This window comes from Oncorhynchus mykiss, chromosome 18 (assembly GCF_057628025.1).
Source record: "Oncorhynchus mykiss isolate SJ-2025 chromosome 18, ASM5762802v1, whole genome shotgun sequence".
Taxonomy (NCBI): Eukaryota; Metazoa; Chordata; class Actinopteri; order Salmoniformes; family Salmonidae; genus Oncorhynchus; species Oncorhynchus mykiss.
In genome coordinates, this window is record NC_143039.1 from 20,304,243 (window position 1) to 20,424,060 (window position 119,818).

A 119,818-nucleotide genomic window follows, 5' to 3' on the forward strand; every position below is an offset into this window, starting at 1 on the left:
TAAAATGTTTACTGTTGGGGGTACTTGATGACTGGAGTTGGGAAACACTGGTCTAGTGCACTAGATCCTGAACACTGTTCCTGAACACTAGATCCTGAACACTGCTGACTGTCAACAGAGGATGTGAGAATAGTGCACCGCCCTGCAGACAATGCTTACAGAACACACTAAACACACACAAGAACACAACTGGGAAATAAGCACCTAGCAACCACCACACCCATAACTCCTCATAATGTATTACTGTACCCATTGTGTCTAGGAGTATAATTCTATTTTATCCATATTTGATCTATTATGCAAACTGTAAGAGTTTCATTTCTCTGCAAACTATGGACGGTTTTAGATTCCTATGACTTATCATCCTTTATCTCCCTCCTTCCCTCTTCCTGCTGCATCTCGCCTCACCTGCTCTGCGTCATGGCAGGATGATAAATAGAGGCAAAGGCTGCACCGTGCCTCTCCATATTACTGCCATGCAGTAGGTGAACTCTGTGACACTCCATCCAATGAGAAAGTGACTCGCATCAAGGTTACTAGACACCGCCTTCAGTCACAAGGGAGATCACTCACTTGACGTGTCACTACACCTGAGAAATGAACCACTTTCAACAGCTACAGAACTACTAATCAGAAACAACATGAGTTTCCATATCTGCCACTTTCACTGCAGCACAAGTTGTCTGAAATCTTAGCTTTCTCTCTTACAGGGAAAACAATCCACAGTATAGGAAGATGAGTGTGCATTGATCCTTACTGCTGACTAGACTTATACTCAGGACTCTGCGGCCCTATAGAATGTGCCACTATATGCAGAAAGTACACATCACAGGCTGAAACAGTAGACCTCAGCTGCAGAATGCTCAGGCTCTGGAGCTCAGTAACAAAAGGTAGAACACTTTTGGGTTCCATGTAAAAACACTTTTCACAGAGGGTTCTATATGGAACCCAAAATGGTTATTCTATGGGGACAACCGAAGAACCCTTTTGGAAGACTAAGAGTGTACTAGTTTTTGTTATTGCTGATAACTCTCATAGACATCCTATTAAATTACTAAACCTTTTATTAATTGTGAATAATTCACCACAGGTTAATGAGAAGGGTGCGCTTGAAAGGATGCACATAACTCTGCAGTGTTGGGTTGTATTGGAGATAGTCTTAAATTATTTTCCACACACAATCTGTGCCTGTATGTAGTTTTTATGCCAGTGTGGGACGAGAATCCACTCTCACATAGGTGCGTGGTTGCAAAGTGCGAATTACCAAGGCAGGATACTCTGAGCACAGCCCAATCCAGAAATCTGGCGGTGGCTTCTGATTCAATTCCATTTTCACAGAACAGCTTGTTTCAATTTCGATGAGGCTCTCTTGTTCAGATATCGTTAAGTGGACTGGAGGCAGGGCATGAAAGGAATAACCAATCCAGTTGTTTGTGTCATCCGTTTCGCTATATCACATTTGACATTGTCCGGAAGCTTGAGTTCATTTGCACACAAACAAATCATACAATGATGGAAAGACCTGTGTGTTGTCCTTGTTAATGCAGACAGAGAAGAGCTCCAACTTCTTAATCATAGCCTCAATTTTGTCTCGCACATTGAATATAGTTGCAGAGAGTCCCTGTAATCCTAGATTCAGATCATTCAGGTGAGAAGAAACATCACCCAGATAGGCCAGTTGTGTGAGAAACGCATCATCATGCAAGTGAAAATTATGGTCAGTAAAGAAAACTTTAAGCTCGTCAAAATTAAAAAAAACAATACTTTGCCCTTTGATAACAAGCACACTTCTGTATGTTGTAAAAGAGTTACATGGTCGCTGCCCATATCATTGCATAGTGCAGAAAATACACCAGGGTTCAGGCGCTTTGCTTTAACAAAGTTAATCATTTTCACTGTAGAGTCCAAAATGTTTTTCAAACTGTCAGTCATTCCCTTGGCAGCAAGAGCCTCTAGGTGGATGCTGCAGTGTACCCAAGTGGCGTCGGAAGATACTGCTTGCACGCGCGTTAGCACTCCACTATGTCTCCCTGTCATGGCTTTTGCGCCATCAGTACAGATACCAACATGAGCAGCAGCTACGTTTGGCTACATACGGACCGTTAGTGGAATTCCCGTGAGAGAGTAACAGTTAATGTGATTGGATGTTAATTATTTGACTAGGCTACCTGTATTTGACATTGTGTTGCTATTTTGCTGAACACTAGATGGTTTAATTAGATTTTTAGCAGTGAAGCAAGGCTACTCAGGCGAGAAAAGAACCTCACCTAAAGGTATAGCCCGGTTGGAATTTGTTTATCACATTTTTATTTGGTGTACCCCCGATGGCATTGTGCGTACCCCTGGTGGTGCCCCAGTTAGGGAATACCTATTGTAGACCAACATTTAGTTTTCAACCGTGGAGATTTGTATACATCTTCCTGTCTGTCTCTTTGACATTTGCAACATTGTTTCAATATTCAAATTAGATCTTCAGCTGTCCCATAGTAATGATCGTGTCGGGAGTCGGGACGAAGCAGACAGGCAGCGTTTCTCTGCCAGTCGAAATCATGAATCAGCTGGCATCATTTTTATGGATATATACAAAGAACTGTCAATTGAAAAAAGGTAAAACGTGCAGCTAGTTAGCAGTCTTTACAGCTTGAAGTGATTGTGTTAGCTGTGATGTTGGCTAGCTCCTCTGAACAACAGTTGGCCGTAGTTGACTAGCTAGCAAGCAAGGGGTAAGAACGTTTCCAGCCAGTATGGCAATGGAACATTTAGAATGAACGACAGTGTCATGACGTTGGCCTGGGGGTAGGTTTATGACAGTCATAAATACCTCTTCCCCCCTTTTTTCTCTCTCTACCCTACTGATGTTACATTTGCAAAACCCTTGGTTAACATAGAGATTCTAGGAACATCAGAAGGTGGGGGGAAATTAACTATATTCTGGAAATCCAACCAATTGATCATATGCAGTGGTACTTAATTAATATGATGTCAGTTCAGTTGTCATCTGAGACATTCTCATCAATGATAAGATGACATAAACTCTACAGTGGAAAGTCTACACATCAGAGTTATCGGATTCACATAGAATTGTTGTTAAATTTAAATGTTTGAATATGAAATTATTTGTGATGGGATGAAATGTGATTTTAGCTTCTAAAATGTGAGATTTGGGTTTTCATAAGGTATGGCTCTGCTCAATCAGTGGCCCGCCCCTGTGAAGGGACATGGGCTATAAAACTTTTCAAACACGCCCTCCTCTCCCTTCCTATATAAAGCCTTGACGACAATATAACCTCCTGTTTCGAGGATGTGGGGACGACGGTACGATGTCAGAATAATTCAGATAATAACTACAGAACGAAGCCAACATCAGCGTGAGCTTTGGTTGCGAATGGTATGAACTTTTAACTCTTATTCACTACAGAACTGATACCTCCTAACCGTTGAGATAGCAACAGCCGCTGCAAACTAGGGTTAGGAAGGAACCGAGAGAGTATCCCGTCTACCACACAATGACGTTACTACAACGTACTCAATTTACCAGCAGAGACATTCTTCAAAGGACAAAGGACTCGGTTGGGCAACACGGCCTTCCATCTACCACCAACCTACCGAAACGCAGCTCAGAGTAAATATTTATTGCATTTTCCTTTTCCAAATGGGCGGTAATTTAGAATGCATAAGATACTTTATTTACGATAGCACAGCTTCGCCCTTTGTTCCTCAGTCTTCCCGCTCTTTCACTCAAACCCAGCCCTTTGCTTTTGTGTAACAAGCTGTCATATCTGTTCTGCCCGCAAGGGACGTTTTCCTTTATGACGTAATTTGTAATCAAGTTATGATTTAAATATGTGTATGTGTAATTCTGTGTGATTCGTTAGGTATTTAGTAAATAAATAATGACACCCAATTTTGTATTGCTGATTCAACTTGATAGCCAGGGTTCGTGCAGATAACCAAGAATTTACAACTTTCAGATGAGACTGAATTAAGATGACGATTAATATTGACTGCTATTGATGTAAAATATTACTAGGTCTTTAGGAGTTTATTCGGAAGATAAATATTATTTCGTGGTGCCCGACTCTCTAGTTAATTACATTTACATGATTAGCTCAATCAGGTAATATTAATTACGGATAAATTATTTTATAGAATAGCATGTCATATCACTTAATCCGGCATAGCCAAAGACACGACAACAGGATTGTGTCCATAGATACAGAAGAAAAAGACTGAACGACTGGGTCGCGTCTCAAGCAACCGAACCAATAGAACGAGCAACCAGCCGGCTTGGATAGCAACCCTAGATTTGTGTCAGGACTACATCTTGTGGAAGGATGAAACAGTATGAATAAATTCATTAAAATAAAGTTTGTAATGCAAATATGTCAATCACTATTTGAATATGTTGGTAACCAGTTGTATGAAAGTGATAATACCCTTGAAGACGGTGTTTGGAGAATAAATTGACTTCGTCTCGGGCCTATCTACACCCATGCCAATGTATCCTCCAAACACCGGCTTCTCGGGCATTATCACTGAATTAATTTGAAAAATGTATGGAATCGTTCTTCTCAAATTGGCTGGCTAGCTAGCTAAAAAACATACAGTGCAGATAAATTCTTCACATTGATTGTTTTACTAAATGTCTTATCACAGCACTGGCAAACCGTGGTCGACCAACATGGCTGACCTTTGGACCATCATAAGAAGGTTCATCTCCATTCTAGTATTCTAATTTGTAATTCTATGATATTTCTTACTGGCTGCCACTTTTTCAGGTGGCTTTGTTAACCCAATATCCACAGAATATGCAATGCAAAGCAGCATTGTCACCTGTGAGAGCAAATGTATTTAATACATGTTGTCATATATTCTAAGACATTTATCTAACTATTTTTTACTTAATAGCTTCCTGGGATTTTTTTATTCAAATTTACCTAATTAAAAGAGGTAGGGAAAGTAGAATAGCAAAACTAAATGAGTCAGCTAAAGCTGACGTTACAGGGTAATTAACTAAGGTCAACACTAATGTGAGTAATATGCAGTATTATAGTGCATCTGTCAGAGGGACACCAGTAGAAAACCTTGATTCATGTCAATTCACAAAAATAAGTATTTTTAATCTACTTTTCTATCAATTTAACTCATTAGTAATTACAAGTTATGTGACAGGAAGGTCAGACTGAGGTCAACATAAGGTTCCTCTGCCCTCGTCGGCTGGACTGGGCCTATTGTAAATTATGCATGTGTGCAGTTACTGTATGTCTCATCATCACACAAACTAATCTGACAGCCGACCTCATGAGTCTAGTTTATAACGCAGTTTCGTGAGAAGAGCTTTAAGCTTCAGACAACACAGCTAATCCACAGCAGGAAGTTCCATATATGGACATTGTCTCGGGTATTGAAATTCAGCCTTAGAGCAGGAACTCCATATATGGGTACAGACTTTCATATTGGAAGTTGCCCGGAGGAGGAACTCCATGTATGGGCCCAGACACCCAAATTGGAATGCGGCCTATTAGCAAAGAACTCCAAAAACTGACATAGAGCCGTGACCAAGCCAATTGCTCACCTGCATTCAGCCCTTTACGAACACCCTGCCGGGAGGCCACCTACCAGCCTCAGTCCACGACCAGGGTCTGGCCTCCCCATCAACTCACCCCCTAGGCTTCCTACACAATGGTGGGCCAGCTCAACCCCGGTCCATGACCAGTGGCTGGCCCCATCAGCAGAGGGGCTAGCACAACCTTGGCTTACGGCCGGGGATTGGCCCTGCCAGCAGGGGGCAGCTCAACAGCTCAACAGTAACAGAGCTTGGGGATTTGCTGTACTGTGGTTTGCTCCATTCACATCACCGACTGATATGCTGTCACACAATAGTGATGGGGCACACGTAAAGATTTCTACTTTCTATGCTACTTTTTTTTAGCAGGCAAAATGTCCTTATGAAGAGCACTCAGACTCTATTAAGCACCACTTAAAGGGTAATTCCACCACTTTTCAACCTCATATTTATTATCTCCAGCACAATACCAGTGTATGCATTTTTGAAAACCGACCATTTCTTTTCGTTTTGTAAAAATATATAAAGTTAAGAAGTTCTACCCGATGACATCATCAAAAGTAAAAGCATTTTAAACTGTGATTTTAAAACACAATTCAATTTGCAGTTGTGTGGGGAGCAAGAAAATACTTTCCCCCAGGCTAGAAACTTTTGAAAATCACAGTTTTTCCTTCATTTTAATCCAACCCTGTGATGTCACAGAGAAGCATTGTTTTTAGGATCTTTTTAACCACAGATCATAGAAACATGACATTTTCACATTCAGTATGTAGACACTGGTATGTTGCTGGAGATAATGATTATGAGGTTGAAAAGTGGCGGAATTGCCCTTTAAAAAAGAGAAGGTAATTTTGGACGGTTATTCAAACTGAGTGGATTAGGATTTCACACGAGAGTCAACTAGTGTCAGCCACGACATGAAACGCCCATCAGACGAGCTCTAGCACAATAACACTCATGCCAGCACAGCAAAATGTAGAGGAAGATCAAATAGGGGTTTTATTTACAGTATACAGACTGTATGGCTCCCTGTAAACACAAAGCTATATTAAGAGTTTATAGGCTCCTTATATGTTGCTATGCCAAACAGGTTTTACAGTACAGAGTACAGAGTACAGTTTGTACTCATTTTTGTCTCTGGGTAGCAGCGTTCAATGTGATACTTTACCCTGTCTTTCCCATCAGAGGTACCCGGAAAAAAAGATGCTCTCTGAGGTATTGTGGGGACAAAAAGAGAGCTTTCTCATACAGCTCCCCTGAACACGGAATGAGACAGCAATTCGAAAGAGTCCTAGTAAGGAGAGTCATTTGCAGTCAGTGTACGTACATTGGTGGCATTTCCGTTGCGTCTGTACAAAGACACTGAGTGGGATGAAGGAGGGATGAAGAGCTTTTGGTGTGCCGAAATTGAAAATCTTCTGAAACCTTGTCACAATTGTGCCCAGCAGCGACCTCAAATAGACGCCTGGCTATTACTGATGTGACTCCTGAGTTTGACATCATCAAAACAGGGGCAGCAGGTTGCTAGGCAACAGAGGGGACAGCTGCGGAATCTACAGTAAGCAGATGTTCTTGGATGTAATGACAGCACTGTTGTTTTATGAGGGCAAAGATATTTAACATGTATGATTTTGACAGGTCTTTCAGAGAACTGAAGTTACTGCAGTGTCACCTACAGTGTCCTTGTTCTAGCTGTGCTATGTTGGCATCTCTGGATGTTGCAAGGCTCCCATTGGGAAGCCTCTCTCCCTCCGACACACACACACACACACACACACACACGGCTTCATGGCCTATACCAAAGTCACTTTAGAGGGCATGCTGGCAATCCATACCCCGGCTGGGATCCAATATGTTGCTGTGATACCTCAGCAACCTGAGAAGAGGAGCTGCAGAATGATAGAGAATGGAGAGAGTGGAGGGGGTTAGAGATGGTGGAGGGGTTGGAGGGATTGGAGGGGGTTAGAGACAGTGGAGGGGGTTAGAGGGAGTGGATGGGGTTAGAGACAGTGGATGGGGTTAGAGACAGTGGAGGGGTTTAGAGACAGTGGAGGGGGTTAGAGACAGTGGAGGGGGTTAGAGACAGTGGAGGGGGTTATAGACAGTGGAGTGGTTAGAGGGAGTGGATGGGGTTAGAGGGAGTGGAGGGGGAGGGACTGGGCCACGTGCTGAGCTGAGGAAGGTAGAATCACTTTGATATCATAACATTGTGAACAGGTTTGCAGGACACACAGGAACACACACACACAGACACACAAGGCTAGCGGCACTCTGCAGGTTCTATTTTAAGAGCCCATTCTCACTCCTCCATTAATCACACAGCGTAGCGTGAAACACTCCCTCCAACAGGGCCAGACACATCATAGATCACGGAGGCACTGTGTGTGTGTGTGTGTGTGTGTGTGTGTATGAGAGCGAGAGATTGCGAGAGCAGAGATTTCATTGTGCATAGCTTCTAATAAGCACAGGGAGGCGACAAAGTTATAGCTAGACTATTGTAGTACGTGGGGGGACCTTTATTTTGAAGGCTGAAGGAATACATTGACCCGGAAGTGATTTGTGTAGCTACAGCTCAACAACGCGAATACATTTTAAACAGAAATTTAACCACAACAGGTAGCTATGGATACATTGGAATTATGCCATTAGGTTAGTACAGTGGTTCCCAACCAACCAGGGGTAGGTACTAGGGAGCCCTGGCTTATCTACAGGGGATACTTGAGAAGACTCATGAGACTATAGGCTTTTACTGGTAAAATGAGCATGAGGGGGGTACAGTACTCTGGGCAGAGCAACATAACATTATATTCGTGGTACAATAACCGAAAAGAATTGGGGACCACTGGCTTTGTAAACTAGCTAGCTAACGTTAGTTACACGTTGATGTATCATTATCAGCTACAATCTAGCGGTCCTTGACAGTTAATGAATGAATGCATGCTACCTAGCTAGCGTTAGTTAAAACGATACAAAAAAGTTACATTATATTGATCCCAATTTAATCATCACACTCGTTGTGATACTGAATTAAATTCTTAGCTAATCTACTAGTAACGTTAACTAGCTAGATAAATTGCCAATAGCCATAGCACAGTAGTTATGATGTTGTCAGATTCAGAGCTTTTGCCGCTTAGCGGATTTGCTTCAATATCTGTTTTATTATTTAAACTTTTTCGTAGGTTCACATCCCTGGCTGCAATGGCGCACATAACAATCAACCAGTATCTCCAACAGGTAGCCATTTTTCTATTTTATCTTACCGGTTATCAAGTGAACCCATATAGCTAGCAGTCTTCTTCCTTAGCACAAACTTTCATTTAGCTATTCTTTGTGTTCACCACTAGTCACGCATGCTCAGTTCACACCATGTTGCTTACCTGTTCCCAGGTGTATGAGGCCATTGATAATCATGAGGGGAGTTTTTGTGCAGAACTGCTGTCATTCAAACACCCACATGTGGCTAACCCACGTCTCCAGGTGAGGCTATTCAGGCTGCCTGAACCTTCCATGCCTTCAAGTCCTGCTGACCTGTTGTTACACTTGTATCTCTTCAGATAACACCCTCTGTGTTTTGCTCTAGAAACATGACTGTATGTATGCCTGCAGCTCGCCAGTCCAGAGGAGAAGTGCCAACAGGTGCTGGAAGTCCCGTACGATGAGATGGTTGCAGCACACTTGAGGTGCACCTATGCAGTGTCCAACCACGACTTTGTTGAGGCGTACAAATGTCAGACGTTGGTGGTCCAATATCCTTTTGGCATTTCTGGAGATTACTTTGGATACATATTCTCATCACTCCCCATCCCTGCCTGACAAATATATACATACACACAAGATATATGCGAAAGCACATATCGTGCTATCGACTGGTCCATTTCCAAACTGTTCTGTCATGGTTTCTCTGCGGTTCGTCCTTGACTTTCTACGTCATTCTTGAGGGCCTTCCAATCTCACAAAGAGGAGAACTGGTAAGGATAAGCATGTAAAATTACATTTTTGATCAATTTGGCCTTAGTGTTTTTCTATTCTACATATACACGTCTGTAGGATGACTGCTCTATGTGCTGTTTAGGGCCTTGCCAGTGATGTTCGCTGTTACGCTGGACCTGCGGATATTTGCCAACAATGTAAGTGAACATAAACTATTGTGCTCTAAAATGCTTCTGACCCAGTGATGGAAAAGTCATGTCCTAAAGGAGAGGTTTGATGATTGTAGTATTATTGTCCTATAGGAGGGGTTTGATGATTGTAGTATTATTGTCCTATAGGAGGGGTTTGATGATTGTAGTAGTATAGGAGAGGTTTGATGATTGTAGTAGTAATGTCCTATAGGAGGGGTTTGATGATTGTAGTAGTATTGTCCTATAGGAGAGGTTTGATGATTGTAGTAGTATAGGAGAGGTTTGATGATTGTAGTAGTAATGTCCTATAGGAGGGGTTTGATGATTGTAGTAGTATTGTCCTATAGGAGAGGTTTGATGATTGTAGTAGTATTGTCCTATAGGAGGGGTTTGATGATTGTAGTAGTATTGTCCTATAGGAGGGGTTTGATGATTGTAGTAGTATTGTCCTATAGGAGGGGTTTGATGATTGTAGTAGTATTGTCCTATAGGAGAGGTTTGATGATTGTAGTAGTATTGTCCTATAGGAGGGGTTTGATGATTGTAGTAGTATTGTCCTATAGGAGGGGTTTGATGATTGTAGTAGTATTGTCCTATAGGAGGGGTTTGATGATTGTAGTAGTATTGTCCTATAGGAGGGGTTTGATGATTGTAGTAGTATTGTCCTATAGGAGGGGTTTGATGATTGTAGTAGTATTGTCCTATAGGAGGGGTTTGATGATTGTAGTAGTATTGTCCTATAGAAGGGGTTTGATGATTGTAGTAGTATAGGAGGGGTTTGATGATTGTAGTATTATTGTCCTATAGGAGGGGTTTGATGATTGTAGTAGTATTGTCCTATAGGAGAGGTTTGATGATTGTAGTAGTATAGGAGGGGTTTGATGATTGTAGTATTATTGTCCTATAGGAGGGGTTTGATGATTGTAGTAGTATTGTCCTATAGGAGGGGTTTGATGATTGTAGTAGTATTGTCCTATAGGAGGGGTTTGATGATTGTAGTAGTATAGGAGGGGTTTGATGATTGTAGTATTATTGTCCTATAGGAGGGGTTTGATGATTGTAGTAGTATTGTCCTATAGGAGGGGTTTGATGATTGTAGTAGTATAGGAGGGGTTTGATGATTGTAGTAGTATTGTCCTATAGGAGGGGTTTGATGATTGTAGTAGTATTGTCCTATAGGAGGGGTTTGATGATTGTAGTAGTATTGTCCTATAGGAGGGGTTTGATGATTGTAGTAGTATTGTCCTATAGGAGGGGTTTGATGATTGTAGTAGTATTGTCCTATAGGAGGGGTTTGATGATTGTAGTAGTATTGTCCTATAGGAGGGGTTTGATGATTGTAGTAGTATTGTCCTATAGGAGGGGTTTGATGATTGTAGTAGTATTGTCCTATAGGAGGGGTTTGATGATTGTAGTAGTATTGTCCTATAGGAGGGGTTTGATGATTGTAGTAGTATTGTCCTATAGGAGGGGTTTGATGATTGTAGTAGTATTGTCCTATAGGAGGGGTTTGATGATTGTAGTAGTATTGTCCTATAGGAGGGGTTTGATGATTGTAGTAGTATTGTCCTATAGGAGAGGTTTGATGATTGTAGTAGTATAGGAGGGGTTTGATGATTGTAGTAGTATTGTCCTATAGGAGGGGTTTGATGATTGTAGTAGTATTGTCCTATAGGAGGGGTTTGATGATTGTAGTAGTATTGTCCTATAGGAGGGGTTTGATGAATGTAGTATTATTGTCCTATAGGAGGGGTTTGATGATTGTAGTAGTATAGGAGGGGTTTGATGATTGTAGTAGTATTGTCCTATAGGAGAGGTTTGATGATTGTAGTAGTATTGTCCTATAGGAGGGGTTTGATGATTGTAGTATTATTGTCCTATAGGAGGGGTTTGATGATTGTAGTATTATTGTCCTATAGGAGGGGTTTGATGATTGTAGTAGTATTGTCCTATAGGAGGGGTTTGATGATTGTAGTAGTATTGTCCTATAGGAGAGGTTTGATGATTGTAGTAGTATTGTCCTATAGGAGGGGTTTGATGATTGTAGTAGTATTGTCCTATAGGAGGGGTTTGATGATTGTAGTAGTATTGTCCTATAGGAGGGGTTTGATGATTGTAGTAGTATTGTCCTATAGGAGGGGTTTGATGATTGTAGTAGTATAGGAGGGGTTTGATGATTGTAGTAGTATTGTCCTATAGGAGGGGTTTGATGATTGTAGTAGTATTGTCCTATAGGAGGGGTTTGATGATTGTAGTAGTATTGTCCTATAGGAGGGGTTTGATGATTGTAGTAGTATTGTCCTATAGGAGGGGTTTGATGATTGTAGTAGTATTGTCCTATAGGAGGGGTTTGATGATTGTAGTAGTATTGTCCTATAGGAGGGGTTTGATGATTGTAGTAGTATTGTCCTATAGGAGGGGTTTGATGATTGTAGTAGTATTGTCCTATAGGAGAGGTTTGATGATTGTAGTAGTATAGGAGGGGTTTGATGATTGTAGTAGTATTGTCCTATAGGAGGGGTTTGATGATTGTAGTAGTATTGTCCTATAGGAGGGGTTTGATGATTGTAGTAGTATTGTCCTATAGGAGGGGTTTGATGATTGTAGTAGTATTGTCCTATAGGAGGGGTTTGATGAATGTAGTATTATTGTCCTATAGGAGGGGTTTGATGATTGTAGTAGTATAGGAGGGGTTTGATGATTGTAGTAGTATAGGAGGGGTTTGATGATTGTAGTAGTATTGTCCTATAGGAGAGGTTTGATGATTGTAGTAGTATTGTCCTATAGGAGGGGTTTGATGATTGTAGTATTATTGTCCTATAGGAGGGGTTTGATGATTGTAGTATTATTGTCCTATAGGAGGGGTTTGATGATTGTAGTAGTATTGTCCTATAGGAGGGGTTTGATGATTGTAGTAGTATTGTCCTATAGGAGGGGTTTGATGATTGTAGTAGTATTGTCCTATAGGAGGGGTTTGATGATTGTAGTAGTATTGTCCTATAGGAGGGGTTTGATGATTGTAGTAGTATTGTCCTATAGGAGAGGTTTGATGATTGTAGTAGTATTGTCCTATAGGAGGGGTTTGATGATTGTAGTAGTATTGTCCTATAGGAGGGGTTTGATGATTGTAGTAGTATTGTCCTATAGGAGGGGTTTGATGATTGTAGTAGTATTGTCCTATAGGAGGGGTTTGATGATTGTAGTAGTATAGGAGGGGTTTGATGATTGTAGTAGTATTGTCCTATAGGAGGGGTTTGATGATTGTAGTAGTATTGTCCTATAGGAGGGGTTTGATGATTGTAGTAGTATTGTCCTATAGGAGGGGTTTGATGATTGTAGTAGTATTGTCCTATAGGAGGGGTTTGATGATTGTAGTAGTATTGTCCTATAGGAGGGGTTTGATGATTGTAGTAGTATTGTCCTATAGGAGGGGTTTGATGATTGTAGTAGTATTGTCCTATAGGAGGGGTTTGATGATTGTAGTAGTATTGTCCTATAGGAGAGGTTTGATGATTGTAGTAGTATAGGAGGGGTTTGATGATTGTAGTAGTATTGTCCTATAGGAGGGGTTTGATGATTGTAGTAGTATTGTCCTATAGGAGGGGTTTGATGATTGTAGTAGTATTGTCCTATAGGAGGGGTTTGATGATTGTAGTAGTATTGTCCTATAGGAGGGGTTTGATGAATGTAGTATTATTGTCCTATAGGAGGGGTTTGATGATTGTAGTAGTATAGGAGGGGTTTGATGATTGTAGTAGTATAGGAGGGGTTTGATGATTGTAGTAGTATTGTCCTATAGGAGAGGTTTGATGATTGTAGTAGTATTGTCCTATAGGAGGGGTTTGATGATTGTAGTATTATTGTCCTATAGGAGGGGTTTGATGATTGTAGTATTATTGTCCTATAGGAGGGGTTTGATGATTGTAGTAGTATTGTCCTATAGGAGGGGTTTGATGATTGTAGTAGTATTGTCCTATAGGAGAGGTTTGATGATTGTAGTAGTATTGTCCTATAGGAGGGGTTTGATGATTGTAGTAGTATTGTCCTATAGGAGGGGTTTGATGATTGTAGTAGTATTGTCCTATAGGAGGGGTTTGATGATTGTAGTAGTATTGTCCTATAGGAGGGGTTTGATGATTGTAGTAGTATAGGAGGGGTTTGATGATTGTAGTAGTATTGTCCTATAGGAGGGGTTTGATGATTGTAGTATTATTGTCCTATAGGAGGGGTTTGATGATTGTAGTATTATTGTCCTATAGGAGGGGTTTGATGATTGTAGTAGTATTGTCCTATAGGAGGGGTTTGATGATTGTAGTAGTATTGTCCTATAGGAGGGGTTTGATGATTGTAGTAGTATTGTCCTATAGGAGGGGTTTGATGATTGTAGTAGTATTGTCCTATAGGAGGGGTTTGATGATTGTAGTAGTATTGTCCTATAGGAGGGGTTTGATGATTGTAGTAGTATAGGAGGGGTTTGATGATTGTAGTAGTATTGTCCTATAGGAGGGGTTTGATGATTGTAGTAGTATTGTCCTATAGGAGGGGTTTGATGATTGTAGTAGTATTGTCCTATAGGAGGGGTTTGATGATTGTAGTAGTATTGTCCTATAGAAGGGGTTTGATGATTGTAGTAGTATAGGAGGGGTTTGATGATTGTAGTATTATTGTCCTATAGGAGGGGTTTGATGATTGTAGTAGTATTGTCCTATAGGAGAGGTTTGATGATTGTAGTAGTATAGGAGGGGTTTGATGATTGTAGTATTATTGTCCTATAGGAGGGGTTTGATGATTGTAGTAGTATTGTCCTATAGGAGGGGTTTGATGATTGTAGTAGTATTGTCCTATAGGAGGGGTTTGATGATTGTAGTAGTATAGGAGGGGTTTGATGATTGTAGTATTATTGTCCTATAGGAGGGGTTTGATGATTGTAGTAGTATTGTCCTATAGGAGGGGTTTGATGATTGTAGTAGTATAGGAGGGGTTTGATGATTGTAGTAGTATTGTCCTATAGGAGGGGTTTGATGATTGTAGTAGTATTGTCCTATAGGAGGGGTTTGATGATTGTAGTAGTATTGTCCTATAGGAGGGGTTTGATGATTGTAGTAGTATTGTCCTATAGGAGGGGTTTGATGATTGTAGTATTATTGTCCTATAGGAGGGGTTTGATGATTGTAGTAGTATTGTCCTATAGGAGGGGTTTGATGATTGTAGTAGTATTGTCCTATAGGAGGGGTTTGATGATTGTAGTAGTATTGTCCTATAGGAGGGGTTTGATGATTGTAGTAGTATTGTCCTATAGGAGGGGTTTGATGATTGTAGTAGTATTGTCCTATAGGAGGGGTTTGATGATTGTAGTAGTATTGTCCTATAGGAGGGGTTTGATGATTGTAGTAGTATTGTCCTATAGGAGGGGTTTGATGAATGTAGTATTATTGTCCTATAGGAGGGGTTTGATGATTGTAGTAGTATAGGAGGGGTTTGATGATTGTAGTAGTATTGTCCTATAGGAGAGGTTTGATGATTGTAGTAGTATTGTCCTATAGGAGGGGTTTGATGATTGTAGTATTATTGTCCTATAGGAGGGGTTTGATGATTGTAGTATTATTGTCCTATAGGAGGGGTTTGATGATTGTAGTAGTATTGTCCTATAGGAGGGGTTTGATGATTGTAGTAGTATTGTCCTATAGGAGAGGTTTGATGATTGTAGTAGTATTGTCCTATAGGAGGGGTTTGATGATTGTAGTAGTATTGTCCTATAGGAGGGGTTTGATGATTGTAGTAGTATTGTCCTATAGGAGGGGTTTGATGATTGTAGTAGTATTGTCCTATAGGAGGGGTTTGATGATTGTAGTAGTATAGGAGGGGTTTGATGATTGTAGTAGTATTGTCCTATAGGAGGGGTTTGATGATTGTAGTAGTATTGTCCTATAGGAGGGGTTTGATGATTGTAGTAGTATTGTCCTATAGGAGGGGTTTGATGATTGTAGTAGTATTGTCCTATAGGAGGGGTTTGATGATTGTAGTAGTATTGTCCTATAGGAGGGGTTTGATGATTGTAGTAGTATTGTCCTATAGGAGGGGTTTGATGATTGTAGTAGTATTGTCCTATAGGAGGGGTTTGATGATTGTAGTAGTATTGTCCTATAGGAGAGGTTTGATGATTGTAGTAGTATAGGAGGGGTTTGATGATTGTAGTAGTATTGTCCTATAGGAGGGGTTTGATGATTGTAGTAGTATTGTCCTATAGGAGGGGTTTGATGATTGTAGTAGTATTGTCCTATAGGAGGGGTTTGATGATTGTAGTAGTATTGTCCTATAGGAGGGGTTTGATGAATGTAGTATTATTGTCCTATAGGAGGGGTTTGATGATTGTAGTAGTATAGGAGGGGTTTGATGATTGTAGTAGTATAGGAGGGGTTTGATGATTGTAGTAGTATTGTCCTATAGGAGAGGTTTGATGATTGTAGTAGTATTGTCCTATAGGAGGGGTTTGATGATTGTAGTATTATTGTCCTATAGGAGGGGTTTGATGATTGTAGTATTATTGTCCTATAGGAGGGGTTTGATGATTGTAGTAGTATTGTCCTATAGGAGGGGTTTGATGATTGTAGTAGTATTGTCCTATAGGAGGGGTTTGATGATTGTAGTAGTATTGTCCTATAGGAGGGGTTTGATGATTGTAGTAGTATTGTCCTATAGGAGGGGTTTGATGATTGTAGTAGTATTGTCCTATAGGAGAGGTTTGATGATTGTAGTAGTATTGTCCTATAGGAGGGGTTTGATGATTGTAGTAGTATTGTCCTATAGGAGGGGTTTGATGATTGTAGTAGTATTGTCCTATAGGAGGGGTTTGATGATTGTAGTAGTATTGTCCTATAGGAGGGGTTTGATGATTGTAGTAGTATAGGAGGGGTTTGATGATTGTAGTAGTATTGTCCTATAGGAGGGGTTTGATGATTGTAGTAGTATTGTCCTATAGGAGGGGTTTGATGATTGTAGTAGTATTGTCCTATAGGAGGGGTTTGATGATTGTAGTAGTATTGTCCTATAGGAGGGGTTTGATGATTGTAGTAGTATTGTCCTATAGGAGGGGTTTGATGATTGTAGTAGTATTGTCCTATAGGAGGGGTTTGATGATTGTAGTAGTATTGTCCTATAGGAGGGGTTTGATGATTGTAGTAGTATTGTCCTATAGGAGAGGTTTGATGATTGTAGTAGTATAGGAGGGGTTTGATGATTGTAGTAGTATTGTCCTATAGGAGGGGTTTGATGATTGTAGTAGTATTGTCCTATAGGAGGGGTTTGATGATTGTAGTAGTATTGTCCTATAGGAGGGGTTTGATGATTGTAGTAGTATTGTCCTATAGGAGGGGTTTGATGAATGTAGTATTATTGTCCTATAGGAGGGGTTTGATGATTGTAGTAGTATAGGAGGGGTTTGATGATTGTAGTAGTATAGGAGGGGTTTGATGATTGTAGTAGTATTGTCCTATAGGAGAGGTTTGATGATTGTAGTAGTATTGTCCTATAGGAGGGGTTTGATGATTGTAGTATTATTGTCCTATAGGAGGGGTTTGATGATTGTAGTATTATTGTCCTATAGGAGGGGTTTGATGATTGTAGTAGTATTGTCCTATAGGAGGGGTTTGATGATTGTAGTAGTATTGTCCTATAGGAGAGGTTTGATGATTGTAGTAGTATTGTCCTATAGGAGGGGTTTGATGATTGTAGTAGTATTGTCCTATAGGAGGGGTTTGATGATTGTAGTAGTATTGTCCTATAGGAGGGGTTTGATGATTGTAGTAGTATTGTCCTATAGGAGGGGTTTGATGATTGTAGTAGTATAGGAGGGGTTTGATGATTGTAGTAGTATTGTCCTATAGGAGGGGTTTGATGATTGTAGTATTATTGTCCTATAGGAGGGGTTTGATGATTGTAGTATTATTGTCCTATAGGAGGGGTTTGATGATTGTAGTAGTATTGTCCTATAGGAGGGGTTTGATGATTGTAGTAGTATTGTCCTATAGGAGAGGTTTGATGATTGTAGTAGTATTGTCCTATAGGAGGGGTTTGATGATTGTAGTAGTATTGTCCTATAGGAGGGGTTTGATGATTGTAGTAGTATTGTCCTATAGGAGGGGTTTGATGATTGTAGTAGTATTGTCCTATAGGAGGGGTTTGATGATTGTAGTAGTATAGGAGGGGTTTGATGATTGTAGTAGTATTGTCCTATAGGAGGGGTTTGATGATTGTAGTAGTATTGTCCTATAGGAGGGGTTTGATGATTGTAGTAGTATTGTCCTATAGGAGGGGTTTGATGATTGTAGTAGTATTGTCCTATAGGAGGGGTTTGATGATGTAGTAGTATTGTCCTATAGGAGGGGTTTGATGATTGTAGTAGTATTGTCCTATAGGAGGGGTTTGATGAATGTAGTATTATTGTCCTATAGGAGGGGTTTGATGATTGTAGTAGTATAGGAGGGGTTTGATGATTGTAGTAGTATTGTCCTATAGGAGAGGTTTGATGATTGTAGTAGTATTGTCCTATAGGAGGGGTTTGATGATTGTAGTATTATTGTCCTATAGGAGGGGTTTGATGATTGTAGTATTATTGTCCTATAGGAGGGGTTTGATGATTGTAGTAGTATTGTCCTATAGGAGGGGTTTGATGATTGTAGTAGTATTGTCCTATAGGAGAGGTTTGATGATTGTAGTAGTATTGTCCTATAGGAGGGGTTTGATGATTGTAGTAGTATTGTCCTATAGGAGGGGTTTGATGATTGTAGTAGTATTGTCCTATAGGAGGGGTTTGATGATTGTAGTAGTATTGTCCTATAGGAGGGGTTTGATGATTGTAGTAGTATAGGAGGGGTTTGATGATTGTAGTAGTATTGTCCTATAGGAGGGGTTTGATGATTGTAGTAGTATTGTCCTATAGGAGAGGTTTGATGATTGTAGTAGTATTGTCCTATAGGAGGGGTTTGATGATTGTAGTAGTATTGTCCTATAGGAGAGGTTTGATGATTGTAGTAGTATTGTCCTATAGGAGGGGTTTGATGATTGTAGTAGTATTGTCCTATAGGAGAGGTTTGATGATTGTAGTATTATTGTCCTATAGGAGAGGTTTGATGATTGTAGTATTATTGTCCTATAGGAGGGGTTTGATGATTGTAGTAGTATTGTCCTATAGGAGGGGTTTGATGATTGTAGTAGTATTGTCCTATAGGAGGGGTTTGATGATTGTAGTAGTATTGTCCTATAGGAGGGGTTTGATGATTGTAGTAGTATAGGAGGGGTTTGATGATTGTAGTATTATTGTCCTATAGGAGGGGTTTGATGATTGTAGTAGTATTGTCCTATAGGAGGGGTTTGATGATTGTAGTAGTATTGTCCTATAGGAGGGGTTTGATGATTGTAGTAGTATTGTCCTATAGGAGAGGTTTGATGATTGTAGTAGTATAGGAGGGGTTTGATGATTGTAGTAGTATTGTCCTATAGGAGAGGTTTGATGATTGTAGTAGTATTGTCCTATAGGAGAGGTTTGATGATTGTAGTAGTATTGTCCTATAGGAGGGGTTTGATGATTGTAGTAGTATTGTCCTATAGGAGGGGTTTGATGATTGTAGTAGTATTGTCCTATAGGAGGGGTTTGATGATTGTAGTAGTATTGTCCTATAGGAGAGGTTTGATGATTGTAGTAGTATTGTCCTATAGGAGAGGTTTGATGATTGTAGTAGTATTGTCCTATAGGAGGGGTTTGATGATTGTAGTAGTATAGGAGGGGTTTGATGATTGTAGTAGTATTGTCCTATAGGAGGGGTTTGATGATTGTAGTAGTATTGTCCTATAGGAGGGGTTTGATGATTGTAGTAGTATTGTCCTATAGGAGGGGTTTGATGATTGTAGTAGTATAGGAGGGGTTTGATGATTGTAGTAGTATTGTCCTATAGGAGAGGTTTGATGATTGTAGTAGTATTGTCCTATAGGAGGGGTTTGATGATTGTAGTAGTATTGTCCTATAGGAGAGGTTTGATGATTGTAGTAGTATTGTCCTATAGGAGGGGTTTGATGATTGTAGTAGTATTGTCCTATAGGAGGGGTTTGATGATTGTAGTATTATTGTCCTATAGGAGAGGTTTGATGATTGTAGTAGTATTGTCCTATAGGAGGGGTTTGATGATTGTAGTAGTATTGTCCTATAGGAGGGGTTTGATGATTGTAGAATGATTTTCCAGGCAGAGCAGCAGCTCCTGAGGAAGGGAAAAGGCAAACTGGGAGACATGCTGGAGAAAGCTGCTGAGCAACTGATGGGCTGTTTCAGAGTGTGTGCCAGCGACAAGTGAGTCTCACAGGACATGGACACTATTGACAGGATATTACACTATACATCTAACAGCAGACAGCATATTAAACTATATATCTAACAGCAGACAGCATATTAAACTATATATCTAACAGCAGACATCATATTAAACTATATATCTAACAGCAGACATCATATTAAACTATATATCTAACAGCAGACATCATATTAAACTATATATCTAACAGCAGACAGCATATTAAACTATATATCTAACAGCAGACAGCATATTAAACTATATATCTAACAGTAGACAGCATATTAAACTATATATCTAACAGCAGACATCATATTAAACTATATATCTAACAGTAGACATCATATTAAACTATATATCTAACAGCAGACAGCATATTACACTATACATGTAACAGCAGACAGCATATTAAACTATATATCTAACAGCAGACAGCATATTAAACTATATATCTTACAGCATATTAAACTATATATCTAACAGCATATTAAACTATATATCTAACAGCAGACATCATATTAAACTATATATCTAACAACATATTAAACTATATATCTAACAGCATATTAAACTATATATCTAACAGCATATTAAACTATATATCTAACAGCATATTAAACTATATATCTAACAGCAGACAGCATATTAAACTATATATCTAACAACATATTAAACTATATATCTAACAGCAGACAGCATATTAAACTATATATCTAACAGCATATTAAACTATATATCTAACAGCAGACATCATATTAAACTATATATCTAACAGCATATTAAACTATATATCTAACAGCATATTAAACTATATATCTAACAGCATATTACACTATATATCTAACAGCAGACAGCATATTAAACTATATATCTAACAGCATATTAAACTATATATCTTACAGCATATTAAACTATATATCTAACAGCAGACAGCATATTAAACTATATATCTAACAGCAGACATCATATTAAACTATATATCTAACAGCATATTAAACTATATATCTAACAGCAGACATCATATTAAACTATATATCTAACAGCAGACAGCATATTAAACTATATATCTAACAGCATATTAAACTATATATCTAACAGTAGACAGCATATTAAACTATATATCTAACAGCATATTAAACTATATATCTAACAGCATATTAAACTATATATCTAACAGCATATTAAACTAAATATCTAACAGCAGACAGCATATTAAACTATATATCTAACAGCATATTAAACTATATATCTAACAGTAGACAGCATATTAAACTATATATCTAACAGCATATTAAACTATATATCTAACAGCATATTAAACTATATATCTTACAGCATATTAAACTAAACATCTAACAGCAGACAGCATATTAAACTATATATCTAACAGCATATTAAACTATATATCTTACAGCATATTAAACTAAACATCTAACAGCAGACAGCATATTAAACTATATATCTAACAGCATATTAAACTATATATCTAACAGCATATTAAACTAAATATCTTACAGCATATTAAACTATATATCTAACAGCATATTAAACTATATATCTAACAGCATATTAAACTATATATCTAACAGCAGACAGCATATTAAACTATATATCTAACAGCATATTAAACTATATATCTAACAGCATATTAAACTATATATCTAACAGCATATTAAACTATATATCTAACAGCATATTAAACTATATATCTAACAGCATATTAAACTATATATCTAACAGCATATTAAACTATATATCTAACAGCATATTAAACTATATATCTAACAGTAGACATCATATTAAACTATATATCTAACAGCATATTAAACTATATATCTAACAGCATATTAAACTATATATCTAACAGCATATTAAACTATATATCTAACAGCAGACATCATATTAAACTATATATCTAACAGCAGACATCATATTAAACTATATATCTAACAGCATATTAAACTAAATATCTAACAGCATATTAAACTAAACATCTAACAGCAGACAGCATATTAAACTATATATCTAACAGCAGACAGCATATTAAACTATATATCTAACAGCATATTAAACTATATATCTAAAAGCAGACAGCATATTAAACTATATATCTAACAGCATATTAAACTATATATCTAACAGCAGACAGCATATTAAACTATATATCTAACAGCAGACAGCATATTAAACTATATATCTAACAGCATATTAAACTATATATCTAACAGCAGACATCATATTAAACTATATATCTTACAGCATATTAAACTATATATCTTACAGCATATTAAACTATATATCTAACAGCAGACATCATATTAAACTATATATCTAACAGCATATTAAACTATATATCTAACAGCAGACATCATATTAAACTATATATCTAACAGTAGACAGCATATTAAACTATATATCTAACAGTAGACAGCATATTAAACTATACATCTAACAGCAGACAGCATATTAAACTATATATCTAACAGTAGACAGCATATTAAACTATATATCTTACAGCATATTAAACTATATATCTAACAGCAGACAGCATATTAAACTATATATCTAACAGTAGACAGCATATTAAACTATATATCTAACAGTAGACAGCATATTAAACTATATATCTTACAGCATATTAAACTATATATCTAACAGTAGACAGCATATTAAACTATATATCTAACAGCAGACATCATATTAAACTATATATCTTACAGCATATTAAACTATATATCTAACAGCATATTAAACTATATATCTAACAGTAGACAGCATATTAAACTATATATCTAACAGTAGACAGCATATTAAACTATATATCTAACAGCAGACAGCATATTAAACTATATATCTAACAGCATATTAAACTATATATCTAACAGCAGACATCATATTAAACTATATCTTACAGCATATTAAACTATATATCTAACAGCAGACATCATATTAAACTATATATCTAACAGCATATTAAACTATATATCTAACAGCAGACAGCATATTAAACTATATATCTTACAGCATATTAAACTATATATCTAACAGCAGACAGCATATTAAACTATATATCTAACAGTAGACAGCATATTAAACTATACATCTAACAGCAGACAGCATATTAAACTATATATCTAACAGTAGACAGCATATTAAACTATATATCTAACAGCAGACAGCATATTAAACTATATATCTAACAGCATATTAAACTATATATCTAACAGCAGACAGCATATTAAACTATATATCTAACAGCATATTAAACTATATATCTAACAGCAGACATCATATTAAACTATATATCTAACAGCAGACAGCATATTAAACTATATATCTAACAGTAGACAGCATATTAAACTATACATCTAACAGCAGACAGCATATTAAACTATATATCTAACAGCATATTAAACTATATATCTAACAGCAGACAGCATATTAAACTATATATCTAACAGCATATTAAACTATATATCTAACAGCAGACAGCATATTAAACTATATATCTAACAGCAGACAGCATATTAAACTATATATCTAACAGCATATTAAACTATATATCTAACAGCAGACAGCATATTAAACTATATATCTAACAGCAGACATCATATTAAACTATATATCTAACAGCATATTAAACTATATATCTAACAGCAGACAGCATATTAAACTATATATCTAACAGCATATTAAACTATATATCTAACAGTAGACAGCATATTAAACTATATATCTAACAGCAGACATCATATTAAACTATATATCTAACAGTAGACATCATATTAAACTATATATCTAACAGTAGACAGCATATTAAACTATATATCTAACAGTAGACAGCATATTAAACTATATATCTAACAGCAGACATCATATTAAACTATATATCTAACAGCAGACATCATATTAAACTATATATCTAACAGTAGACATCATATTAAACTATATATCTAACAGCAGACATCATATTAAACTATATATCTAACAGCATATTAAACTATATATCTAACAGCATATTAAACTATATATCTAACAGTAGACAGCATATTAAACTATATATCTAACAGTAGACAGCATATTAAACTATATATCTAACAGCATATTAAACTATACATCTAACAGCAGACAGCATATTAAACTATATATCTAACAGCAGACATCATATTAAACTATATATCTAACAGCAGACATCATATTAAACTATATATCTAACAGCAGACAGCATATTAAACTATATATCTAACAGCATATTAAACTATATATCTAACAGCGGACATCATATTAAACTATATATCTAACAGCATATTAAACTATATATCTAACAGCAGACAGCATATTAAACTATATATCTAACAGCATATTAAACTATATATCTAACAGCATATTAAACTATATATCTAACAGCATATTAAACTATATATCTAACAGCAGACATCATATTAAACTATATATCTAACAGCAGACATCATATTAAACTATATATCTAACAGCATATTAAACTATATATCTAACAGCATATTAAACTATATATCTAACAGCATATTAAACTATATATCTAACAGCAGACAGCATATTAAACTATATATCTAACAGCATATTAAACTATATATCTAACAGCATATTAAACTATATATCTAACAGCAGACAGCATATTAAACTATATATCTAACAGCATATTAAACTATATATCTAACAGCAGACAGCATATTAAACTATATATCTAACAGTAGACAGCATATTAAACTATATATCTAACAGCATATTAAACTATATATCTAACAGCATATTAAACTATATATCTAACAGCAGACAGCATATTAAACTATATATCTAACAGCATATTAAACTATATATCTAACAGCATATTAAACTATATATCTAACAGCATATTAAACTATATATCTAACAGCAGACAGCATATTAAACTATATATCTAACAGCATATTAAACTATATATCTAACAGCATATTAAACTATATATCTAACAGCAGACAGCATATTAAACTATATATCTAACAGCATATTAAACTATATATCTAACAGCAGACAGCATATTAAACTATATATCTAACAGTAGACAGCATATTAAACTATATATCTAACAGCATATTAAACTATATATCTAACAGCATATTAAACTATATATCTAACAGCATATTAAACTATATATCTAACAGCATATTAAACTATTTATCTAACAGCATATTAAACTATATATCTAACAGCAGACATCATATTAAACTATATATCTAACAGCAGACATCATATTAAACTATATATCTAACAGTAGACATCATATTAAACTATATATCTTACAGCATATTAAACTATATATCTAACAGCAGACAGCATATTAAACTATATATCTAACAGCAGACATCATATTAAACTATATATCTAACAGCAGACATCATATTAAACTATATATCTTACAGCATATTAAACTATATATCTAACAGCAGACATCATATTAAACTATATATCTAACAGCATATTAAACTATATATCTAACAGCATATTAAACTATATATCTAACAGCAGACAGCATATTAAACTATATATCTAACAGCAGACAGCATATTAAACTATATATCTAACAGCATATTAAACTATATATCTAACAGCATATTAAACTAAATATCTAACAGCAGACAGCATATTAAACTATATATCTAACAGCATATTAAACTATATATCTAACAGCATATTAAACTATATATCTAACAGCATATTAAACTAAATATCTAACAGCAGACAGCATATTAAACTATATATCTAACAGCATATTAAACTATATATCTAACAGCATATTAAACTATATATCTAACAGCATATTAAACTATATATCTAACAGCATATTAAACTATATATCTAACAGCATATTAACCTAAATATCTAACAGCAGACATCATATTAAACTATATATCTAACAGCATATTAAACTATATATCTAACAGCATATTAAACTAAATATCTAACAGCAGACAGCATATTAAACTATATATCTTACAGCATATTAAACTATATATCTAACAGCATATTAAACTAAACATCTAACAGCAGACAGCATATTAAACTATATCTTACAGCATATTAAACTATATATCTAACAGCAGACAGCATATTAAACTATATATCTAACAGCATATTAAACTATACATCTAACAGCAGACAGCATATTAAACTATATATCTTACAGCATATTAAACTATATATCTAACAGCAGACAGCATATTAAACTATATATCTTACAGCATATTAAACTATATATCTAACAGTAGACAGCATATTAAACTATATATCTAACAGCAGACAGCATATTAAACTATATATCTTACAGCATATTAAACTATATATCTAACAGCATATTAAACTATATATCTAACAGCATATTAAACTATACATCTAACAGCAGACAGCATATTAAACTATATATCTAACAGCATATTAAACTATACATCTAACAGCATATTAAACTATATATCTAACAGCATATTAAACTATATATCTAACAGCAGACATCATATTAAACTATATATCTAACAGCAGACATCATATTAAACTATATATCTAACAGCATATTAAACTATATATCTAACAGCATATTAAACTATATATCTAACAGCATATTAAACTATATATCTAACAGCATATTAAACTATATATCTAACAGCAGACATCATATTAAACTATATATCTAACAGCAGACATCATATTAAACTATATATCTAACAGCATATTAAACTATATATCTAACAGCATATTAAACTATATATCTAACAGCATATTAAACTATATATCTAACAGCAGACAGCATATTAAACTATATATCTAACAGCATATTAAACTATATATCTAACAGCATATTAAACTATATATCTAACAGCAGACAGCATATTAAACTATATATCTAACAGCATATTAAACTATATATCTAACAGCATATTAAACTATATATCTAACAGCATATTAAACTATATATCTAACAGCAGACAGCATATTAAACTATATATCTAACAGCATATTAAACTATATATCTAACAGCATATTAAACTATATATCTAACAGCAGACAGCATATTAAACTATATATCTAACAGCATATTAAACTATATATCTAACAGCAGACAGCATATTAAACTATATATCTAACAGTAGACAGCATATTAAACTATATATCTAACAGCATATTAAACTATATATCTAACAGCATATTAAACTATATATCTAACAGCAGACAGCATATTAAACTATATATCTAACAGCATATTAAACTATATATCTAACAGCATATTAAACTATATATCTAACAGCATATTAAACTATATATCTAACAGCAGACAGCATATTAAACTATATATCTAACAGCATATTAAACTATATATCTAACAGCATATTAAACTATATATCTAACAGCAGACAGCATATTAAACTATATATCTAACAGCATATTAAACTATATATCTAACAGCAGACAGCATATTAAACTATATATCTAACAGTAGACAGCATATTAAACTATATATCTAACAGCATATTAAACTATATATCTAACAGCATATTAAACTATATATCTAACAGCATATTAAACTATATATCTAACAGCATATTAAACTATATATCTAACAGCATATTAAACTATATATCTAACAGCAGACATCATATTAAACTATATATCTAACAGCAGACATCATATTAAACTATATATCTAACAGTAGACATCATATTAAACTATATATCTTACAGCATATTAAACTATATATCTAACAGCAGACAGCATATTAAACTATATATCTAACAGCAGACATCATATTAAACTATATATCTAACAGCAGACATCATATTAAACTATATATCTTACAGCATATTAAACTATATATCTAACAGCAGACATCATATTAAACTATATATCTAACAGCATATTAAACTATATATCTAACAGCATATTAAACTATATATCTAACAGCAGACAGCATATTAAACTATATATCTAACAGCAGACAGCATATTAAACTATATATCTAACAGCATATTAAACTATATATCTAACAGCATATTAAACTAAATATCTAACAGCAGACAGCATATTAAACTATATATCTAACAGCATATTAAACTATATATCTAACAGCATATTAAACTATATATCTAACAGCATATTAAACTAAATATCTAACAGCAGACAGCATATTAAACTATATATCTAACAGCATATTAAACTATATATCTAACAGCATATTAAACTATATATCTAACAGCATATTAAACTATATATCTAACAGCATATTAAACTATATATCTAACAGCATATTAAACTAAATATCTAACAGCAGACATCATATTAAACTATATATCTAACAGCATATTAAACTATATATCTAACAGCATATTAAACTAAATATCTAACAGCAGACAGCATATTAAACTATATATCTTACAGCATATTAAACTATATATCTAACAGCATATTAAACTAAACATCTAACAGCAGACAGCATATTAAACTATATCTTACAGCATATTAAACTATATATCTAACAGCAGACAGCATATTAAACTATATATCTAACAGCATATTAAACTATACATCTAACAGCAGACAGCATATTAAACTATATATCTTACAGCATATTAAACTATATATCTAACAGCAGACAGCATATTAAACTATATATCTTACAGCATATTAAACTATATATCTAACAGTAGACAGCATATTAAACTATATATCTAACAGCAGACAGCATATTAAACTATATATCTTACAGCATATTAAACTATATATCTAACAGCATATTAAACTATATATCTAACAGCATATTAAACTATACATCTAACAGCAGACAGCATATTAAACTATATATCTAACAGCATATTAAACTATACATCTAACAGCAGACAGCATATTAAACTATATATCTTACAGCATATTAAACTATATATCTAACAGCATATTAAACTATATATCTAACAGCATATTAAACTATATATCTAACAGCAGACAGCATATTAAACTATATATCTAACAGCATATTAAACTATACATCTAACAGCAGACAGCATATTAAACTATATATCTAACAGCATATTAAACTATATATCTAACAGCAGACAGCATATTAAACTATATATCTAACAGCATATTAAACTATATATCTAACAGCATATTAAACTATATATCTAACAGCAGACAGCATATTAAACTATATATCTAACAGCATATTAAACTATATATCTAACAGCAGACAGCATATTAAACTATATATCTAACAGTAGACAGCATATTAAACTATATATCTAACAGCATATTAAACTATATATCTAACAGCATATTAAACTATATATCTAACAGCATATTAAACTATATATCTAACAGCATATTAAACTATATATCTAACAGCATATTAAACTATATATCTAACAGCAGACATCATATTAAACTATATATCTAACAGCAGACATCATATTAAACTATATATCTAACAGTAGACATCATATTAAACTATATATCTTACAGCATATTAAACTATATATCTAACAGCAGACAGCATATTAAACTATATATCTAACAGCAGACATCATATTAAACTATATATCTAACAGCAGACATCATATTAAACTATATATCTTACAGCATATTAAACTATATATCTAACAGCAGACATCATATTAAACTATATATCTAACAGCATATTAAACTATATATCTAACAGCATATTAAACTATATATCTAACAGCAGACAGCATATTAAACTATATATCTAACAGCAGACAGCATATTAAACTATATATCTAACAGCATATTAAACTATATATCTAACAGCATATTAAACTAAATATCTAACAGCAGACAGCATATTAAACTATATATCTAACAGCATATTAAACTATATATCTAACAGCATATTAAACTATATATCTAACAGCATATTAAACTAAATATCTAACAGCAGACAGCATATTAAACTATATATCTAACAGCATATTAAACTATATATCTAACAGCATATTAAACTATATATCTAACAGCATATTAAACTATATATCTAACAGCATATTAAACTATATATCTAACAGCATATTAAACTAAATATCTAACAGCAGACATCATATTAAACTATATATCTAACAGCATATTAAACTATATATCTAACAGCATATTAAACTAAATATCTAACAGCAGACAGCATATTAAACTATATATCTTACAGCATATTAAACTATATATCTAACAGCATATTAAACTAAACATCTAACAGCAGACAGCATATTAAACTATATCTTACAGCATATTAAACTATATATCTAACAGCAGACAGCATATTAAACTATATATCTAACAGCATATTAAACTATACATCTAACAGCAGACAGCATATTAAACTATATATCTTACAGCATATTAAACTATATATCTAACAGCAGACAGCATATTAAACTATATATCTTACAGCATATTAAACTATATATCTAACAGTAGACAGCATATTAAACTATATATCTAACAGCAGACAGCATATTAAACTATATATCTTACAGCATATTAAACTATATATCTAACAGCATATTAAACTATATATCTAACAGCATATTAAACTATACATCTAACAGCAGACAGCATATTAAACTATATATCTAACAGCATATTAAACTATACATCTAACAGCAGACAGCATATTAAACTATATATCTTACAGCATATTAAACTATATATCTAACAGCATATTAAACTATATATCTAACAGCATATTAAACTATATATCTAACAGCAGACAGCATATTAAACTATATATCTAACAGCATATTAAACTATACATCTAACAGCAGACAGCATATTAAACTATATATCTAACAGCATATTAAACTATATATCTAACAGCATATTAAACTATATATCTAACAGCATATTAAACTATATATCTAACAGCAGACAGCATATTAAACTATATATCTAACAGCATATTAAACTATACATCTAACAGCAGACAGCATATTAAACTATATATCTTACAGCATATTAAACTATATATCTAACAGCAGACAGCATATTAAACTATATATCTAACAGCATATTAAACTATATATCTAACAGCAGACAGCATATTAAACTATATATCTTACAGCATATTAAACTATATATCTAACAGCATATTAAACTATATATCTAACAGCAGACAGCATATTAAACTATACATCTAACAGCAGACAGCATATTAAACTATATATCTTACAGCATATTAAACTATATATCTAACAGCATATTAAACTATATATCTAACAGCAGACAGCATATTAAACTATATATCTAACAGCAGACAGCATATTAAACTATATATCTTACAGCATATTAAACTATATATCTAACAGCATATTAAACTATATATCTAACAGCATATTAAACTAAATATCTTACAGCATATTAAACTATATATCTAACATCATATTAAACTATATATCTAACAGCATATTGAACTATATATCTAACAGCATATTAAACTATATATCTAACAGCATATTAAACTATATATCTAACAACATATTAAACTATATATCTAACAGCATATTAAACTATATATCTAACAGCATATTAAACTATATATCTAACAGCAGACATCATATTCAACTATATATCTAACAGCATATTAAACTATATATCTAACAGCAGACATCATATTAAACTATATATCTAACAGCATATTAAACTATATATCTAACAGCAGACAGCATATTAAACTATATATCTAACAGCATATTAAACTATATATCTAACAGCAGACAGCATATTAAACTATATATCTAACAGCATATTAAACTATATATCTAACAGCAGACATCATATTAAACTATATATCTAACAGCATATTAAACTATATATCTAACAGCAGACATCATATTAAACTATGTATCTAACAGCATATTAAACTATATATCTAACAGCAGACATCATATTAAACTATATATCTAACAGCATATTAAACTATATATCTAACAGCATATTAAACTATATATCTAACAGCATATTAAACTATATATCTAACAGCATATTAAACTATATATCTAACAGCAGACATCATATTAAACTATATATCTAACAGCATATTAAACTATATATCTAACAGCATATTAAACTATATATCTAACAGCATATTAAACTATATATCTAACAGCATATTAAACTATATATCTAACAGCAGACATCATATTAAACTATATATCTAACAGCAGACAGCATATTAAACTATATATCTAACAGCATATTAAACTAAACATCTAACAGCAGACAGCATATTAAACTATATATCTAACAGCATATTAAACTATATCTAACAGCATATTAAACTATATCTTACAGCATATTAAACTATATATCTTACAGCATATTAAAATATATATCTAACAGCATATTAAACTAAACATCTAACAGCAGACAGCATATTAAACTATATCTTACAGCATATTAAACTATATATCTAACAGCATATTAAACTATATATCTAACAGCATATTAAACTATATATCTAACAGCAGACAGCATATTAAACTATATATCTAACAGCATATTAAACTATATATCTAACAGCAGACAGCATATTAAACTATACATCTAACAGCAGACATCATATTAAACTATATATCTAACAGCATATTAAACTATATATCTAACAGCATATTAAACTATATATCTAACAGCAGACAGCATATTAAACTATATATCTAACAGCAGACAGCATATTAAACTATACATCTAACAGCATATTAAACTATATATCTAACAGCATATTAAACTAAATATCTAACAATAGACAGCATATTAAACTATAAATCTAACAGTATATTAAACTATATATCTTACAGCATATTAAACTATATATCTAACAGCATATTAAACTATATATCTAACTGCAGACAGCATATTAAACTATATATCTAACAGCATATTAAACTAAATATCTAACAGCAGACAGCATATTAAACTATATATCTAACAGCATATTAAACTATATATCTAACAGCATATTAAACTATATATCTAACAGCATATTAAACTATATATCTAACAGCATATTAAACTATATATCTAACAGCATATTAAACTATATATCTAACAGCATATTAAACTATATATCTAACAGCATATTAAACTATATATCTAACAGCATATTAAACTATATATCTAACAGCATATTAAACTATATATCTAACAGCATATTAAACTATATATCTAACAGCATATTAAACTATATATCTAACAGCATATTAAACTATATATCTAACAGCATATTAAACTATATATCTAACAGCATATTAAACTAAACATCTAACAGCATATTAAACTAAACATCTAACAGCAGACAGCATATTAAACTATATATCTAACAGCAGACAGCATATTAAACTATATATCTAACAGCATATTAAACTATATATCTAACAGTAGACAGCATATTAAACTATACATCTAACAGCAGACATCATATTAAACTATATATCTAACAACATATTAAACTATATATCTAACAGCATATTAAACTATATATCTAACAACATATTAAACTATATATCTAACAGCATATTAAACTATATATCTAACAGCAGACAGCATATTAAACTATATATCTAACAGTAGACAGCATATTAAACTATACATCTAACAGCAGACATCATATTAAACTATATATCTAACAGCATATTAAACTATATATCTAACAGCAGACAGCATATTAAACTATATATCTAACAACATATTAAACTATATATCTAACAGCATATTAAACTATATATCTAACAGCATATTAAACTATATATCTAACAGCATATTAAACTATATATCTAACAGTAGACAGCATATTAAACTATATATCTAACAACATATTAAACTATATATCTAACAGCATATTAAACTATATATCTAACAGCAGACAGCATATTAAACTATATATCTAACAGCATATTAAACTATATATCTAACAGCAGACAGCATATTAAACTATATATCTAACAGTAGACAGCATATTAAACTATACATCTAACAGCAGACATCATATTAAACTATAGATCTAACAGCTTATTAAACTATATATCTAACAGCAGACAGCATATTAAACTATATCTAACAGCATATTAAACTATATATCTAACAGCATATTAAACTATATATCTAACAGCAGACAGCATATTAAACTATATATCTAACAGCAGACATCATATTAAACTATATATCTAACAGCATATTAAACTATATATCTAACAGCAGACAGCATATTAAACTATATATCTAACAGCATATTAAACTATATATCTTACAGCATATTAAACTATATATCTAACAGCATATTAAACTATATATCTAACAGCATATTAAACTATATATCTAACAGCATATTAAACTATATATCTTACAGCATATTAAACTATATATCTAACAGCATATTAAACTATATATCTAACAGCATATTAAACTATATATCTAACAGTAGACAGCATATTAAACTATATATCTAACAGCATATTAAACTATATATCTTACAGCATATTAAACTATATATCTAACAGCAGACAGCATATTAAACTATATATCTAACAGTAGACAGCATATTAAACTATATATCTAACAGTAGACAGCATATTAAACTATATATCTAACAGCATATTAAACTATATATCTAACAGCAGACAGCATATTAAACTATATATCTAACAGCATATTAAACTATATATCTAACAGTAGACAGCATATTAAACTATATATCTAACAGCATATTAAACTATATATCTAACAGCATATTAAACTATATATCTAACAGCATATTAAACTATATATCTAACAGCATATTAAACTATATATCTAACAGTAGACAGCATATTAAACTATATATCTAACAGCATATTAAACTATATATCTAACAGCATATTAAACTATATATCTAACAGCATATTAAACTATATATCTAACAGCATATTAAACTATATATCTAACAGCATATTAAACTATATATCTAACAGCATATTAAACTATATATCTAACAGCATATTAAACTATATATCTAACAGCAGACATCATATTAAACTATATATCTAACAGCAGACATCATATTAAACTATATATCTAACAGTAGACATCATATTAAACTATATATCTTACAGCATATTAAACTATATATCTAACAGCAGACAGCATATTAAACTATATATCTAACAGCAGACATCATATTAAACTATATATCTAACAGCAGACATCATATTAAACTATATATCTTACAGCATATTAAACTATATATCTAACAGCAGACATCATATTAAACTATATATCTAACAGCATATTAAACTATATATCTAACAGCATATTAAACTATATATCTAACAGCAGACAGCATATTAAACTATATATCTAACAGCAGACAGCATATTAAACTATATATCTAACAGCATATTAAACTATATATCTAACAGCATATTAAACTAAATATCTAACAGCAGACAGCATATTAAACTATATATCTAACAGCATATTAAACTATATATCTAACAGCATATTAAACTATATATCTAACAGCATATTAAACTAAATATCTAACAGCAGACAGCATATTAAACTATATATCTAACAGCATATTAAACTATATATCTAACAGCATATTAAACTATATATCTAACAGCATATTAAACTATATATCTAACAGCATATTAAACTATATATCTAACAGCATATTAAACTAAATATCTAACAGCAGACATCATATTAAACTATATATCTAACAGCATATTAAACTATATATCTAACAGCATATTAAACTAAATATCTAACAGCAGACAGCATATTAAACTATATATCTTACAGCATATTAAACTATATATCTAACAGCATATTAAACTAAACATCTAACAGCAGACAGCATATTAAACTATATCTTACAGCATATTAAACTATATATCTAACAGCAGACAGCATATTAAACTATATATCTAACAGCATATTAAACTATACATCTAACAGCAGACAGCATATTAAACTATATATCTTACAGCATATTAAACTATATATCTAACAGCAGACAGCATATTAAACTATATATCTTACAGCATATTAAACTATATATCTAACAGTAGACAGCATATTAAACTATATATCTAACAGCAGACAGCATATTAAACTATATATCTTACAGCATATTAAACTATATATCTAACAGCATATTAAACTATATATCTAACAGCATATTAAACTATACATCTAACAGCAGACAGCATATTAAACTATATATCTAACAGCATATTAAACTATATATCTTACAGCATATTAAACTATATATCTAACAGCAGACAGCATATTAAACTATATATCTAACAGTAGACAGCATATTAAACTATATATCTAACAGTAGACAGCATATTAAACTATATATCTAACAGCATATTAAACTATATATCTAACAGCAGACAGCATATTAAACTATATATCTAACAGCATATTAAACTATATATCTAACAGTAGACAGCATATTAAACTATATATCTAACAGCATATTAAACTATATATCTAACAGCATATTAAACTATATATCTAACAGCATATTAAACTATATATCTAACAGCATATTAAACTATATATCTAACAGTAGACAGCATATTAAACTATATATCTAACAGCATATTAAACTATATATCTAACAGCATATTAAACTATATATCTAACAGCATATTAAACTATATATCTAACAGCATATTAAACTATATATCTAACAGCATATTAAACTATATATCTAACAGCAGACAGCATATTAAACTATATATCTAACAGCATATTAAACTATATATCTAACAGCAGACAGCATATTAAACTATATATCTAACAGTAGACAGCATATTAAACTATATATCTAACAGCATATTAAACTATATATCTAACAGCATATTAAACTATATATCTAACAGCATATTAAACTATATATCTAACAGCATATTAAACTATATATCTAACAGCATATTAAACTATATATCTAACAGCAGACATCATATTAAACTATATATCTAACAGCAGACATCATATTAAACTATATATCTAACAGTAGACATCATATTAAACTATATATCTTACAGCATATTAAACTATATATCTAACAGCAGACAGCATATTAAACTATATATCTAACAGCATATTAAACTATATATCTAACAGCAGACATCATATTAAACTATATATCTAACAGCAGACATCATATTAAACTATATATCTTACAGCATATTAAACTATATATCTAACAGCAGACATCATATTAAACTATATATCTAACAGCATATTAAACTATATATCTAACAGCATATTAAACTATATATCTAACAGCAGACAGCATATTAAACTATATATCTAACAGCAGACAGCATATTAAACTATATATCTAACAGCATATTAAACTATATATCTAACAGCATATTAAACTAAATATCTAACAGCAGACAGCATATTAAACTATATATCTAACAGCATATTAAACTATATATCTAACAGCATATTAAACTATATATCTAACAGCATATTAAACTATATATCTAACAGCATATTAAACTATATATCTAACAGCATATTAAACTATATATCTAACAGCATATTAAACTAAATATCTAACAGCATATTAAACTAAATATCTAACAGCATATTAAACTATATATCTTACAGCATATTAAACTATATATCTAACAGCATATTAAACTATATATCTAACAGCATATTAAACTAAATATCTAACAGCAGACAGCATATTAAACTATATATCTAACAGCATATTAAACTATATATCTAACAGCATATTAAACTATATATCTAACAGCATATTAAACTATATATCTAACAGCATATTAAACTATATATCTAACAGCATATTAAACTAAATATCTAACAGCATATTAAACTAAATATCTAACAGCAGACAGCATATTAAACTATATATCTTACAGCATATTAAACTATATATCTAACAGCATATTAAACTATACATCTAACAGCAGACAGCATATTAAACTATATATCTTACAGCATATTAAACTATATATCTAACAGCATATTAAACTATACATCTAACAGCAGACAGCATATTAAACTATATATCTTACAGCATATTAAACTATATATCTAACAGCAGACAGCATATTAAACTATATATCTTACAGCATATTAAACTATATATCTAACAGTAGACAGCATATTAAACTATATATCTAACAGCAGACAGCATATTAAACTATATATCTTACAGCATATTAAACTATATATCTAACAGCATATTAAACTATATATCTAACAGCATATTAAACTATACATCTAACAGCAGACAGCATATTAAACTATATATCTAACAGCATATTAAACTATATATCTTACAGCATATTAAACTATATATCTAACAGCAGACAGCATATTAAACTATATATCTAACAGTAGACAGCATATTAAACTATATATCTAACAGTAGACAGCATATTAAACTATATATCTAACAGCATATTAAACTATATATCTAACAGCAGACAGCATATTAAACTATATATCTAACAGCATATTAAACTATATATCTAACAGTAGACAGCATATTAAACTATATATCTAACAGCATATTAAACTATATATCTAACAGCATATTAAACTATATATCTAACAGCATATTAAACTATATATCTAACAGCATATTAAACTATATATCTAACAGTAGACAGCATATTAAACTATATATCTAACAGCATATTAAACTATATATCTAACAGCATATTAAACTATATATCTAACAGCATATTAAACTATATATCTAACAGCATATTAAACTATATATCTAACAGCATATTAAACTATATATCTAACAGCAGACAGCATATTAAACTATATATCTAACAGCATATTAAACTATATATCTAACAGCAGACAGCATATTAAACTATATATCTAACAGTAGACAGCATATTAAACTATATATCTAACAGCATATTAAACTATATATCTAACAGCATATTAAACTATATATCTAACAGCATATTAAACTATATATCTAACAGCATATTAAACTATATATCTAACAGCATATTAAACTATATATCTAACAGCAGACATCATATTAAACTATATATCTAACAGCAGACATCATATTAAACTATATATCTAACAGTAGACATCATATTAAACTATATATCTTACAGCATATTAAACTATATATCTAACAGCAGACAGCATATTAAACTATATATCTAACAGCAGACATCATATTAAACTATATATCTAACAGCAGACATCATATTAAACTATATATCTTACAGCATATTAAACTATATATCTAACAGCAGACATCATATTAAACTATATATCTAACAGCATATTAAACTATATATCTAACAGCATATTAAACTATATATCTAACAGCAGACAGCATATTAAACTATATATCTAACAGCAGACAGCATATTAAACTATATATCTAACAGCATATTAAACTATATATCTAACAGCATATTAAACTAAATATCTAACAGCAGACAGCATATTAAACTATATATCTAACAGCATATTAAACTATATATCTAACAGCATATTAAACTATATATCTAACAGCATATTAAACTAAATATCTAACAGCAGACAGCATATTAAACTATATATCTAACAGCATATTAAACTATATATCTAACAGCATATTAAACTATATATCTAACAGCATATTAAACTATATATCTAACAGCATATTAAACTATATATCTAACAGCATATTAAACTAAATATCTAACAGCAGACATCATATTAAACTATATATCTAACAGCATATTAAACTATATATCTAACAGCATATTAAACTAAATATCTAACAGCAGACAGCATATTAAACTATATATCTTACAGCATATTAAACTATATATCTAACAGCATATTAAACTAAACATCTAACAGCAGACAGCATATTAAACTATATCTTACAGCATATTAAACTATATATCTAACAGCAGACAGCATATTAAACTATATATCTAACAGCATATTAAACTATACATCTAACAGCAGACAGCATATTAAACTATATATCTTACAGCATATTAAACTATATATCTAACAGCAGACAGCATATTAAACTATATATCTTACAGCATATTAAACTATATATCTAACAGTAGACAGCATATTAAACTATATATCTAACAGCAGACAGCATATTAAACTATATATCTTACAGCATATTAAACTATATATCTAACAGCATATTAAACTATATATCTAACAGCATATTAAACTATACATCTAACAGCAGACAGCATATTAAACTATATATCTAACAGCATATTAAACTATACATCTAACAGCAGACAGCATATTAAACTATATATCTTACAGCATATTAAACTATATATCTAACAGCATATTAAACTATATATCTAACAGCATATTAAACTATATATCTAACAGCAGACAGCATATTAAACTATATATCTAACAGCATATTAAACTATACATCTAACAGCAGACAGCATATTAAACTATATATCTAACAGCATATTAAACTATATATCTAACAGCATATTAAACTATATATCTAACAGCATATTAAACTATATATCTAACAGCAGACAGCATATTAAACTATATATCTAACAGCATATTAAACTATATATCTAACAGCAGACAGCATATTAAACTATATATCTTACAGCATATTAAACTATATATCTAACAGCATATTAAACTATATATCTAACAGCAGACAGCATATTAAACTATACATCTAACAGCAGACAGCATATTAAACTATATATCTTACAGCATATTAAACTATATATCTAACAGCATATTAAACTATATATCTAACAGCAGACAGCATATTAAACTATATATCTAACAGCAGACAGCATATTAAACTATATATCTTACAGCATATTAAACTATATATCTAACAGCATATTAAACTATATATCTAACAGCATATTAAACTAAATATCTTACAGCATATTAAACTATATATCTAACATCATATTAAACTATATATCTAACAGCATATTGAACTATATATCTAACAGCATATTAAACTATATATCTAACAGCATATTAAACTATATATCTAACAACATATTAAACTATATATCTAACAGCATATTAAACTATATATCTAACAGCATATTAAACTATATATCTAACAGCAGACATCATATTAAACTATATATCTAACAGCATATTAAACTATATATCTAACAGCAGACATCATATTAAACTATATATCTAACAGCATATTAAACTATATATCTAACAGCAGACAGCATATTAAACTATATATCTAACAGCATATTAAACTATATATCTAACAGCAGACAGCATATTAAACTATATATCTAACAGCATATTAAACTATATATCTAACAGCAGACATCATATTAAACTATATATCTAACAGCATATTAAACTATATATCTAACAGCAGACATCATATTAAACTATGTATCTAACAGCATATTAAACTATATATCTAACAGCAGACATCATATTAAACTATATATCTAACAGCATATTAAACTATATATCTAACAGCATATTAAACTATATATCTAACAGCATATTAAACTATATATCTAACAGCATATTAAACTATATATCTAACAGCAGACATCATATTAAACTATATATCTAACAGCATATTAAACTATATATCTAACAGCATATTAAACTATATATCTAACAGCATATTAAACTATATATCTAACAGCATATTAAACTATATATCTAACAGCAGACATCATATTAAACTATATATCTAACAGCAGACAGCATATTAAACTATATATCTAACAGCATATTAAACTAAACATCTAACAGCAGACAGCATATTAAACTATATATCTAACAGCATATTAAACTATATCTAACAGCATATTAAACTATATCTTACAGCATATTAAACTATATATCTTACAGCATATTAAAATATATATCTAACAGCATATTAAACTAAACATCTAACAGCAGACAGCATATTAAACTATATCTTACAGCATATTAAACTATATATCTAACAGCATATTAAACTATATATCTAACAGCATATTAAACTATATATCTAACAGCAGACAGCATATTAAACTATATATCTAACAGCATATTAAACTATATATCTAACAGCAGACAGCATATTAAACTATACATCTAACAGCAGACATCATATTAAACTATATATCTAACAGCATATTAAACTATATATCTAACAGCATATTAAACTATATATCTAACAGCAGACAGCATATTAAACTATATATCTAACAGCAGACAGCATATTAAACTATACATCTAACAGCATATTAAACTATATATCTAACAGCATATTAAACTAAATATCTAACAATAGACAGCATATTAAACTATAAATCTAACAGTATATTAAACTATATATCTTACAGCATATTAAACTATATATCTAACAGCATATTAAACTATATATCTAACTGCAGACAGCATATTAAACTATATATCTAACAGCATATTAAACTAAATATCTAACAGCAGACAGCATATTAAACTATATATCTAACAGCATATTAAACTATATATCTAACAGCATATTAAACTATATATCTAACAGCATATTAAACTATATATCTAACAGCATATTAAACTATATATCTAACAGCATATTAAACTATATATCTAACAGCATATTAAACTATATATCTAACAGCATATTAAACTATATATCTAACAGCATATTAAACTATATATCTAACAGCATATTAAACTATATATCTAACAGCATATTAAACTATATATCTAACAGCATATTAAACTATATATCTAACAGCATATTAAACTATATATCTAACAGCATATTAAACTAAACATCTAACAGCATATTAAACTAAACATCTAACAGCAGACAGCATATTAAACTATATATCTAACAGCAGACAGCATATTAAACTATATATCTAACAGCATATTAAACTATATATCTAACAGTAGACAGCATATTAAACTATATATCTAACAGCATATTAAACTATATATCTAACAGCATATTAAACTATATATCTAACAGCATATTAAACTAAACATCTAACAGCAGACAGCATATTAAACTATATATCTAACAGCAGACAGCATATTAAACTATATATCTAACAGCATATTAAACTATATATCTAACAGTAGACAGCATATTAAACTATACATCTAACAGCAGACATCATATTAAACTATATATCTAACAACATATTAAACTATATATCTAACAGCATATTAAACTATATATCTAACAACATATTAAACTATATATCTAACAGCATATTAAACTATATATCTAACAGCAGACAGCATATTAAACTATATATCTAACAGTAGACAGCATATTAAACTATACATCTAACAGCAGACATCATATTAAACTATATATCTAACAGCATATTAAACTATATATCTAACAGCAGACAGCATATTAAACTATATATCTAACAACATATTAAACTATATATCTAACAGCATATTAAACTATATATCTAACAGCATATTAAACTATATATCTAACAGCATATTAAACTATATATCTAACAGTAGACAGCATATTAAACTATATATCTAACAACATATTAAACTATATATCTAACAGCATATTAAACTATATATCTAACAGCAGACAGCATATTAAACTATATATCTAACAGCATATTAAACTATATATCTAACAGCAGACAGCATATTAAACTATATATCTAACAGTAGACAGCATATTAAACTATACATCTAACAGCAGACATCATATTAAACTATAGATCTAACAGCTTATTAAACTATATATCTAACAGCAGACAGCATATTAAACTATATCTAACAGCATATTAAACTATATATCTAACAGCATATTAAACTATATATCTAACAGCAGACAGCATATTAAACTATATATCTAACAGCAGACATCATATTAAACTATATATCTAACAGCATATTAAACTATATATCTAACAGCAGACAGCATATTAAACTATATATCTAACAGCATATTAAACTATATATCTAACAGCATATTAAACTATATATCTAACAGCATATTAAACTATATATCTAACAGCATATTAAACTATATATCTAACAGCATATTAAACTATATATCTTACAGCATATTAAACTATATATCTAACAGCATATTAAACTATATATCTAACAGCATATTAAACTATATATCTAACAGCATATTAAACTATATATCTTACAGCATATTAAACTATATATCTAACAGCATATTAAACTATATATCTAACAGCATATTAAACTATATATCTAACAGTAGACAGCATATTAAACTATATATCTAACAGCATATTAAACTATATATCTTACAGCATATTAAACTATATATCTAACAGCAGACAGCATATTAAACTATATATCTAACAGTAGACAGCATATTAAACTATATATCTAACAGTAGACAGCATATTAAACTATATATCTAACAGCATATTAAACTATATATCTAACAGCAGACAGCATATTAAACTATATATCTAACAGCATATTAAACTATATATCTAACAGTAGACAGCATATTAAACTATATATCTAACAGCATATTAAACTATATATCTAACAGCATATTAAACTATATATCTAACAGCATATTAAACTATATATCTAACAGCATATTAAACTATATATCTAACAGTAGACAGCATATTAAACTATATATCTAACAGCATATTAAACTATATATCTAACAGCATATTAAACTATATATCTAACAGCATATTAAACTATATATCTAACAGCATATTAAACTATATATCTAACAGCATATTAAACTATATATCTAACAGCATATTAAACTATATATCTAACAGCATATTAAACTATATATCTAACAGCAGACAGCATATTAAACTATATATCTAACAGCATATTAAACTATATATCTAACAGCATATTAAACTATATATCTAACAGCATATTAAACTATATATCTAACAGCATATTACACTATATATCTAACAGTAGACAGCATATTAAACTATATATCTAACAGCATATTAAACTATATATCTAACAGCATATTAAACTATATATCTAACAGCATATTAAACTATATATCTAACAGCATATTAAACTATATATCTAACAGCATATTAAACTATATATCTAACAGCATATTAAACTATATATCTAACAGCATATTAAACTATATATCTAACAGCATATTACACTATATATCTAACAGTAGACATCATATTAAACTATATATCTTACAGCATATTAAACTATATATCTAACAGCAGACAGCATATTCAACTATATCTAACAGCATATTAAACTATACATCTAACAGCATATTAAACTATATATCTAACAGCATATTAAACTATATATCTAACAGTAGACAGCATATTAAACTATATATCTAACAGTAGACAGCATATTAAACTATATATCTAACAGCAGACATCATATTAAACTATATATCTAACAGCATATTAAACTATATATCTAACAGTAGACAGCATATTAAACTATATATCTAACAGCATATTAAACTATATATCTAACAGCATATTAAACTATATATCTTACAGCATATTAAACTATATATCTAACAGCATATTAAACTATATATCTAACAGCATATTAAACTAAACATCTAACAGCAGACAGCATATTAAACTATATCTTACAGCATATTAAACTATATATCTAACAGCAGACAGCATATTAAACTATATATCTAACAGCATATTAAACTATACAGCTAACAGCAGACAGCATATTAAACTATATATCTTACAGCATATTAAACTATATATCTAACAGCAGACAGCATATTAAACTATATATCTTACAGCATATTAAACTATATATCTAACAGTAGACAGCATATTAAACTATATATCTAACAGCAGACAGCATATTAAACTATATATCTTACAGCATATTAAACTATATATCTAACAGCATATTAAACTATATATCTAACAGCATATTAAACTATACATCTAACAGCAGACAGCATATTAAACTATATATCTAACAGCATATTAAACTATACATCTAACAGCAGACAGCATATTAAACTATATATCTTACAGCATATTAAACTATATATCTAACAGCATATTAAACTATATATCTAACAGCATATTAAACTATATATCTAACAGCAGACAGCATATTAAACTATATATCTAACAGCATATTAAACTATACATCTAACAGCAGACAGCATATTAAACTATATATCTAACAGCATATTAAACTATATATCTAACAGCATATTAAACTATATATCTAACAGCATATTAAACTATATATCTAACAGCAGACAGCATATTAAACTATATATCTTACAGCATATTAAACTATATATCTAACAGCAGACAGCATATTAAACTATATATCTAACAGCATATTAAACTATATATCTAACAGCAGACAGCATATTAAACTATATATCTTACAGCATATTAAACTATATATCTAACAGCATATTAAACTATATATCTAACAGCAGACAGCATATTAAACTATACATCTAACAGCAGACAGCATATTAAACTATATATCTTACAGCATATTAAACTATATATCTAACAGCATATTAAACTATATATCTAACAGCAGACAGCATATTAAACTATATATCTAACAGCAGACAGCATATTAAACTATATATCTTACAGCATATTAAACTATATATCTAACAGCATATTAAACTATATATCTAACAGCAGACAGCATATTAAACTATATATCTAACAGCATATTAAACTAAATATCTTACAGCATATTAAACTATATATCTAACATCATATTAAACTATATATCTAACAGCATATTGAACTATATATCTAACAGCATATTAAACTATATATCTAACAGCATATTAAACTATATATCTAACAACATATTAAACTATATATCTAACAGCATATTAAACTATATATCTAACAGCATATTAAACTATATATCTAACAGCAGACATCATATTAAACTATATATCTAACAGCATATTAAACTATATATCTAACAGCAGACATCATATTAAACTATATATCTAACAGCATATTAAACTATATATCTAACAGCAAGCATATTAAACTATATATCTAACAGCATATTAAACTATATATCTAACAGCAGACAGCATATTAAACTATATATCTAACAGCATATTAAACTATATATCTAACAGCAGACATCATATTAAACTATATATCTAACAGCATATTAAACTATATATCTAACAGCAGACATCATATTAAACTATGTATCTAACAGCATATTAAACTATATATCTAACAGCATATTAAACTATATATCTAACAGCATATTAAACTATATATCTAACAGCATATTAAACTATATATCTAACAGCAGACATCATATTAAACTATATATCTAACAGCATATTAAACTATATATCTAACAGCATATTAAACTATATATCTAACAGCATATTAAACTATATATCTAACAGCATATTAAACTATATATCTAACAGCAGACATCATATTAAACTATATATCTAACAGCAGACAGCATATTAAACTATATATCTAACAGCATATTAAACTAAACATCTAACAGCAGACAGCATATTAAACTATATATCTAACAGCATATTAAACTATATCTAACAGCATATTAAACTATATCTTACAGCATATTAAACTATATCTTACAGCATATTAAACTATATATCTTACAGCATATTAAAATATATATCTAACAGCATATTAAACTAAACATCTAACAGCAGACAGCATATTAAACTATATCTTACAGCATATTAAACTATATATCTAACAGCATATTAAACTATATATCTAACAGCATATTAAACTATATATCTAACAGCAGACAGCATATTAAACTATATATCTAACAGCATATTAAACTATATATCTAACAGCAGACAGCATATTAAACTATACATCTAACAGCAGACATCATATTAAACTATATATCTAACAGCATATTAAACTATATATCTAACAGCATATTAAACTATATATCTAACAGCAGACAGCATATTAAACTATATATCTAACAGCAGACAGCATATTAAACTATACATCTAACAGCATATTAAACTATATATCTAACAGCATATTAAACTAAATATCTAACAGTAGACAGCATATTAAACTATATATCTAACAGTATATTAAACTATATATCTTACAGCATATTAAACTATATATCTAACAGCATATTAAACTATATATCTAACAGCAGACAGCATATTAAACTATATATCTAACAGCATATTAAACTAAATATCTAACAGCAGACAGCATATTAAACTATATATCTAACAGCATATTAAACTATATATCTAACAGCATATTAAACTATATATCTAACAGCATATTAAACTATATATCTAACAGCATATTAAACTATATATCTAACAGCATATTAAACTATATATCTAACAGCATATTAAACTATATATCTAACAGCATATTAAACTATATATCTAACAGCATATTAAACTATATATCTAACAGCATATTAAACTATATATCTAACAGCATATTAAACTATATATCTAACAGCATATTAAACTATATATCTAACAGCATATTAAACTATATATCTAACAGCATATTAAACTAAACATCTAACAGCATATTAAACTAAACATCTAACAGCAGACAGCATATTAAACTATATATCTAACAGCAGACATCATATTAAACTATATATCTAACAGCATATTAAACTATATATCTATTAGTAGACAGCATATTAAACTATATATCTAACAGCATATTAAACTATATATCTAACAGCATATTAAACTAAATATCTAACAGCAGACAGCATATTAAACTATATATCTAACAGCATATTAAACTATATATCTAACAGCATATTAAACTATATATCTAACAGCATATTAAACTATATATCTAACAGCATATTAAACTATATATCTAACAGCATATTAAACTATATATCTAACAGCATATTAAACTATATATCTAACAGCATATTAAACTATATATCTAACAGCATATTAAACTATATATCTAACAGCATATTAAACTATATATCTAACAGCATATTAAACTATATATCTAACAGCATATTAAACTATATATCTAACAGCATATTAAACTATATATCTAACAGCATATTAAACTAAACATCTAACAGCATATTAAACTAAACATCTAACAGCAGACAGCATATTAAACTAAACATCTAACAGCAGACAGCATATTAAACTATATATCTAACAGCAGACATCATATTAAACTATATATCTAACAGTAGACATCATATTAAACTATATATCTAACAGTAGACAGCATATTAAACTATATATCTAACAGCATATTAAACTATATATCTAACAGCAGACATCATATTAAACTATATATCTAACAGCATATTAAACTATATATCTATTAGTAGACAGCATATTAAACTATATATCTAACAGCATATTAAACTATATATCTAACAGCATATTAAACTATACATCTAACAGCAGACAGCATATTAAACTATATATCTAACAGCAGACAGCATATTAAACTATATATCTAACAGCAGACAGCATATTAAACTATATATCTAACAGCATATTAAACTATACATCTAACAGCAGACATCATATTAAACTATATATCTAACAGCATATTAAACTATACATCTAACAGCAGACAGCATATTAAACTATATATCTAACAGCATATTAAACTATATATCTATTAGTAGACAGCATATTAAACTATATATCTAACAGCATATTAAACTATATATCTAACAGCATATTAAACTATATATCTAACAGCATATTAAACTAAACATCTAACAGCAGACAGCATATTAAACTATATATCTAACAGCAGACAGCATATTAAACTATATATCTAACAGCATATTAAACTATATATCTAACAGTAGACAGCATATTAAACTATACATCTAACAGCAGACATCATATTAAACTATATATCTAACAACATATTAAACTATATATCTAACAGCAGACAGCATATTAAACTATATATCTAACAACATATTAAACTATATATCTAACAGCATATTAAACTATATATCTAACAACATATTAAACTATATATCTAACAGCATATTAAACTATATATCTAACAGCAGACAGCATATTAAACTATATATCTAACAGTAGACAGCATATTAAACTATACATCTAACAGCAGACATCATATTAAACTATATATCTAACAGCATATTAAACTATATATCTAACAGCAGACAGCATATTAAACTATATATCTAACAACATATTAAACTATATATCTAACAGCATATTAAACTATATATCTAACAGCATATTAAACTATATATCTAACAGCATATTAAACTATATATCTAACAGTAGACAGCATATTAAACTATATATCTAACAACATATTAAACTATATATCTAACAGCATATTAAACTATATATCTAACAGCAGACAGCATATTAAACTATATATCTAACAGCATATTAAACTATATATCTAACAGCAGACAGCATATTAAACTATATATCTAACAGTAGACAGCATATTAAACTATACATCTAACAGCAGACATCATATTAAACTATAGATCTAACAGCATATTAAACTATATATCTAACAGCAGACAGCATATTAAACTATATCTAACAGCATATTAAACTATATATCTAACAGCATATTAAACTATATATCTAACAGCAGACAGCATATTAAACTATATATCTAACAGCAGACATCATATTAAACTATATATCTAACAGCATATTAAACTATATATCTAACAGCAGACAGCATATTAAACTATATATCTAACAGCATATTAAACTATATATCTTACAGCATATTAAACTATATATCTAACAGCATATTAAACTATATATCTAACAGCATATTAAACTATATATCTAACAGCATATTAAACTATATATCTAACAGCATATTAAACTATATATCTTACAGCATATTAAACTATATATCTAACAGCATATTAAACTATATATCTAACAGCATATTAAACTATATATCTAACAGCAGACAGCATATTAAACTATATATCTAACAGCATATTAAACTATATATCTTACAGCATATTAAACTATATATCTAACAGTAGACAGCATATTAAACTATATATCTAACAGCATATTAAACTATATATCTTACAGCATATTAAACTATATATCTAACAGCAGACAGCATATTAAACTATATATCTAACAGTAGACAGCATATTAAACTATATATCTAACAGCATATTAAACTATATATCTAACAGCATATTAAACTATATATCTAACAGCATATTAAACTATATATCTAACAGCATATTAAACTATATATCTAACAGTAGACAGCATATTAAACTATATATCTAACAGCATATTAAACTATATATCTAACAGCATATTAAACTATATATCTAACAGCATATTAAACTATATATCTAACAGCATATTAAACTATATATCTAACAGTAGACAGCATATTAAACTATATATCTAACAGCATATTAAACTATATATCTAACAGCATATTAAACTATATATCTAACAGCATATTAAACTATATATCTAACAGCATATTAAACTATATATCTAACAGCATATTAAACTATATATCTAACAGCATATTAAACTATATATCTAACAGCATATTAAACTATATATCTAACAGCAGACAGCATATTAAACTATATATCTAACAGCATATTAAACTATATATCTAACAGCATATTAAACTATATATCTAACAGCATATTAAACTATATATCTAACAGCATATTACACTATATATCTAACAGTAGACAGCATATTAAACTATATATCTAACAGCATATTAAACTATATATCTAACAGCATATTAAACTATATATCTAACAGCATATTAAACTATATATCTAACAGCATATTAAACTATATATCTAACAGCATATTAAACTATATATCTAACAGCATATTAAACTATATATCTAACAGCATATTAAACTATATATCTAACAGCATATTACACTATATATCTAACAGTAGACATCATATTAAACTATATATCTTACAGCATATTAAACTATATATCTAACAGCAGACAGCATATTCAACTATATCTAACAGCATATTAAACTATACATCTAACAGCATATTAAACTATATATCTAACAGCATATTAAACTATATATCTAACAGTAGACAGCATATTAAACTATATATCTAACAGTAGACAGCATATTAAACTATATATCTAACAGCAGACATCATATTAAACTATATATCTAACAGCATATTAAACTATATATCTAACAGTAGACAGCATATTAAACTATATATCTAACAGCATATTAAACTATATATCTAACAGCATATTAAACTATATATCTTACAGCATATTAAACTATATATCTAACAGCATATTAAACTATATATCTAACAGCATATTAAACTATATATCTAACAGCAGACATCATATTAAACTATATCTTACAGCATATTAAACTATATATCTAACAGCATATTAAACTATATATCTAACAGCAGACAGCATATTAAACTATATATCTAACAGCATATTAAACTATATATCTAACAGCATATTAAACTATATATCTAACAGCAGACAGCATATTAAACTATATATCTAACAGCAGACATCATATTAAACTATATATCTAACAGCATATTAAACTATATATCTAACAGCATATTAAACTATATATCTAACAGCATATTAAACTATATATCTAACAGCAGACAGCATATTAAACTATATATCTAACAGCATATTAAACTATATATCTTACAGCATATTAAACTATATATCTAACAGCATATTAAACTATATATCTAACAGCATATTAAACTATATATCTAACAGCATATTAAACTATATATCTAACAGCATATTAAACTATATATCTAACAGCAGACAGCATATTAAACTATATATCTAACATCATATTAAACTATATATCTAACAGTAGACAGCATATTAAACTATATATCTAACAGCATATTAAACTATATATCTTACAGCATATTAAACTATATATCTAACAGCATATTAAACTATATATCTAACAGCATATTAAACTATATATCTAACAGCATATTAAACTATATATCTAACAGCATATTAAACTATATATCTAACAGCATATTAAACTATATATCTAACAGTAGACAGCATATTAAACTATATATCTAACAGCATATTAAACTATATATCTAACAGCATATTAAACTATATATCTTACAGCATATTAAACTATATATCTAACAGCATATTAAACTATATATCTAACAGCATATTAAACTATATCTAACAGCAGACAGCATATTAAACTATATATCTAACAGCAGACATCATATTAAACTCTATATCTAACAGCAGACAGCATATTAAACTATATATCTAACAGCATATTAAACTATATATCTAACAGCATATTAAATTATATATCTAACAGCAGACAGCATATTAAACTATATATATAACAGCATATTAAACTATATATCTAACAGCAGACAGCATATTAAACTATATATCTAACAGCATATTAAACTATATATCTAACAGCATATTAAACTATATATCTTACAGCATATTAAACTATATATCTTACAGCATATTAAACTATATATCTAACAGCAGACAGCATATTAAACTATACATCTAACAGCAGACAGCATATTAAACTATATATCTAACAGCATATTAAACTATATATCTTACAGCATATTAAACTATATATCTAACAGCAGACAGCATATTAAACTATATATCTAACAGCATATTAAACTATATATCTTACAGCATATTAAACTATATATCTTACAGCATATTAAACTATATATCTAACAGCAGACAGCATATTAAACTATACATCTAACAGCAGACAGCATATTAAACTATATATCTAACAGCAGACAGCATATTAAACTATATATCTAACAGCATATTAAACTATATATCTAACAGCATATTAAACTATATATCTAACAGCATATTAAACTATACATCTAACAGCAGACATCATATTAAACTATATATCTAACAGCATATTAAACTATATATCTAACAGCAGACAGCATATTAAACTATATATCTAACAGCATATTAAACTATATATCTAACAGCATATTACACTATATATCTAACAGTAGACAGCATATTAAACTATATATCTAACAGCATATTAAACTATATATCTAACAGCATATTAAACTATATATCTAACAGCAGACATCATATTAAACTATATATCTTACAGCATATTAAACTATATATCTAACAGCATATTAAACTATACATCTAACTGCAGACATCATATTAAACTATATCTTACAGCATATTCAACTATATATCTAACAGCAGACATCATATTAAACTATATATCTTACAGCATATTAAACTATATATCTAACAGCAGACAGCATATTAAACTATATATCTAACAGCATATTAAACTATATATCTAACAGCATATTAAACTATATATCTAACAGCATATTAAACTATATATCTAACAGCATATTAAACTATATATCTAACAGCATATTAAACTATATCTAACAGCATACTAAACTATATATCTAACAGTAGACAGCATATTAAACTATATATCTAACAGTAGACAGCATATTAAACTATATATCTAACAGCATATTAAACTATATATCTAACATCATATTAAACTATATATCTAACAGTAGACAGCATATTAAACTATATATCTAACAGTAGACAGCATATTAAACTAAATATCTAACAGCATATTAAACTATATATCTAACAGCAGACAGCATATTAAACTATACATCTAACAGCAGACAGCATATTAAACTATATATCTAACAGCATATTAAACTATATATCTAACAGCAGACAGCATATTAAACTATACATCTAACAGCAGACAGCATATTAAACTATATATCTAACAGCATATTAAACTATATATCTAACAGTAGACATCATATTAAACTATATCTTACAGCATATTAAACTATATATCTAACAGCAGACATCATATTAAACTATATATCTTACAGCATATTAAACTATATATCTAACAGCAGACATCATATTAAACTATATATCTAACAGCAGACATCATATTAAACTATATATCTAACAGCAGACAGCATATTAAACTATATATCTAACAGCATATTAAACTATATATCTAACAACATATTAAACTATATATCTAACAGCAGACAGCATATTAAACTATATATCTAACAGCATATTAAACTATATATCTAACAGCAGACAGCATATTAAACTATATATCTAACAGCATATTAAACTATATATCTAACAACATATTAAACTATATATCTAACAGCATATTAAACTATATATCTAACAACATATTAAACTATATATCTAACAGCAGACAGCATATTAAACTATATATCTAACAGCATATTAAACTATATATCTAACAGCAGACAGCATATTAAACTATATATCTAACAGCAGACAGCATATTAAACTATATATCTAACAGCATATTAAACTATATATCTAACAGCATATTAAACTATATATCTAACAGCAGACAGCATATTAAACTATATATCTAACAGCATATTAAACTATATATCTAACAGCAGACAGCATATTAAACTATATATCTAACATCATATTAAACTATATATCTAACAGTAGACAGCATATTAAACTATATATCTAACAGCATATTAAACTATATATCTAACAGCATATTAAACTATATATCTAACAGCATATTAAACTATATATCTAACAGCATATTAAACTATATATCTAACAGCATATTAAACTATATATCTAACAGCATATTAAACTATATATCTAACAGTATATTAAACTATATCTTACAGCATATTAAACTATATATCTAACAGTATATTAAACTATATATCTAACAGCATATTAAACTATATATCTAACAGCATATTAAACTATATCTTACAGCATATTAAACTATATATCTAACAGCATATTAAACTATATATCTAACAGCAGACAGCATATTAAACTATATATCTAACAGCATATTAAACTATATATCTAACAGCATATTAAACTATATATCTAACAGCAGACAGCATATTAAACTATATATCTAACAGCATATTAAACTATATATCTAACAGCATATTAAACTATATATCTAACAGCATATTAAACTATATATCTAACAGCATATTAAACTATATATCTAACAGCATATTAAACTATATATCTAACAGCATATTAAACTATATATCTAACAGCATATTAAACTATATATCTAACAGCAGACAGCATATTAAACTATATATCTAACAGCATATTAAACTATATATCTAACAGCATATTAAACTATATATCTAACAGTAGACATCATATTAAACTATATCTTACAGCATATTAAACTATATATCTAACAGCAGACATCATATTAAACTATATATCTTACAGCATATTAAACTATATATCTAACAGCAGACATCATATTAAACTCTATATCTAACAGCAGACATCATATTAAACTATATATCTTACAGCATATTAAACTATATATCTAACAGTAGACATCATATTAAACTATATATCTAACAGTAGACAGAATATTAAACTATATATCTAACAGTAGACATCATATTAAACTATATATCTAACAGTAGACAGAATATTAAACTATATATCTAACAGTAGACAGAATATTAAACTATATATCTAACAGTAGACAGAATATTAAACTATATATCTTACAGCATATTAAACTATATATCTAACAGCAGACAGCATATTAAACTATATATCTAACAGCAGACAGCATATTAAACTATATATCTAACAGCAGACATCATATTAAACTATATATCTAACAGCAGACATCATATTAAACTATATATCTTACAGCATATTAAACTATATATCTAACAGTAGACATCATATTAAACTATATATCTAACAGTAGACATCATATTAAACTATATATCTTACAGCATATTAAACTATATATCTAACAGCAGACAGCATATTAAACTATATATCTAACAGCATATTAAACTATATATCTAACAGCAGACAGCATATTAAACTATATATCTTACAGCATATTAAACTATATATCTAACAGCAGACAGCATATTAAACTATATATCTAACAGCAGACATCATATTAAACTATATATCTAACAGCAGACAGCATATTAAACTATATATCTAACAGCAGACATCATATTAAACTATATATCTAACAGCAGACAGCATATTAAACTATATATCTAACAGCATATTAAACTATATATCTAACAGCAGACAGCATATTAAACTATATATCTTACAGCATATTAAACTATATATCTAACAGCAGACATCATATTAAACTATATATCTAACAGCATATTAAACTATATATCTAACAGCAGACAGCATATTAAACTATATATCTAACAGCAGACAGCATATTAAACTATATATCTAACAGCAGACAGCATATTAAACTATATATCTAACAACATATTAAACTATATATCTAACAGCAGACATCATATTAAACTATATATCTAACAGCATATTAAACTATATATCTAACAGCAGACAGCATATTAAACTATATATCTAACAGCAGACAGCATATTAAACTATATATCTAACAGCAGACAGCATATTAAACTATATATCTAACAGTAGACATCATATTAATCTATATATCTAACAGCAGACATCATATTAAACTATATATCTAACAGCAGACATCATATTAAACTATATATCTAACAGCATATTAAACTATATATCTAACAGCATATTAAACTATATATCTAACAGCATATTAAACTATATATCTAACAGCAGACAGCATATTAAACTATATATCTAACAGCATATTAAACTATATATCTAACAGCAGACAGCATATTAAACTATATATCTTACAGCATATTAAACTATATATCTTACAGCAGACAGCATATTAAACTATATATCTTACAGCATATTAAACTATATATCTAACAGCATATTAAACTATATATCTAACAGCAGACAGCATATTAAACTATATATCTAACAGCATATTAAACTATATATCTAACAGCAGACAGCATATTAAACTATATATCTAACAGCATATTAAACTATATATCTAACAGCAGACATCATATTAAACTATATATCTTACAGCATATTAAACTATATATCTAACAGCAGACATCATATTAAACTATATATCTAACAGCAGACATCATATTAAACTATATATCTTACAGCATATTAAACTATATATCTAACAGCATATTAAACTATACATCTAACAGCAGACAGCATATTAAACTATATATCTAACAGCAGACATCATATTAAACTATATATCTTACAGCATATTAAACTATATATCTTACAGCATATTAAACTATATATCTAACAGCATATTAAACTATATATCTAACAGCATATTAAACTATATATCTAACAGTAGACAGCATATTAAACTATATATCTAACAGCATATTAAACTATATATCTAACAGCATATTAAACTATATATCTAACAGCATATTAAACTATATATCTAACAGCATATTAAACTATATATCTAACAGCAGACAGCATATTAAACTATATATCTAACAGCAGACAGCATATTAAACTATATATCTAACAGCAGACAGCATATTAAACTATATATCTAACAGCATATTAAACTATATATCTAACAGCATATTAAACTATATATCTAACAGCATATTAAACTATATATCTAACAGCATATTAAACTATATATCTAACAGCATATTAAACTATATATCTAACAGCATATTAAACTATATATCTAACAGCATATTAAACTATATATCTAACAGCAGACATCATATTAAACTATATATCTAACAGCATATTAAACTATATATCTAACAGCATATTAAACTATATATCTAACAGCAGACAGCATATTAAACTATATATCTAACAGCAGACATCATATTAAACTATATATCTAACAGCAGACAGCATATTAAACTATATATCTAACAGCATATTAAACTATATATCTAACAACATATTAAACTATATATCTAACAGCAGACAGCATATTAAACTATATATCTAACAGCATATTAAACTATATATCTAACAGTAGACAGCATATTAAACTATATATCTAACAGCAGACAGCATATTAAACTATATATCTAACAGCATATTAAACTATATATCTAACAGCATATTAAACTATATATCTAACAGCAGACAGCATATTAAACTATATATCTAACAGCAGACAGCATATTAAACTATATATCTAACAGCAGACAGCATATTAAACTATATATCTAACAGCAGACATCATATTAAACTATATATCTAACAGCATATTAAACTATATATCTTACAGCATATTAAACTATATATCTAACAGCATATTAAACTATATATCTAACAGCATATTAAACTATATATCTAACAGCATATTAAACTATATATCTAACAGCAGACAGCATATTAAACTATATATCTAACAGCATATTAAACTATATATCTAACAGCATATTAAACTATATATCTAACAGCAAACAGCATATTAAACTATATATCTAACAGCAGACAGCATATTAAACTATATATCTAACAGCAGACAGCATATTAAACTATATATCTAACAGCAGACATCATATTAAACTATATATCTAACAGCATATTAAACTATATATCTTACAGCATATTAAACTATATATCTAACAGCATATTAAACTATATATCTTACAGCATATTAAACTATATATCTAACAGCATATTAAACTATATATCTAACAGCATATTAAACTATATATCTAACAGCATATTAAACTATATATCTAACAGCAGACAGCATATTAAACTATATATCTAACAGCAGACAGCATATTAAACTATATATCTAACAGCAGACAGCATATTAAACTATATATCTAACAGCAGACAGCATATTAAACTATATATCTAACAGCAGACATCATATTAAACTATATATCTAACAGCAGACAGCATATTAAACTATATATCTAACAGCAGACATCATATTAAACTATATATCTAACAGCAGACAGCATATTAAACTATATATCTAACAGCATATTAAACTATATATCTAACAGCAGACAGCATATTAAACTATATATCTAACAGCAGACAGCATATTAAACTATATATCTAACAGCAGACAGCATATTAAACTATATATCTAACAGCAGACATCATATTAAACTATATATCTAACAGCATATTAAACTATATATCTTACAGCATATTAAACTATATATCTAACAGCATATTAAACTATATATCTAACAGCATATTAAACTATATATCTAACAGCATATTAAACTATATATCTAACAGCAGACAGCATATTAAACTATATATCTAACAGCAGACAGCATATTAAACTATATATCTAACAGCAGACAGCATATTAAACTATATATCTAACAGCAGACATCATATTAAACTATATATCTAACAGCATATTAAACTATATATCTTACAGCATATTAAACTATATATCTAACAGCATATTAAACTATATATCTAACAGCATATTAAACTATATATCTAACAGCATATTAAACTATATATCTAACAGCAGACAGCATATTAAACTATATATCTAACAGCAGACAGCATATTAAACTATATATCTAACAGCAGACAGCATATTAAACTATATATCTAACAGCAGACAGCATATTAAACTATATATCTAACTGCAGACATCATATTAAACTATATATCTAACAGCAGACAGCATATTAAACTATATATCTAACAGCAGACATCATATTAAACTATATATCTAACAGCAGACAGCATATTAAACTATATATCTAACAGCATATTAAACTATATATCTAACAGCAGACAGCATATTAAACTATATATCTAACAGCAGACAGCATATTAAACTATATATCTAACAGCAGACAGCATATTAAACTATATATCTAACAGCAGACATCATATTAAACTATATATCTAACAGCATATTAAACTATATATCTAACAGCAGACATCATATTAAACTATATATCTTACAGCATATTAAACTATATATCTAACAGCATATTAAACTATATATCTAACAGCATATTAAATTATATATCTAACAGCATATTAAACTATATATCTAACAGCATATTAAACTATATATCTAACAGCATATTAAACTATATCTAACAGCAGACATCATATTAAACTATATATCTAACAGCATATTAAACTATATATCTAACAGCATATTAAACTATATATCTAACAGCATATTAAACTATATATCTAACAGCATATTAAATTATATATCTAACAGCATATTAAACTATATATCTAACAGCATATTAAACTATATATCTAACAGCATATTAAACTATATATCTAACAGCAGACAGCATATTAAACTATATATCTAACAGCATATTAAACTATATATCTAACAGCAGACAGCATATTAAACTATATATCTAACAGCATATTAAACTATATATCTAACAGCATATTAAACTATATATCTAACAGCAGACATCATATTAAACTATATATCTAACAGCATATTAAACTATATATCTAACAGCAGACAGCATATTAAACTATATATCTAACAGCAGACATCATATTAAACTATATATCTAACAACATATTAAACTATACATCTAACAGCATATTAAACTATACATCTAACAGCAGACATCATATTAAACTATATATCTAACAACATATTAAACTATACATCTAACAGCATATTAAACTATATATCTAACAGCATATTAAACTATATATCTAACAGCAGACAGCATATTAAACTATATATCTAACAGCATATTAAACTATATATCTAACAGCAGACAGCATATTAAACTATATATCTAACAGCAGACAGCATATTAAACTATATATCTAACAGCAGACATCATATTAAACTATATATCTAACAGCAGACAGCATATTAAACTATATATCTAACAGCAGACATCATATTAAACTATATATCTAACAGCAGACAGCATATTAAACTATATATCTAACAACATATTAAACTATATATCTAACAGCAGACATCATATTAAACTATATATCTAACAACATATTAAACTATATATCTAACAGCATATTAAACTATATATCTAACAGCATATTAAACTAAATATCTAACAGCATATTAAACTATATATCTAACAGCATATTAAACTATATATCTAACAGCATATTAAACTATATATCTAACAGTAGACAGCATATTAAACTATATATCTAACAGCATATTAAACTATATATCTAACAGCATATTAAACTATATATGTAACAGTAGACAGCATATTAAACTATATATCTAACAGCATATTAAACTATATATCTAACAGCAGACATCATATTAAACTATATATCTAACAGCATATTAAACTATATATCTAACAGTAGACAGAATATTAAACTATATATCTAACAGTAGACAGCATATTAAACTATATATCTAACAGCAGACATCATATTAAACTATATATCTAACAGCAGACAGCATATTAAACTATATATCTAACAGCATATTAAACTATATATCTAACAGTAGACATCATATTAAACTATATATCTAACAGTAGACAGCATATTAAACTATATATCTTACAGCATATTAAACTATATATCTAACAGCAGACAGCATATTAAACTATATATCTAACAGCATATTAAACTATATATCTAACAGTAGACATCATATTAAACTATATATCTAACAGCATATTAAACTATATATCTAACAGCATATTAAACTATATATCTAACAGTATATTAAACTATATATCTAACAGCATATTAAACTATATATCTAACAGTAGACATCATATTAAACTATATATCTAACAGCATATTAAACTATATATCTAACAGTAGACAGCATATTAAACTATATATCTTACAGCATATTAAACTATATATCTAACAGCAGACAGCATATTAAACTATATATCTAACAGCATATTAAACTATATATCTAACAGCATATTAAACTATATATCTAACAGCATATTAAACTATATATCTAACAGTAGACAGCATATTAAACTATATATCTAACAGCATATTAAACTATATATCTAACAGCATATTAAACTATATATCTAACAACATATTAAACTATATATCTAACAGTAGACAGCATATTAAACTATATATCTAACAGCATATTAAACTATATATCTAACAGCATATTAAACTATATATCTTACAGCATATTAAACTATATATCTAACAGCATATTAAACTATATATCTAACAGCATATTAAACTATATCTAACAGCAGACAGCATATTAAACTATATATCTAACAGCAGACATCATATTAAACTATATATCTAACAGCAGACAGCATATTAAACTATATATCTAACAGCATATTAAACTATATATCTAACAGCATATTAAATTATATATCTAACAGCAGACAGCATATTAAACTATATATATAACAGCATATTAAACTATATATCTAACAGCAGACAGCATATTAAACTATATATCTAACAGCATATTAAACTATATATCTAACAGCATATTAAACTATATATCTTACAGCATATTAAACTATATATCTAACAGCAGACAGCATATTAAACTATACATCTAACAGCAGACAGCATATTAAACTATATATCTAACAGCATATTAAACTATATATCTTACAGCATATTAAACTATATATCTAACAGCAGACAGCATATTAAACTATATATCTAACAGCATATTAAACTATATATCTTACAGCATATTAAACTATATATCTTACAGCATATTAAACTATATATCTAACAGCAGACAGCATATTAAACTATACATCTAACAGCAGACAGCATATTAAACTATATATCTAACAGCAGACAGCATATTAAACTATATATCTAACAGCATATTAAACTATATATCTAACAGCATATTAAACTATATATCTAACAGCATATTAAACTATACATCTAACAGCAGACATCATATTAAACTATATATCTAACAGCATATTAAACTATATATCTAACAGCAGACAGCATATTAAACTATATATCTAACAGCATATTAAACTATATATCTAACAGCATATTACACTATATATCTAACAGTAGACAGCATATTAAACTATATATCTAACAGCATATTAAACTATATATCTAACAGCATATTAAACTATATATCTAACAGCATATTAAACTATATATCTAACAGCATATTAAACTATATATCTAACAGCAGACATCATATTAAACTATATATCTTACAGCATATTAAACTATATATCTAACAGCATATTAAACTATACATCTAACTGCAGACATCATATTAAACTATATCTTACAGCATATTAAACTATATATCTAACAGCAGACATCATATTAAACTATATATCTTACAGCATATTAAACTATATATCTAACAGCAGACAGCATATTAAACTATATATCTAACAGCATATTAATTATATATCTAACAGCATATTAAACTATATATCTAACAGCATATTAAACTATATATCTAACAGCATATTAAACTATATATCTAACAGCATATTAAACTATATCTAACAGCATACTAAACTATATATCTAACAGTAGACAGCATATTAAACTATATATCTAACAGTAGACAGCATATTAAACTATATATCTAACAGCATATTAAACTATATATCTAACATCATATTAAACTATATATCTAACAGTAGACAGCATATTAAACTATATATCTAACAGTAGACAGCATATTAAACTAAATATCTAACAGCATATTAAACTATATATCTAACAGCAGACAGCATATTAAACTATACATCTAACAGCAGACAGCATATTAAACTATATATCTAACAGCATATTAAACTATATATCTAACAGCAGACAGCATATTAAACTATACATCTAACAGCAGACAGCATATTAAACTATATATCTAACAGCATATTAAACTATATATCTAACAGTAGACATCATATTAAACTATATCTTACAGCATATTAAACTATATATCTAACAGCAGACATCATATTAAACTATATATCTTACAGCATATTAAACTATATATCTAACAGCAGACATCATATTAAACTATATATCTAACAGCAGACATCATATTAAACTATATATCTAACAGCAGACAGCATATTAAACTATATATCTAACAGCATATTAAACTATATATCTAACAGCATATTAAACTATATATCTAACAGCATATTAAACTATATATCTAACAGCAGACAGCATATTAAACTATATATCTAACAGCATATTAAACTATATATCTAACAGCAGACAGCATATTAAACTATATATCTAACATCATATTAAACTATATATCTAACAGTAGACAGCATATTAAACTATATATCTAACAGCATATTAAACTATATATCTAACAGCATATTAAACTATATATCTAACAGCATATTAAACTATATATCTAACATCATATTAAACTATATATCTAACAGTAGACAGCATATTAAACTATATATCTAACAGCATATTAAACTATATATCTAACAGCATATTAAACTATATATCTAACAGTATATTAAACTATATCTTACAGCATATTAAACTATATATCTAACAGCATATTAAACTATATCTTACAGCATATTAAACTATATATCTAACAGCATATTAAACTATATATCTAACAGCAGACAGCATATTAAACTATATATCTAACAGCATATTAAACTATATATCTAACAGCATATTAAACTATATATCTAACAGCAGACAGCATATTAAACTATATATCTAACAGCATATTAAACTATATATCTAACAGCATATTAAACTATATATCTAACAGCATATTAAACTATATATCTAACAGCATATTAAACTATATATCTAACAGCATATTAAACTATATATCTAACAGCATATTAAACTATATATCTAACAGCATATTAAACTATATATCTAACAGCATATTAAACTATATATCTAACAGCAGACAGCATATTAAACTATATATCTAACAGCATATTAAACTATATATCTAACAGCATATTAAACTATATATCTAACAGTAGACATCATATTAAACTATATCTTACAGCATATTAAACTATATATCTAACAGCAGACATCATATTAAACTATATATCTTACAGCATATTAAACTATATATCTAACAGCAGACATCATATTAAACTATATATCTAACAGCAGACATCATATTAAACTATATATCTTTCAGCATATTAAACTATATATCTAACAGTAGACATCATATTAAACTATATATCTAACAGTAGACAGAATATTAAACTATATATCTAACAGTAGACATCATATTAAACTATATATCTAACAGCATATTAAACTATATATCTAACAGCAGACAGAATATTAAACTATATATCTAACAGCAGACATCATATTAAACTATATATCTAACAGTAGACAGAATATTAAACTATATATCTAACAGTAGACAGAATATTAAACTATATATCTAACAGTAGACAGAATATTAAACTATATATCTTACAGCATATTAAACTATATATCTAACAGCAGACAGCATATTAAACTATATATCTAACAGCAGACAGCATATTAAACTATATATCTAACAGCAGACATCATATTAAACTATATATCTAACAGCAGACATCATATTAAACTATATATCTTACAGCATATTAAACTATATATCTAACAGTAGACATCATATTAAACTATATATCTAACAGTAGACATCATATTAAACTATATATCTTACAGCATATTAAACTATATATCTAACAGCAGACAGCATATTAAACTATATATCTAACAGCATATTAAACTATATATCTAACAGCAGACAGCATATTAAACTATATATCTTACAGCATATTAAACTATATATCTAACAGCAGACAGCATATTAAACTATATATCTAACAGCAGACATCATATTAAACTATATATCTAACAGCAGACAGCATATTAAACTATATATCTAACAGCAGACATCATATTAAACTATATATCTAACAGCAGACAGCATATTAAACTATATATCTAACAGCATATTAAACTATATATCTAACAGCAGACAGCATATTAAACTATATATCTTACAGCATATTAAACTATATATCTAACAGCAGACATCATATTAAACTATATATCTAACAGCATATTAAACTATATATCTAACAGCAGACAGCATATTAAACTATATATCTAACAGCAGACAGCATATTAAACTATATATCTAACAGCAGACAGCATATTAAACTATATATCTAACAACATATTAAACTATATATCTAACAGCAGACATCATATTAAACTATATATCTAACAGCATATTAAACTATATATCTAACAGCAGACAGCATATTAAACTATATATCTAACAGCAGACAGCATATTAAACTATATATCTAACAGCAGACAGCATATTAAACTATATATCTAACAGTAGACATCATATTAAACTATATATCTAACAGCAGACATCATATTAAACTATATATCTAACAGCAGACATCATATTAAACTATATATCATACAGCATATTAAACTATATATCTAACAGCATATTAAACTATATATCTAACAGCATATTAAACTATATATCTAACAGCAGACAGCATATTAAACTATATATCTAACAGCATATTAAACTATATATCTAACAGCATATTAAACTATATATCTAACAGCATATTAAACTATATATCTAACAGCATATTAAACTATATATCTAACAGCAGACATCATATTAAACTATATATCTAACAGCAGACAGCATATTAAACTATATATCTAACAGCAGACATCATATTAAACTATATATCTAACAGCAGACAGCATATTAAACTATATATCTTACAGCATATTAAACTATATATCTAACAGCAGACAGCATATTAAACTATATATCTTACAGCATATTAAACTATATATCTAACAGCATATTAAACTATATATCTAACAGCAGACAGCATATTAAACTATATATCTAACAGCATATTAAACTACATATCTAACAGCAGACAGCATATTAAACTATATATCTAACAGCATATTAAACTATATATCTAACAGCAGACATCATATTAAACTATATATCTTACAGCATATTAAACTATATATCTAACAGCAGACATCATATTAAACTATATATCTAACAGCAGACATCATATTAAACTATATATCTTACAGCATATTAAACTATATATCTAACAGCATATTAAACTATACATCTAACAGCAGACAGCATATTAAACTATATATCTAACAGCAGACATCATATTAAACTATATATCTTACAGCATATTAAACTATATATCTTACAGCATATTAAACTATATATCTAACAGCATATTAAACTATATATCTAACAGCATATTAAACTATATATCTAACAGTAGACAGCATATTAAACTATATATCTAACAGCATATTAAACTATATATCTAACAGCATATTAAACTATATATCTAACAGCAGACAGCATATTAAACTATATATCTAACAGCAGACAGCATATTAAACTATATATCTAACAGCAGACAGCATATTAAACTATATATCTAACAGCATATTAAACTATATATCTAACAGCATATTAAACTATATATCTAACAGCATATTAAACTATATATCTAACAGCATATTAAACTATATATCTAACAGCATATTAAACTATATATCTAACAGCATATTAAACTATATATCTAACAGCATATTAAACTATATATCTAACAGCAGACATCATATTAAACTATATATCTAACAGCATATTAAACTATATATCTAACAGCATATTAAACTATATATCTAACAGCAGACAGCATATTAAACTATATATCTAACAGCAGACATCATATTAAACTATATATCTAACAGCAGACAGCATATTAAACTATATATCTAACAGCATATTAAACTATATATCTAACAACATATTAAACTATATATCTAACAGCAGACAGCATATTAAACTATATATCTAACAGCATATTAAACTATATATCTAACAGTAGACAGCATATTAAACTATATATCTAACAGCAGACAGCATATTAAACTATATATCTAACAGCATATTAAACTATATATCTAACAGCATATTAAACTATATATCTAACAGCAGACAGCATATTAAACTATATATCTAACAGCAGACAGCATATTAAACTATATATCTAACAGCAGACAGCATATTAAACTATATATCTAACAGCAGACATCATATTAAACTATATATCTAACAGCATATTAAACTATATATCTTACAGCATATTAAACTATATATCTAACAGCATATTAAACTATATATCTAACAGCATATTAAACTATATATCTAACAGCATATTAAACTATATATCTAACAGCAGACAGCATATTAAACTATATATCTAACAGCATATTAAACTATATATCTAACAGCATATTAAACTATATATCTAACAGCAGACAGCATATTAAACTATATATCTAACAGCAGACAGCATATTAAACTATATATCTAACAGCAGACAGCATATTAAACTATATATCTAACAGCAGACATCATATTAAACTATATATCTAACAGCATATTAAACTATATATCTTACAGCATATTAAACTATATATCTAACAGCATATTAAACTATATATCTTACAGCATATTAAACTATATATCTAACAGCATATTAAACTATATATCTAACAGCATATTAAACTATATATCTAACAGCATATTAAACTATATATCTAACAGCAGACAGCATATTAAACTATATATCTAACAGCAGACAGCATATTAAACTATATATCTAACAGCAGACATCATATTAAACTATATATCTTACAGCATATTAAACTATATATCTAACAGCAGACATCATATTAAACTATATATCTAACAGCAGACATCATATTAAACTATATATCTTACAGCATATTAAACTATATATCTAACAGTAGACATCATATTAAACTATATATCTAACAGTAGACAGAATATTAAACTATATATCTAACAGTAGACATCATATTAAACTATATATCTAACAGCATATTAAACTATATATCTAACAGCAGACAGAATATTAAACTATATATCTAACAGCAGACATCATATTAAACTATATATCTAACAGTAGACAGAATATTAAACTATATATCTAACAGTAGACAGAATATTAAACTATATATCTAACAGTAGACAGAATATTAAACTATATATCTTACAGCATATTAAACTATATATCTAACAGCAGACAGCATATTAAACTATATATCTAACAGCAGACAGCATATTAAACTATATATCTAACAGCAGACATCATATTAAACTATATATCTAACAGCAGACATCATATTAAACTATATATCTTACAGCATATTAAACTATATATCTAACAGTAGACATCATATTAAACTATATATCTAACAGTAGACATCATATTAAACTATATATCTTACAGCATATTAAACTATATATCTAACAGCAGACAGCATATTAAACTATATATCTAACAGCATATTAAACTATATATCTAACAGCAGACAGCATATTAAACTATATATCTTACAGCATATTAAACTATATATCTAACAGCAGACAGCATATTAAACTATATATCTAACAGCAGACATCATATTAAACTATATATCTAACAGCAGACAGCATATTAAACTATATATCTAACAGCAGACATCATATTAAACTATATATCTAACAGCAGACAGCATATTAAACTATATATCTAACAGCATATTAAACTATATATCTAACAGCAGACAGCATATTAAACTATATATCTTACAGCATATTAAACTATATATCTAACAGCAGACATCATATTAAACTATATATCTAACAGCATATTAAACTATATATCTAACAGCAGACAGCATATTAAACTATATATCTAACAGCAGACAGCATATTAAACTATATATCTAACAGCAGACAGCATATTAAACTATATATCTAACAACATATTAAACTATATATCTAACAGCAGACATCATATTAAACTATATATCTAACAGCATATTAAACTATATATCTAACAGCAGACAGCATATTAAACTATATATCTAACAGCAGACAGCATATTAAACTATATATCTAACAGCAGACATCATATTAAACTATATATCTAACAGCAGACATCATATTAAACTATATATCTAACAGCATATTAAACTATATATCTAACAGTAGACATCATATTAAACTATATATCTAACAGCAGACATCATATTAAACTATATATCTAACAGCAGACATCATATTAAACTATATATCTAACAGCATATTAAACTATATATCTAACAGCATATTAAACTATATATCTAACAGCATATTAAACTATATATCTAACAGCAGACAGCATATTAAACTATATATCTAACAGCATATTAAACTATATATCTAACAGCAGACAGCATATTAAACTATATATCTTACAGCATATTAAACTATATATCTAACAGCAGACAGCATATTAAACTATATATCTTACAGCATATTAAACTATATATCTAACAGCATATTAAACTATATATCTAACAGCAGACAGCATATTAAACTATATATCTAACAGCATATTAAACTACATATCTAACAGCAGACATCATATTAAACTATATATCTTACAGCATATTAAACTATATATCTAACAGCAGACATCATATTAAACTATATATCTAACAGCAGACATCATATTAAACTATATATCTAACAGCAGACATCATATTAAACTATATATCTTACAGCATATTAAACTATATATCTAACAGCATATTAAACTATACATCTAACAGCAGACAGCATATTAAACTATATATCTAACAGCAGACATCATATTAAACTATATATCTTACAGCATATTAAACTATATATCTTACAGCATATTAAACTATATATCTAACAGCATATTAAACTATATATCTAACAGCATATTAAACTATATATCTAACAGTAGACAGCATATTAAACTATATATCTAACAGCATATTAAACTATATATCTAACAGCAGACAGCATATTAAACTATATATCTAACAGCAGACAGCATATTAAACTATATATCTAACAGCAGACAGCATATTAAACTATATATCTAACAGCATATTAAACTATATATCTAACAGCATATTAAACTATATATCTAACAGCATATTAAACTATATATCTAACAGCATATTAAACTATATATCTAACAGCATATTAAACTATATATCTAACAGCATATTAAACTATATATCTAACAGCAGACATCATATTAAACTATATATCTAACAGCATATTAAACTATATATCTAACAGCATATTAAACTATATATCTAACAGCAGACAGCATATTAAACTATATATCTAACAGCATATTAAACTATATATCTAACAGCAGACATCATATTAAACTATATATCTAACAGCAGACAGCATATTAAACTATATATCTAACAGCATATTAAACTATATATCTAACAACATATTAAACTATATATCTAACAGCAGACAGCATATTAAACTATATATCTAACAGCATATTAAACTATATATCTAACAGTAGACAGCATATTAAACTATATATCTAACAGCAGACAGCATATTAAACTATATATCTAACAGCATATTAAACTATATATCTAACAGCATATTAAACTATATATCTAACAGCAGACAGCATATTAAACTATATATCTAACAGCAGACAGCATATTAAACTATATATCTAACAGCAGACAGCATATTAAACTATATATCTAACAGCAGACAGCATATTAAACTATATATCTAACAGCAGACAGCATATTAAACTATATATCTAACAGCATATTAAACTATATATCTTACAGCATATTAAACTATATATCTAACAGCATATTAAACTATATATCTAACAGCATATTAAACTATATATCTAACAGCATATTAAACTATATATCTAACAGCATATTAAACTATATATCTAACAGTAGACAGCATATTAAACTATATATCTAACAGCAGACAGCATATTAAACTATATATCTAACAGCATATTAAACTATATATCTAACAGCATATTAAACTATATATCTAACAGCAGACAGCATATTAAACTATATATCTAACAGCAGACAGCATATTAAACTATATATCTAACAGCAGACAGCATATTAAACTATATATCTAACAGCAGACATCATATTAAACTATATATCTAACAGCATATTAAACTATATATCTTACAGCATATTAAACTATATATCTAACAGCATATTAAACTATATATCTTACAGCATATTAAACTATATATCTAACAGCATATTAAACTATATATCTAACAGCATATTAAACTATATATCTAACAGCATATTAAACTATATATCTAACAGCAGACAGCATATTAAACTATATATCTAACAGCAGACAGCATATTAAACTATATATCTAACAGCAGACAGCATATTAAACTATATATCTAACAGCAGACAGCATATTAAACTATATATCTAACAGCAGACATCATATTAAACTATATATCTAACAGCAGACAGCATATTAAACTATATATCTAACAGCAGACATCATATTAAACTATATATCTAACAGCAGACAGCATATTAAACTATATATCTAACAGCATATTAAACTATATATCTAACAGCATATTAAACTATATATCTAACAGCATATTAAACTATATATCTAACAGCATATTAAACTATATATCTAACAGCAGACAGCATATTAAACTATATATCTAACAGCAGACAGCATATTAAACTATATATCTAACAGCAGACATCATATTAAACTATATATCTAACAGCAGACATCATATTAAACTATATATCTAACAGCATATTAAACTATATATCTTACAGCATATTAAACTATATATCTAACAGCATATTAAACTATATATCTAACAGCATATTAAACTATATATCTAACAGCATATTAAACTATATATCTAACAGCAGACAGCATATTAAACTATATATCTAACAGCAGACAGCATATTAAACTATATATCTAACAGCAGACAGCATATTAAACTATATATCTAACAGCAGACATCATATTAAACTATATATCTAACAGCATATTAAACTATATATCTTACAGCATATTAAACTATATATCTAACAGCATATTAAACTATATATCTAACAGCATATTAAACTATATATCTAACAGCATATTAAACTATATATCTAACAGCAGACAGCATATTAAACTATATATCTAACAGCAGACAGCATATTAAACTATATATCTAACAGCAGACAGCATATTAAACTATATATCTAACAGCAGACAGCATATTAAACTATATATCTAACAGCAGACATCATATTAAACTATATATCTAACAGCAGACAGCATATTAAACTATATATCTAACAGCAGACATCATATTAAACTATATATCTAACAGCAGACAGCATATTAAACTATATATCTAACAGCATATTAAACTATATATCTAACAGCAGACAGCATATTAAACTATATATCTAACAGCAGACAGCATATTAAACTATATATCTAACAGCAGACAGCATATTAAACTATATATCTAACAGCAGACATCATATTAAACTATATATCTAACAGCATATTAAACTATATATCTAACAGCATATTAAACTATATATCTAACAGCATATTAAACTATATATCTAACAGCATATTAAACTATATATCTAACAGCATATTAAACTATATCTAACAGCAGACATCATATTAAACTATATATCTAACAGCATATTAAACTATATATCTAACAGCATATTAAACTATATATCTAACAGCATATTAAACTATATATCTAACAGCATATTAAATTATATATCTAACAGCATATTAAACTATATATCTAACAGCATATTAAACTATATATCTAACAGCATATTAAACTATATATCTAACAGCAGACAGCATATTAAACTATATATCTAACAGCATATTAAACTATATATCTAACAGCAGACAGCATATTAAACTATATATCTAACAGCATATTAAACTATATATGTAACAGCATATTAAACTATATATCTAACAGCATATTAAACTATATATCTAACAGCAGACAGCATATTAAACTATATATCTAACAGCATATTAAACTATATATCTAACAGCATATTAAACTATACATCTAACAGCATATTAAACTATACATCTAACAGCAGACATCATATTAAACTATATATCTAACAACATATTAAACTATACATCTAACAGCATATTAAACTATACATCTAACAGCAGACATCATATTAAACTATATATCTAACAACATATTAAACTATACATCTAACAGCATATTAAACTATATATCTAACAGCATATTAAACTATATATCTAACAGTAGACAGCATATTAAACTATATATCTAACAGCATATTAAACTATATATCTAACAGCAGACAGCATATTAAACTATATATCTAACAGCAGACAGCATATTAAACTATATATCTAACAGCAGACAGCATATTAAACTATATATCTAACAGCAGACAGCATATTAAACTATATATCTAACAGCAGACAGCATATTAAACTATATATCTAACAGCAGACATCATATTAAACTATATATCTAACAGCAGACAGCATATTAAACTATATATCTAACAGCAGACATCATATTAAACTATATATCTAACAGCAGACAGCATATTAAACTATATATCTAACAGCAGACATCATATTAAACTATATATCTAACAACATATTAAACTATATATCTAACAGCATATTAAACTATATATCTAACAGCATATTAAACTAAATATCTAACAGCATATTAAACTATATATCTAACAGCATATTAAACTAAATATCTAACAGCATATTAAACTATATATCTAACAGCATATTAAACTATATATCTAACAGCATATTAAACTATATATCTAACAGTAGACAGCATATTAAACTATATATCTAACAGCATATTAAACTATATATCTAACAGCAGACAGCATATTAAACTATATATCTAACAGTAGACAGCATATTAAACTATATATCTAACAGCATATTAAACTATATATCTAACAGCAGACATCATATTAAACTATATATCTAACAGCAGACATCATATTAAACTATATATCTAACAGTAGACAGCATATTAAACTATATATCTAACAGCATATTAAACTATATATCTAACAGTAGACAGAATATTAAACTATATATCTAACAGTAGACAGCATATTAAACTATATATCTAACAGCAGACATCATATTAAACTATATATCTAACAGCAGACAGCATATTAAACTATATATCTAACAGTAGACAGCATATTAAACTATATATCTAACAGCATATTAAACTATATATCTAACAGTAGACATCATATTAAACTATATATCTAACAGCATATTAAACTATATATCTAACAGTAGACAGAATATTAAACTATATATCTAACAGTAGACAGCATATTAAACTATATATCTAACAGCAGACATCATATTAAACTATATATCTAACAGTAGACAGAATATTAAACTATATATCTAACAGTAGACAGCATATTAAACTATATATCTAACAGCAGACATCATATTAAACTATATATCTAACAGCAGACAGCATATTAAACTATATATCTAACAGTAGACAGCATATTAAACTATATATCTAACAGCATATTAAACTATATATCTAACAGTAGACATCATATTAAACTATATATCTAACAGCATATTAAACTATATATCTAACAGCAGACAGCATATTAAACTATATATCTTACAGCATATTAAACTATATATCTAACAGCAGACAGCATATTAAACTATATATCTAACAGTAGACAGCATATTAAACTATATATCTAACAGCATATTAAACTATATATCTAACAGCATATTAAACTATATATCTAACAGCATATTAAACTATATATCTAACAGCAGACATCATATTAAACTATATATCTAACAGCATATTAAACTATATATCTAACAGTAGACATCATATTAAACTATATATCTAACAGTAGACAGCATATTAAACTATATATCTTACAGCATATTACACTATATATCTAACAGTAGACATCATATTAAACTATATATCTAACAGCAGACATCATATTAAACTATATATCTTACAGCATATTAAACTATATATCTTACAGCATATTAAACTATATATCTAACAGCATATTAAACTATATATCTAACAGCATATTAAACTATATATCTAACAGCAGACATCATATTAAACTATATATCTAACAGCATATTAAACTATATATCTAACAGTAGACATCATATTAAACTATATATCTAACAGCATATTAAACTATATATCTAACAGCAGACAGCATATTAAACTATATATCTAACAGTAGACAGCATATTAAACTATATATCTAACAGTAGACATCATATTAAACTATATATCTAACAGCATATTAAACTATATATCTAACAGCAGACAGCATATTAAACTATATATCTAACAGCATATTAAACTATATATCTAACAGCAGACAGCATATTAAACTATATATCTAACAGCATATTAAACTATATATCTAACAGTAGACAGCATATTAAACTATACATCTAACAGCATATTAAACTATATATCTAACAGTAGACAGCATATTAAACTATACATCTAACAGCATATTAAACTATATATCTAACAGCAGACAGCATATTAAACTATACATCTAACATCATATTAAACTATATATCTAACAGTAGACAGCATATTAAACTATATATCTAACAGTAGACAGCATATTAAACTATATATCTAACAGCATATTAAACTATATATCTAACAGCATATTAAACTATATATCTAACAGCATATTAAACTATATATCTAACAGTAGACATCATATTAAACTATATATCTAACAGTAGACAGCATATTAAACTATATATCTAACAGCAGACATCATATTAAACTATATATCTAACAGTAGACAGCATATTAAACTATATATCTTACAGCATATTAAACTATATATCTAACAGCAGACATCATATTAAACTATATATCTAACAGTAGACAGCATATTAAACTATATATCTTACAGCATATTAAACTATATATCTAACAGCATATTAAACTATATATCTAACAGTAGACAGCATATTAAACTATATATCTAACAGTAGACAGCATATTAAACTATATATCTTACAGCATATTAAACTATATATCTTACAGCATATTAAACTATATATCTTACAGCATATTAAACTATATATCTTACAGCATATTAAACTATATATCTAACAGCATATTAAACTATATATCTAACAGCATATTAAACTATATATCTAACAGCATATTAAACTATATATCTAACAGCATATTAAACTATATATCTAACAGCAGACATCATATTAAACTATATATCTAACAGCAGACATCATATTAAACTATATATCTAACAGCAGACATCATATTAAACTATATATCTAACAGCATATTAAACTATATATCTAACAGTAGACAGCATATTAAACTATATATCTAACAGCATATTAAACTATATATCTAACAGCATATTAAACTATATATCTAACAGCATATTAAACTATATATCTAACAGCATATTAAACTATATATCTAACAGTAGACAGAATATTAAACTATATATCTAACAGCATATTAAACTATATATCTAACAGCATATTAAACTATATATCTAACAGTAGACAGCATATTAAACTATATATCTAACAGCATATTAAACTATATATCTAACAGTAGACAGCATATTAAACTATATATCTTACAGCATATTAAACTATATATCTAACAGCAGACATCATATTAAACTATATATCTAACAGCATATTAAACTATATATCTAACAGCAGACAGCATATTAAACTATATATCTAACAGCAGACATCATATTAAACTATATATCTAACAGCAGACATCATATTAAACTATATATCTAACAGCATATTAAACTATATATCTAACAGTAGACAGCATATTAAACTATATATCTAACAGCATATTAAACTATATATCTAACAGCAGACAGCATATTAAACTATATATCTAACAGCAGACATCATATTAAACTATATATCTAACAGCATATTAAACTATATATCTAACAGCATATTAAACTATATATCTAACAGCATATTAAACTATATATCTAACAGCATATTAAACTATATATCTAACAGCATATTAAACTATATATCTAACAGCATATTAAACTATATATCTAACAGCAGACAGCATATTAAACTATATATCTAACAGCATATTAAACTATATATCTAACAGCATATTAAACTATATATCTAACAGCATATTAAACTATATATCTAACAGTAGACAGCATATTAAACTATATATCTAACAGCATATTAAACTATATATCTAACAGCATATTAAACTATATATCTAACAGCATATTAAACTATATATCTAACAGCATATTAAACTATATATCTAACAGCATATTAAACTATATATCTAACAGCATATTAAACTATATATCTAACAGCAGACAGCATATTAAACTATATATCTAACAGCATATTAAACTATATATCTAACAGCATATTAAACTATATATCTAACAGCAGACAGCATATTAAACTATATATCTAACAGCATATTAAACTATATATCTAACAGCATATTAAACTATATATCTAACAGCAGACAGCATATTAAACTATATATCTAACAGCATATTAAACTATATATCTAACAGCATATTAAACTATATATCTAACAGCATATTAAACTATATATCTAACAACATATTAAACTATATATCTAACAGCATATTAAACTATATATCTAACAGCAGACATCATATTAAACTATATATCTAACAGCAGACAGCATATTAAACTATATATCTTACAGCATATTAAACTATATATCTTACAGCATATTAAACTATATATCTAACAGCATATTAAACTATATATCTAACAGCAGACAGCATATTAAACTATATATCTAACAGTAGACAGCATATTAAACTATATATCTTACAGCATATTAAACTATATATCTTACAGCATATTAAACTATATATCTAACAGCATATTAAACTATATATCTAACAGCATATTAAACTATATATCTAACAGCATATTAAACTATACATCTAACAGCAGACAGCATATTAAACTATATATCTAACAGTAGACAGCATATTAAACTATATATCTTACAGCATATTAAACTATATATCTTACAGCATATTAAACTATATATCTAACAGCATATTAAACTATATATCTAACAGCATATTAAACTATATATCTTACAGCATATTAAACTATATATCTAACAGCATATTAAACTATATATCTAACAGCATATTAAACTATATATCTAACAGCATATTAAACTATATATCTAACAGCATATTAAACTATATATCTTACAGCATATTAAACTATATATCTTACAGCATATTAAACTATATATCTAACAGCATATTAAACTATATATCTAACAGCATATTAAACTATATATCTAACAGCAGACATCATATTAAACTATATATCTAACAGTAGACAGCATATTAAACTATATATCTAACAGCATTGAACACTATTGACAGCATATTAAACTATATATCTTACAACCTTTACTGTAGCAACCATATCCCCATGCTCATTATGTCTTGACTGTTATCGTATACAGTCGGGCTGGGATTGACGACTCCAAGAAGTGGGGAATGTTGTTTCTCATCAATCAGCTCTTCAAGATCTACTTCAAGGTAAGGCAGTAGTGTGATTGGGTGAAATTTTGTTTACATGAATAGGCCCTACTTTGTGTGTGTTTGTGTGTCTAAACGGTTGTGTGTGTCCAGATCAACAAGCTACACCTGTGTAAGCCACTGATCCGGGCCATCGACAGCTCCAACCTGAAGGATGATTACAGTATGGCCCAGAGAGTCACCTACAAATACTACGTAGGCCGCAAGGCCATGTTCGACAGCGACTACAAACCAGCCGAGGAGTACCTGTCCTTCTCCTTCCAGCACTGCCACCGCTCCAGCCAGAGGAACAAACGCATGATCCTCATCTACCTACTGCCTGTCAAGATGTTGCTGGTGAGACAGAGTGCCTCACTGAGAGAGCTCAAACATACACTCATCTAGCCACACACGTCTGAATTCAAATCAAATTAAAAAAGCTTGACTGTCAATCAGAGACGAAGACTGGTGTTGCTCATGTTGATTCAGGGTCACATGCCTAATCACCAGCTGCTCAGGAAGTACGACCTCATGCAGTTTGCCGACGTCACGAAAGCTGTGAGGTGAGTGTCACCACCCGCCCGCTCCTTGCCATCTCTCTTTCTCCTCTCTCTCCCCCTACTCCCTCCCCCTCTTTTTCTGATTTCTCTCTCTCTGTCTCTCTGTCTCTGTAACAGTGAGGGCAACCTGCTGCTGTTGAACGAGGCCTTGGCCAAGCACGAGACCTTCTTCATCCGCTGTGGCATCTTCCTCATCCTCGAGAAGCTCAAGATCATCACCTACCGGAACCTCTTCAAGAAAGTGTGAGTCTACTCGCCAAGTCCAATGGTACTGTGCTGGCCTGGTTACACTTTTAACACTACTGAGCCAAGTCCAGCTGGAATGGGCTGGTCTGGTTACACTTTTAACACTACTGAGCCAAGTCCAGCTGGAATGGGCTGGTCTGGTTACACATCCATCATAGTTGCTGGAACCGCACTGAAAGGACAATGTGAAAATAAATTATCTGAGGCAGCACAGTACAATTCAGGTCAGCCCTATTGTGTGTGTGTGTGTGTGTGTGTGTGTGTGTGTGTGTGTGTGTGTGTGTGTGTGTGTGTGTGTGAACCTATGACCGATATTGACTTTCTGTTAACATGCTTGTGGTATGTGGGTTAGGTACCAGCTGCTGAAGACTCACCAGTTGCCCCTAGATGCCTTCCTGGTAGCTCTGAAAATGATGCAGGTGGAAGAGGTGGACATTGATGAGGTGCAGTGTATCCTGGCCAACCTAATCTGTGAGGTGAGATCCCACCACACACCTTTTCCTCTGACCATGTGCTTCCACCTGATGTTTCAGACAGTCGTAAAACACGAAGCAGCAGATGAACTCTCTTCCTCTCTTCTAGGGTCACATCAAGGGCTACATCTCTCACCAGCACCAGAAACTGGTCGTCAGCAAGGCCAATCCATTCCCCCTGCTGTCATCATCTTCCTAATCTACGTATCCCAGAATCCCCTTCACCCAGGAACTGCTCCCAGAAATATATTTCCTTATTATTTAGGTTGCATTTTATTTTGTCATATTTTTAACATTTTGAATAAAAGTTTTTGTTGTTGTTGTACTCCTTGTACCACATTTTTGTTTATTAAGGAAGTGTGGAAGATAAATGATTTTATAGTACATGTTAAAATATAACCACTCGCTTTCATTTACATTGTTAACCTTGGAAAAAACAACTTAAATCTTGAACACAACCTTGTTGGCTGTAAGTCCAGTGTAGGTAGGGATCAGGCTAACCCTTAGTTGGGGTTACACATAAGGTCCAGGTGGGTCATGGGTCATTTGTGGTGTCATCCTCATCTCTGTCATCTCCAGGCGCTGCTGGATCCATTGCAAGTAGCGAGACAACTTGGTGAACAACAGGGTTTGTCCACAGCCATGTGACGTGGGCGCCGAAAGGTGCAAGCCTGTTAGGAACGCTGTACCCCTCTCCACAGTCACAACGGGGGTCCCGGACAAAAGGCTGCAGTTCCTCATTAGTCCTGGTTTGAGGTCTGTCTCATTAAACCTAGTCAACTTAGTCCCATAGAAGCCCTTCTGGCTCCCCATACAGAACATCTTGTTGGTGAGGGGCTGGGAGACGTTCACCTGGTTCCGACAGCCCTCCGCATGCAGGTAGGAGAGAACAGGGGGGCCGTGGGATTGCCCCCGGAACTTATCCGGACCCCTGGCCACCCCCTCCCTTCCTGGACTCATCAACACGTTCTCACTGAAATCCTTAGTGGGCAGGCACAGGTGGGAGACAGAGGTGTCGAAGGGAAGGGGCTCATTCAGTCTCACCAAGGCCAGGTCGTCCTCCAGACTGCCTCTCTCGTGGCGGTTGTGAACGTACAGTTGGGTCGATAGAGGGATCCTCACACTATTATTTGAGGCACCTTAGAGGATGAAGGGAAACTGTTAGATTTCAGAAAGATTTGAATCTGCCTGAGCTGGAGGTTTATACACTTAACAGATCAAACGTCAAGTGTTTTTATCACTGTGGGACTCACCTGTCTGCATGCTGTGGACTTTCTTTCCCATGTACAGGCAGCTAGCTGAGGTCAGGACTGCCTGAGGCCCCAGGATCACCCCGCTACACAGCTCTGCACCAGCCTCATCCACAAACACCACCTGCCAATCACAAAGCCACAGGTTAAAGGGGAAGTTCAGTATTTCACAACTTATTGTTCCTCACCTTGAAAGTAGTCTATAGGCCAGGAGAAACAGACTCCCCCTCACCTTGAAAGTAGTCTATAGGCCAGGAGAAACAGACTTCCCCTCACCTTGAAAGTAGTCTATAGGCCAGGAGAAACAGACTCCCCCCTCACCTTGAAAGCAGTCTATAGGCCAGGAGAAACAGACTCCCCCTCACCTTGCTCTACGTTGTGCTGGTAGGGGAGGAACTTACTTGCCATGGACAGCGGTTGTGTGGACAGACGTGATAGGCTACGTTGATTTGGTTTGTTGGCTGGAGTCTTCCACAGGGGTGCTTAACTAAGGAAAGAGACGTCTCTATTTAAAGTGTGTGAGAGAGCGAGTGTTACAGATGTCTAATTCAAAAGAATAGGTAGATGTTAACCTGCAGGTATGCAGCTCCTCTTATCACTGTGAATCTTGTACCCCGTGGTGCAGGAGCACTGGTATGCTCCAAAGTTGGGACTGCAGAAGTGGTCACAGGAGAAGGGCCCCTTGGTGGGGCACTGAGCGCTATCTGTCACGACACACAGACATATCTCTTAGACTACTCGCATAACTATGAACACACACTCTCACACACACATTGACACACACTCATAAAGAGTTCTAATGTAGGTGTTCTTTTGACCTATTTCACAGTTCTTCCCGTGGTACAGCTCTGTGCAGCTACAGGTGAAACCTCCAATGCTGTCCTTGCAGCTGCCGCCATGGAGACAGGGATTGGGTTTGCACTGGTCCCCATCTGAGGAGGAAGAAGAAGGGAGGGGATTCAATATCTGGAGTCGGGAGAAAACCCAACACCCCTCTGCCGCGATTCAAAAGAATGAGACATACCTACGTAGACATTCCAGAAAGTGTCCTATTGAGGTATGAGAGAGAGAGAGAGAGACAATGGACACAGGGTTTAAATCAGAAAACTAATACATTAGTTATGGATAAGGAGATTGCTTATGTTGTCAGATTAGTGCAGTTGAAGGAAAGGAGTCAAGGAAAGGAATGCATTTTAGACTATTGAGATGCACCCTGTAGGCCTAAACTGCTCACAGTTTTGGGTGTGTCTTCAAAGTACTCCCTGGCCTCCTCGTAGTTGCAGGTCTCCTCATAACACTCTCTCTCCAGGTTCCCCTGAAGCATCTCCTCCAAGAAGAACGCATTCGCTCTCTTCGACCGTAGGAAGACCGTGCTGGCGTACGCAGGGGGTCTGAACACTGAGGGTCAGGGAGGAGGTGGAGGAAGAGCAGGAGAGGAGGAGGTAGATGAAGAGGAGGAGGGAAAGGAGAAGGGATAGGAGGGGAAGTGGATGAAGAGGGGGGAGGGGCAGGTTAATGAAGAGGAGGGGAAGGGGAGGTGGATGAACGGGAGGAGAGGAGGGGAAGGAAGGGGAGGAGGAGGGAGAAGACATGTGGAACAACAACAACTGAAAAGTGAGACAAACCAGAAGTGACTCAGTATTCATTTTTCTCCTTCCAGGTTGAGGATAATGTGTTAAATGGTGGAAAGTTAAACATGAAGAGTTTTCACTTTAAGTGGTACCATCATTGAGTTTCATGCCATTTAATTACATACAGAACAGTTTGTTTAATGTATACCTGTGGAGGCTGCTAAGGGGACAAAACATGGTTTTCATACCGTTCCATTTACTCCATTCCATCTATTAAACTCCATTCCAGACATTATTATGAGCCGTTCTCTCCTCAGCAGCCTCCACTATTGCATACACAACACTATGCTGGTCATATGTAGACTGGAAAACTATGCTAGCAAAGTCATTGTCAGCCTGAAGGTATGATTAACAAAATGTCTACTTGGTCCTGTAGCTTTCACAGTGCAGTGGCTTACCTCTCCCATAGCTGCAGACCAGGAGGACACTGCTCAGAAGAGAGAGAGACAGAAACCACCATTGCCTCCACGAGCCCATTACAATCCACATCCACACCGTACCCACAAGCCTCTCTGCCTGTGCCAAGGTCCTGTCTGTAGCCCTGTCTATCTCTCTCTCTCTTGCGCTCTCTCTCTCTATCTTTCTGTCTTACACACACAACCATGCTGGCGGGTTAACATTGCCAAGTAAACCCCCACCCGCTTGCCAGCCCAAATGTCCGTTTTTAGTCATTGCTGTATACGCCAACAAAGTTATGTGGTGTGAATTTCTCCAGGATAGCGTAATTTATGTGGATCTCCCTGTCACCTGACGTAATAAATGTAGCTGGTGCCAGCTCTAGATAGTTTAAAGATGGTGCCTCATTAGCAATTGTATGTAATATAATATCTACCAAATATGCTACTAATATGCTAATGTTATGAAGATGAATTGAGATGAAACGTTCAGTAAAACTCATTGTATAACATGAGGTCTTCACAAACACAATGTCCCACAGATGGACTCTAGACTGTACACACAGTAGAGCAAACAGCAAATCCACCTATCCTTGTGTGCTCGGTACTTACACCAGCAATGATTCAAGTCAATGGTGACCTTTGAACCCTGCTGTTTTTCTGATACGATCGATTCAGTTTGTACTTTAAAAAAACAGGAACAGTAGGAACATTTCTGTCTAATGGCACTCCTGACTCAACTTCATATTGTGTAATGTAGTTTAATGTTGGTATGTGATAACTGGACATTCAAACAAAACATGTTTTTTTCTTTACCTTAAGTTACTTGGTCTTGGATACATTTTGTGAAAAACAATGATAAACCACACAACAATGTTTATTGCCCATAATTCCCCAAGCCTCTTTAATGATTGGTTCTCCTCTCTCCTTTGTCTCCCTCAAACCCACATCATTGAGTGCATTCTACCTGCCCCCCTCGTCTTCCTCTTCCCTCCCTCCTTGGGGAGAAACTTCCCCATGACCGCCCGGATCCAGTCGATGTACTTGGACACCTGCGTGTAGATGCCGTACTTGCCCTCACGGGCGCACCCCTCGCCCCAGCTCACCACACCCGTCACGAACCAAGTGTCCCCGTAACGGGTGACGTGGGGTCCTCCGCTGTCCCCCTGGCACGCGTCCTTCTTCTCCTTATCGTAGCCGGCGCAGAACATGCGGTTGGAGATCTTGTGCTGGCTGGACTGAAGGCAGGTGGCCCGGGGTACGTAGGGCACGGTCAGACGCAGCAGGATGGTGGACGGCTGCTTGGCCTCCCCCACACGGCCGAACCCACTCACCAGCCCGTCGTGCTGTTTCATCAACACCTTGTATTGATAAGTAGACAGGACACCATTATGTTAGGTTCAGGAACATCTTTACTAAGATATAAACCATAGACAGATTCATTATATACTGTATGTTTATATGCATCACTGGATAAAACCAGATGTGTCACACAGAGAATTATGTGTAGTACATCATGCTACAGACCTTCTCTGCAAAGTCTCGTTCAGGCAGGCAGGCAGGGAGGATGAACTGGGTGAACTTGATAGGGTCCTTCAGCATGACGAGGGAGATGTCGTTGTGATAGGTGGTGGAGATGTAGGACCTGTGGATGAACACCTGTTCCACCTGGTGGATGGCCTCCCGCCCATCCTTCACCTCCGTGTCAAACTCTCCTGAAGGCAGATGGACCAATGGGGAGGTTTGATTTCAATCAATTAAATTCGTTTGATAGGCTGCTACAACTTAGGCTATGTATGGGTGGTATGGTTATTGACTGTTGTTATTTCACCCAGTTAGCAACTATGCTGTACACAGCAATATACTTTTCTGATAATGAAGTTTTGTGATTATGGCACAATTATATTATATAGGATATGATTCACTTAAAAACAATTCCCAGATGTAGAGACCACTGTTAAAGGTGATTGGCTAACGGTACCTACCGAGGACAACGTAAAAGGAGCGTGTCTGGTTCATGCAATGTGCTGCCGTTAAGATGAAGTACTTATTCAGGATGGTTCCTCCACAGAAGCCCCTGTCCTCGTGGTTTACCAGGAAAGCCTGTGGAGAGAGGGAGAGAAGGAGAGAGAGAAAGAATGAGAGGGAGAGAGAGAAAGATAGAGGAAGAGAGAAACAGATAGACAGAGAAAAAGAGAGAAACAAAGAGAAAGAATGAAAGCGAGAGAGAGAGAAAGAAAGAGAGACAAAGAGATATATATATGAGAGAGAGAGAGAGAAATAGAGAGAAAGAGAAAGAAAGAGTTGCAGAAACAAACAACTCTGAACGCTATTTAGAGGGAACCCCACTAGAGGTTTCTCTACTCTACCTGCCAGGGACATTCTCCAGGAGGACACTCCTCCCCATTGACAATACGGGTGTTGCCTCTCGCCTCGGCAAAGACTGGCTTCTCCTTCACCATTTCGATAACGTCATCCTCAAATGCAAATTGGATTTCTCTCTGTTGGGTTACGTTCCAGGCCGTTTCCCTGATAGGGTCCTCCATCATGTTGGTCTTTTCAGTGGTGTTGGTGGCAGTGGTGTTAGGCTGGTAGATGAAGATGCTGCGGGTGTTCTTGGATACCACAAAGCCACACTTAAAGGCCTCTTCAATGACAAAAGGGCAACAATGTTATTAGGTACTAACTAAGCCCAACCTCCAACCTACTACCAGTCCATGTTGGAGAATGGAGAATGGATCATGTATGTATGTATGTATGTATGTATATGTATGTATGTATGTATGTATGTATGTATGTATGTATGTATGTCTGTCTGTCTGTCTGTGTCACTCACTCACTCACTCACTCACCCACTCACCCACCCACCCACCCACCCACCCACCCACCGTTGGAAAGGCAGGACTTGTCGTCTGTGTCCAGATAGTAGCCATCAGCACAGGAGCATTGCACACTGTCCTTCTTCACGTGGCAGAAGTGATCACAGTCTCCATTCTTATTCTCACACAGCTCAGGAATGGCTGCAGAACAGCATCACATCACGGATCCAGATTAGACACAGATCACAGTCATGATTAGAGCCAGGTGTTGTTTCTGACTATGGAGTAACTTGGAGTCAAGATATTTCTGGCGTCTATGTCATTTCAAGAGCAAAGGGAGAAGAAGACATACCAATCTCACAGTTGTACCCCTGGAATCCAGCGAGACAGAAGCAGGTGTACATCCCAATCCCGTCCTTGCAGACGCCATTGTGGACACATGGCTTAGAAACACAGGCATCTCCATCTGTGAAACACAGTTTATTTCTTGCCATGGACCTAACAGCACAGCAACACCAAACACACTGCAAACAATCAATTCATGAATTGAAAATAGCCCATTGTTTTGGTGTGTGGTCGTGAGTCCTTTACTTCCTGATCTGACTAGGTTGACCCCAATCTGACCCCAACCTGACTCCAACCCAGCTCTAATCAGAAAACTCCATGTGATCCAATCCCTAGCCTCTTGCGCCAACCCTTAGCCTCAACAGACTCCTGGGCCTTACCGTAATATGTGTTCCAGAATTCAGTCTGAGGGAAAGAGGTAAAAAGAGACACAAACATCACAAATTCAAACCAGAAAGGTCAAGATTCCAAAAACAAAGGAATTTCTGGTTGAAATCATGAGCGTGTAAAGGTGGTGTGAATGAGTGCAAAGTGAGGAGTGACTAAACAGGATTGTGATTTATGTGACTGGAACGCAGACATACATGTGTTTCCGGTTTAAAGAGAGATAGATAGAAACAAAGATGGAGAATGCCAATTTACAGTCAGTTTGTCGTCCTCAAAGATCTCCCTAGCCTCCTCTCTGTCACAGCGTTCCTCGATACACTCTCTCTCCATGTCTCCCTGCCGCCACTCCTCAAATGGGCTGTTGGCCCGCCGCCGCCGGTTCAGAACCTGGTTAGCATCGTCACTGTTCAGGAAGACTGGGGACACAGGGAAAAATCGGTATCAGTGGCAGCAGGGCACCATCATCATCGTCATCACCATCGTCATCTTCATCATCATCATCACCATCGTCATCTTCATCATCATCACCATCTTCATCACTATCATCATCACCATCTTCATCACCATCATCGTCATCATCATCACTATCATTACCATAATCATCACCATATTAATGACTGTCATCGTCATCGTCATCACCATCATCATTATCATCTTTTCCATCAATTAGGCTGTTGTCATCATCACAGCATGCGTGTCTAGCACACAGTCATCACAATCATCAAAGCAATCAGAGATACAGACACACCATAAAATATATCAACACACACATCCCAGTCACCAGCCCTCACCCGTACTCACACACTGACCGCAATAACTGACACTGACTAAACCCCAGAGTCTCCCTCACTTTCTCTCTACATAACTATTTGTCAACCGTTTGAGACGGTGGGGTGTTTGAACGTACCCTCGGAGGCCACGACGTGCAGCAGCAGGAGAAGGAAACAGGTTTGGGACAGCCGAAACATGGCCTGATCTCTGGGTGAGGCACCTCTCTACTCCTGGCTGCTCTGTGGAGCACAACTCTGGAGAGAGCGGGCGGAGAGGGAGGGCAATGACCTGAGAGACAGGAAGAGAGAGAACATGCTGAAGAGAGAGGGAGAGGAAGGAATGTGTGTGTGTGTTTGTGTGTGTGTGTGTGGGGGGGGGGGGGGGGGGGGGGGGTAGAAAATAAAAAGGAGAAGAGAGAAAGAAAGGGGGAGGACAAGAGGGTAAAAAAAGAGGGATTAGGGATGTTTGAGAGAAAGAGTGGAGAGAGAAGGGAAGAGAGAGAGAGAGAGAGGGAGGACTCACTTCAAATCCAGTCTTCACCATTCAGAGAGGCAAGGCCTTGTCCAGACCACCATTTAGCTCTGCACTCTTCAGCATGACAGACAGCCCTTATTTGAGCCAATCAGAACAGCTCTCAGGAAGGGGCACAAAATCCTCAGTGATCATGTGATCAGTGTTCTGAGGTCCAAATCACTGAGCTAATATTGACACTAAGGTATCTATTCCAATGGTTTAGCCTGCTGTGTTGTGGTGCCTTAAACAGCTAATCTAAAGAAATGCGTATGACTCAGATAATTTGCATTTCAGAGAAAATACCATGTAGATGAGCAACTGCTGAAGTGTGGCTATGGATACATTTGGACTTTTCATTCACTCACACACACTCACACACACAAATAACACAAATAACACAAATGAGGCAAAGATTTAGTTTGTCAGCAAGTAATATTTATTCTTCAGCTATCAGAGAGGAAACTTTGGAAGTAAATGTACGTATTGGGAAGCAAACATTCTGTATGGCATCAGGTCAAACATTCTGTATGGCATCACGTCAAACATTCTGTATGGCATCAGTCAAACATTCTGTATGGCATCAGGTCAAACATTCTGTATGGCATCAGTCAAACATTCTGTATGGCATCAGTCAAACATTCTGTATGGCATCAGTCAAACATTCTGTATGGCATCACGTCAACCATTCTGTATGGCATCACGTCAAACATTCTGTATGGCATCAGTCAAACATTCTGTATGGCATCAGTCAAACATTCTGTATGGCATCAGGTCAAACATTCTGTATGGCATCACGTCAAACATTCTGTATGGCATCAGTCAAACATTCTGTATGGCATCAGTCAAACATTCTGTATGGCATCAGTCAAACATTCTGTATGGCATCACGTCAAACATTCTGTATGGCATCAGTCAAACATTCTGTATGGCATCACGTCAAACATTCTGTATGGCATCAGTCAAACATTCTGTATGGCATCAGGTCAAACATTCTGTATGGCATCAGGTCAAACATTCTGTATGGCATCAGGTCAAACATTCTGTATGGCATCAGGTCAAACATTCTGTATGGCATCAGTCAAACATTCTATATGGCATCAGGTCAAACATTCTGTATGGCATCAGTCAAACATTCTGTACGGCATCAGGTCAAACATTCTGTACAGGCATCACGTCAAACATTCTGTATGGCATCAGTCAAACATTCTGTATGGCATCAGGTCAAACACTCTGTATGGCATCAGGTCAAACATTCTGTATGGCATCACGTCAAACATTCTGTATGGCATCAGTCAAACATTCTGTATGGCATCAGGTCAAACATTATGTATGGCATCAGTCAAACATTCTGTATGGCATCAGGTCAAACATTCTGTATGGCATCAGTCAAACATTCTGTATGGCATCACGTCAAACATTCTGTATGGCATCACGTCAAACATTCTGTATGGCATCAGGTCAAAAATTCTGTATGGCATCAGGTCAAACATTCTGTATGGCATCAGGTCAAACATTCTGTATGGCATCAGGTCAAACATTCTGTATGGCATCAGGTCAAACATTCTGTACGGCATCACGTCAAACATTCTGTATGGCATCAGTCAAACATTCTGTATGGCATCAGGTCAAACATTCTGTATGGCATCAGGTCAAACATTCTGTATGGCATCAGGTCAAACATTCTGTATGGCATCAGGTCAAACATTTTGTATGGCATCAGGTCAAACATTCTGTATGGCATCAGGTCAAACATTCTGTATGGCATCAGGTCAAACATTCTGTATGGCATCAGGTCAAACATTCTGTATGGCATCAGTCAAACATTCTGTATGGCATCAGTCAAACATTCTGTATGGCATCAGGTCAAACATTCTGTATGGCATCAGGTCAAACATTCTGTATGGCATCAGGTCAAACATTCTGTATGGCATCAGGTCAAACATTCTGTACGGCATCAGGTCAAACATTCTGTATGGCATCAGTCAAGCATTCTGTATGGCATCAGGTCAAACATTCTGTATGGCATCAGTCAACATTCTGTATGGCATCAGGTCAAACATTCTGTATGGCATCACGTCAAACATTCTGTATGGCATCAGGTCAAACATTCTGTATGGCATCAGGTCAAACATTCTGTATGGCATCAGGTCAAACATTCTGTATGGCATCACGTCAAACATTCTGTATGGCGTCAGGTCAAACATTCTGTATGGCGTCAGGTCAAACATTCTGTATGGCGTCAGGTCAAACATTCTGTATGGCGTCAGGTCAAACATTCTGTATGGCGTCAGGTCAAACATTCTGTATGGCGTCACGTCAAACATTCTGTATGGCATCAGGTCAAACATTCTGTACGGCATCAGGTCAAACATTCTGTATGGCGTTACGTCAAACATTCTGTATGGCATCAGGTCAAACATTCTGTATGGCATCAGGTCAAACATTCTGTACGGCATCAGGTCAAACATTCTGTATGGCATCAGTCAAACATTCTGTATGGCATCAGGTCAAACATTCTGTATGGCATCACGTCAAACATTCTGTATGGCATCAGGTCAAACATTCTGTATGGCATCAGGTCATCCAAATCACCACTTGAAATATACACTTCACATTAAGAGTCAAATGAAAAGAATAGCAGAGTGAAAAGATGTCTGATTACAAAGTGATGAAACAGGACGATATGCTACACCATTAGCATGATATACTGTAGCTTCCATGTACTATAAAAATATTTATTCATGTTATGTGACAATAGATTCACTGTAATGACAATTGGTGTTGTGTGGTGACTGGTGACAAATTTAATGGGAGTTAGCCAATGCTCTGCACATTGGAAGGTGGTGGCAATAACTTCTCCGTAGCCTGCTGAATCTGAACCTCATCTAATGCCATCTCTAGCAGGAATGGCATCACCGGGGCACTGACTGAAGGCACCGGGGCAACGACTGAAGGAGTATTCATCACCTCCTCAGCCCAGTCCAGGTAGTTGGCTACGGCAGTGTAGACGCCATAGAAACCCTGTTTGGGGCAGCCCTTCCCCCAGCCCACCACGCCCATCAGGAAGTGGGTGGTCCCGTAGTAAGTGACCAGGGGGCTCCCGTCGTACCCCCTACAGGCCTCCTGGTTCCCCTTCATGTAGCCGGCACACAGCATGTTCTGGGTGAAGTTGAAGCCGCTCTTGAGGGTGCACTCAGAGTTGGGCAGGATGGGCACGGCTAGCCTGCGGAGGAAGCGTGAGGAGGGGGCTGGCGGGGTGCCAGGTTTGGGATCGTTGCCCCCGTTGGTGCGCTTCCCCCAGCCGCTAAGGGTGTGAAAGCGGACGGCCGCCAGCTCGCTCTTGGCGAAGTGTTGCTGAGGCAGGCAGATGGGTACAGCGTCAGGGCCCAGAGTTACACGCCCTCTCAGACGCAGCAGGGCGATGTCACTGTCACCTGTTGCCGGGTCGTACAGGTTGTAGGGTATGGCTCTGGCCACGGGGATCCTCTGCTCGCTGCCCTCTTCTACGTCAATGTTGTGTTCCCCTGGAAACAGTGTTGTTAATTAGGACAGTGTTTTGTTTATGTGACACAGGGACACAAATAATGTATGTTTCTAGAAGCTCTATGAAAGGAACACAACCCACACCCACACCGTAACCTACCTGCGACCACCATCAGGTCCTTGGTGTCTCTATCCACGACACAGTGGGCAGCAGTGATGACCCAGTCAGGATGAACTATGACCCCACCACACAGACTAGTGCCTTTATGCTCCAATAGGACCTGCAACCACCAGTCCCATCACAAAGACAAATTGGCCACTCATCCATCACATCTCATTGTACATAAACCAAAATAATACTGTCTAATGTCATATAATGCCTAATGGAAGAGGTGGTAATAGATACTAACCTAGTTAATAGTACACCCTTTGACTTCAAGGATAGTGGTTGTATGGGAATGACTGTGGTTTAGTTATTCTACCAACTATGCCACATAATGCCCTGTGTGGCTTAGTTGGTAGATCATGGTGCTTGCAATTCCAGCATGGTGGGTTTAATTCCCATGGGAGACAAGCACAAAAAATGCACTCACTACTCTAAATCCCTCTGGATAAGAATGTCTGCTAAATTACGAAAATGTAGAAGGGTAGTATTGGCCAATCAAATGTGAAAGAGGTGGATGGATCCATTGTGCTCTCCAGCCAGGCGTTGATGTGTTACCTGCCATGGACAGGCTCCTTTGGGACAGTGGTTCCCACCGACTAGTTTGACTCGTGCCTGGCTCATCGGAGCTTCCAAGCCTGGGATTTTACCACACGGATACTGAACTGATAATAGACAGACAGACGAGTTGTTGTTTCTAACTCTATTCATACATCAACAAATGCATGCTGGCTCCTTTTGGTTCTGTAAATATTACAGTCTGTTCGTAACAAACAGGGATTTCCCGTCTTTAACAAAACATCTGGGCTCATCTACTGTCCGTTACAGTTAGTACCTTGGGCAACACACTCTCTTCCGTCCTCTCCCAGGGCATAACCAGGAGCGCAGGAACACTTGCGTCTTGACCCAGAACTGTTACAGAAGTGCTCGCACTCCCCGTTAAGGGAGAGGCATTTCAGGGTGTCCTCAAACACTACAGTATGTTGGGAGAAAGGGGAAACGCAAGTAGGATGAGCAGAATGCGGTCAACATATCATATCACTAGCAAATGTTGGCAACACTTCACATTAGGGTGCTCTTACTACTGCGGAATTACAATAAACTATTGGTATGAAACTATTGTGAAAACCGGTGTTGCTTAATCCTGGTCCTGGAAACCCAAAGGGGGTGCACATTTTGGTTTTTGCCCTAGCACTACACATCTGAGCACACATACTTTCTTAAGACTTATTTTTCTTAAAACTGCATTGTTGGTTAAGGGCTTGTCTGTAAGCATTTTACTGTAAGGTCTGTTGTATTCGGAGCATGTGACAAAAACATTAGATTTGATTCAACTAATCAACTCATTATCTAACATTTGATTAGTGGAATCAGGTGTGCAGTGCTAGGGCAAAAACAGAAATGTGCACCCCTTTGGGACCCCAGGACCAGGATTAAGAAACACTGGCGTAAACTATTGGTATAAAAATGGCAGCTAGGAATTCTCTTCCTACCTGTCTGACAGTATTTCCCTTCATAGCCTTCCAGACACTGACATGTGTAAGAGTCATCCATGTAAACACAAGTTCCATTGTTTTTGCATGGGTTGACCAGGCAGGGATCCTGACCTTAGAGGGATCAATAGGGTAAAGGATATGACATTTGCTATTTGACATGCTGGACATTTCTTGTGCAAATAAATTAGGAATGTGATAACATGTATGTTATTACCATATTGGATTTTATACAACAATATAATTAGCATTTTATGAAAATGAATGAATGCAATACTCTATCATATATTTTAGGCTGGTTGGAATTGTTTGTGTACAGTCCACATAGAAAAATCTGATTTACCCGTGTATGTCAACCAAAACCTTTTCTGTGGAAACAAACCATACATAGTCAGTTTTAAGAGTTCTCTGGAATTCTCACATGTTCCTATGCATTGCTAAATATTTCATTCAAATAAAATAAAATAGTGCTTCAATCAAAGTAATAGCAAATATTTCACCAAGTGAAATTACTACAAAATTGCACCGTTTGGGCGTCGTCCTCGAAAACTTCCCGAGCCTCTTCATAGTTACAAATTTCCTCGACACACTCGCGCTCGAGATTGCCCTGTTTCACCTCCTCGAAGTAGCCGCTGTTGGCGCGCCTTGCTCTGTCAAGCACCAGGTGAGCATCATCCTTCGACAAGAAGACTTAAACATCGAATGACAATACATAAAGGAAAGACAACAACTGACATTTTGCACCTCTTGTTAATGATGGGATATGTAGGAGGGTGAGCCGGTCAAGGATCGATTCAGACAAGGTGGTCTATTGTATGACAAGTGACAGTTTAATTATGAGTAAAGATATCTGGTACAACGTATACGGGCCATTTCATTCGGTTCTTAAGGAACCAGCAGAAAAGAAGCGCAGATAACAGAGTGCACATGTCTCATATACAGAACAGAAAGTAGGTTGATTCTAGAAGATCGGGTCTTCGGGTTGGTTCAGGCTGAGGTGTAGTCTTCTTGGATTGGCCCTGTTGGGCCGTCCGTCATCCCTCTGAGTCTTGTTCTTTGTCACACAATGTTCAGCTAAAAAGGAGATTAGGTGTGTGCGCTGTTTTCTGCAAGTCAAGGCTGTCTCTTCCTCCCAATGTGTGGGTGTATGTCTTATCTGTGTGTCCTCGGCAGTTAGTGTGTGTAATGTGTGTGTGCTGTGTGTGTGGGTGTGGGAGCTATCCTGTATGGGACCTAACATGTTTTACTGTGAAAATACGTTGTCTCAGTTATAGCAATGTAATAGCAGTAGGCTGGTCACCTGCATAAGAAATAGCACTTCCTTACACTCTCCATCTTTAAAAAAAAATATGACTTTATCATTTAACTAACTGTAACGCTAGATTCAAAATATATGTTTTCGAAACAAACTTACCAGCGGCAGAAATGACATTTGAAATGGCCCAAAGTGCACAATTTTTTTTCAGCAGCATCGTGGCTTACCTGAATCACCCAAAACTGAAGCGGTTTGAGGCAAACAATGCCAGCTCATATGACTCCCACTCACTCCAACAGCTCACTCCCACCCACTCCAAAAGCTCACTCCCACCCACTCCAACAGCTCACTCCCACTGCTCTGCAAACAGTTGCCACATCTGGGTGATGGTGGCCAGACCTGAACCAGAGGATTAGGCCTATGTCTTACACTACATGGACAAAATAATGTGGACACACCTTCAAATGAGTGGATTCGGCTATTTCAGTCACACCAGTTGCTGACGTGTATACAATCGAGCACACAGCCATGCAATCTCCATAGACAAACAATGTCAGTAGAATGGCCCGTACTGAGCTCAGTGAGCTCAGTCAGTTCCTCAAATTTCTGCTCTGTTAGAGCTGGGCAACTGTAAGTGCTGTTATTGTGAAGTGTAAACTTCTAGGAATAAGAATGTCTCAGCTGGTAAGTGGTAGGCCACACAAGCTCACAGAACTGGACCGCCAAGTCCTTAGTGCTTAAACAAATTCTGTCCTCGGCTGCAACACTCACTACCGAGTTCCAAACTGCCTCTGGGAGCAGAATCAGCGCAATAACTGTTAGTCGAGAGCTTCATGAAATGGGTTTCCATGGCCGAGCAGATGCACAAAAGCCTAAGATCACCATGCACAATGCCAAGCGTCGGCTGGAGTGGTGTAAAGCTCGTCGCCATTGGACTCTGGAGCAGTGGAAATGCATTCTCTTGAGTGATGAATCACGCTTCACCATCTGGACGAATCTGGGTTTGGCAGATGCCAGGAAAACACTACCTGCCCCAATGCATAGTGCCAAATGTAAAGTTTGGTGGAGGAGGAATAATGTTCTGGGGTTCTTTTTCATGGTTCAGGCTAGGGCCCTTAGTTCCAGTGAAGGGAAATCTTAACGCTACAGCATACAATGACATTCTAGAAAATTCTGTGCTTCCAACTTTGTGGCAACAGTTTTGGAATGAGATTTTCGACAAGCAGCTGTCCAAATACTTTTGGCCATGTATTGTATCTTAAATATGACATTTGATCCCTATATTTACCTGTTATAATACATTTTTCACTATCCTTTGTAATATCAGAATCGTTCACATATTTGATTTCATGATATAATTATAATTGAATGTATGTAGCTCAAATCAAATCAAATGTATTGATAACGCCCTTCTTACATCAGCTGATATCTCAAAGTGCTGTACAGAAACCCAGCGTAAAACCCCAAACAGCAAGCAATGCAGGTGTAGAAGCACGGTGGCTAGGAAAAACTCCCATGAAAGGCCAGAACCTAGGAAGAAACCTAGAGAGGAACCAGGCTATGAGGGGTGGTCAGTCCTCTTCTGGCTGTGCCGGGTGGAGATTTTAACAGAACATAGCCAACATGTTCAAATGTTCATAGATGACCAGCAGGGTCAAATAATAATAATCACAGTGGTTGTCGAGGGTGCAACAGGTCAGCACCTCAGGAGTAAATGTCAGTTGGCTTTTCATATCTGATCATTCAGAGTATCTCTACCGCTCCTGCTGTCTCTAGAGAGTTGAAAACAGCAAGTCTGGGACAGGTAGCATGTCCGGTGAACAGGTCAGGGTTCCATAGCCGCAGGCAGAACAGTTGAAACTGGAGCAGCAGCACGGCCAGGTGGACTGGGGACAGCAAGGAGTCATCAGGCCAGGTCATCCTGAGGCATAGTCGTAGGGCTCAGGTCCTCTGAGAGAAAGAGAGAAAGAGAGAGAGAATTAGAGAGAACATACTTAAATTCACACAAGGCACCTGATAAGACAGGAGGAATACTCCAGATAAAACAGACTGGCCCTAGACCCGCGACACATAAACTACTGCAGCATAAATACTGGAGGCTGAGACAGGAGGGGTCGGGAGACACTGTGGCCCCATCCAACGATACCCCCGGACAGGGCCAAACAGGCAGGATATAACCCCACCCACTTTGCAAAAGCACAGCCCCCACACCACTAGAGGGATATCTTCAACCACCAATTTACCATCCTGAGACAAGGCCGAGTATAGCCCACAAAGATCTCCGCCACGGCACAACCCAAGGGGGGGTGCCAACCCAGACAGGAAGATCACATCAGTGACTCAACCCACTCAAGTGACGCACCCCTCCTAGGGACGGCATGGAAGAGCACTAGTAAGCCAGTGACTCAGCCCCTGTAATAGGGTTAGAGGCAGAGAATCCCAGTGGAGAGACAGGCAGAGACAGCTAGGGCCTATTTCTTGTTTGGAGGGTCCAGAGGTACCCCCAGTGTAAATAGACCCACTGATGCACAACAGGAGAAAGTAGCTAGGCTACAAAGGATTTAACCAACTTTATAGATTTGCTTGCTTGTTTCAATGCCTGTTCTAGTCCATGGGCCAGCAGAAAAAAAATCCACTTTTGGGTGGCAAAGGTTTGATGGTATTAAATTGTTCCCCACAAGCCCCTGATCAAATTGATATACGATAGCCTATCTCCTAAACAGTAGATTACTATGTTTTTCACACCTTTATATACACTGCTCAAAAAAATAAAGGGAACACTTAAACAACACAATGTAACTCCAAGTCAATCACACTTCTGTGAAATCAAACTGTCCACTTAGGAAGCAACACTGATTGACAATAAATGTCACATGCTGTTGTGCAAATGGAATAGACAACAGGTGGAAATTATAGGCATTTAGCAAGACACCCCCAATAAAGGAGTGGTTCTACAGGTGGTGACCACAGACCACTTCTCAGTACCTATGCTTCCTGGCTGATGTTTTGGTCACTTTTGAATGCTGGCGGTGCTTTCACTCTAGTGGTAGCATGAGACGGAGTCTACAACCCACACAAGTGGCTCAGGTAGTGCAGCTCATCCAGGATGGCACATCAATGCGAGCTGTGGCAAGAAGGTTTGCTGTGTCTCTCAGCGTAGTGTCCAGAGCATGGAGGCGCTACCAGGAGACAGGCCAGTACATCAGGAGACGTGGAGGAGGCCGTAGGAGGGCAACAACTCAGCAGCAGGACCGCTACCTCCGCCTTTGTGCAAGGAGGAGCAGGAGGAGCACTGCCAGAGCCCTGCAAAATGACCTCCAGCAGGCCACAAATGTGCATGTGTCTACTCAAACGGTCAGAAACAGACTCCTTGAGGGTGGTATGAGGGCCCGGCGTCCACAGGTGGGGGTTGTGCTTACAGCCCAACACCGTGCAGGACGTTTGGCATTTACCAGAGCACACCAAGATTGGCAAATTCGCCACGGGCGCCCTATGCTCTTCACAGATGAAAGCAGGTTCACACTGAGCACGTGACAGACGTGACAGTCTGGAGACGCCGTGGAGAACGTTCTGCTGCCTGCAACATCCTCCAGCATGACCGGTTTGGCGGTGGGTCTGTCATGGTGTGGGGTGGCATTTCTTTAGGGTGGCCGCACAGCCCTCCATGTGCTCGCCAGAGGTAGCCTGACTGCCATTAAGTACCGAGATGAGATCCTCAAACCCCTTGTGAGACCATATGTTGGTGCGGTTGGCCCTGGGTTCCTCCTAATGCAAGACAATGCTAGACCTCATGTGGCTGGAGTGTGTCAGCAACTCCTGCAAGAGGAAGGCATTGATGCTATGGACTGGCCCGCCCGTTCCCCAGACCTGAATCCAATTGAGCACATCTGGGACATCATGTCTCGCTCCATCCACCAACGCCACGTTGCACCACAGACTGTCCAGGAGTTGGCGGATGCTTTAGTCCAGGTCTGGGAGGAGATCCCTCAGGAGACCATCCGCCACCTCATCAGGAGCATGCCCAGGCGTTGTAGGGAGGTCATACAGGCACGCGGAGGCCACACACACTACTGAGCCTCATTTTGACTTGTTTTAAGGACATTACATCAAAGTTGGATCAGCCTCTAGTGTGGTTTTCCACTTTAATTTTGAGTGTGACTCCAAATCCAGACCTCCATGGGTTGATAAATTTGATTTCCATTGATAATTTTTGTGATTTTGTCAGCACATTCAACTACCGTATGTATGGAAAAAAGTATTTAATAAGAATATTTCATTCATTCAGATCTAGGATGTGTTATTTTAGTGTTCCCTTTATTTTTTTGAGCAGTGTATCTTGTTGTATGGGAGTCTAAGCAATACAATGTTCACAGGCTGATAAAGGAATGTTGAGACAAGTTGGAATGTTCACATGCAACAATGGAACATTCTATTGTGGATCTCATCTTAAAAACTATAGGATTTGGTTAATGTTTGCCATCTGATCTAATTATTTACCTAGACTGACTCATGATTGAAAGTACAATGTTACAAATAGCCGAACTACATATTTGTTTTAGGGAAATCGGTCATACTGGGAAGTAATACCAGTCCAAGAGATCCATATCTGGTAGTATATTGGTTTTATCATTGCCATCTGCAATAGTCTGTTGTATAGCAATACTCAGCATGCTAAGATTAAAGGTATGATCTGCTGTTTGTTGAGTTGTCCCAGCAAGTTAACATGAATATTTAGGTAAACACAAATTATCTTATTATTCCAATGGTTTAGCCTGCTGTGTTGTGGTGCCTTAAACGGCAAATCTAAAGAAATGCGTATGACTCAGATAATATGCATTTCAGAGAAAATACCATGTAGATGAGCTACTGCTGAAGTGTGGCTATGGATACATTTGGACTTTTCATTCACTCACACACACTCACACAAATAACACAAAGGAGGCAAAGATTTAGTTTGTCAGCAAGTAATATTTATTCATCAGCTATCAGAGAGGAAACTTTGGAAGTAAATGTACGTATTGGGAAGCAAACATTCTGTATGGCATCACGTCAAACATTCTGTATGGCATCACGTCAAACATTCTGTATGGCATCAGGTCAAACATTCTGTATGGCATCAGGTCAAACATTCTGTATGGCGTCAGGTCAAACATTCTGTATGGCATCAGTCAAACATTCTGTATGGCATCAGTCAAACATTCTGTATGACATCAGGTCAAACATTCTGTATGGCATCAGGTCAAACATTCTGTATGGCATCAGTCAAACATTCTGTATGGCATCAGGTCAAACATTCTGTATGGCATCACGTCAAACATTCTGTATGGCGTCAGGTCAAACATTCTGTATGGCGTCAGGTCAAACATTCTGTATGGCGTCAGGTCAAACATTCTGTATGGCATCAGGTCAAACATTCTGTATGGCATCAGGTCAAACATTCTGTATGGCATCAGGTCAAACATTCTGTATGGCATCAGGTCAAACATTCTGTATGGCATCAGGTCAAACATTCTGTATGGCATCAGGTCAAACATTCTGTATGGCATCAGGTCAAACATTCTGTATGGCATCAGGTCAAACATTCTGTATGGCATCAGGTCAAACATTCTGTATGGCATCACGTCAAACATTCTGTATGACATCACGTCAAACATTCTGTATGACATCACGTCAAACATTCTGTATGGCATCAGGTCAAACATTCTGTATGGCATCAGGTCAAACATTCTGTATGGCATCAGGTCAAACATTCTGTATGGCATCAGCTCAAACATTCTGTATGGAATCAGGTCAAACATTCTGTATGGCATCAGGTCAAACATTCTGTATGGCATCAGGTCAAACATTCTGTGTGGCATCAGGTCAAACATTCTGTATGGCATCAGGTCAAACATTTTGTATGGCATCAGGTCAAACATTTTGTATGGCATCAGGTCAAACATTCTGTATGGCATCAGGTCAAACATTCTGTATGGCATCAGGTCAAACATTCTGTATGGCGTCAGTCAAACATTCTGTATGGCATCACGTCAAACATTCTGTATGGCATCAGGTCAAACATTCTGTATGGCATCAGGTCATCCAAATCACCACTTCAAATAAACACTTCACATTAAGAGTCAAATGAAAAGAATAGCAGAGTGAAAAGATGTCTGATTACAAAGTGATGAAACAGGACGATATGCTACACCATTAGCATTATATACTGTAGCTTCCATGTACTATAAAAATATCTATTCATGTTATGTGACAATAGATTCACTGTAATGACAATTGGTGTTGTGTGGTGACTGGTGACAAATTTAATGGGAGTTAGCCAATGCTCTGCACATTGGGAGGTGGTGGCAATAACTTCTCCGTAGCCTGCTGAATCTGAACCTCATCTAATGCCATCTCTAGCAGGAATGGCATCACCGGGGCACTGACTGAAGGCACCGGGGCAACGACTGAAGGAGTATTCATCACCTCCTCAGCCCAGTCCAGGTAGTTGGCTACGGTAGTGTAGACGCCATAGAAACCCTGTTTGGGGCAGCCCTTCCCCCAGCCCACCACGCCCATCAGGAAGTGGGTGGTCCCGTAGTAAGTGACCAGGGGGCTCCCGTCGTCCCCCCTACAGGCCTCCTGGTTCCCCTCCATGTAGCCGGCACACAGCATGTTCTGGGTGAAGTTGAAGCCGCTCTTGAGGGTGCACTCAGAGTTGGGCAGGATGGGCACGGCTAGCCTGCGGAGGAAGGGCGAGGAGGGGGCTGGCGGGGTGCCAGGTTTGGGATCGTTGCCCCCGTTGGTGCGCTTCCCCCAGCCGCTAAGGGTGTGAAAGCGGACGGCCGCCAGCTCGCTCTTGGCGAAGTGTTGCTGAGGCAGGCAGATGGGTACAGCGTCAGGGCCCAGAGTTACACGCCCTCTCAGACGCAGCAGGGCGATGTCACTGTCACCTGTTGCCGGGTCGTACAGGTTGTAGGGTATGGCTCTGGCCACGGGGATCCTCTGCTCGCTGCCCTCTTCTACGTCAATGTTGTGTTCCCCTGGAAACAGTGTTGTTAATTAGGACAGTGTTTTGTTTATGTGACACAGGGACACAAATAATGTATGTTTCTAGAAGCTCTATGAAAGGAACACAACCCACACCCACACCGTAACCTACCTGCGACCACCATCAGGTCCTTGGTGTCTCTATCCACGACACAGTGGGCAGCAGTGATGACCCAGTCAGGATGAACTATGACCCCACCACACAGACTAGTGCCTTTATGCTCCAATAGGACCTGCAACCACCAGTCCCATCACAAAGACAAATTGGCCACTCATCCATCACATCTCATTGTACATAAACCAAAATAATACTGTCTAATGTCATATAATGCCTAATGGAAGAGGTGGTAATAGATACTAACCTAGTTAATAGTACACCCTTTGACTTCAAGGATAGTGGTTGTATGGGAATGACTGTGGTTTAGTTATTCTACCAACTATGCCACATAATGCCCTGTGTGGCTTAGTTGGTAGATCATGGTGCTTGCAATTCCAGCATGGTGGGTTTAATTCCCATGGGAGACAAGCACAAAAAATGCACTCACTACTCTAAATCCCTCTGGATAAGAATGTCTGCTAAATTACGAAAATGTAGAAGGGTAGTATTGGCCAATCAAATGTGAAAGAGGTGGATGGATCCATTGTGCTCTCCAGCCAGGCGTTGATGTGTTACCTGCCATGGACAGGCTCCTTTGGGACAGTGGTTCCCACCGACTAGTTTGACTCGTGCCTGGCTCATCGGAGCTTCCAAGCCTGGGATTTTACCACACGGATACTGAACTGATAATAGACAGACAGACGAGTTGTTGTTTCTAACTCTATTCATACATCAACAAATGCATGCTGGCTCCTTTTGGTTCTGTAAATATTACAGTCTGTTCGTAACAAACAGGGATTTCCCGTCTTTAACAAAACATCTGGGCTCATCTACTGTCCGTTACAGTTAGTACCTTGGGCAACACACTCTCTTCCGTCCTCTCCCAGGGCATAACCAGGAGCGCAGGAACACTTGCGTCTTGACCCAGAACTGTTACAGAAGTGCTCGCACTCCCCGTTAAGGGAGAGGCATTTCAGGGTGTCCTCAAACACTACAGTATGTTGGGAGAAAGGGGAAACGCAAGTAGGATGAGCAGAATGCGGTCAACATATCATATCACTAGCAAATGTTGGCAACACTTCACATTAGGGTGCTCTTACTACTGCGGAATTACAATAAACTATTGGTATGAAACTATTGTGAAAACCGGTGTTGCTTAATCCTGGTCCTGGAAACCCAAAGGGGGTGCACATTTTGGTTTTTGCCCTAGCACTACACATCTGAGCACACATACTTTCTTAAGACTTATTTTTCTTAAAACTGCATTGTTGGTTAAGGGCTTGTCTGTAAGCATTTTACTGTAAGGTCTGTTGTATTCGGAGCATGTGACAAAAACATTAGATTTGATTCAACTAATCAACTCATTATCTAACATTTGATTAGTGGAATCAGGTGTGCAGTGCTAGGGCAAAAACAGAAATGTGCACCCCTTTGGGACCCCAGGACCAGGATTAAGAAACACTGGCGTAAACTATTGGTATAAAAATGGCAGCTAGGAATTCTCTTCCTACCTGTCTGACAGTATTTCCCTTCATAGCCTTCCAGACACTGACATGTGTAAGAGTCATCCATGTAAACACAAGTTCCATTGTTTTTGCATGGGTTGACCAGGCAGGGATCCTGACCTTAGAGGGATCAATAGGGTAAAGGATATGACATTTGCTATTTGACATGCTGGACATTTCTTGTGCAAATAAATTAGGAATGTGATAACATGTATGTTATTACCATATTGGATTTTATACAACAATATAATTAGCATTTTATGAAAATGAATGAAAGCAATACTCTATCATATATTTTAGGCTGGTTGGAATTTTTTGTGTACAGTCCACATAGAAAAATCTGATTTACCCGTGTATGTCAACCAAAACCTTTTCTGTGGAAACAAACCATACATAGTCAGTTTTAAGAGTTCTCTGGAATTCTCACATGTTCCTATGCATTGCTAAATATTTCATTAAATTAAATCAAAATAGTGCTTCAATTAAAGTAATAGCAAATATTTCACCAAGTGAAATTACTACAAAATTGCACCGTTTGGGCGTCGTCCTCGAAAACTTCCCGAGCCTCTTCATAGTTACAAATTTCCTCGACACACTCGCGCTCGAGATTGCCCTGTTTCACCTCCTCGAAGTAGCCGCTGTTGGCGCGCCTTGCTCTGTCAAGCACCAGGTGCGCATCATCCTTCTTCAAGAAGACTTAAACATCGAATGACAAACCATAAAAGAAAGACAACAACTGACATTTGGCACCTCTCCATCTTTAAAAAAAATATGACTTTATCATTTAACTAACTGTAACGCTAGATTCAAAATATATGTTTTCGAAACAAACTTACCAGCGGCAGAAATGACAGTTGAAATGGCCCAAAGTGCACAAAATGTTTTCAGCAGCATCGTGGCGGACCTGAATCACCCAGAACTGGAACGATTTGAGGTAAACAATTCCAGCTCATATGACTCCCACTCACTCCAACAGCTCACTCCCACTCACTCCAACAGCTCACTCCCACTGCTCTGCAAACAGTTGCCACATCTGGGTGATGGTGACCAGACCTGAACCAGAGGATTAGGCCTATGTCTTACACTACATGGACAAAAGAATGTGGACACACCTTCAAATGAGTGGATTCGGCTATTTCAGTCACACCAGTTGCTGACGTGTATACAATCGAGCACACAGCCATGCAATCTCCATAGACAAACAATGTCAGTAGAATGGACCGTACTGAGCTCAGTGAGCTCAGTCAGTTCCTCAAATGTCTGCTCTGTTAGAGCTGGGCAACTGTAAGTGCTGTTATTGTGAAGTGTAAACTTCTAGGAATAAGAATGTCTCAGCCGGTAAGTGGTAGGCCACACAAGCTCACAGAACTGGACCGCCAAGTCCTTAGCGCTTAAACAAATTCTGTCCTCGGCTGCAACACTCACTACCGAGTTCCAAACTGCCCCTGGGAGCAAAATCAGCGCAAGAACTGTTAGTCGGGAGCTTCATGAAATGGGTTTCCATGGCCGAGCAGATGCACAAAAGCCTAAGATCACCATGCACAATGCCAAGCGTCGGCTGGAGTGGTGTAAAGCTCGTCGCCATTGGACTCTGGAGCAGTGGAAATGCATTCTCTTGAGTGATGAATCACGCTTCACCATCTGGATGAATTTGGGTTTGGCAGATGCCAGGAAAACACTACCTGCCCCAATGCATAGTGCCAAATGTAAAGTTTGGTGGAGGAGGAATAATGTTCTGGGGTTCTTTTTCATGGTTCAGGCTAGGGCCCTTAGTTCCAGTGAAGGGAAATCTTAACGCTACAACATACAATGACATTCTAGAAAATTCTGTGCTTCCAACTTTGTGGCAACAGTTTTGGAATGAGATCTTCGACAAGCAGCTGTCCAAATACTTTTGGCCATGTAGTGTATCTTAAATATGACCTTTGATCCCTATATTTACCTGTTATAATACATTTTTCACTATCCTTTGTAATATCATAATCGTTCACAATCATTCAAATATTTGATTTCATGATATGCATCATTGAATGTATGTAGCTCAAACCAAATCAAATGTATTGATAAAGCCCTTCTTACATCAGCTGATATCTCAAGGTGCTGTACAGAAACACAGCGTAAAACCCCAAACAGCAAGCAATGCAGGTGTAGAAGCACGGTGGCTAGGAAAAACTCCCTAGAAAGGCCAGAACCTAGGAGGAAACCTAGAGAGGAACCAGGCTATGAGGGGTGGTCAGTCCTCTTCTGGCTGTGCCGGGTGGAGATTTTAACAGAACATAGCCAACATGTTCAAATGTTCATAGATGACCAGCAGGGTCAAATAATAATAATCACAGTGGTTGTCGAGGGTGCAACAGGTCAGCACCTCAGGAGTAAATGTCAGTTGGCTTTTCATAGCCGATCATTCAGAGTATCTCTACCGCTCCTGCTGTCTCTAGAGAGTTGAAAACAGCAGGTCTGGGACAGGTAGCATGTCCGGTGAACAGGTCAAGGTTCCATAGCCGCAGGCAGAACAGTTGAAACTGGAGCAGCAGCACGGCCAGGTGGACTGGGGACAGCAAGGAGTCATCAGGCCAGGTAGTCCTGAGGCATAGTCCTAGGGCTCAGGTCCTCCGAGAGAAAGAAAGAAAGAAAGAGAGAAAGAGAAAGAGAGAGAGAGAATTGGAGAGAACATACTTAAATTCACACAAGACACCTGATAAGACAGGAGAAATACTCCAGATATAACAGACTGGCCCTAGCCCCCCGACACATAAACTACTGCAGCATAAATACTGGAGGCTGAGACAGGAGGGGTCGGGAGACACTGTGGCCCCATCAAACGACACTCCCGGACAGGGCCAAACAGGCAGGATATAAGCCCACCCACTTTGCAAAAACACAGCCCCCACACCACTAGAGGGATATCTTCAACCACCAATTTACCATCCTGAGACAAGGCCGAGTATAGCCCACAAAGATCTCCGCCATGGCACAACCCAAGGTGGGGTGCCAACCCAGACAGGAAGATCACATCAGTGACTCAACCCACTCAAGTGACGCACCCCTCCTAGGGACGGCATGGAAGAGCACCAGTAAGTAAGCCAGTGACTCAGCCCCTGTAATAGGGTTAGAGGCAGAGAATCCCAGTGGAGAGAGGGGAACCGGCCAGGCAGAGACAGCTAGGGCCTATCTCTTGTTTGGAGGGTCCAAAGGTACCCCCAGTGTAAATAGACCCACTGATGCACAACAGGAGAAAGTAGCTAGGCTACAAAGTATTTAAACAACTTTATAGAATTGCTTGCTTGTTTCAATGCCTGTTCTAGTCCATGGGCCAGCGGAAAAAAAATCCACTTTTGGGTAGCAAAGGTTTGATGGTATTAAATTGTTCCCCACAAGCCCCTGATCAAATTGATATATGACAGCCTATCTCCTAAACAGTAGATTACTATGTTTTTCACACCTTTATATATCTTGTTGTATGGGAGTCTAAGCAATACAATGTTCACAGGCTGATAAAGGAATGTTGAGACAAGTTGGAATGTTCACATGCAACAATGGAACATTCTATTGTGTGGATCTCATCTTAAAAACCATAGGACCTAAGACTTTAGTACTTCGCCAGCTATGTAAGTTGACTCCCCTCATCAGCAGGCGGTTTGTTAGAATGTTATGTTGGAATGTCAGGATTCAATACTTAGATTTTACATTTAACAATATGGCATATTATTGTATATCATTATAATCAATACAAACCAGTGAAAGAACCCTTTAGGAATATTATAATTTATTGTTTGAAAATAAAATACAGAAATGAAGGCTCCAAATGCTAACCAAAGTCAGTTATATAAATAGAGTTTTTTGCAAATTTTTAGAAACATTTTGCTAATATTTTACAAAGATTATTCATTTTGCAAACCTGCCTAATTTGGTTGTGTTATCTACATATCTATCATATTTTTTTATTAGGATTAGGCATATTACACCTATTAATGTTGTGGCAATGACAGACCAATTGTAACGACTTCCACCGAAGTGGTTCCCTCTCCTTGTTCGGGTAGCTTTCGACGTCACCGGCTTTCTAGACGCCACCGATCCATGTTTCATTTTTCCTTTTGTTTTGTCTGTTTACACACCTGGTTCCCATCTCATAATTATGTTCCTTATTTAACCCTCTGGTTTCCCTTTCTGTTTTGTGCGTGATTGTCTTTCGTGTATTCCGGTGTGTTGTATTTTGAGTCCTGTTTTGTCCTTGTTTGGAACAGGATTTTGTTACGTTTTGGATTGAGTAAATCAGTGATTGTTACTCGTATATGTGTCCTGCACCTGACTCCTTCGCTATCTTTTAGATAGATTCACAGATAAGAGTAACAATCACTGATTTACTCAAATGGGATTTCAAGTAGGGTGCAATATATACGGGGAAGGTTTCACATCACATTTCTTCATTTTAACACAATTTACAGAATCATATTGCATATCATGTTAATTAATAGACATCAGTGAATGCTTCTAGAACAGTGTTTTATTGTAATATATTTGAAACGGCTACAACACTCAGCAATTCTGACAGCCTTTGTGTTCATATGTCTACCACTATTCTGGTCATATTTTGCTAAATACATATACAATTGCCTTAGTTTGAGAAGATTGTTCCCTGATAATACAAAATTACATTTTATACCCTCAATCCTGTTGGTCCAACTAACTGCACAGGGGTCATAACATATAATGCAGTGACTGTCCCCACATACACAAAGAGCCTGCGGGGTTTGTGCAGAATGCAAGCAGCTTTGTTTTAAGATGGCAAATGCATTGTAATTGAACACCAACTTATGTAAGAGTCAGTTTGCCTTGATGGTTATCATGACACAGCAGAAGGGTCAGTTTACTTTGGCATCAATCAAGCGTTTATTAAAAAAAAAAAATTCAGAGGGAAATCAAACCATAAAATCAACAAACATACAGAAAAACTTTAGAAAGTGTAGTTGAAGCACGAGAAACAAAACATGATAAATATAAATAATATAATCTGAAAGCCAAATATGGTTTCAGAGATGTACTACAAGTTGAACCCAATAAGGTACTGGGCTCAGCACTGCTCCTGTTCTGTGACACTTATAAGACTGCATTTGGATTGGCCGTGGTGTTTTGTAGTGTGGTCGTGGTGTTCTGTGGCTGTGCTGTCGGCTGCGTTGTCGGTTGCACTGTCGGCTGCTCTGCCGTGTAGTTGTGGATCCAGTCCAGGTAGTTGGACACGCGGGTGTAAATCCCGTAGTTCCCCGGCCGGGCGCACCCCTTTCCCCAGCTGACGATACCCAAAAGGAATGTGGTGTCTCTGTAGCGGGTGACTAGTGGTCCGCCGCTGTCCCCCTTACAGGAGTCCTGCTTGCCCTCGATGTAGCCGGCGCAGAACATGTTAGCCGTTAGCGTGACACCGCTCATCTCAACGCAGTCCTGGGTACGTATACGTGGCACCTCCAGCCGCCGGAGGACACGTGACGTAGGGCCGTTCTCGCTGCGCCGGCCCCAGCCACTTACCGTGTGGAGGTTGATGGCCCAGAGCTCACGCTCCGCCATCGAGCGGGTGGGCAGGCAGACGGGCACGGCGAAAGGCGTCATAGTGATGGCAGTCTTCAGACGTAGCAGGGCGATATCGCTGTCCGCCGTGTCTGACACGTAGCTGTTGTGCATAATGATCTCTGCCACATCTATGGTCTGTTCCGTACCCTCGTCTTTCTCTGTGTCATGTTCACCTGGGCACATTCAGAAAAGGTTGAAACAACTCAGACTTCAACACACAACAGCTGTATTGACTCTTTTCTAAATAAAAACAGTCCATACCTGCCACCACCTTCAGGTGCTGGGCCTTGATATTCTCCAAGCAGTGAGAGGCAGTGAGGATCCAGGTGGGTTTGTAGATGACTCCTCCACAAAAGCCCTTCTCATTTCTCACTAACAACACCTGTAGAAACACACCGTGGGGAAAGAGACTTCACCTCTACGTCAGATACATAAACTTGTCCGCCGCCACTGGTTCATACTGTACCTGCCAGGGGCAGTGACCCTTAGGGCACTCTGTTCCCCCCACGATGCGTGAACGGGGGTCCAACGGTACGTCTCCCTTCTCGGAGGCGCTGCCGTGCAGGACAGGAACTTTCCCGCAGGCCATTGTTTCTGGAGCCACGAGAGACCAGAGGTCATACAGTGCCTTCAGATATTATTCAGGCCCCTTGACTTTTCCCACATTTTGTTACGTTACAGCCTTATTCGAAAATTGATTAAATGAATAGCAATCTACACACAATACCCCATAATCACAAAGCGAAAACAGGTTTTAAAATTTTTGCACATTTATTACAAATAAAAAACAGATACCTATTTACATAAGTATTTAGTCCCTTTACTATGAGACTCAAAATTGAACTCCGGTGCATCCTGTTTCCATTGATCATCCTTCAGATTTTTCTACAGCTTGATTAGAGTCCACCTAGGGTGACTTCAATTGATTGGACATGATTTGGGAAAGGCACACACCTGTCTATTTAAGGTCCCACAGTTGCCAGTGCACGTCAGAGCAAAAACCAAGCCATGAGGTCGAAGGAATTGTCCGTAGAGTGCCGACATATATCTGAGGAAGGGTACCAAAAAATGTCTGCAGCATTGAAGGTCCCCAAGAACAAAGTGGCCCACATTATTCTTAAATGGAAGAAGTTTGGAACCACCAAGACTCTTCCTAGAGCTGGCCGCCCAGGCAAACTGAGCAATTGGGGGAGAATGGCCTTGGTCAGGGAGGTGAACAAGAACCTGATGGTAACACTGACAGAGCTCTAGAGTTCCTCTGCGGAGATGGGAGAACCTTCCAGATGGGAAACCACCTCTGCAGCACGCCACCAATCAGGCCTTTATGATAGCGTGGCCAGATGGAAGCCACACCTCAGTAAAAGGCACATGACAGCCCACTTGGAGTTTGCCAAAAGGCACCTAAAGACTCTCAGACCATGAGAAACAAGATTCTCTGGTATGATGAAACCAAGAATGAACTCTTTGTCCTGAATGCCAAGAGTCACGTCTGGAGGAAACCTGGCACCATCCCTAAGGTGAAGCATGGTGGTGGCAGCATCATGCGGTGGGGATGTTTTTCAGTAACAGGGACTGGGAGAATAGTCAGGATCGAGGCAAAGATGAACAGAGAAAAGTACAGAGAAATCTTTGATGTGCCTAGCTTGTAGCTTCATACTCAAGAAGACTCAAGGCTGTAATCGCTACCAAAGGTGCTTCAACAAAATACTGAGTAAAGGGTCTGAATACTTGTAAATGTGATATCAGTTTTTTTTAAATTAGCAAACATTTCTGAAAACCTGTTTTTGCTTTGTCATTATGGGGTATTGTGTGTAGATTGATGAGGAAAAAGGCTGTAAAGTAACATTTTTTTACAAAAAGTAAAGGGGTCTGACGACTTTCTGAATGCACAGAGGGTGTATATACTACAACCAGAGGGTGTATATACTACAACCAGAGGGTGTATATACTACAACCAGAGGGTGTATATACTACAACCAGAGGGTGTATATACTACAACCAGAGGGTACGTCCCAAATGGCACCCTATTTCCCTATATAGTGCACTACTTTTGTTAAAGTACTACACTATACACTGAGTGCACAAAACATTAGGAACACTTGCTCTTTCCACGACATACTGTAGACTGACCAGGTGAAAGTTATGATCCCTTATTTATTCCGTGTAGATGAAGGGGAGGAGACAGGTTAAAGAAGGATTTTTAAGCCTTGAGACAATTGAGACATGGATTGTGTTTGTATGCCATTCAGAGGGTGAATGGGCAAGACAAAAGATTTAGATGTCTTTGAACGAGGTATGGTAGTAGATGCCAGGCGCACCGGTTTGAGTGTCTCAAGAACTGCAGCGCTGCTGGGTTTTTCACGCTCAACAATTTCCTGTGTGTATCAAGAATGGTCCACCACCCAAAGGACATCCAGCCAACTTGACACAACCGTGGGAAGAATTGGAATCAACAAGGGCCAGCAACCCTGTGGACCGTTTTAGATACCTTGTAGAATCCATGCCCTGACGAATTGAGGCTGTTATGAAGGTAAAAGGGGGTGCAACTCAATATTAAGAAAGTGTTCCTAATGTTTTGTACACTCGGTGTATAGGACATAGGATGCCATTTGGGATGCATCCACAGATAACATCATAGATGATGACAATACAACTGATCATACAACGTTGACATGGCCCATGGCCTGTGGCTGTGACTGCTAACCTTGTGTCAGGCAACGCTGTCCATCAGTCCCCAGGAAATAGCCGTCTGCACATGAACAGTTGCGTCGGCCCCCCTCCTCCTCGCAGAAGTGCTCACAGCCCCCGTTCTCATGCAAGCAGGAGTCAGGAATGGCCTTGAATGCTGACATAAAGAATGTGTTTATGTAAGTAAATGGGAAAAAGAAACCTTGGAAACTAAAGTTTCCACAGAAACATCTCCCATCAAGAACTCTTACCTAGCTCGCAGTTCCGTCCACTGAAGCCTGGCAGACACAGGCAGGTGTAAGAAGATCCTGATATGCTAGAGCAGCTTCCTTTGTTCTGGCAGGGGTCAGATTGGCAGCTGTCTTGAACTGTAAGGATGAATACATTTGTGTACATTTGGGATCTCATGATCAACAAAGATGTTAAAAGATTAAAATATAGTGGTGGTGGTGTCTGGGTATTTGTGACTGTAGAAATGACACACTGCACAGAAGCTCACCATTGTAGTTTCTCCAGAACTCCTCCTAAGGGAAGAGAATGGGGACAATTCACTGAGGATATCAGGTAGGAATCATGTTCAGAGTCATTATTGTTTTTTTGCCTATCATGCAGACTATGGTCTGTTCATGATCAGATTGTGATTCAACCAGGCACTGACCGTAGCCTGTTCGTGCTCAAACACTTCCCGCGCCTCCTCTTTGGAACACTTCTCCTCAAGGCATTCTCGCTCCAGGTCCCCCCTTTTGAGCTCCTCGAACCAGCCGCTGTTGGCACGCTTAGGCCGGATGAGGAGGCCATGGGCCTGGTCCCGCGCCAAGAACACTGCAAGACCGGAGGAGAGGGGAGTTGTACACACACACACACATAGACACATATGCACAAACACACACAGACACACACAAACACACACACACACATGCACAAACTGCACACAGGCAAACAGGTACATATGTATTGTACATAAATGAATGCATATTTACAAACTAAAGTTATAAACAAACACACACACAAAAACACATACGTAGGGGTAAGTTAACTTACCTGAGGCGGGATGACAGCAGCGGATACTTAATGTAAGACAGAGAACATGAAGCCACATGATGACTGCCCTCAGAATATCTAAGCACACTGTCGCTCTCTGTTCCTCTCAGTCCACAGGTCCAAAGTCTGGACAAAATCTTGATTTGGGCCCTAACCCTCCCCTAACACGTGCTTACCTTCCTCTGTCATTGACCCTATGCAGGCTCTTCCCTCCCTTTCACAGCCCCTTTCACAGCCCCTCCCACTCTTTCAGTTACATCACTGATCTCAGGGCTACATGCACGCTAAGTTGTGTTATGTTTCTTATCAGTTAGGAAAACAATCCAACTTTATTTTCAAATAACTATTTATTTATTCTGTTAATAATTGGATCAAAGAAAATATATATCTTAGGGTTGTCTAAGAAACTATAAAGATTAATGTCATCATTATATTTAGAGTTTACATCTTAATCCAGATTCTAGTTTGGAGCAGGATTGTGTCTTGGCTATTATCCAGCATCATCCTTGAGGAGATATGTCAGTGTTTTTTGGAGGGGTGTTTTTAAATGGACACTCCCACTCAGCCGGTCGCCATGGTCTGATTGATCCAGTCCAGGAAGTTAGAGACGCGGGTATAGATTCCATAGACGTCCTCTTGGGCGCACCCTTTACCCCAGCTCACCACTCCCGTCAGAAACCAGGTGTTCTTGTAGCGGGTGACCAGGGGCCCTCCGCTGTCCCCCTGGCACGCATCCTTTTTCCCATCCCTGAACCCAGCACACAGCATGTTCATGGTCACATTGAGGCCTGTGGTGCGACACTCCTGTAGGGGGACCCGAGGAACCTCCAGCCTCTGGAGCAGAGTGGACGGGGGTCCCGACTGAGCCAGGCGGCCCCAGCCACTCACCACGGAGGTGCGCATGGCCCCCAGTGTGCGCCCGAAGGAGCCGTCCAAGGCGGGCAAGCACACAGGCACCACGAAGGGTCCAAGCACTACTTCCCTCTTGAGGTAGAGCAGAGACAGGTCCCGGTCTGTGGAGGTGTGGTTGTATTGGGGGTGGATCAGCATCCTCGTCACCCGGCGAACCTGCTCTGTGCCCTCCTTCTTCGCACGGTTGTGTTCACCTTGAAGGGGGAGGAACTCAGGATCAGTGGACAGTGAACACTCAGAGGTGATAGTTAGAATTGGGTTTTGTGGCAGCTGGGATACTGGGAGCGTTGAGAGAACACTGTAATACCATTTGCCCACTCACCCACTGTGACTTGCCAATGGGAGGCAGTCGTGTGCCACATACAGTGGGCAGCAGTAAGGATCCAATGTGGAGCCAAGAGGATCCCCCCACATTTATATTCATTCATGTACTCCAGCATAACCTGCAGTGACAGAGGGAGAGGAGAGAGTGAGACAGACATAGATCTGGATCTAGCCACGTGTTGGTCAGTCAATAACTACAGTAAATGCTATACCTGCCATGGGCACTCTCCCTTAGGACAAATTGTGCCTTTCACAATTCGGGGCCCGGGCCTGAACGTTTTTACAATTCTTCCACAGGGAAACGGAACTAAGAGGAGAGAGAGCGAGAGAGAGAGAGAGCGAGAGGGAGAGAGGTTAGGAGTTGAGGATAAAGAGAGAATACAGGCAAGAGAAGGACTACAAAAGGAGAAGATTAAGTGCTTGTATGGAGATGGCCTCAAGAAGCACAGGGCTGTTGGGAGTTGTAGTTGTTAGGGTTTGGCCCAGTGTGATACAGACCTTGGGGTATGCAGCTACTGCTGTCATTGTCCAGGCTGTACCCAGGGGCACAGTGACAATGGTGAGACAGGTCTGGAAACTCTGTACAGAAGTGCTCACATCCCCCATTTCTGTACAGACAACCATCATAAGAGTTCATCAAGGCTGTGGAGGTGGCGATAGAGACAGACAGGAACCAAGAGACAAGAGAAATGGAGACCATTATTGAAGAATATCCAAGAGCCAATTTCAGTGATTCGACAGAGGTGTGTTGTACCTACTTTGGCCACAGTTTCGTCCATCAAACCCAGGGAGACATATGCAGATGTAGGTGTTCACCTGACCTACACAGGTAGCCCCATTCAAGCAGGGGCCAGACTCACACTGATCCACCACTACAGACAGAGACAATATTAGATTATTATTAGAACCATTATAATGAGAAACGAGAAATATATGTAGATTTGGCTAAATGTACAGTACCAGTCGAAGGTTTGGACACACCTACTCATTTATTTTTTACTATATTTTCTACATGGTAGAATAATAGTGAAGACATCAAAACTATAAAATATCACATATGGAATCATGTAGTAACCAAAAAAATTGTTAAACAAATCTAAATATATTTTAGATTCTTCAAAGTAGCCACCCTTTTTTTGGTTACTAAATGATTCCATATGTGTTATTTCATAGCTTTGATGTCTTCACTATTATTCTACAATGTAGAAAATAGTAAAAATAAAGAAAACCCCTGGAATGAGTAGGTGAGTCCCCTGAAGATAGCCTACCTGAGTAGCTCTTCCAGAACTCCTCCTGCATAAAACAAGAGAGAGGGCTATTTAAAAAGACTCTAATGTTCTGGGACAAATATGGAGAACCTACCTCCTCAGATTCCATCTGATCATTCAGTTTAAACTCACCAATTGTTCGGGGAGGGTGAAGATCTCCCGTGCCTCCTCGTAGCCACATTGCTCCTCCAGACACTCTCTCTCCAGGTCTCCCAGTCTCAGCTCCTCCAGCAGGCTGTTAGCACGCCGCGACCGCTGATGATGGAGCACCTCATTGGCCTCCTGTGTGCTCAGGAACACTGGAGCTGCCAGGATGGGACATGACTGCTCACACTACATAGACTTTAAATTGATAGACATCCAACAAACTTCCATAGGAACAGAGTACAAATAGTAGGAAAAGGAAGAAGAATCCCAATGAAGACCATGGGTGGTTGAAAAGTTGCTATTACTGCACACACAAGGCTGTAAACAGTCTCTGTACAGTCAGACTGACAGAAAGACAGATAGACAGACAGGAAGTCAAGCAGGGCATTGAATAGCCAGCAGCGTGTGGTGCTGTATTTGAAAGGCACAGGGCTCAACCAAGACCACTAAAGTAATTCACATCCTCTGATCTGAGACTCACCTCCAGGGAGTCCGGTGCAGGCTGGGATATAGAGGACTAGCAGGATAAGGTGTCTGAGCTGCACTTTCAGAGCGTCCGTGGTCGTAGACGACTCCATTACTGAGCTCTCAGGGCTCAATCCAAGTTCAGTCCTCCCACAAACACATACTCCACAAACACACGCACAGCAAATCAATTTCTCTCTCCCCTCCCTGACAGAACATGTATCAGGGTAAACCCACAGGGCAGTTGACTGGGAGACTAACATTGTGAAATACAATGACTGGACTGGAGCCATGGAGGCATTACTAGTATCACACCAACAGGAGGTGCTGTTGTATAACAACACAGTGGAGGCAGGATATTTGTCCACATGATAAAGCATGTATTCATTGTATCAAAACTGTAAATAACTAATTGTTGATGAAATGTGCAGTTACTGCTCTTTTGCTTTGAAAGGCAGTATCGTTTACAGTGCAGAAAGCTATAATGGCTCTGAGGCAACATATCCTCAACGCAGCTTCCTAAAATAACTGCCCACATCAATATTAATGTAGTCTATTGCCACTATAGAACTAACACGTCATATTGAGGGAGGGAAGACAGAACTGTCACTGAGGAAGATACAGGGCCTTCAGAATGTATTTGTACCCTTTGACTTATTCCACAGTTCGTTGTATTACAGCCTGATTTCTAAATGGATCAAATTCACCCATCTACACACAAAACCCCATAATCACATGTTATTAGAAATGTTTGCAAATGTATTGAAAATGAAATACAGAAATATATCATTTACATAAGTATTCACACCAGAGTCAACACCTTTGGGTAAGTCGCTAAGAGCTTCACACACTGGGATTGTGCAACATTTGCCCATAATTCTTTTAAAACATTTTCAAGTTCTGTCAAATTGGTTGTTGATCATTGCTAGACAACCATTTTCCATAGATTTTCAAGCAGATTTAATTCAAAACTGTTACTCGCCCACTCAGGAACATTCACTGTCTTCTTGGTAAGCAACTCGTGTAGATTTGTCATGTTTTAGGTTATTGTCCTGTTGAAAGGTGAATTCATCTCCCAGTGTCTGGTGGAAAGCAAACTGAATCAGGTTTTCCTCTATGATGTTGCCTGTGCTTAGCTCCATTCTGTTAATTTCTATGCTAAAAAAAACTCCCCAGTCATTAACGATTACAAGCATACCCATAACATGATACAGCCACCAATATGCTTGAAAATATGGAGAGTGGTACATAGTAATGTGTTGTATTGGATTTGGCCAAAACATACTTTGTACTCAGGACAAAAAGTGAATTCCTTTCCCACATTTTTTGCAGCATTACTTTAGTGCCTTGCTGCAAACAGGATGCATGTTTTAGAATATTTGTATTCTGTAGATGCTTCCTTCTTTTCATTGTCATTTAGGTTAGTATTGTGGAGTAACCACAATGTTGTTGATCCATCCTCAGTTTTCTCTTATCATAGCCATTAAACATTGGAACTGTTTTAAAGTCAACACTTTTTACCTTTATTTAACTAGGGATGTCAGTTATGAACAAATTCTTATTTACAGTTACAGCCTAGGAACAGTGGGTTAACTGCCTTGTTCAGAAAAAACAGATTTTTATCTTGTTAGCTCAGGGATTCGATCTGAACTTCTTTCAGTTATTGATCCAATGCTCAAACCATTAGGCTACCTACATTGGCCTCATGGTGAAATACCTAAGCGGCTTCGTTCCTCTCCGGCAACTGAGTTAGGAACGACGCCTTCTTTGGACACTGTGTTAACTAAGCTCCAGACGAGCTTCAATGCCATACAACTTTCCTTCCGTGGCCTCCAACTGCTCTTAAATGCAAGTAAAACTAAATGCATGCTCTTCAACCAATGGCTGCCCGCACCTGCCCGCCCGTCCAGCATCACTAGTCTGGACGGTTCTGACTTAGAATATGTGGACAACTACAAATACCTAGTTGTCTGGCTAGACTGTAAACTCTCCTTCCAGACTCACATTAAGCATCTCCAATCCAAAATTAAATCTAGAATCGGCTTCCTATTTTGCATCCTTCACTCATGCTGCCAAACATACCCTCTGACCATCCTACCCTCTGACCATCCTACTGATCCTCGACTTCGGCGATGTCATTTACAAAATATCCTCCAACACTCTACTCAACAAATTGGATGCAGTTTACCATAGTGCCATCCGTTATGTCATCAAAGCCCCATATACTACCCACCACTGCGACCTGTACGCTCTCGTTGGCTG

General features: G+C 33.7%; 7 protein-coding genes across 14 annotated transcripts; 1 reads left to right on the top strand and 6 right to left on the bottom strand.

The window, feature by feature from the left end:
* The first annotated feature begins 7,919 nt into the window (after positions 1 to 7,919).
* On the top strand, positions 7,920 to 82,338 carry LOC110527205 (PCI domain-containing protein 2). 5 transcript variants are annotated; one of them, XM_036951353.2, is made up of 13 exons: positions 7,920 to 8,182; positions 8,746 to 8,800; positions 8,954 to 9,043; positions 9,173 to 9,312; positions 9,493 to 9,534; positions 9,639 to 9,693; positions 19,923 to 20,026; positions 80,680 to 80,755; positions 80,849 to 81,091; positions 81,224 to 81,297; positions 81,412 to 81,537; positions 81,893 to 82,016; positions 82,123 to 82,338. In XM_036951353.2, exons 2-13 carry the CDS (start codon positions 8,765 to 8,767, stop codon positions 82,210 to 82,212), a joined length of 1,200 nt encoding a protein of 399 aa, XP_036807248.1. In that variant the 5' UTR covers positions 7,920 to 8,182; positions 8,746 to 8,764; the 3' UTR covers positions 82,213 to 82,338. The 5 variants fall into 5 exon arrangements, with proteins under 5 accessions (XP_036807248.1, XP_036807249.1, XP_036807250.1 ...); XM_036951354.2 differs by having other exon boundaries at positions 8,090 to 8,215; XM_036951355.2 differs by having other exon boundaries at positions 8,092 to 8,245.
* On the bottom strand, positions 82,322 to 85,592 carry LOC110527202 (vitamin K-dependent protein Z). Its single transcript, XM_036951346.2, has 8 exons — positions 85,293 to 85,592; positions 84,498 to 84,661; positions 84,288 to 84,312; positions 84,082 to 84,195; positions 83,836 to 83,967; positions 83,665 to 83,750; positions 83,267 to 83,387; positions 82,322 to 83,152 (listed from the first exon to the last, which is right to left on the bottom strand). Exons 1-8 carry the CDS (start codon positions 85,381 to 85,383, stop codon positions 82,527 to 82,529), a joined length of 1,359 nt encoding a protein of 452 aa, XP_036807241.2. The 5' UTR covers positions 85,384 to 85,592; the 3' UTR covers positions 82,322 to 82,526.
* Positions 85,593 to 86,034: 442 nt separating this feature from the next.
* Positions 86,035 to 90,271, bottom strand: LOC110495527 (coagulation factor X). Of its 2 annotated transcripts, none has more exons than XM_036951340.2 (10): positions 90,134 to 90,271; positions 89,748 to 89,899; positions 89,096 to 89,256; positions 88,834 to 88,858; positions 88,461 to 88,574; positions 88,178 to 88,309; positions 87,659 to 87,936; positions 87,275 to 87,392; positions 86,817 to 87,004; positions 86,035 to 86,650 (listed from the first exon to the last, which is right to left on the bottom strand). In XM_036951340.2, exons 2-10 carry the CDS (start codon positions 89,806 to 89,808, stop codon positions 86,228 to 86,230), a joined length of 1,500 nt encoding a protein of 499 aa, XP_036807235.1. In that variant the 5' UTR covers positions 89,809 to 89,899; positions 90,134 to 90,271; the 3' UTR covers positions 86,035 to 86,227. The 2 variants fall into 2 exon arrangements, with proteins under 2 accessions (XP_036807235.1, XP_036807236.1); XM_036951341.2 differs by having other exon boundaries at positions 89,748 to 89,926; positions 90,134 to 90,222.
* A 266-nt stretch (positions 90,272 to 90,537) lies between these two features.
* LOC110495524 (coagulation factor VII) lies at positions 90,538 to 96,868 on the bottom strand. Its single transcript, XM_036951343.2, has 8 exons — positions 96,678 to 96,868; positions 95,790 to 95,953; positions 95,607 to 95,631; positions 95,264 to 95,377; positions 94,606 to 94,743; positions 94,329 to 94,435; positions 93,768 to 93,888; positions 90,538 to 93,648 (listed from the first exon to the last, which is right to left on the bottom strand). The coding sequence occupies exons 1-8, from the start codon at positions 96,733 to 96,735 to the stop codon at positions 92,939 to 92,941; spliced, it is 1,437 nt and encodes a 478-aa protein (XP_036807238.1). The 5' UTR covers positions 96,736 to 96,868; the 3' UTR covers positions 90,538 to 92,938.
* A 4,598-nt stretch (positions 96,869 to 101,466) lies between these two features.
* Positions 101,467 to 107,307, bottom strand: LOC118936561 (coagulation factor VII). The gene is made up of 8 exons (XM_036951342.2): positions 105,986 to 107,307; positions 105,682 to 105,845; positions 105,499 to 105,523; positions 105,156 to 105,269; positions 104,498 to 104,635; positions 104,221 to 104,327; positions 103,660 to 103,780; positions 101,467 to 103,540 (listed from the first exon to the last, which is right to left on the bottom strand). The coding sequence occupies exons 1-8, from the start codon at positions 106,041 to 106,043 to the stop codon at positions 102,831 to 102,833; spliced, it is 1,437 nt and encodes a 478-aa protein (XP_036807237.1). The 5' UTR covers positions 106,044 to 107,307; the 3' UTR covers positions 101,467 to 102,830.
* Positions 107,308 to 110,015: 2,708 nt separating this feature from the next.
* Positions 110,016 to 114,640, bottom strand: LOC110512308 (coagulation factor VII). Of its 2 annotated transcripts, none has more exons than XM_036951344.2 (8): positions 114,441 to 114,640; positions 114,058 to 114,221; positions 113,899 to 113,923; positions 113,651 to 113,767; positions 113,416 to 113,556; positions 111,178 to 111,305; positions 110,973 to 111,093; positions 110,016 to 110,884 (listed from the first exon to the last, which is right to left on the bottom strand). In XM_036951344.2, exons 1-8 carry the CDS (start codon positions 114,496 to 114,498, stop codon positions 110,247 to 110,249), a joined length of 1,392 nt encoding a protein of 463 aa, XP_036807239.1. In that variant the 5' UTR covers positions 114,499 to 114,640; the 3' UTR covers positions 110,016 to 110,246. The 2 variants fall into 2 exon arrangements, with proteins under 2 accessions (XP_036807239.1, XP_036807240.1); XM_036951345.2 differs by having other exon boundaries at positions 114,058 to 114,324; positions 114,441 to 114,555.
* A 128-nt stretch (positions 114,641 to 114,768) lies between these two features.
* LOC118941031 (coagulation factor VII) lies at positions 114,769 to 117,780 on the bottom strand. Of its 2 annotated transcripts, none has more exons than XM_036951350.2 (8): positions 117,573 to 117,780; positions 117,077 to 117,249; positions 116,945 to 116,969; positions 116,435 to 116,548; positions 116,175 to 116,318; positions 115,889 to 115,983; positions 115,675 to 115,795; positions 114,769 to 115,546 (listed from the first exon to the last, which is right to left on the bottom strand). In XM_036951350.2, exons 1-8 carry the CDS (start codon positions 117,667 to 117,669, stop codon positions 115,002 to 115,004), a joined length of 1,314 nt encoding a protein of 437 aa, XP_036807245.1. In that variant the 5' UTR covers positions 117,670 to 117,780; the 3' UTR covers positions 114,769 to 115,001. The 2 variants fall into 2 exon arrangements, with proteins under 2 accessions (XP_036807245.1, XP_036807246.1); XM_036951351.2 differs by having other exon boundaries at positions 117,077 to 117,243; positions 117,573 to 117,762.
* Positions 117,781 to 119,818: the final 2,038 nt, after the last annotated feature.

What these genes read in the sequence shown, in the direction of transcription:
- LOC110495527 (XM_036951340.2), bottom strand. Translation starts at nt 89,808, where the DNA reads ATGTTTCGGCTGTCCCAAACCTGTTTCCTTCTCCTGCTGCTGCACGTC. An exon ending in GCACGTCGTGGCCTCCGAGG is followed by an intron (nt 89,257 to 89,747) that starts GTACGTTCAAAC and finishes CTGTGTCCCCAG; the next exon opens with TCTTCCTGAACAGTGACGAT. An exon ending in AACGAGACTTTGCAGAGAAG is followed by an intron (nt 86,651 to 86,816) that starts GTCTGTAGCATG and finishes TATCAATACAAG; the next exon opens with GTGTTGATGAAACAGCACGA.
- LOC110512308 (XM_036951344.2), bottom strand. Translation starts at nt 114,498, where the DNA reads ATGTGGCTTCATGTTCTCTGTCTTACATTAAGTATCCGCTGCTGTCAT. An exon ending in CTGCTGTCATCCCGCCTCAG is followed by an intron (nt 114,222 to 114,440) that starts GTAAGTTAACTT and finishes CCGGTCTTGCAG; the next exon opens with TGTTCTTGGCGCGGGACCAG. An exon ending in GTTCTGGAGAAACTACAATG is followed by an intron (nt 113,768 to 113,898) that starts GTGAGCTTCTGT and finishes TCATCCTTACAG; the next exon opens with TTCAAGACAGCTGCCAATCT.
- LOC118936561 (XM_036951342.2), bottom strand. Translation starts at nt 106,043, where the DNA reads ATGCTGCTGAAAACATTTTGTGCACTTTGGGCCATTTCAACTGTCATT. An exon ending in AGGGAAATACTGTCAGACAG is followed by an intron (nt 104,636 to 105,155) that starts GTAGGAAGAGAA and finishes AACATACTGTAG; the next exon opens with TGTTTGAGGACACCCTGAAA. An exon ending in AAGGAGCCTGTCCATGGCAG is followed by an intron (nt 103,781 to 104,220) that starts GTAACACATCAA and finishes TGGTGGTTGCAG; the next exon opens with GTCCTATTGGAGCATAAAGG.
- LOC110527205 (XM_036951353.2), top strand. Translation starts at nt 8,765, where the DNA reads ATGGCGCACATAACAATCAACCAGTATCTCCAACAG. An exon ending in GACGTCACGAAAGCTGTGAG is followed by an intron (nt 81,298 to 81,411) that starts GTGAGTGTCACC and finishes TCTCTGTAACAG; the next exon opens with TGAGGGCAACCTGCTGCTGT. An exon ending in TGGCCAACCTAATCTGTGAG is followed by an intron (nt 82,017 to 82,122) that starts GTGAGATCCCAC and finishes CCTCTCTTCTAG; the next exon opens with GGTCACATCAAGGGCTACAT.
- LOC110495524 (XM_036951343.2), bottom strand. Translation starts at nt 96,735, where the DNA reads ATGCTGCTGAAAAAAAATTGTGCACTTTGGGCCATTTCAAATGTCATT. An exon ending in AAATGTCATTTCTGCCGCTG is followed by an intron (nt 95,954 to 96,677) that starts GTAAGTTTGTTT and finishes TCGATGTTTAAG; the next exon opens with TCTTCTTGTCGAAGGATGAT. An exon ending in GGACCTGATGGTGGTCGCAG is followed by an intron (nt 93,649 to 93,767) that starts GTAGGTTACGGT and finishes CACTGTTTCCAG; the next exon opens with GGGAACACAACATTGACGTA.
- LOC110527202 (XM_036951346.2), bottom strand. Translation starts at nt 85,383, where the DNA reads ATGTGGATTGTAATGGGCTCGTGGAGGCAATGGTGGTTTCTGTCTCTC. An exon ending in ACAACCGCTGTCCATGGCAA is followed by an intron (nt 83,388 to 83,664) that starts GTAAGTTCCTCC and finishes TGTGATTGGCAG; the next exon opens with GTGGTGTTTGTGGATGAGGC. An exon ending in AGTCCACAGCATGCAGACAG is followed by an intron (nt 83,153 to 83,266) that starts GTGAGTCCCACA and finishes TCATCCTCTAAG; the next exon opens with GTGCCTCAAATAATAGTGTG.
- LOC118941031 (XM_036951350.2), bottom strand. Translation starts at nt 117,669, where the DNA reads ATGGAGTCGTCTACGACCACGGACGCTCTGAAAGTGCAGCTCAGACAC. An exon ending in CAGTAGCTGCATACCCCAAG is followed by an intron (nt 115,984 to 116,174) that starts GTCTGTATCACA and finishes CTCTCCTCTTAG; the next exon opens with TTCCGTTTCCCTGTGGAAGA. An exon ending in CCATTGGCAAGTCACAGTGG is followed by an intron (nt 115,547 to 115,674) that starts GTGAGTGGGCAA and finishes TCCCCCTTCAAG; the next exon opens with GTGAACACAACCGTGCGAAG.